At 43.7% G+C, this 119662-nt stretch overlaps 2 protein-coding genes, 1 non-coding gene and 1 pseudogene across 6 annotated transcripts; 3 read left to right on the top strand and 1 right to left on the bottom strand.

Annotated features, from left to right (window-relative positions):
* Positions 1-29546: 29546 nt before the first annotated feature.
* On the top strand, positions 29547-31645 carry Fzd9 (frizzled class receptor 9). Its single transcript, XM_027948692.3, has one exon. It carries the CDS (start codon positions 29547-29549, stop codon positions 31320-31322), a length of 1776 nt encoding a protein of 591 aa, XP_027804493.1. The 3' UTR covers positions 31323-31645.
* A 3569-nt stretch (positions 31646-35214) lies between these two features.
* On the bottom strand, positions 35215-117622 carry Baz1b (bromodomain adjacent to zinc finger domain 1B). 4 transcript variants are annotated; one of them, XM_027948452.2, is made up of 20 exons: positions 117082-117622; positions 106124-106240; positions 100454-100598; positions 92400-92595; positions 87721-87842; positions 83461-83658; positions 72180-73878; positions 67861-67999; positions 66997-67130; positions 61673-61778; positions 60765-60863; positions 56899-57076; positions 51757-51939; positions 44431-44578; positions 43154-43301; positions 41106-41215; positions 38987-39129; positions 37665-37768; positions 37002-37388; positions 35215-36525 (listed from the first exon to the last, which is right to left on the bottom strand). In XM_027948452.2, exons 1-19 carry the CDS (start codon positions 117186-117188, stop codon positions 37031-37033), a joined length of 4434 nt encoding a protein of 1477 aa, XP_027804253.1. In that variant the 5' UTR covers positions 117189-117622; the 3' UTR covers positions 35215-36525; positions 37002-37030. The 4 variants fall into 4 exon arrangements, with proteins under 4 accessions (XP_027804253.1, XP_027804251.1, XP_027804252.1 ...); XM_027948450.2 differs by having other exon boundaries at positions 37016-37388; XM_027948451.2 differs by having other exon boundaries at positions 37027-37388; positions 117082-117621.
* On the top strand, positions 46746-46852 carry LOC114103177 (U6 spliceosomal RNA). Its single transcript, XR_003584608.1, has one exon. It is a non-coding gene; the product is annotated as a U6 spliceosomal RNA (small nuclear RNA).
* LOC114103187 (small nucleolar RNA U13) lies at positions 55162-55248 on the top strand (annotated as a pseudogene).
* Positions 117623-119662: the final 2040 nt, after the last annotated feature.

Raw genomic sequence — 119662 nt, 5'->3', positions numbered from 1 at the left:
AGATCTGAGATGATTGCTTCCTGGGGAGTGTGGAGTTTAAACAAAACCCAAAACCCAGCAACCATGACAGGATGGGAGGTTGTAAAAAAACGGCCAAAATTATTCCACTCTGATCCCAAAGTTTATTCTCTAAACAACTATCATGAGTAGGCCACAAATACAGGGGTGTAATAAATATCACTTTCTTAATTTAATTAAATTTAATTTTCCTGCATGTGATTTTGGAGCTTCTGACATCACAAAGCACGGGGGTGGGGGCTCTCCTCCTTCTCCCTCCCTCCCTCTCTCTCTCTCTCTCTCTCTCTCTCTGAATTAAATCCCCAGTACCACCAAAAATGGGGGTAGGGACAGTCTATCAATCTATAAAGAAAATAAACAACATACAACTTTCAAAGCAATACATGGAGTGGGGCTAGGAAGAAACCCATCTAACGTGAAATGATAAGGGGGATAAATAAATAGCACAATCCCAAACATTTAATTAATCACAATAAATGTAAATGGACAAGATTCATAGATTAAGAGAAAGTGTCAGAGAAAGTAGTTAAACAAAAAGTCAGACACATAGATATTAGGATGTGGAAATATCGAAAGTAAAGGAAATGGGGAACCTCTGCTAGACCATGCCAAACTCAAAGAAAGTTGAATATTAATTAAAATGGACTTTAAGATACCGTTTCTAGATAAGGTGGAGGAACACACTCCACCCTCTCTCTCACAAAATACAACTGTAACACATAGACAGGTTGTGTTTCAAGCTACAACAGCTAAATCTTCTCACATTTGGCAAAAGATATACACCTAAGATTCAATGAGTTCAGGGAACCACACGGAGAATAAACCCAAAGAAATTCTAATTAAACCGTTGAAAACAAAAACAAAGAAAAAATCATGAGGAAGAACACAACATTACCATAGGGAACAACAGACAGTTCAAGTGACTGAATCTCTCATTAGAAGCCATCAGAACCAGAAGGAAATGGAACCACATTTTAAAGTGCAGAAAATCGTCAACCTAGAATTCTGTATGCAATGACAATGTCCTTCAGGAACTAAGATGAAGATATGCTCAGGTGAAGAAAAACTGAACCATTCTACTTCTAGCAGATCTACTCCAAAAGAATTTCTAAAGGAAATCACTCAGGCAGAAAGGAAATGATGTCCAAATCAAATTTGGAATATCGTGATTACTGATAAGTAACAGAAGTGGTAAACATCTGGGGGAAGGCAATGGTCTATTCTTCTGTTTTCATTTTTTCTTTTTTTGTGTTCATGATTGAACCCAGGACCTCCCACCTGCTCGATAAATGCTCTACCACTGAGCTACATCCCCAGCTCTTAATTTTCTATTTTGAGATAAGATCTCACTGATCACCCTGGTTAGATTGGAACTTGTCATCCTCCCGCCTCAGCCTTGAAGACCTGGGAATACAAGTATGTACCCTCACACCTGACTGCTCCTTAGTTTTTAAAATCATGTTTGGTGATTGGAAGTGAGACTTACAGCATTGTTTGATGAGCTCTTCAGTGTATGTTTGTTTGGAGTTTTTGGAACTGGGGGATGGAGCTCAGGGCCTTACCCAGCCTAAGCACTGGCTTTACCACTGAGCCACACGCCCAGCCTAGTAACAGCATTTTTATCCAGGCACGTGGATTGCCAGAATAAAACGGAATGTCCCAATGTTCCCTGCAGGTTGTGTATCTCTGTTGCAAGGGGTGGAAGGGCCACAAATACAGGGGTGTAACATGTGGTGCTTCCAGGAGTCTTCCTACAGAGGGTTAGTGAACATCCTTAGGCTTCTTCTCATCTCTTCCTTCACTGTTCTGTGTAGAACTCAGAGGTCGCCTCGGACTTTGAGGACGAGGGCCGCACAATGGGAGCAATCCATGGGAAGAAATTGAACCTCCAAGGACTTCATACAGAAGAAATGTTGTGTGAGGTCCTAGTTGTTTACCTCCAGCCCATTTTGCATAAAGAAATAATTGTTTATCTTGTGTAAGTTATTGTTATTGGCAGGTTTTCTGTGGCAGCTGAAGCTAATCCTAAATGGATACAATCTGATAAAAGGTGGATATCAAAGACTAAAACAATTTTTAGATTTTTTTTTAAAGAGAGAATGAGAGAGAGAGAATTTTTTAATATTTATTTTTTAGTTTTTGGTGGACACAACATCTTTGTATGTGGCGCTGAGGATCGAACCCGGGCCACACACATGCCAGGTGAGCGTGCTACCGCTTGAGCCACATCCCCAGCCCTACAATTTTTAGATTTGACAGTGAAACATCACCTTTAACCAAGAATTCCAGTCCAGTCTGGCCTATGGCCTCTGCTTAGGACAGCACTGACATTTCTGGCCAATGTAATAAGACAAGAAAAATCTAATACACCACCATAAATATATGATGAAGGTCATCATATATTTTCCTTATCTATGTTTAAAATTGTAATTGCACACAAAGATCCAAACTTGCTCATGTGCTTAAGGAAACCTGTACAAGAATATTCAGCACATCATTGTTTTTGGTGAATATGTGAACCAAACACCCATCCATATGCCAGTAGTTAAATAAATAAAAATATTTTCCCCATGTAATCAAATTTTACATAATAGTTAAAATGGTAGAACAGAACTGTACATACTAGTTTGGAGAGGTAAAAAATACAGTGTTGACTGTGGGTTTATGGGCTGGAGATTAAACCCGGGGCCTTACACATGCTAAGCGCAGGCTCTTCTGCTGAGCTACACTCTTAGCCCATAGTGTCTATATTTTTTTAAATATTTATTTTTTCATTTTAGGTGGACACAAATTCTTTATTTTGTTTTTATGTGGTGCTGAGAATTGAACCCAGTGTCTCACACATGCTAGGCGAGCGTGCTACCACTTGAGCCACATTTCCATCCCAGTGTCTATATTTTAAGAAGGGTCTTTATAGTCAAGAGACATTTACTTCAATTTTTGCAGAGGATTTTATATCTGTTTTGCTTTAAGATAATTCAAAGGAGTGAGGTTTTAATGAAGAATATGTAGCCATAACTCATCACTGTCAAAGCACAGAGGTTTGTTTTTATTCTCTCTCCTTTTTATAACTTTTTGGGGAAAAAAGACAGTGTGAAAAAAATAAAGTTGAAGAATGATATATTCAAAACTATACTATTATATATTTTAAAAGCATCCTAAGAGCTGGGGCTGGGGCTCAGTGGTAGAGTGCTCGCCTGGCATGTGTGAAGAACTGGGTTTGATTCTCAGCACCACATATAAATAAATAAAGTAAAGGTCTATTGACAACTAAAAAATATTTTTTAAAAATCCTAAGCCTTTTTTTATATAGACACACACACATATGCATGCAGTAAAAAAAATTATAAGAATGATAATAATAAATTTAGGGGGAAGGAAATGGAATGGGAGAGATATATGGGGGACTTGAACTGATTTTGTTATATTTTATTGCTTGAAATAAAAAATATGAAACAAATATTGCAAAATGTGCGGATTTGACAAAGCTGTATTTTACTAGCTAATTTTCATACTTTTCTGAGTGCTTGGCATATTTATTTAAAAAACATTTTTATCTTCAAAGCCAGCCTCAGCAATAGTGAAGTGCTAAGCAATTCAGTGAGACTAAATAAAATACAAAATAGGGCTGGGGATGTGGCTCAGTGGCTGAGTGCCCCTGAGTTCAATTTCTGGTATCAAAAAAAAAAAAAAATTCTGGGAGGCTGAGATGGGAGGATTGCAAATTTGAGGCCTGTCTGGGCAACTTAGCAAGACCTCATCAGAGTAAAAGCTTAGTAACAACAGTTACAATAAATATATAAAACTTTAAAAGAGATGTCTTTAAAAACATTTTTCGCTATTTACAGAAGGTCAACATGTATGCTCAAATGTATTTCACACTAGAGCTTTACTCATTTGTGATCATCAAAGCAAAACTTGAGTATGCATAAGGTTAATTCTATAAATGATTGCTATTCTTATAATTTTGACACTGTAAAAAAAGAATACTTGGAAAATACCATTTCCATCTGTTTTTTGTGTTGAGAATCCCATATGAAAAAATCACTTGAAAACCTTACCAGGAGTTACATCAGAAAGCAGTTTTTTTTTAAAATATTTTATTTTTTTTTAGTTATCGGCGGACACAACATCTTTGTTTTGTTTTGTTTGTATGTGGTGCTGAGGATCGAACCCGGGCCGCACGCATGCCATGCGAGCGCGCTACCACTTGAGCCACATCCCCAGCCCCAGAAAGCAGTTTTATAAAATTCACAGATGGTACAATCCAAAGTATTAGTTTTTAGTATGTTCACAGATATTCACAACACCACAGTCAACTTGAGACTATTTCATCACCTCGAAAAAACGAAACAAAACAATCTTGTAACCTTTAGCTATTGCCATCCCCCCGCCCAATTCTCCATCTCTCCTAGCCTTAAGCAAAAATGGTTTACTTTGTGTTTTCTATAGATGTATCAAAACCAGCCATTTCACAGAAATGGTGACATATAAAATACAGCCTTTGGGATTGGCTTATTCCATTTATTAATGTCTTCAGAGCTCATCAGTGCTGTGGTCTGGATCAGTGTTTCTTTCCTTTTCGTGGTTGAATAATATTCCATTGTTTGAATCTACCAGATTTTATCATTTCATCAAAGAGTTGATGGATGTTTGGTTTGTTTCCACTTTGGGGATATTGCAAATAATCCTGCTATGAACATGTGTGAGTGTTTTTGTGGGTATATGCTTACATGTCTCTTAGGTATATTCCTAGGAGTGGAATGCTAGGTTATATTCTATCTCAATGTTTAACATTTTACATTTAATGTTTTACATTCCCACCACCAGAGCATGAGGGTTCTGACTTCTCCCAACCTTGCCAACACGTGTTATTAGCTGACTTTTTATTTTAGCCATCCTAAGGATATGAAATGCTATTTCACTGTGGGTTTGATTTTCATTAATGACTAGTGGTGTTGATCACCTCTTCATGAGATTATTAACCATTTTCATATCTTTGTTGGAGAAAGTTCTATTTGAGGGGCTGGGGTTGTGTCTCAGTGGTAGAGCACTTGCCTAGCATGTGTGAGGCACTGGGTTAGATTGTCAGCACCACATATAAGTAAATGAATAAAATAAAGGTTCATCAATGTCTTAAGAAATATTTTTTAAAAGGGAGAGAGAGAGAGAGATAATTTTTTAATATTTATATATTTTTTCGTTTTTCAGCGGACACAACATCTTTGTTTGTATGTGTTGCTGAGGATCGAACCCGGGCCTCATGCATGCCAGGTGAGCGCGCTACCGCTTGAGCCACATCCCCAGCCCAAAGAAATATTTTTTTAAAAAGTTTTATTTGGATTTTACCTATTATATACATGTATGTAAGTATTTGCAGTTCTAGAGATTGAATCCAGAGGTGCTCTATCACTGAAATACATCCTCAGAACTTTTTTTTTAATATTTATTTTTTAGTTGTAGTTGGACACAATGCCTTTATTTTATTTATTTATTTTTATGTGGTACTGAGGATCGAACCCAGGGCCTCGCATGTGCGAGGTGAGCGCTCTACCGCTGAGTCACAACCCCAGCCCCCATCCTCAGAACTTTAATAAATATATATATTTTTTAATTTGTCAGAGTCTCTTTAAGTTTCTCAGGTTTTCAATCCTCGTGCCTCAGCCTCCCAGCTTGGGATTACAGGTGTGTGCCACGGCGCCCAGCTTTGCCCAATTTTAAATTAGGTTATGAACTGCCAAAGTCTTCTTCCTCCTCTGCTAGAGCTGGGACAGAACCCAGGACCTGCACATAAATTTTAATTTTCAGTCTATTTCTTTCTTTTTTTTTTTTAGAGGTACAGAGCAAAATTATGTTTATTGCCAAAATGTATTCATTTACTGGGACAGCATAATGCATACAGAAATGTAAAATGCATACACAAACAAACAAAAGGGTCTTCTTACTCATAGTGGCAAAGGCTATCAGGAATGATATTGTAGTAAGTGAGATCAAATTAAGTTAAAACACTTAACAAGTAATTAGTGAGCTAAAACCATGGGAAAGGAGAATTGACAAAAATATATTGTACAAAGACCAGTAGATAAGAGTTCAGTCATTATTTCTTTGAATATTTTTTCTGCTCCTTTGCCTCGTCTCTTGTTGATACTCCCATCAGATATATTCATTGCTTAACAAGGTCCTGTATTTCTCTGTGTGTCTGTTCATTTTTCTCCCCACTTTAAAAAAAAAAAAAAAGCTTGATTCTTTAGATTGAATTTTTTTTTTTTTTTTTGTACCAGGAATCGAATCACTGAGACATTTCCCCAGCCCCTTTTTTTATGTTTTATTCTGATACAGGATCTTGTCAAGTTGCTTAGCACCTCACTGAGTTGCTGAGGCTGGCTTTGAACTCATGATCCTCCTGCCTCAGGCTCCTGAGCTGCTGGGATTACAGGAGTGGCCACTGTGCCGGACTCAGATGGCATAATTTTGATCAGTCTGTCTCCAAGTTCATCAATTCCTTCTTCTGCCAGTTTAAATCTACTGTTAAGCCTCTAGTGAACATCTCATTTCAGTTTTTATACTTTTCAACTCTAGAATTTCCATTTAGTCATCTTTAATAATTTCTATTTCCTTATTGACAATCTGTATGTGATGCAGCCTTATCACCATACCAACCTTTCCTTTTTGTATCATGATTCCCTTTATGATTTCCTGGGTGTAGGTGTGTGTGTGTGTGTGTGTGTGTGTGTGTGTGTGTGTGTTGGGGTTGAACCCAGGGCCTTGCCCACACTAAGCAAGTAAGTGCTCTATCACTGAGCTATACCCCAGCCTCCTTTTACTTCTATATATATATATTAGCTACTTTGAAGTCTTTGCCTGTTCAATTCAGAATCTGCTGCTGGCTCTCCTCCTGGTGCACGGACCCTCCTGTTTCTTGGCAGATTTTTGGTTGGAAACTGGACGTTTGAGGTAACTGAGTGCCACCACCTCCTGGTCTGCCCTCCCAGAGGTCGTTCTTGTGACTTGACTGTCTTTAGTCTTCTGACTTCCACCCTCTCCTCCTCCACTTGCAGCCTCTGAGGTGCCTTCAGAGGGACAACCGTGGGAGCCCATGGTCACCCCGGGTAATGGCGGTTTGGGGAGGGCTGCAGCGACCATCTCTCGCCCTGACCACGTCCGTTAAGCCCTGTCCCTTGCTGGCTAATTGTTTTGAACATTGTCTTGGAGCAGATTTTGTCCCACAGACAAATCCAATCAACTCTGGGCTCACGTGAAGGGACTGGTCCCAGGGTCAGCATCCGAGGAGTCCGGCTCCCAGGAGGGCTGCATGCCCAGTGCATCTGCCATCTTCTAATGACCTTCCACCGTGACCCCCGCTGCTCCTGAGGCCCTCTTAGGCTCCAGCCTCGCCACGCTTCGTCGCACATGAAGTCAGTTCCTTTGGAAGAGGATCCAGAACTCTCTGTTCCCTGCCCTGTCCTGCTCTCTGGGCAGAATCTGTGTACCTCAGCTCCAGAGCTGGGGGATGGAACCATCTGTGCTTCTCTGAATAGCACCCCTGTTTTTGGAGCTGCATGCTCAGGGAGGGGACAGGCAGGAGCCTCAGGTGTCCGAGGCTTGCCTCTCCTGGTGAAGAACTCTCTTACAAGCCTGAGCAAGGAGACGAGGACCCTGAGGTTCTCAGTGGTGACCTGCCCGAAGGAGAGTGGGGTCAGGTGGAAGGAGGGACCCTCCCCCTCCTGGACTTTTCCAGAACAACGGACAAGTCTCCAGGAGCTGGGAGTAGGATGAGAAATTCTGATTTCCTGTCCCCCCCCCACCCCCGGAAGAAAGCCTTCCAGCCCAGAGCTGGGGGGGCGGGATCTCGGTGTTCTTGGCTATCCCAGTGTGGAGTGGAATTTCCATCTTGTTGAGCTCGGGGGGTGGGGAGTGGGTCTTAGTTCAAAAACCACAGACTCTCACTGTTCTTACCAAGTTTTAGTAGATTTTCTTGAATAAATGTTTATTCATCTTTTTATACGCCTTCAGGACCATTTCCAAAGGGTGCCTGAGCGCCATGGCCAAGTCCCCTTCCTCCACCCTCTGGACGCGTAATGAGAGCAAGAAATGCTCCCCGCGTTTCCAGCCACCGAGACGGGGAACCACAGCAAATTCAGCCCAGGGTGCCCGCACTTCGGCCACGGGAGAGGCACCAGAGGCCTGTTAAACACGGGCCTGGCCGCAGACCTGGGCTGTGGCCCGAGAAGGCACATTTCCAGCAAGTTCCCCATTGACAGCCACGGCTGCCGCCCATCCTCTGTGACACTGGAGACAAGAACAGCACAGTAGTTTCCCCTCGTAAGTCAGCTGTGATTTATTATCACAATGGCATTTAGAACAGTGTCCCCTGGGCAGGCTCAGGACGGTGTTTATTATTTTTGTGGCACTGGGGATCAAACCAGGGCCTTGCAAGTGCCACTGAGCTACACCCCAGCCCTCAGAAAGATCATTACTATATCCCAGGTTTTTCTTAATATAGTTTGTCAGGTTTTTAATTTTTAATGTTATTTTCAGTTTAACAGAAAGACTCTAGATGACTTGAGTTTCCAGCATTTTCTGCTGAGACTATTTTTTCTTTTTTATGCAGGGCTGGGCTGGAACCTGGAGCCTGCGGCTGTCAGGCGGCCACGCTCCTCCGCTGAGCTCCGACCCACGTGTCGCTCAGAGCACTTGCTGAGGACAGAGAGCGGTCCAGGCAGAATGGGCACCCGGACACCAGGTCCTGGCCTGCCTGAGTCAGCACGCCGGCCTCGGGGTGCTCAGGGGGGCAGAGGCTTTGGGACCTCAGTGTCCCCTGTCCCCCTTGGGGCTGGGTTCCGTGTCAGACCCTGGACAAGTCTCCTAAATGATGCAAATGAAAAGTCCGAGAAGGACGAGTGGCTGTCCACTGTCTTCCTTGGGGACAGAAGAACATGAAGGGCAGAGAGAAACCCCAAGGTAAGCCCGCGTGAGGGGAGGCCCGTGGGGCCTGCGCCCTCCTCCCTTTCCATAAGGAATCAGGGGCTGGTCAACTGGGGTCCAAGAGGAAGCAACCAGGAAGAGGCCGATGCCTTTGAACTCCTAAGGGAAGAAGGCCAGGCTGCCATGGGGCACATGGTGGTGCTTGGGGTGTCTTTGCCCTGATCCTCCCCAGGGTCCTTGAGCCAGGCTGTGACAGTCATGGTAGCCCATGCCATGTGGCACCGAGTCATCCAGTTCTTCCAACAGCAAAGTGCGTATCAGTAGGACCCTCACTTCACAGGTGGAGGAGTGAAGCACAGGGTGGTTAAGTATTCTGCCCAAGGTCACACAGCGAGTTGAGTCAGAGCTAGGGTTTGAACCCAGACAGCTCTGGAGTCCTCCTCTTTTCATCCCTTCTCTGTGGGGTCATGATGTCCCCTAGAATGCAAGGATCTGTCCTGTCCCCATCCTGGACAGAGAGCCTTCACAGGGCACTCCGTGGACTATTCCCAAGTTGCAACAGGGACAAGGGAGACTGCTGGACGGACGCTCATCAAGTCAGGGTGACACAGAGGAGGCTCAGAGAGGAGTGACTGCCCCAAGGTGCCCCAGGACACGGTGTGGCCAGAACCACCGCTGAAACCTAATTAGATGAATTAAGTGCCCACAGTTTGCGCCAGGGCTGCAGTGCTCCAGGCAGGAGGAGGCTGCCAGGCAGAGGCCACTGCCCAGGAAGGAGGGTGAGGCTCCTGGAGGGGGCACCCTGCCACCCCTGCCATTGGTGGACATCGCTGGGGAGAGAGACACCAAAGCAGCATGTGACAGTATGAGCTTGGTCGGGAGAAGGCCGGGTCACTGGGGAACAGCGTGGCTTGTGGGGTGTGACCGGCCAGATAGGCCACTTTTTCAACTGGTCACTCTTTCCCACAGTCGCTGACCCAGAGACAACTGGAAACCCAGCAGGCCTGAGGGGGAGGGACTCAGGAGGGGAGGGCGGGACCCTTGACCTGTCCCCCTCCCACCTCCCGCTCCAAGGGCTGGGGTCTTGAGGTGGGGGTGCATCCGAGTGGCCTTGGGAGGCCTGGGCTGGAGCCGAGGGGCCTGAACCTACAGTTCCCCCACCCCCACCGAGACAGGGGCACCTGGCAGGGCCTGGACTTGTCCCTGTGAATGCTCTCTAGATGACCCTGCTGCCTTTCCCATGGCCATCTGAGGGTGTCCTCCCAGCTGACCCTGGTTGGGGGCTGCCCTCGGGTCTCCTTGCCCTGCCTCACTTTCCCCAGCTGTGGGAGGACACAAGCCCCCACTCATCGCCTGGCTCTGACCCTTCCTCCACCTTGAACTTGTCCCAGGATTGGAGCTGTCCCCCGTCCGGTCTGGCCTGGCCCTTCTCAGCTGCCCCTGGGACCCAGCAGTCTGCTGGGGACACCCCCTCTTGGGCGGTGAAGGGCAGGCAGCTAGCCGGGTGCTCGGGAGGCGGAGGTGGAAACTCGGTGCTGATCGTCCAGCAGGGGAGAGCAGGGTGGGCGGGCAGCCCGGGAGCCACGGCTATTTTTACTCCTGCCCAGGAAATGGCTGATTTATATGAGGCCTGGTTGCTTCAGGGCTGGGCTATAAATACACCTGGCCCCACGCTCCAGTGACTGGGAGGGAAGCTCAGGCCGGTCCTGCGTGGCCTCCCGCTGCCTGGGCACATGTGGCCTTCCTGGGGAGTCCCCTGTGTGGAGCTCCCTGTCCCCGGACCTCACTGGGAGTGAGGTCATCAGATGCTTCCAGGAAGGACAGTTGCCCGGGGGCCGGCTCTGCGGAGGGGAAGGTGGGAGGGAGGCTTGGACTTGGGGTTCACGCACCTCCAAGGGACAGTTCTGGGTGATAGGGGACAAGGAGACAGGCAGCAGGAAGGGCAGGGACTGAGGAAAACTTTGCCTCTCTCCCAAGATGTCCCCTCTGACTGCAGCCCCTCCTGGGAATCTTGGGGCAAGGAGGAGGGGTGCCGGGTCTGCTGTGAGGGGTGTCTCGCCCCAGAGGGGCCCTCACCCCACCCTGCCCCTTCCTTGAGCTGCAGGAAGACAGGCGGGGCCATGCCATGGAGGCCCAGCCTCAGGAGCTGCCATCTTCCTCTCCCAGTTACCAGCTCCATGGTCTCTGGAAAGCTCCCTGACCTCTCTGAAAATTGACCTAAGGATGCATTCCTTGTGGGTTGACTGACAGGGAGGTTTTCAGGGCAGGCAGCCACTGTCTAACATCATCCTGTCCCTTTTGGGACCCTGGTCCCTCCATCGTGAAGTGGGGACAGGGTCACCCTAAAGCGGCTCTCCCCCACCAGCTCTGTGTCAAAGGAAAGCAGCCAGGGCAGGGACTCCAACCCCTTGTTCACTGAGCTCCAGCAACCCCAGAAACAACCCAGAGGAGCAGACACTTGAACCCCGCTGGTCTGTGGTGGGGCCTGGTCCTCAAGACACTTGGAGCTAACAGTGGCCTCACAATTCATCTGATTGTAGCGGTCAGCAGTGCTGCGTAACAAACCATTGGAGAACCCAGGAGCTTAAAAGAACAAGCACTTATTTCTTGCTCGTGGTTCTGCTGCACTTGGATCTGCTCTACTGGTGGGTCCAGGACTGAGACACTTCTCAGGCAGCCAGCAGGCTGAGGAGGGTGGGGTCAGGGGCTTCCCACAGCCAAAGGCCGGAGCACAGGAGGGTGGCCCCATGCACCAACACAGGCAAAGCTCTGCTAGCTGTGTCAGGTGCACCAGGCCACACACCTGGGCTGGGCTATGGACAGTTCTGGGCAGTGGGAGCCCCTGGCAGGAGCTTCCACTGCTGCCTGGGGACAGGAGGCCAAGGGCTAGGGCTGATGGGCCTGGACCTCAGGGTTGGGAGAAGAGGAACCCTGTCCCTGGGAATTGTGGATTTGGCTCCTCAGAACCTCTGCTGTCCACCCTGGGGCAGATACAATTGGAGTAAGACTGTCAGAGCCCAATGTGGAAAGGCCGTTGGGCGAGGCAGCCCCACTGACTGCCCTCCCGAGCTGGTCTCCTGCCCATGGGGGTCTCAGGCCTCCTGGATGCTCCCTGATTCTTGCCTCTTCCTTCCCTCTGGGCCCAGAGGGGAGGAGTCTCTGCCCCGAGGGAAGAGGCAGGGCCCAGTCCCCAATGGTGGCCACCTAATGCTGGGCTCAGGGACACGTTCAGACTGAGCCCTGATGTTCTGTGGCTGAGCTGAGGTTCTTAGGCCAGCAGCAAGGCCACCTGTCCCTCCTCTCTCTTCTTTCTTGCCTGGTTCTTGCAGGGTGACTAATTGGGCAAGTGACTGGCACCAGCAATTGGCTGAGATGAACAGAATGGACTTAGGGCACTCGCGGGTGGTGGAGCCCACAGGACAGGCGGGCGGGTAGGGTGTGGGGAGACCATGTTTCTGGTTCCCAGCCCAGAGCCACAAGACGGATGTGGGGTCATCCTGCAATGAGGACAGGCAACGGGGGCCGGTGGATGGGGACGGGGTGCAAGGGTTGTGTCCCAGCCACAGCAACATGTGAGACGGGACCCCGCCTGGGCAGGGACCTTGCCTCTTGGCTGCTTCAACGTGGTGTCACCCGGCACCCCCGCTGTGGGGCCCTCAGTATTTCCCAGAGATGGGTGAATCCCAGGGGAGGCTTGGGAGGATCGGGAGGGGAGGGGGTGTGCCCAGGGAGGTGCCCTCTGTGCAGGAGGACAGGCGCCTTCTGGAGTCCTGAAATATCTGTCCCCACATGAGGAGGGTGGGGACATGCCCAGGAGCCAAGGGGCTGAGAGGGGCCACAAGGTGACCCAGAGGCACAACATTGGTTGAAAAATATCGGAACAGCAGCAACATGTCACCCAGGCAGGGGTGGGGAGGGCCGGGATCCACGACCCTGAGCCTGCAGGCCTCACCCAGCAACCCAGAGACGATCCTCCCATCCTAAGGTGTTGGGAGGATCAGATGAGATGATAAATGGTGCCCAGGGCAGCGTCTGGCACACAGTAGGTGTTTAATAAAGGCCTTTTCTGCTTCTTCTCTAGGATAAAGTGCTGCTGGCTCCCACCTTCTCTGTGGGTCCTGATGAGACATCCCAGGCCCTGAGGCTTCAGGGTGCCTTGAGCTCCCCAGCTCCCTACAGGTGGAGCCCACAATGTGCTCCATTGTTATCAGACATGGCCCATAACATATGCTTCTTATAAAGAAAAAAGTGATCAGAACCATAAAAATATACATCCCCCAACTCCTCTGAGACCACAGTGTGGAAAACACCCACTTAGGAGGGAAGAGTCTTAATGTACAGGGATCCATCATAATTGCAAAGGACAACTGCAAAATTGATTTCTCGTTGCCACCAATAACATGACTCTTAAGTTACTACTGAGCTGGGTCTGGCGGCACCTGACTGTGACCCCAATCAAGAGGCTGAGGCAGTAGAATCTCAAGTTCAAGGCCAGTCTGGGCAGCACAGGCAACAGAGTGAGACCCAACACTCAAAACAACAACAAAAATATCATCCCCCGAACTGAAAATTAAACATTTAGATTCTCAGGGAAGTTCAAATACATTCTCATAGTCCCATTTGGCCACTCACATACAGCCGGACCCCAGGACAGGGACCACTTCTGTGTGCCCAGCCCAGGAAGGAGCAAGCATGTGGCGAATGTTGGTGAAGAAAGGAGAGATGTGGGATGGAGGGGGATGGAGGGGAATGAAGGAGGATGGAGGGGAATGGAGGAGGATGGAGGAGGATGGAGAATGGAGGAGGATGGAGGATGGAGGAGGATGGAGGAGGATGGAGAATGGAGGAGGATGGAGGATGGAGGAGGATGGAGGATGGAGGAGGATGGAGGAGGATGGAGGATGGAGGGGGATGGAGGAGGATGGAGGATGGAGGGGGATGAAGGAGGATGGAGGATGGAGGGGGATGAAAGAGGATGGAGGATGGAGGGGGATGGAGGATGGATGGAGGATGGAGGATGGAGGAGGATGGATGGAGGATGGAGGATGGAGGAGGATGGAGGATGGATGGAGGATGGAGGAGGATGGAGGATGGAGGATGGAGGGGGATGGAGGGGGATGGAGGAGGATGGAGGATGGAGGGGGATGAAGGAGGATGGAGGATGGAGGAGGATGGAGGATGGATGGAGGATGGAGGATGGAGGAGGATGGAGGATGGAGGGGGATGGAGGAGGATGGAGGATGGAGGAGGATGGAGGATGGAGGAGGATGGAGGACGGAGGCAGATGGAGGAGGATTGGTAGAGAATGAATGGGTGGATCTTCTATTTGAAAATGGGGTGAGGGTCTGGGAGCTGGGCAAAGGGAAGAGGGGGGGGGGAGTGACTGTCCCATGTCCTGCTCCATGGCCTTGTGACGCCCACAGCCCAGGGCAACCCTGAAGGGCTGGCAGAGGTGATGTGGAGGCTCCAGCTGAAATCTGACCCCACCCCGGAGGAAGAAGGAGCCGGGCTTGCTCCCTCCCCTCCTCAGAGAGGGGAACCAAGTCCCCAGCTGAGGTTCCCCCTGCTCCCTGGACCAGGAGGCTGTACAGGCTCCACTCCCAGATGCAGGGAATCCGATGGGCACCTGCCAGATCTCACCATCCTCGCTAAGGGGCGATGTCCCGGTGTCCCAGAGGGGCCAGCAGGAGGGCCAGGTCAGAGCTGGGGCAGGGACTGTGCAGCCCTCCTGTGTCAGCTGGGGACCGTTTCCATCCCGAAGTCCCAGCTCCCAAGGTGGCACGGCTGGGCCAGGAGCGGTGGACTGCCATCCGCCCAGAGCCCTTTCCGCCTGTCAGCTGCTGTCCCCTGCCCTGGAATTCCTGCCCCACGGTTGCGGCTGCTGGGCTTCCTCTTTGGGGGCAGCCCTGGGGCCGGTGGGGTGGACGCGGGCGGGGGTCCCCCCACAGCCTGAGAGGAGTGCCCACCCCTCCAGTGCCCACCCCTCCCGGGGGCGTTGTCCCCAGGGGCGTCCCCGCTGTGCCCGCGGGGCTGGGCGGGAGGGAAGCCCCACACCCTCTTCCCACCCGGGCCCCGACTTCTCCGTGTTTGTTTATTTACCTTGGAAAGCGCCCCGCGGCCCGGGCAGGAAATGGGCAGGTTCCAGGAGGCCGGCGGGGAACAAGGAGCCACATTGTGCTGCCGTCGCGCTCCGCCCCGGCCGCCGCAGGAGCCGGGACGGGGATCTGCGCGGGGCCGGCAGGAAGGAGGCGGCCGGGCTCCCGCCAGCCCCGTGAAGGGGCTTCTGTGCGGGGGCGCGGGCTGTGCGCCGGCACCACCTGGATGGCCAGGGGCCAGGCCAGGGGCCAGGCAGGGTGCCCGGATGGGGCTGGCCCCTGCGTGGCCTGAGACTACCTGGCACCGACCTGCAAACCCCGGGGTGGAGGGAAGAGCCCCCGGAGCCGGCTGGCCCTGGGCCCCGGCACCTCAAGGGCAGATCCCACCCCTCAGTGTGGGGACATGGGCTCTCAGCCTCCCTCCCAGGTCCCAACTCCTGCCAGGCAGCTTGGCCCACCTCAGGCCTCCTGTCTGCCCCTCCCAGAGGCTGAGCTGGACAGTGCTGGGGTCCCTCCCCACCAGGGTGCAGAGGCCAGGGATGTTCTTGGGACTTGATGTCCCTTTGGGGGCAGCTTGGGGAAGAGTCAGCCCCTGGACTCTTCTCTGCTTAGAGCTGAGTGTCCCTAGGAGCTGATCATTCACTCAGGCAACACAGGCCCCCTCCCTGTGGGACCCCCCTACCACTCTCAATCCCACCCTCTGCCCACGCAAGTCAGCAGCTTCTCCCAGCGTCTCCCCTCTGTGCTCCGGGCAGGGGTTAAAGGCAGGGTTCTTTGGGTTTTGGTACCAGGGATTAAACCAGGGACACTCTATCACTGAGCTGCATCCCCGACCCTTTTTATTTTTTTATTTTGAGGCAGGTCTCACTACGATGCTTCGGGCCTTGCTAAGTTGCTGAGGCTGGCTTTGAACTCATAGTGAGCCACTGTCCCCTGTCCCCAGCTAAATGCAGTTCTGATGGTGTCACCCTTTAAAGTCCCCAAAGACTTCCTGCAAATTTCTGGGCTAGCTGCCCCTCAAACCCCAACACCCTCCACTGCCTACGCGCCTCTTCAGGCCCCTCCAGGACCCTAAGCTGCTTTTGGTTCCCACCCTGGGATGTAAGAGTGGGGGGGCCAGAGACGAGGGGACTCCCACCCCTGTCCTGCTCCTGCCAAAGAGGCTCCTCCGTGGATTGTCCATCAGCTGGAAGACAGGTCTGGGGACCTCAGAAATGGGATGAAGACCAGGCACAGGACATGTGCACAGCTGTCCCCCATGATTGTCCCCTCCCCACTGAAAGACTGCTCCCCTCTGGGGGCTCCACTCTCTACTGAGGACTCTGCATCCAGCTTCCTCCAAGCCGAGGTCAGCCCTCATGGGTCTTCTCTGATGTTTGTCTCCCGACCACCAGCTCCCAGCAGGGACTCCTCAGTGTCCCCAGACGTGGGTGGCAGTAGGGGCTCAGTGAACGCACACTGGATGGAGGACTGAACACCAGCACCACCCAGAGCCCCGCGGTGGACTCCCCAGTCCATCTGCGACTTCAGTGAATCTATCTCTAACTCCAAGAGGGTTAGATTTGGAACTAACATTCATCTACAAGGGAAAAAATGATGAAGAAGAACCAAGGTCAAGGTCAAGGTCAAAGACAGGGCACCTGCCTTTCACATGAGCAGGCTGCTCTAGATGTCACCGTTAGGGTCCCTGGACACTCACGCGTGCCAGGCACCATCAGGGACAGTGCTTTTCCTTAACTGACCCTTTCCATCCTTACTTGACTCCAGCAGCAACCACGACATCCAGTGAAGGAAATGGCATGAAGGTCATGAGGGGTGGCCCCAGTGAGCCCCGGGCTAAGCATTTTGCATCACCAGCGCCTTCATCCCATCATTTGGTCCTGGCAGCCTCCATGTGGTGAGAGGACAGGAGGGAGCAAGGTCATTCACTTCACAGAAGGGGCCAGGGTCTCGTTGTCCCCTCCATGAGCCCAGTGCCCCCAGGACTTCCCAGTAGCCCCACCATTTGCCATTAGCATCACAGCTGGGGACAAAGCCTTGAACACATGGCCTTTGGGGGACCAGCCAAAGGTAACAATAAATAAATCAAAAAATAAACATAAAGCTGGAAGAAAAACATGGGGGTATTTCTCAAAAAGATAAAGAGAAAATTAGAGGTCCGTTTAGGGGGTCCAACATGCATCCAGCAGAAAGAGGAAGGCAGAGAGTACCGGGGAGGAAATCATCAGAGACACAACCTCAGGACGTTCCCTGGAACGGGGGCCACGGTGCCCGGGGTGAAGGCTCCATGGGCATCTGTCATCTTGGGGGTGAGAAACCATCCTGGGTAGAACAGGTGACGAGAACCTGACGGTCCCACAACCAGAGGAGAGAACTGGGAAGGAACCCTGTGCTCACCAGGCTCCTCCGAGAGGGCCATAGGTCCTTAGATGGACGCGTGCAGAGGACTCCTAAAGGGAATTGGCTCACGTGGTCATGGTGGCTATGATGTCCCATACAGGCCACATTTGGGCTGGAGACCCCGGGGTGTTGGGCGGTAGCATGGCTCAGATTAAGCGGGGGGACCTCAGAAGCAGGAAAGCTGAGGGTGGAACTTGTCTGAGGCTGAAGGTCTGAGAAGCCGGGGGGGGGGGGGGGGGGGGGGGTGGGGTGGGGTGGTGGGGGGGGGTGCCTCTAGTGAGAGTTCTGGAGTGCAACGGCCACACGGCCTGGACGCTGACTTGTGAGGACAGGAGTAGAGTGTCCCAGGTCCAGGAAAGAGAGAGAGTAAATGGCCGAGGCAGGAGGACCCCAAGTTCTAAGCCAGCCTCGGCAACTTAGCGAGACCCCATCTCCAAGTTCATGACCAAGTTAGGTATGCATGTCATCAATACCCCAAGGTGAATCCCACTTTTACAAGTCTGTGAAGCACCAATCAGGGAAACTAGAAGGAAGGCTGGTCGCCCTGAGGAAGGGGATGGGGCAGGGTGGGGAGGGAAAGAGGAAGCCCTGGGGTGGAAGGGATCGGGTCAAGAGGAGCCTCAGCAGCATGTGTGATTCTAATCACTAACGAAAACATTAAACAGCAAGCTCAGGGGAGCCTATTCTAGCTAGGGACAAGGCGTGCATCAGCAGGATGGACAGACGGACTGTCCCGTGTCCCTGTAGTAGAACGCTGACCAAAAGACCAGAGACACTGGCAGTGAAGCCAGGAGACCGACCCAGCAAATTCCTGGGATTCCATTTATATGGTGCTCAAGACAGCACAGCCCCACAGCCCACTGGGTGGTGGCAGTGGGAACAGTGGGGGAGTGTGGGGGGGTCACTGGAAAGGGATACAAAGAGCCTTCTGGGGTGGTGGGGCGCTCTGTCTTGGCTTGGGGGGAGGATGTCATTGCACAAGTGTGTTCACTGTTTTAATCATCAAGCTGAATCCTGAAACGTGCACATTTAGTGTGATACCTCAATAAAAAAAGAAAAGACTATGTGTTATGTTATTTCATTAAAATAGTTAATGATGAAAAAAAATAGTTAATGATAGCTGGGGACGGTGGCATACTCCTGGAATCTCAGTGACTCAGGAGGCTGAGGCAAGAGGATCCCAAATTGGAGGCCAGGCTTAGCAACTTAGTGAGGTCCTAAACCATTTATTGAGACCCTGTCTCAAAAAATAAAAAGGGCTGGGGATGTGGCTCAGTTGGTTAAGTGCCCCTGGGTTCCATCCCTGGTACCAAATATATCAATAAATAAAAATAAATATGCATACAGTTGTTTTCCATATTTGCAGGTCCTATATCTCTTGGATTCAACCAGTCTCAGATGGAAAATATTCAGAAAAAAAAATCTGCAAACACTGTGCCATTTTCATATAAGGGATTTGAGCATCCTTGATTTTTCCCCCCTTGAGAAGGTTCTGGAAACAATCCCTGCTGACCCCAGGGATCACATTTCTTTCTCTTTGAAAAGAGTAAGAAGGAGAGTCGTGAGTCAAAGTCCAGCTGCCAGAGCCAGTGTCCTGGGCAGAGGTGTCCACCAAGAACAGGCTGCTGGTGTATTTGGTAAAAGAAAAAAGGGCAGGGACCCTGGGCCCTGTGGGTTGGGGCAGAACAGCAGGTCCCTGAGGCCCAGCACGGGCTTGATGACCACCCAGAGACACTCAGGTGTGACCCTGCAGACGGTGGGAGCCAGGGGAGACTGAGGAGCAGGGTGTATGTGGTGGTCAGCAGGTCCAGCCTCTCCTGTCCTGGGCCACTAGGGCCAAGGGACAAGGCAGGGGCGGCAGCTAGAGGCACTGGAGAACCCCTTGTGGCTCAGCCCTTCTGGACAGGGATGGAGGCCCTGAGGGCAAAGTCACCGTGGTCACCTGCCAGGACGAGGGGGGGGCTGCAGGTCTCTCCGGGCCAAACCTCCTACTTGTGCAGGGGGGAAGTCTGTGGGAAGAACTCGGTGCCCAGGATCAGGGCAGGGCAGAGGGAGGGAATTCCCGAGAAGAAAGGAGAGTCAGGAGCACCTGGACGCCCCCTGCGGGGAGCGTGGCTGTCCACGGGAGGAGACCAAGCAGGGCCCCATGTCAGCAGGGCCACCCACCCTCAGGCACCCTGGGCACCACGCCCAGAGCCCACAGTACTTTGAGAGGCCCACCAAAATGCTTCCATTTCTTTTAAAAATAGAAGGGGGGAAATCACGTGGCTGACTTTTAAATCAAAATGTCTTAACATACGATAGTAATATATTCATCTTTTACCAATGCAATCAGAAAATGTAATTTTTAATGGTTTTTTGTTTGTTTGTTTGTTTGTTTAATGAAAGAAGGGGCCCAGAAAGCAAAAATACCTAAGGTCCATGAAAGTCAAATGCAGTTTCAAATAACAACTCTAGACATGACCTGAGAGTCATGGGCAGATCCTGAATGGAGATGTGGGTGTGTTTCAGAGAGAGAAAGAGACAGAGGGTCAGAGAGGTGAGGAAGAGTGATGAGAAGGTTGATGGGAAGGAGGAAGGGCTGTGTGAATGAACGGTCATCCTGCTGTCCCACTCCTGTGTTGAGTCCCCACCCCACCTGGCACCTGGATGTCACCAGATCCTTTCACACCCCCTGAGGTAGCTGAGACGCAAAAGCACAGGGAGGTTTGGTAAATTGTCCAAGATGACACAGTTGGTGGGGCACGATTTGAATGCAGGCTGCTGACCCCGGGAACTGCTCTTAACTTCTGGGACCTTGTGCCTCAGGGCCTGAGGCACAAGGTCCCAGAAAGGGGCCCTGGGGGACGATGTTAGAGCAACAAAACCCAGATGGGGTGTTGGGGAGTGCACTGTGGTCCTCCATGTGGGAAACTGCCCACCTCTCCTCACACCCGAAGTTGCGCCCCTGTAGCCCTTTGTGCCCGAGAGGCCTGCTGACCAGCCGTGGAAGGAGCAAGGCGAGTGGCCCTGTGGGCAGAGGAGCGAGGAGCAGCTGAGGTGGAGAAGCAGGCAGGGCCTGGCTCTCGGCCTGCCCAGGACTCAGTTTCCTCATCTGGGCAATGGGGGCCAATGGGCCAGGATGCAGCACTCACCCAGCAGGTGCATGGCCCTGGGTACCCTCCCCAGCACTGCAAAGAAAGGAATGGGGCAAACAGGGTGCTGGGTAGGAAAGGGCCTTGCAGAACACAGGGACCCTGACTCCAGGAAGGCCTTGCAGCTCCTGAGGGAGAAAGGTGAGAGTCTGGCTGACTTTCTAAAGAAAGTAGGTGTGATCCCAGGGACTCAGAAGGCTGAGGCAGGAGGACTGCAAGTTTGAGGCCAGCTAAGAAGGGCCAAGAGAGGAAGAAGAGGCTAAGTCACTTAAAAAAATCCAGTTCTGTTGGATGTCAAGGCCCCTTGCAAGGTCCTGGGACCAGGCTTGTCTTCCCTGGGCCTCGGCCCCCACCCCAGGCCTGCCGCTGCTCACCCTGGTTACAGCTCTGGCCCACAGCTCCCTGTTCAAAGGAACAGAGGATGAAGCAGCAGGAGGAGGGCAAAGAAGAGCAGGACAAGAGGGAGGTGGGGACCAGGAGCGTGGGGACCACGGGGGACCCCAGGACGCCCACCAGTCATGCATTAGCTGAAGACAGGGGGCACCCTCTCCTCCCCCGCCCCCGACTGAGCCAGGGCTGGGAAGACAAGCACAGTCAGAGCCAGTCCCTGGCCCGGGGGTGGGCTGGGATGTGGGGAGGGGACAACGTGGGAAGGGCCACAGCAGGGTGTGGGGGCGGGGCCTCCAAGCCAAGCAGAGCTGCTCCCTGGAGGAGGCGTTGGTGCCTGAAGTCTGGAGTCCAAGTTGGCCTGACTCCAGGAGGATCCCAGGGAAGCAGAGGCCTGGGCCTGCTCCCAGCTGCAGGTTCCTGGGCAAGAGGGCCGCAGTCTCGGGTCCTGGCCACTGTCCATGGGCCTGAAGGGCACTATGGGGCCGGGCAAGATGAGCCAGAGAGGTAGGCGGCAGGCTGGCGGGGTGAGACCCATGGGGAAGGCTGCAGGCCTCCCGCTGCCCCCCCCAGGCCGCTCCAGGGTGGTAGGGGGGTCCAGGTAGGGGTCTGTCCTCGGTTCCGCCCCCTGGCTGTGGCCAGCCGCAGGACTCCTCCAGGGTGGACTTGGCAGAGCCACACGGGGATGACCTAGAGACAAGCATGCGTCTGAGGCTCGTTTTGAGGCCACGTCATGGTTTTCTGTGGCTGTAACTGAGCGCCACATGCTGGGTAGTTTATAAAGAACAGCGGTTTATTTGGCTCTGGAGACTGGGCCGTCCGAGAGCCCAGAGCTGGCCTCCGGTCAGCCCCCGGTGACACGGAGCAAGCTGGCTCATCTCTCCTGCTATAAAACCACAAATGCCACCATAGGGGACCCACCCTTGGGACTTCATCAAATCCTAAGCGCCTCCAAAGGCCTTCAGCCTGTGAATGTGGCGAGTCCAAGTCCCAATCCCTGTGGCTGGGGTGGTGCTGGCTGCAGGGAGCCACCTGGAGGTGTCCTGCCCCCACGGGCCACCATCGGTGGGCAAAGCGAGGGCAGTGGAAGCAGGAGCCCCTCTGGGCCCGTGCAGCCCAGCCTGGGCCCCCAGGACCACCACTGGGGCCAGGGGAGGGCTGGGGAAGGGCTCTCTGCCACCAGCCGGAGGCCTGGATGGGGGAGGCTCTGCCTGTCCTGAGGGCACCAGGGAGGGTGCTGCCTGGCTAAAGGTCACCCTCCCACATCTGACAGGCCTCCTTGGGCTTCTGCCCTCACACCTTGGGCACATGGGGCAGAGAGCCAGGGTCCTGCCTTGGCTGAGATGACTGAGCAGGGAGCCAATGGCCCAGAGCCCCCTGGGGACCTTGGAGCCTCCAAAGACAAAGGCCAGGCAGAGGGGGAGGCCAGGAGGGGAGTGGCGTGTCCTGAAAGAAGCCCGAAGCCACCGTCAGGGTGCCTCCCACCAGAGAGGGTGGGGGTCCAGTGGGCCCTGTCTCTGGGGCAGCCTGAGCCCTTCCCGCGGGGCTGCGGGCTGGGCAGGGCTGCGGGGGGCAGCGGGGCCTCTTTCCTCCTGCTCAGCAGCTGAGGTTATTTTTTTCTCCTCCGCTGCTGCCGAATTTCCCTTCCCTTTGGATAAATAAGCAGCAGGTTCCAACGTCAACGAAACAGGAGCTCCTGGGCCTCACAAAGCCGCTTTCAGCTGCGGCCGGCGCCTCCCGCCTGCCTGTCCCCGGGGCGGCCAGGGCTCTCCGAGCGTCTGCCCTTGGCCTTCACTCTTGCCCAGGCCCCTTCCCAAGAGCACCGCCGGCCCCTTCCTGATCTGCCTTCTCCAGCACAGCTCCTGTTTGTCCTTGGCTCTCACAGCTCCATGCACGCTAGAAAGCGTTCCAGAATCTTCTCCCCTCCCCGTGGCCCCAGGGATAAACCCTGACAGCCGACCCTGGGCTGGTGCCTCCTCTAGAACCCCCTGCCCTCTCTCCCAACCCCTTCGCACTTGGCTTTGAGATTAGCTCAGGCATCACCTTCTCTGACTCTGGCCCCAGCAGAGGCCACAGTGGTCAGGTTCTGTCTGTGACTCCAGCTGACCAAGAGCAGCCAGAGCCCCAGTGCTGCGGGTTCACCTTGGGTCTGGACACCCAGCCTGGTGAGTGCTGAGAGGTGCCCAGAGTAAGAGCTCAGTTAAAACCTGCCATTAAAAATTCGCATGAAATCACATTAACATTCCATGTATCTAAAACCAGTGCAAACTCATGGATAGTGTTGGAGGAGTTCAGCGGTTGCCTGACTACAGGGTGAGGAGGGAAAGACATTTGGGGGGTGGGTGATGAACATATCATTACTTAAAAAAAGAATCCTGGATCATTAAGCACCCACCTGTAAATCCTTGCTACTCAGGAGTCAGAGGCAGGAGAATTGCAAGTTCAAGGCCAGCCTAGGAAACTCAGTGACACCTTGTGTCAAAATAAAAAATAAAAAAGGGGGGCTGGGGATGTGGCTCAAGCAGTAGCGCGCTCGCTCGGTATGTGCACAGTGCTGGGTTCAATCCTCAGCACCACATACAAACAAAGATGTTGTGTCTGCCGAAAACTAAAAAATAAAATATTAAAAAATTCTCTCTCTCTCTCTCTCTCTCTCTCTCTCTCTCTCAAAAAAAAAAAAAAAAAAAAAATTTTAAAAAAATTAAAAAGGGCTGGGAGGTGGCTCAGGGGTAGAGTGCTCACCTAGCATGTTCAAGGCCCTGGGTTCAGTCCCCAGTACTGCAAGAAAAAAAAATTAAACATAAATAAAGTTTTTAAATCCTGGGCTGGGCATGTAGCTCAGCAGTAGAGTGCTTACTTAGCATGCCCAAGGCCCTGGGCTCAATTCCCCAGAACCTCACACACTCGCCTTGGGACACTGTCACTTTCCCTTAAGCAAGATGCTTTTACTCTGTCTCAGCCTCAGTTTCCTCACTGAAAAATTAAATAATAAATCCTTATGAGGATTCAGTGAGATCCAAATTAGTACATAATGAATGTTGGTTATTTTTTCCTGTTTTTAAAAAACTGTAATTTAAACAGTATTTGATGTCAATAAGAAACATCTATCATTTAGAACCAGGAGGGGGGAAGCCTCCAAGAAATATCTATGACCTAGCCAGGTGGTGCACCCCGTAATCCCAGTGGCTCTGGAGGCTGAGGCAGGAGGATTGCAAATTCAAGGCCAGTCTCAGCAATTTAGCAAGGCTCCAAGCAATTTAGTGAGGTCCTAAACAACTCAGCGAGACCCTGTCTCTAAATAAAATATATTTTTAAAAAAAGGCTGGGGATGTGGCTCAGTGGTTCAGTGCCCCTGGGTTCAATCCCTGGTACCAAAATAAATAAAATAAAATAAAAAATCTCTGACCTGAAATAGTTGGAGCTACTCATCATTTGATGAGTAACATGTGTTAAAATTCTCAAGAGTCCAACCATAGAAATGGTCCATAATTTAAGCTAAACATAACAAGAGCCTGGCAGATTGTGAGCTTTCAATAATTAGTATTCATGTTCAACTCTTTCCCCACATAACACACCTGCTAAGGTAGCACAGAAGGAAATGGAATATTTGGCCACCGTGCCTTTCTTCCACAGACAGTTTGTCTCATTTGGTGAAGGACGGACCACGCTTCAGTGAACAGAGTGCAGATTTTGGAATCAGGTCAAACTAACTTTATATCTGACTATTTTTTTGTGTGTGTGTGTGCTGGGGACTGAACCCAGGGGTGCTTAACCACTGAGCCTCCTCCTCAGCCCTTTTTTATTTTAAATTTTGAGACAAGGTCTTGTTAAGTTGCTTAGAGTCTTGCCAAGTTGCTGAGGCTGGTTTTGAACTTGCAATCCTCCTGCCTCAGCCTCCTGAGTCGCTGGGACGTGTAACTGCTGTGCCCAGCTTTAAATCTGACTCGAAATGAGACACGTAATTTTGGCCTCGTCACCTGAACATCTTTTAGCTTCAGTTTTTCAAACACAAAATGAGAACAGTGCCACCTATTCCAGGGACTGAGGGTGAGGATGAAGGTGATGTGAGGTCCCATCTCTGACATGCCTACTAGGTTGAAACTTGTTTGTAGGTTGGTGGGTTGGAATTCAGAAGGTGTTTTCACGGAGGAATCCTCTTGCAACTGATGGTCATATCCCCATCCGGTGCAAACCCTAAAATCTCTGTTACTAAGCTCATTTCACCCTGAATTCTAGTATGCATTAGTCATTGACATCTTAATTAGTTATTGACAGTTTAATATGCAATAAGATATTTGCATTTTCACTGGAAGACATTATTCATTATTTGGGTCCATTGGGGTGGTTTCACAAGTCCTCTTCAGGTATGTGCGGTTTATCATGTAATACCAACCATGTCCTTCAATCGCGCTTTAGAAAAATTCACTTCCCCATCGACCCAGCAATCCAAGTTCTCAGACTCGATACTATAAAAATGAAAGCTCAAGGACATTCAGGGTTCAGCAAACTTCCGGTAAAGGGCACCAGGGATTACTCAGGGGCACTCAACCACTGAGCCATATCCCCAGCCCTATTTTGTATTTTATTTAGAGTCAAGGTCTCACTGAGTTGCTTAGCACCTCACCAGTGCTTGGAACTCATGATCCTCCTGCCTCAGCCTCCCGAGCTGCTGGGATTACAGGTGTGTGCTACTGCGCCCAGCTCCATTATTTGACTTCTTCAATCACCCCTAGTGTTGAGATGCTTGTGAAAATTTTAAAAGCCCTAATAAGAAATTTTAAAAATCTTTCTTTAGTGAATGGAATGAATGCTCTAGTCCAGTCCTTGACATCCCCATAAAGGGCAACTGAGTGAGAACTCAAAACTCAAGCTTCAGGAGGTGGGAACATTCCCTGAATCGTCCACACAGGGATCCCAGCTCTGTGCACCTGGGCACGTGGCACAGGAGTCACTAGGCACCTGCGTGTACCTTGTATGTGCACATGTGTGTGCCAGGGCCCCTCTACAGGGACACACTCATGTTCCCACCTGCCTCTGCCCCAGGTGTGCTGGGTACCTGCTGGGTCTTCCACAGCCTCTCCTGAGGGCCACTCAGGCACTGGAAGAGACACAGACAGTCCTCCTGGGTACTCGAATGGACCCCTCTGTCCCCTGGGTCCAACCAGAAAGCCTCCTCAACCTCTTACCCCCTGGTATTCAGCCTCCTCTAGAAGGATCCAGGGTCCCCTTGCCATTCCCACTTTATTCACCTGGTGGTGCTGGGATGGAACCCCGGGCCTTGGACATGCTAGGCCAGCGCTCTGCCATTGAGCTACGCCCCAGAGGACATTCTTCTCTCACAACAAACATTGATGGGTGCCTACCCCAGGCTGGGTGCCAGGACGAGAGGGCACAGCACCGTCCTCTACCTGCGGAAGCCCCTCCCCCCCCAGGCTCTTGGGGACAGGCACAGGTGTCACATGTTGGGTGAGGGCAGGGCTGGTCCTGGAGGAGGGGCTGCAGGGCTGAGTTGGGGGAAGAGGGAGAGGCTAACCCTGGAGGGAGTGGCGTGTGTCCAGTGGGCAGGGAGTGGTGGCCACCATCCGGGAGGATGTGGAAGAGGGTCTCTGGGGGCCAGGGCTGGGAACACAAGTCAGGAGGATGCCCCTTCCCCAGCCCTGGCCCCCAAGAAAAGCGGCCGTTCCCAGGGAGGAGGAGCTGGGCGGGACTCCATTCCACCTCGCCATCGCCATCGCAGGCCCCTTGCCCAGCGAGCAGGAGTGGGGATGGGTACTGACGCTGACCTCCCTCTCCCGTCCCCCCAGTCCTCCTCATAGTCTCCCTTTCAGTGAGAGCCTCGGGTATTGTTCCATTTTTGTAAAGACGGGGATCAAGTGACAAAGCCCGGTGGGTGGGCAGGCGGCCCAAGAGGCCTCTTCTCTCCCGGGCAGCATCTGCATGGGGGCGGGGCTGTTCCACCCCCCACCTCTGGCTTCCCAGGAGCTGGCTGTTGCCATGGTGACAGGCCTGGCATCCACAGCCCCTGGGGCGCCCTCCCCACCATGGCTGCCAGAGGAAGGGCCCCCAACTCCTCTTCACCCTGGAGGGGGCCGGGACACACAAAACATGGCTGATATAGGCCCCTGCGGCAGGTCCCCAGCAGCCCGAGCCTCCTAGTCCGGCTGCCAGCAGAGGGGCAGTTCCAGAACCCCCACAAAGACACCGTGAGAGTGGCCGGGTGGGGGCTCAAGGAGCAGAGCTGGACCTCCCTTCACTACCATCCAGGTCCTACGCCTCTCCGGGCCAGTTAGAGGGAAATGACAGGTTCCCAGGTCCCTGGCACAGCCCCTGGTTTCATGGCAGAGTGAGGGGTGGGTGGAGGGCTCACAGTGTTCTGGGACAAGGCGGGTGGCAAGGACCCTGGGGCCCAAGGCAAATCTGCAGCCCCATCCAGAAGAGATAGGGGTGCCCCAGGAGGTGGTGGTGTGCCAGACAGCAGGAGAGGGAGGGCCGAAGGGCTGGGAGGGAGCCTACGGAGGTCTGGAGCAGGCTTGGATGAAATGAAGGGGGACGGGGCTTCCTGGGAGAGCTTTTGTCGCCATCCTAGGAGTATGAAATCTCACCCTGCGCAACGGGAGCTGTGGCTGACATTTTGGGAACCTCTGTTGTCCTTGATCAGGTGGTCAAGGCTGGGCCCTTTTTTCCAAGGGGACCATGCTCCTGCCCTCCTATGTGGCAAGTTCAGGATCTTGCACCAGCACCTCTCTCCACTCGGGCATCCCCACGGGTGCTCCATCTCTCTTGTCCTCTCGCCAGGGGCTGGGTGAGCGCCAGTGACAGCATAAACCTTCGTCCGTCCTCGAAGAGAAGCTGAGCACTAATGACAGGCATGTGTGGGAATGCCAGCCCCATCTCCTCCATCATTGCCACCACTGTCCCGACCCCCGCCTGAGCCCCCACCCCATGCCACACTCTGCAGCAGGCAGGCTTTGGCTGAGTGGGGCTGGGAGGGCAGGTGCCCTCCTCTGGTGGTGGACACTGGCAGCCTCTGCAGAACAGCCCAATTGCCAACCCTAGCCTTAGGAGCTACATAATCCTGAATAAAAGCTTTGAGTTTTCTGAACTTCAGTGTCCTATCGGCAAAATGGGTACAGGGTTCTTTGTAAGACTGCCATGAGTATTAAAAAGGGAATTGTAATGTGCTTGGCTCTCAGTAGGTCCCTGGTCAGGTTCCTTAGCCTCCCTGCCTCCCGAGGACACAGCTATTCATTCTCTAAGCCTTCCTGAGCAGCTAGTAGGTGTCTGACCCTGGACTGAGACCTCATATAGAATCTTGGTTGTTGTTGTTGTTTATTGTTTGTCTTGGTACCAGGGGTTGACCCCAGGGGTGCTCTACCTCTGAGCTACATCCCCACCCCTTTTTAATTTTTTTTTAATTTTGAGACAGGGTTTCTCAGGCTGGCCTTGAACTTAAGATCTTCCTGCCTCAGCCTCCAGAGCCTACAGGGCCCAATTCTCATATGCAGTATTGACTCTGAATCCTCCAGGTATTTGTAGGCTGAGGGGGTGGAGAAGATGGACAATGGTGGGAACAGTCTAAGGGTTCCCAGAGCAGCGTCCCTTGAGGGGGTGTTTCTTGGATTTTTCCTGCCCAGCTATCTGGGATCCACAGCAGTTTCTAATCAGGTCCCAAAGATCAAGGGGGCATCTTAGAGAGAGGTGATAGGGTGCTAACACTCCTCCAGAAGGGAGAATGTTCTTGTGAGATAAGTAGTACAGCGCCCAGAGGAGAAGAGTTACACACGGAACTTGGTAACTCGATGCCCTTGCACATGTCACGCCTCTCAGCATCAGTCTCCCCACCTGAGAAATGCGGATAGTGCCTCATTCTTGGAAGGCTACGCAGATGGCACGAGGTCCAGCTTGCAGCAGGATTCCTCGGCAGAGGTGCACAGGAGCTGGATCATCTGTTCTCTTTACAGAAAAGGAAACTGAGACACATAAACCAGTAAAGAGGCAGAGGCTGCACTTGGACAGTCTGAGTAGGAACCGAGACTTTCCACAAGTGGAGGGAGGCCTCAGACAAGTTCTCTCCACGTGGGAAAATGCCCCCCATACTGGGGGTGTAGGCAAGGGACCGTCGCGGGGAGAGTTTGGGCCGCCAGGGAAGGGGAAGAGCCTGGTGGAAAAGGAAGAGTGAGCCGGTAGAAAACGTTGCCCACAGCTCCGGTCCCCCGCGGGCGCCCCAGCGCGTCTGAGAGACGCGGCGCCTTTAAAGCCTGGCGGGGGCGTGTCCGGCGCGCGGGCCCCGCCCCTGGGCGTGTCCACACAGAGCCCCGCCCCGGGCTTGTAGCCGCGGCCCGGGGGAGACCGCGCCGGCTGTGGCTCGGCGGCGGCTCCACTGGCAGCGGCGGTGGCGGCTCGGCGGGCTCGGCGGCTCCTGTCCTGCGGGCGGCTGCCCGAGCGCTGCCCGGCGGCGCCCGGATACACGTGGGCGGCTCGGCTATGGCCCGCGCCCCGCGACGTGGCGGGCAGGCACGGGGGCGCGGGACTGCACGGCCCGAGTGAGCCGGGGCCGCGCTCGCGCTCTTGGCCCGGGCCGCCCGGGATGGCCGTGCCGCCGCTCCGCCGGGCGCTGCTGCTGTGGCAGCTGCTGGCGGCGGGCGGCGCGGCGCTGGAGATCGGCCGCTTCGATCCGGAGCGCGGGCGCGGGCCGGCGCCGTGCCAGGTGGTGGAGATCCCCATGTGCCGCGGCATCGGCTACAACCTGACCCGCATGCCCAACATGCTGGGCCACACGTCGCAGGGCGAGGCGGCCGCCGAGCTGGCCGAGTTCGCGCCGCTAGTGCAGTACGGCTGCCACAGCCACCTGCGCTTCTTCCTGTGCTCGCTCTACGCGCCCATGTGCACCGACCAGGTCTCGACGCCCATCCCCGCCTGCCGGCCCATGTGCGAGCAGGCGCGCCTGCGCTGCGCGCCCATCATGGAGCAGTTTAACTTCGGCTGGCCGGACTCGCTCGACTGCGCCCGGTTGCCCACGCGCAACGACCCGCACGCGCTCTGCATGGAGGCGCCCGAGAACGCCACGGCTGGCCCCGCTGAGCCCCACAAGGGCCTGGGGATGCTGCCTGTGGCGCCGCGGCCCGCGCGGCCCCCTGGCGACGCAGCCCCGGGCCCGGGCGCAGGAGGCACCTGCGAGAACCCAGAGAAGTTCCAGTACGTGGAGAAGAGCCGCTCGTGTGCGCCGCGCTGCGGGCCGGGCGTCGAGGTGTTCTGGTCACGGCGCGACAAGGACTTCGCGCTGGTTTGGATGGCCGTGTGGTCGGCGCTGTGCTTCTTCTCCACGGCCTTCACCGTGCTCACCTTCCTGCTGGAACCTCACCGCTTCCAGTACCCGGAGCGCCCCATCATCTTCCTCTCCATGTGCTACAACGTCTACTCTCTCGCCTTCCTCATCCGCACAGTGGCGGGCGCCCAGAGCGTGTCCTGCGACCAGGAGGCCGGAGCGCTCTACGTGATTCAGGAAGGCTTGGAGAACACGGGCTGCACCCTGGTCTTCCTGCTGCTCTATTACTTTGGCATGGCCAGCTCGCTGTGGTGGGTGGTCCTGACGCTCACCTGGTTCCTGGCAGCTGGCAAGAAATGGGGCCATGAAGCCATTGAGGCCCATGGCAGCTACTTCCACATGGCTGCCTGGGGCCTGCCGGCCCTCAAGACCATCATTGTCCTCACGCTGCGCAAGGTGGCTGGGGATGAGCTGACAGGGCTCTGCTACGTCGCCAGCATGGATGCAGCAGCGCTCACGGGCTTCGTGCTGGTGCCCCTGTCCTGCTACCTGGTGCTAGGCACCAGCTTCCTCCTGACCGGCTTCGTGGCCCTCTTCCACATCCGCAAGATCATGAAGACCGGCGGCACCAACACGGAGAAGCTGGAGAAGCTCATGGTCAAGATCGGGGTCTTCTCCATCCTCTACACGGTGCCTGCCACCTGTGTCATCGTCTGCTATGTCTATGAACGCCTCAACCTGGACTTCTGGCGCCTCAGGGCCACAGAGCAGCCATGCTCGGCAGCTGCTGCCCCCGGAGGCCGGAGGGACTGCTCTCTGCCAGGGGGCTCAGTGCCTACCGTAGCTGTCTTTATGCTCAAAATCTTCATGTCACTGGTGGTAGGCATCACCAGCGGTGTGTGGGTATGGAGCTCTAAGACTTTCCAGACCTGGCAGAGCCTGTGCCACCGCAAGATGGCAGCAGGCCGGGCCCGAGCCAAGGCCTGTCGGGCCTCTGGGGGCTATGGCCGTGGCACCCACTGCCACTATAAGACCCCTACTGTGGTCTTGCACATGACTAAGACGGACCCCTCTCTGGAGAACCCCACACACCTCTAGTGACAGAGGCCTGGCTCTGGGTAGTGGCTGCCCCTTCTTTGCCCTCCCCTCCCCCCAAGAGACAGCTGACTAGCAGCTGCCCAGCTGTCAAGGTCAGGCAAGTGAATGCCAGGGGGCTGAGGACCAGGGTGGGGACCCAGAGAGACTCACATCCCTCTCCCCGGCTAGTGCATGGGGAGGGGGGATAGGCCTGTTTGAGTCCCGGAAGGTGTGAGGAGAGGAGGGGGCAGAAGAGAGCGTGGTTTAGCAGGCGCTTATTTAATGATGTAATTTATTGTTGAGTTCCTCTGGAAGCTGTGACTGGAATAAACCCCGGTGTGGCACTGCTGAGTCCTCTCTGGGCTGGGAAGGGGAAGGTAGGACGAGGGTCTGCAGGGCTCCCTGAGAGCAGAGCTGGAGGGGTGTCGCGCTCATTCTCTGGCTCCCCTCCAATCAAGAGTAAGTTCCCCCACGGCACAGCTGTTTTGCAGAAGTGTGTGTGTGTGCACGTGTGTGCGTGTGTGCGCGCGCACAAGCCTCTTTCTGAGGCCTGAGTGCCGTGCCTCCAAAGTGGGATTGGGATGCCTGCCAGGATGCTCAGAGAATCCCGGGGAGGACACGAGGCCCTCTGGCTCGGGGGTGTCCAGCCGCTCGGGGCTGTGGTTGTCTTCCCTTCCTCACCCTTTGTTTTCCTCATTAGTGGACAAGGTGGGGATTGAGCCTCCTCCACCTTGTCTCAACGGGTCCCCTTCCCAGGCCTGAGGCTGGAGGATGACCATCCTCATTGCCTCTGAGGGATACTGGCCTGTTCAACTCCTTCTTTGGGGCGCTGGTCAAGGCATCCCCATATCCGGCCCCCACTTGTCTCTGGGAGGGGCACGTGGGCCCAGCTTAGCAACGGCTTCTTGGTGGTGTGGATGTGGGCCCAGAGATGGAAACTCTTGAGCTTAGTAGCGATTGGCAGCAAGCTCCACACAGGTAGCTTGCACACTTGTGTTGGGAGGTAGGCAGAGGCACTGTGTGTGCTGGGGCAGCTCAGGGCCCTGGGACCTGCCTCCTCTGTCCCCTGTGATGTAGCTGTGTAGGCCACCTGAGACCTTTCAGCTTGTGGTCAAACACCATATTGACCTGGGACACTCACTCCAGCCAGGTAAAGGCACTGGTCACTGTCCCGGGGCCTGTACTACCTGTAGCCAGCATTCGGTATCAGTGCCAGGAGACCCTCAGGGCCCAGGCTGGGGCAGGTGCCCCCATTGCTTTCTACAGTAGGAGGGCAGAGCCCCCGAGGCAGGGCCTCTCAGGCTTGAGCTTTGCCCAGCACCAGCTACCAGTGCACAGGGACCAGAGAAGTCTAATGAGAATCACCCAGGTTGGGTCAAGGTCCCAAGCAGGTCCCTCATGGGTTGAGTTGGGGTCAGGCTCATCCTTCAGCACAAGGGTCCCCAGCGGCATGTACAGGAATGTCCTTGTCCTTCTCTTCCCACAGCACAAAGTAAGTCTGTGCCTTTGACCAACAATGCTAAGGGACCTTAATTCCTTCTAACTGGGTGAGAAACAGAATGAAGAGAGGTAATAAGGAGCCCATTATGGGAGTGATGGCAGTGACCGCACTGAGTGGGCTCCCGGGCAGTCTGCAGGGAGTGTGGGGTGCTGAGGGTGTGCCATTGGGCAGGGGCCTCTGGGAAAGGGGTGGATTTGCAGAAGCGGTGGGAGTTGAACATTGGAAGGGCACCAGAGGACCCTCTTCCTTGCTAGGCAGGGGACAGGGGAGGGGCTGAGGAACACCGGGGGCAGCGATGCGGTCAGGAGGGCAGGTTTGAGGCTACAATGGTCCATGTTGGCCAGGGCTTGAGAGGAAGGCACACCATGCCAGCAAAGGCCTCTCAGCCCTGGATGAGCCTGTGAAGACCCTGAGGGGAGAAGGAAGCAGTGATGCTCTAAGCCTTGGACAGAGCCTTCCTTCCCCTGGGCGTTCAGTGTTGGTGCTTCACTGGTTCAAAACCCCAGCCGCATGGCCTGAGGACGTGCTGGGAGTTAACCCAGTGGGCCTCCAGAGCTTCTGAGAGTCCTACACCAAGGATATGATTTGGTCCAGTGGGGGGAACTGCTTGTTCTCCCTCTTGTGTTCTCTGGTCCCTGTGCACTGGTGTATAACTTAGAGAGGTCCAGTCCACATAAACTGGGTAAAGCAGGTGAGGGAGAAAAACAACGCTTCTGCAACTGGATAGATCTCCCCAACCACCCAGAAAGAACATTTCAGAATTAGGCAGCAACACCCCAGAAACCAATACCTGTTGGCTCCTGTACCATGGGCCCTGGTCCCTTTCTTCCCCTTCATGGTCTCGATCTTTAGAATGTAGCCTTACACACCTCAAGCGGTACCTGGGGGTCGGAGCTTGTGCATAGTGAGGGCCTTGGTTAATCTCAGCCCCGAGTTCAGTCTCTGAGGGATCTTGGGGCCCAGGGCTGTGTTCACTCCCACAAGGCAGCTCCTGGATTGGGACAGTCCACAGTGTAAAGAGGCCTGAAGGTCCAGGGCAAGGTTAGGATACGGGTTCAGGGTTATTCTCTCCTCACTGGCTCACTCTACACTCTGCTAGACACCCTGGCCCCCACCAAGCTGGAGAAGGCCCATTGAGGAGCTGCTGTGGAACCCAGAGACTTCATCCCAGGACAGGGCTGTAAGACGAGGGTGATCTCGAGTACAGTCCTCTGGAACAAAGCTCTTCTTTGCACTAGTCATCGCAGGTGAAGTAGCTTCCCTCAACATCACTGGCCCGTGGAAGGGGCAGATAGGAAGGAGATGGGATGCTGAGCAGGGCCCTGTGCAGACCTGGAGGGAGGACAGCCCCACAGGTGCTGAACGGGTGGGCCTAGGAACCCACCACCCAGAACAGAACTTCACAGACTGGGCTGGGAGCCCTGAGTGCTGCCCATCATGTAGAGAAGAGTTTCTTCTCCAGAGCTGGAGGGGACAAGCGAGTGGAATCCAAACTGCTAGGGGGCCAAGCCCACCTTCCCCCAGAAGGGATGGGCACCCGAGTGCTTGGTGCAGGCCCTGAAAGCCCATGTCCACAAGGCTGTGAGGCCAGCAGCAGAACCTGCACCCAGGGCTGCGGCCTTCCCTCAAACCCTCTTCCAGGTTGACATCTGACCTTTTGCTCTGCCTGGTTCGGGTGGTCAAGAACTGGGAGTCCCACTGCTCAGCAGGCAGCAGTGGCTTAGCAAAAGCTCTCTTCCCCAGGAGAGGTGTCACCCCACAGCAGCCTGCTCAAACCAACTGCAGACTCAATCACACATGAGGGCGAAATCCAACAGGGCGGCCACGGGTGGAACCCCTGAAGCCGAGCACGTGGGAACTCATTATACTTTTCACCCATTCTGTGAATGTCTGAAATTATTTCCCTTGAAAAGAAAAATGTTTTGGGGCTGGGGATGTGGCTCAAGTGGTAGCGTGCTCGCCCGGCATGCATGCGGCCTGGGTTCGATCCTCAGCACCACATACAAAGATGTTGTTGTGTGTTATTTATAAATAAATAAATAAATAAAAAAGAAAAGAAAAATGTTTTAAAATATAGGAGTTTCTCCCCAAACTAAAGGAACAAAGACCCACAGTTAAGCCTTAAGAATACTTTGCCCCAATTCCAGATGAAATTCAGGGAGCTGGATGGAGACAAGGCCAGGTTCTGCCTGCCCAAGTACATCCTGCCTGTCTCCGGGAAGTGAAGCACTGTGGCGGACAGGGCCACTGGGACCAGCAAGGGGTGCTCTGGCCTGCCATGCCAAGCCTCACAGGGAGCCGGCCAGGCCAACCAGAAAGTAGCTCCCAGGACTGGACTCCCCACCACCTTGGCAAGAGCACAAAGAAAGAGCTGCAGAATTGTTTCTTCTTTATAAACACAAGTACATAATGTTTATTTGAAATTCCAATTTATTACAAGTTCACCCTTTAATGGGGCCCTTCCTCCTTAAAGACAATTAAAAAAACAACCAACAATTCAGGTGTCACTGCAGTGGGAACACGGATTCTCACTATAACAAGAACAGACTGGATCTAGGATAAGCAGCAGGGGCCGGGGTGGTGGCAGGGCTTGTCCTGGTGTCAAGTCAGTGCTTACCCCAAGCCTGGAGAAGGGTGGTAACCCTACCCACCAGCCACTTGAGACGAGTCCCAGAACCCCCGGGCAAGGAGGAGAAGGAGAGCTGGGACCACACCTGGGAGTGTCATGTCAGGAGGCTTACTCTCAGTCCTAGGAGTAGCAATCCCATTGGTGGGCTTCTTTTCCTTTAAATAGATACAGAAGAGCTGAGGTGCTCACGTGTTCCAAATTCAAAGTTGATAGAATAGAAAAATCAAACCCTGTCTTGTACTTTTATCAAAATCTGTCATAAAAGGGAAAGAAGACTACAAACTTTTGCCTAAATATAACGACTAGGCTAGACTGGCTGTGGAACTGCTCTCTGAGCTGCTCCCGCCCTCCACCCCCACTGACACTGACCACTGCCATATGCAGTTCGCAGGAGCTCTGAGTCTGAAGCCAGAATGGGCATGGGAAGAGGCAGATATGGAGGAGGAGGCAGAGAGCGCCGCCACAGTAGGCAGAAGGGTCCCTGGCCACCAAGATGCCACTGGACCAGTCTCCAACCCAGCTCCTCTGCAGAAGACCAGGTGGGTGAGGGCGATGGGGGCGTAAAGCAGACACATCATATAAACTGTACTGTACATGTGCCAAAGCGAGATGACAGATATTTTACAAGATGTTCTTTATACAATATCACTGCTGAAACAAGCAACTTTTAATAACTAGAAAAGTCAATTAAAAAAAAAAAAATCAAACATTTCAATTCTTCCTGCTCTTCTGCTCCCTAAGAGCTCGTCTGGTATGTGGGTGGGCTGGGCTCCAACACCCCTCTGGCCAGATCCATCAAATAAAGGTTATACGCATGATTATAAGCAGGACTCAGTCTCTAAGTGAAGTGCCTTCGTTTTTTGTTTTGTTTTGTTTTGCTTTGTTGAGGCGGTGGGGCAGGGAAGTGGGAGAAGGCTATCACAAAGAAGGGGCAGGGTGTTCAGGAATGGCTCCAGAAAATGTCCCTTTACTCTGCTAAGATCAACTCAAAAGACCACAACTGTCTCATGATGCTGGTGAAAACAGAATTCTGTATGGCACTCACTGACATACCGTCACCTGAGAGGGAGGAGGAGGAAGAGACAGAGTACGGGCTGAAAGAAACAAGACTGTGTATAAATATAGATTAAAAAAACAAAACAAAACAAAAACAACACAACCTCCCCAATTAGCCTGATTATTCTTGATCCTGCTAAGTAATGCCGTAACCCCTCACTGGAGACCAGAGGGGCTTGGCGTTGTTGCCAAGGTGGGAGGGACCTCAGAGGGAAGGGAGGGAGAAAAAGAACTGGGCTCACAGGAGACACAGTACCTGGGCCTCCTCCAGGAAACGCTTGGAAAGCAGGGCTAAGACCCTCTTCTGCACCCAGAACTTCTGGCAGAAATCACCTACCCGGTATTAGGCTCCCCGAAAGCTTTGATTGAATAGGCCCAAAGGGGAGTTTGAGAACAGCACAAGCTTGGGGTGACAGATATTTCTGGACTCCCATGATTTTTTCCTTCCAAGTTCTTCTCCATCTTCCTCTCCTGCCTCCCCAGTCCCCCCAGCTGTCCCCCACTATCCCCCTACCTCAGCTCCCTTACCAGGGGCCCACCTCTCTATTTCTTCTGCCTTCGTGCCCTGGACTGTCCAACAGGCTCTGGATCACTGTCCCCTTCATCATCAGCAAGCCGGTCGGGAAACTTCTTGCGTTTCCTGCGGACATACGGGTGTCCAGGGAGGTGTTTATGCAGCAGTGCCACCAGGCATTGCTCCGTCTTCACCATGCAGCTGAGCACGTGGCTGCCTCGGCAGTTGTAGAGCTCAGCGTTGGTGAACACCTGCTTCATGTCAGTAAGGAACTCCTGCACGGAGCGGTAGTTCCCACAGGAACACTTGTTCTGTATTGTCTGAAGGTCCATGGGGTGGGTGATCACTTCATAGTAGTCCTCAGCCTCATCCCTGGTCACAGGCTCCCTGTGGAGAAGAACCAATGGAACCCTGATTGCAACTGAGAGAAGCCTGAGAGCCAAATAAGGAGGCCCAGAATGCCCATGCCTGAAGGACACAGAAGAGATGTGGTCACCTTGTCAGAGCTGTCACTATCCACTTGGAAAAGCTAGTTCCCCTGCCACTAAGACGTCCTGAAAGGAAAGGGATGGGGCAGTCCCTGGGGGCTCAGCCAGCTGCTTTCTTCCCCTATTCCCAGTGCCTGCCCGACTGCGCGGCCAACCTCCCCGGAGTAGAGCTCACCTGAAGGGCCAGCTGAAGCGGTACTTCACAATCTTGTGGAGGATCTCCTCACACTTCTGCAGCTCCAGGCTTTGCCTCCTGGAGCTGCGCTTGGTCTGAAGTACCTAACACCAAAAGAAAGAAGAATGTCTATTAGAGGTCCAGAGTAGAATAGCAGGCAGGACAGACAATGTGTGCATCTGCTTAAAAAAAAAAAGAGAAAGAGAAGGAAAAGGAAAGAAAAGAAAAACAGAGCTCAACCATTTTCTTGATGTAGAGACATCAAAAACATTCGACATTCAAGTCGCGCCACACTCTGGGCCGGGAGGCAGGCATCTTCATCTATCCACTCGCCCGCTCCCTGGTGGACAGCGATCAAAGCAGCAGAGGGCAGGCAGCAGTTGCTGCATTAACAGCAGGACTGTTAGAGGTCGGCTGGAAAGGGCCACTGTCAACAGGACGCTAGCACTCTGACAGCAGATGGACCCGGGATTATGGTGAGACCAAGGATGGGTATAAACAAGCAACTGCAAAAAGCTGGCCGGGGGGGCACTGGACCTCCAGTAGCCAATTTTGTGGAGGTGGGGTGTCCGGGAAGGAAAATAAGACGTTCAATTCCCTCGCAGGGCCTTTCCACTGAGGGCACTGTGAGAAGAGGTGGCTGAGGACAGAAGGGGTGGAATCCGTCTTCCAGGTGGCTGTGTAACCACTGGGGACTCACAGCAGTAGGAGCCACTGCCCTGAAGGAGTTAGGGCTGGGCACACAGGGGGGGTCTTTAATGTCCTTTCATCTCCAGAATGGCTTGCTTTATGCCCCGACCCTGAGATGGGGGTCTGCCAAAACAAGCACATTTTCAAGAGCTTCTTTTTGTTCTTCAAAGCTCAAGTGAGAGCTAAAACAAAACTACTAAAATTACATTGGCTGAGGAGCAGAGGGGAGGGTAATGTCCCTCCCCCTAACAACTGTCGGCAAAAGACCCAGCAGTAAGTGAGGCTCCAACATTGCTGACATTCCCACAGGGAGATCCAGCCCCTCTGGGCCCACCAGAGACACATGGGTACTATTTTAAAATCCTTAACAAGTTGCAGGCTGCTTACTAACTAGAGGACGATGTTTGCAAGCTATGGCCGGGGAATGCCAGACAGAGCTGTTCCGTTCCCAGAGGGCTGGCTGCCCAGAGGCCCACCCATGGGCCCACCCACTTGCCTTCTCAGACCCCCAGGCTCAGGAGGAGGGAGGAGGGAGGAGAAGCAAGGCTCCACCTGCTGCCTGGTGAATTCCTAATTCTGGGGGAGGAAATAAGAATAGGAAAACTAGAGGGAGGACAATAAACAACTCTTACCAGCTCGTCAACCTCAGCATCATCCACAGGGGACGCCTTTGGCCGTGGCCTCCTGGTGGGATGTGGCTTCTTACTTGGTCGTCCTGGCCGTGCTGCCGGGGGGATGATGCCCTGCTTACCCCGGGTGGTCTTTCGAGGTCTCACTGTAATAAAAATAAAGAATTCAGAGCAACAGAGGAGAAGAGCCCATTGGGGGCAGGGCAGGGACGACAAAGCCACTCATACAGGCAAAGCAATGGCTTCCTTCTATTACGGGTGCTCTTGCTATTTTTCTCTTGCCCTTCCTAACAGGTTGCTAAGAAATAGCAGCAAGAGTAGATGAAAATGTATGTCCCTCTTCAATTCCCAAAGACCTTTTAGACGTCTCTGTCCCAACCCTGCTCAGTTGCTCCTGGGAATGAGGCCTTGAAGGATTCAACTGCAAACTGACTCAGGAGAAAAAATCCTGGTCTTCTAAGACCCGAGCTCAGCCGAAGTGTGTGTGTGCTTATATGCGAAACAGAGCCTCATCACGAAACTGCCCGTCTCATAATCCCCAGACTTATCCTACACCCACCATCCAACCTTCTCAGAGAAAGGCAGACACCAGTGAAGGGCCACAAGCCTTCCTCTCTGAATCCAGTTCAGGGCTTGCTCTAGTCCTGTCTTCTTGCATTTCTGACAACCAGACAGTGCACTGCAAGAGCCTGCCTAGCAGCTCCAAGAGAGGACAGGCAGGAAGGCAGCCAGGCTGCGAGCATCTCCAGTTCGCAGCAGGGGCTGGATGTCAGGCACACCGACACTCCTCAGCATGCCCTTGGGAGCACTGTTCCACGAGGATCAGCTCAGGGCTTCTCCATTAAACCCACTGTCTATGACTTTTCCTTGCTAATATTCTGGCGAGTGGGGAGATGACATTTGGGCAAAGACGGATTTAGAGAATCAGTGTTGAGAGAACCAATCACCAGCGCTTTCTTTTCTATTTCTGGACCATGGTAACTGCCCCCCTCCCATGGGCTATTTCACAGCCTCTAGCTTAAGATTGGGCTAATAAGAAAGGGAAAGAAGCTGAGGCTCAAATGCCAGGCCCTTGAGTCACACCAAGGAACCACAGCTTTGGTGGCCTGAAAGGTGAAACAGAAAAAGGCTCTGAAGTACCAAATGCTCCCTAGATTCCTTTGGCAGGTAGAGGCCCTAGAACCCCAGAAGGGGGACAATTCCTTTCCGAGCCACAATGTGGAAGTTGAAAGCTATTACCATTTTGAAAATAAACAGAACCAATACTCTGCTATATTCAGAATCTGTCCAGACAGATGTGCATCCAAGCCACGACTGGCGCCCTCACTGCAGAATCCTGGAATACCTGCTCACACACTTCAGGACACCTGAAAAGAACACCTCGTAACCAAAGCAAAGGAGTCCTATAAGACAGGGAGGTGAGACTTAGGACACCTCCCAAGTGTGGGGGAGGATGGTGGGAGGACTGGAGTGGAGGTGCCAGCTTAGAGCCCTCCTATCTTGGCAGCACCAGTGCAGGAAGCAAAGGTCAAACATGACCTCTCCTCACACCAAGCACAAGCACTCAGGGCTGCCATAAAGAGATGTGAGATGGGAACTGTACCATCTCCTCCATCTTGAGCTGTGGTCTCAGACGAGACTACTGGCCCCCATCTGCGAGGACAGATCTGAACCTTCCTAACATCCTTTTGTTTAAGCCATGAAAAAACAGTCTTCTCTTTGCAAATTAGCAAAACTATAGACCTGTCTGTTTTAGGGAAGAAATGATCACTGTTACCAGAGAAAAAAGTACACCTCTGGAAGTGGCGCTGCACCAGAGGCCTACTCATCCACTGTCCCTTATGTGGAGGGGTTCAGAGTCGGCAACCCTGTCATAAGCATGCCTGCGAACCTGAGCCGCCATAGGCTGGTGTTCTCACGACCAAGCCACCCACCTCCAACGAGGCAGGTGATTAGCAACAGCATCTTGAAAACTCATTTAAACATATGGCTGCTCAGTTATGCCACAGTCACAGGAGAAAGGGAAGACAGCAAGATGCTGGCATCGACAATTGACTACTGGCCTTTCCAGGTCAGCTGGGGAGACTGTGAGGTCAATGATGTGGACAAAGTGAACACTTACATCGCAAGCCAGCCACCTCATAATCTTCCTCTTCCTCCTCCTCCTCTTCTTCCTCCGAGTCACTCTCATCATCTTCGCTGTCCTCAGAGTCAGACTCCTCAGTGTAATTCCTGTGAGGAGGAAAAGACATAGAGAACAGTTCTAGCCCAAAGTGATCCTGAGAACAGCCGACGTCCCACAGGGATCGCAGCAACCTTTTTCTCTTCACAGAATAGATTAATCTGGTGAGAAGGGGACAGACCCTAAATCTAGATCAGGATAGTTTTTCACAAAATTTTTAAAAAAGGAGGCTTCAAAAGCATGCCTCCCTTTTCTCTGCCCCAAATGTTTTGGATAGGACACCAATGGCAACAGAAGTCAAGACCAAAATGCAACCCTACCCCTCCCCACACAAAACAATGCAAAACACTATTACTTTTGTCTCACAAAAAGAGCCAGATAAAGTAACATTTCAGGTCCTAAAAGCTGTCCCCACTCTGGGATGGACTAAAAAGACAAACAGTCCAGACAGGTGTTACTCCACCTTGATGGCCCCCTTCCAGGAGCTGAGACAGCTTGCAGATGACCATAACTTCAAAGCAATGATAATCCCAGCTCAGAGCAGCTGGTTCCAAGCCCCATGATTTCAGAGAAGCATGTCTCATCTCTCCAGCGTGGCTGGAATGGGGTGAGAAACAACTCAGGCATACTGTTAAGGTGGAGTCAGGGTCAGACTGCTCTACCCTTTGCAAAAGAGACCAAGCTACAGTGCCTATAAGCTACCTTTATACAATCTCAACTTTCAATGCAAAAAACAATGGTATTAATTTGGTAAATATTAGGTCTTTCTTCCTTACAAGGTCCTATGTTTTCTGTATTGACACTTGGGCAGAGAAAAAAAAAAAACAAAAAAACAGCACCTCAAATCGCAGGGCACTGATGATCTTGTGGGAGGGAACCCTATATATGATCAGATGCAGGCATCAAAGTACTGTTTTAGAGAGGGAAAGTTCAGCCAGCAAAGAGGAGCAATTAACTCTAAGGATGTACGAAGAACTTTTCAAAAATACAGTGCAAGGGGCTGGGGATGTGGCTTAAGTGGTAGCACGCTCGGCTAGCATGCATGAGGCACTGGGTTAGATTCTCAGCACCACATAAAAATAAAATAAAGATATTGTGTCCACCTAAAACTAAAAAATAAATACAGTGCAAATGTAGCTAGGCCAAAGGCAGCTTACTCAGTTGGGAGTGCTGAACAGAGGAAAGTCCAAGAGACAGCAATGAGCAGCCTATAACAGGCACACACAGGCACCAGGGCCCAAAACCTAAGCTGGGGTTGCTATAAGTCTTAGGCAAGGGAGTTTGGACTTTATTCTAGAGGCAATGAAAAGATTGGAAGTTTTAGAACACCTTACTGCCTTCTATTCTGGTATCACCATAATAGTTCGACAGGTAAGAAAGGGAAAGATACGAGCTAAGACAAAGGAGCTGCAAATCCACCAAAGGACTGCACGTGAGAGGTGTAGGAGAGACAAACAACCAAAGGGACCACAGAGAGTGGAGAGCAGGCAACTTTTTCATAAGAAACCTGGACATTTTTCATAAGACACCTGGACGCTGGACTACTAACATCTGGCAAATTAATAAATACACAGGATGGGAGGAGAAAGCTCCTGTCTAAGTCGACACCAAAGTTCTAATTGTGAGAGGAAAATGTGGGAAACAGGAGGTGCAGGCAGGGAAGGTCATGAGTTTGAAGATACTGAGCAGCAGCTGGTTGTAAAAGTAATCAGGAAGTGAGGTGTGCACAATGTGGGGGCAGCAAAGGAGATGCACTGTCACTTGAGAAGAAAGTAGGATCAAGGAGACAAGAGAATGTGGCTGGTAGAGAAAACTACAAACACCAACACTAAACCAGAATCAGATCAGAGCCCTTTGACTCCTATTGAAGCACCATGAGTGATCAGGCTCTGTACTAAAAGATGAACTTAAAGCTCTTTGGAATCACTCAATTTGAATAACTGAAATTTATTTCTCCATTCATTTATTTATAGAAGAAAAATTCTCACCTGCCACGGGAATTGCGCCTAGCAGTAGCAGGCTGGCAAGCTGGGCACTGCCACTCACCATCTGGTACTTCATAGAGGGCCGGCCTCAGACAAAACAGGTGGAAGGCTTTATTACACTCATCACACAAGATCAATTTGTCATCCTCACCTGCAAAGAGATAAACTTGTATAGCACTGTGGGCGGCACAGCAACAATCACTGAGCAGTAAGCCAAGGTGCTGACCCTCAGCTAACACCACAAAAGAACAAACATTCTAGTATAGTGCTACCGCCTTTTCAAAACACAGTCATTTTCTGGAAAGAAATGTAGCATAAAACAGACTATTGGTGATTTAGGGATAAGATCTCCTAACTTATAGCCAAAAATCTACTCACAGATAGGACAATTAGTATTTACTAAGAGGCAGCAAAAATCAAGTGATGGCTAGAAACTTTGCTACTCTTCTCTGACCCCAAATGCTTTCCAATGCATGTCTGGTAAGGTCCTCCAAGTCATTTAGTTTCCTGACGTCTGAAAATACAATGAATCAGCATGGTCAATTCCCCCTCTCTGACTTTCATTCTAAATCAGTTTTACAGCAATTGAATGACATTGTATAGAATTTTTCCTTCTTAGAAATTAAATAACTTTAGCCACTAAGAAGTCAATCACATGACTTTTAGGCATGAAGCTCCTTTTGTACACAGGTGACCTGAAAGATCTCAACAGTGAACATCCCTAAATGCTTTGCTCTGTAGGACACAGTGGTAAAAGGGCCAACTCTGGGCATTCACAGTGAATAAAGAGTGCCCTCTGCTGGAAGCACTCATCTTTTCTTCCAGACAATAAAGTGCCAAGACAAAAATTGGATTTCAAATTTTAGATGAACTGGGGCTGGGGTTGTGGTTCAGAGGTAGAGCACTCGCATAGCACATGTGAGGCCCTGGGTTCGATCCTCAGCACCACATAAAAATAAATAAAGATATTGTGTCCAATTAAAAAATAAATATTAAAAAAAAATTTTTAGATGAACTAATTTTGCTAGTTGTGGAAATCTGAAGATTGGAGATCAATTGTTCTTACAGCATACTCTAAACTGAGGAACAGAGGGCCTGCTCTGATCCAACATCATGTGATTTCAAAAAATAGCGTCTGATAGACCTTCAGGAGAAAGTAAATCTGCCCCACCATACTAAAAATCTTTGTATACAGAATTCTTTTGGGGAGAGAAGACATCTTGAGAATGGAGATCTTAGTACCTAGCACACCCACATTAGCAAATTTGATCTAAACGTACCTTTCTTTCGACAAACTTTGCACCTAGCATTTTCTGCTGACATATCCCACTTGATACAGGCGTCAAGCATCCCAAGTAGAACATGCATTCTGGAAAAAGTCTGAGCTTCACGGATTGCTGTCTTCCATTTTTCCAGAGCAGATGCCACCTAAACAAAAGAGCAAACCAGGCTGGAATTATTACTACAGTGACTTCAAACACACTGACAGGGGACCAGGAAAGAGTGAAGAAACAAGAGAATTCTCAGGACATTTGTCTCGCAGAGCTTCATCAATCTACCCATTTATCTTATAGAAAAGAAGCCTCTGAAGGGCGGGGGTGGGGGAAACTTGCCAAAGGTTGCACACAGATTAAAGGGAGGCAGGGGGAATGGCAGGGACACTCTCTTCCAGTGTTATCCCCTTAGACTTAGTAGCATTTAAAAGTAAGGAACAGGGGCTGGGGGTGTAGCTCTGAGGTTCAGTGCAGAAGGCCCTGATTTTTACTTCAAAAAAACAAAAAAGCTTCCAAGAGGACAGTGAAAGTTGAGCTAGCTTGACTGTGGTGAGAGGCTGGAGGAAGGAAACAAGAGCTGTCCTTTCTCTTTCCTACAGAAACACAAATACAGAATCACAGAAAGCCTTATGTGTAAAGACATACACAAACCAATCTATATTTAAACAGAGGCTACTAAAGTTCTAGTGGAGAGTGACTCATTCCTTCTACTCCAACTTCTGCAGATGTTTCAGCATTTGCTTTGAAAAAGAAGCACAATTTCCTCCCTCCCTCCCTCCCTCCCTCTTTCCTTCCTTCCTCAGAGCTCCTTGGTAAAATCTGAGTTCACCAATCAGAGCTGCCTTGCAGTCCCCCCTCTGCCCTACACACACACTCTCTCTAGAGTAGAGATCTGACACACAGTACTGCAGGTTCCTCATCAGAAGAACAGTCTCCTCCAAGCTGGTCTAGAATCCCCATGTCTCAGCTTCCCCAGGAGCTGGAACTACAGGCTCACTGTGCTGCCCAGCAGGTCAGTTCTCACACAGCACTACTGCCAGGCGGCAGGGACTCAACCACAGATGGGTGTGGCTGTCCTCTAGTGGGTAGTCACAGGCAGGGCACTGAGAATACAGTCCTGCTCTGCCCAGCACTGCTTTTCACTCCCCAGTTATTTCCATCAATTATAAAACCAGGCATCTACAGCTCATCTGGCCTCTTTACAATTATTTTAGAAATCCAAAGAGGTCTTGACAACAATAAACATATTTAACCTTTTTAAAAACAGACTTAAAATATATCATGTAATTAGGTGGCTTTTTGTAACTGTCGATTTTCACTATATTTCTGGGTTCATTAATGTTCCATTTAGTTGCTGAATAATACTCTGTTGTTCAGATAGGAGATATTTTATTTATTTATTTATCAGCTGATGAACATTTGGGTTGTTTCCAATGTTCTGGTTAATTCAGAATGCTTCTGCTACAAACAGTGGCATAACATTCACTTGTCACTAGTTACTTTACATGGGAAGAAAGCTTGCCCAAGGCTTCACAGAAATCTAGGGCCAGGTCTGCAGATTTCTGATCTAATGCTTAACACGTTAGGAGCATCTCCTGATGTCTCCAGAGTTACTCATTAAAGCAGAGACCAACCAGCTTCTATTTTTGAGGGGAAAAACATTAGATATTCAAGTTTCGAGGAAACATTCTAGTCTCTAATTACACACAATTCCAGCCTAGTGCATCAAAAGACAGAAGCAAAACAAAAAATCCATTACATTCGAAGTAATGCTTTTAAACAGATAAGCACTGGCCAGATGAAAACATTTCCATACTTAATACTGGTGGCATCCTATAAAACCCTCCACCTTAAAGTGCTGCAGGAGCCTGCACACATTCTTTTTCTTCTTCTTTTGGTACCAAGGAGATTGAGAACAGGGGCGCTTAACCACTGAGCAACATCTCCAGCCCCTTTTATTTTTCATGGTCTTGCTAAGATGCTTAGGGCCTTGCTAAGTTGCTGAGGCTGGCTTTAAACTTGCCATCCCCCCCTGCCTCAGCCTCCCAAGCTTCTGGGATTATAGGAGTACATCAACGGCACCAGGCCTAGACACATTATCCTAGTGGAAAGAAAAATCAAATTCTCTAGCATATAATGTTTAAATAAATTAAGTCCCTGGTCAGAAGTAGCTGCAACAGAATCAAGGAAAATGGAGTTTACATCTAAGTCACCATTAGTGCCTTTGTTTAACATTAAACAGGCAATTGTCCTATCTTGGCAAGGATATAACAAGACTTCACGTCAATCTTCCACAAAAGACCATTCAAAATAGAAAAACAGTGCTAGTTACAGTAGCACATACACCAAAAGTAGAACCATACAGAGAATACTCACAGGGCACCTACATAAGAATGATATGAACACTCATGAAATGTTCCACATTATTTGAAATATCACACAGTACCCCATAAATTTGTACAATTATCATGCTAATCAATAACTTTTTAGAAAAAAATTAAAGGAGACAGAAATGCTAACTACTCTGATTCAATCATTACATGCTGCACACACGTAATGAATTATCACTATACCCCACAAAGCTGCATAATTAAAATAATGAGCAAATGCAAATTTAAAAAATTAAAATAAAATGAAAAAACAATCAGGTTGTCAGGGCAATGCAACCAAAGTAAAAAGAGAACAACAACAACAACAAAAAAACAACCCCAGGATTTTGTCAAAATATACATTATCTTTCCCGTTTAATTAAGGGATTTGAGAGACAATCTACTTTCATAAATAAGGAAACTGGGGCCCAGATTAGAGACTGACATAAACTCATGCGACGGTCTAGTGCCAGCTGAAAAAACCCTGGCCTTAGCTAAGTGGAAACTTTTTTAAAGCAAAGGACAGTGGAAAAAGCTGACCTTGGTGGGAAACTGCAGGGCCTAAGGCCATGTTAATGCAGAAGGTCGCTGAGCCACTCCATGGATGTGACTGACTTTCCAAGAGGCCCTACCAACTTCCTATTCCTGCACTGGGTCTGGACCTGCAGAGGGCTCACTTTCTCCCTAAGCTAAGAACTAGTCTCACCTGACAAGCTAAGAAGGTTATTTCACCATGGGCTTTAGTACTCAAAAAGAGATTAATGGGAATTCTATATCTGTTAGTTAGTTCTCAAGGAGAAGAAAATGTTATAGGAAAAGAGATGGCAGGGGAAAATGGGACTTTTGGCATGGGAACATCCAGGGAGACTCCTGTGGTGTCAGAAGAAAAGCAGGGGGAACATGACTACTATGTACAAATAACTGAGGTGTTTTTGAAAGGAGAGTGGTGTCTGTGTAAACTGGAAGAACAAAACCAGAATTAGTTGTCAGTGACCAAGAGAGTCTGATTTGAGTTGAATCTGAAAAGGCCTCTGGCACCCCTGCCATGACGATTAATTCCTGCTCATTTTTTAACCCCCAGTTTCTGCGTGATCTCCTCTGGGAAGTCTTCTCTAACTGGCCCTGGGCATCCCTCAGAGGCCAAGCCAAGTACTACTCTCTCTCGTTGGTACAAACAGCCCTCGACTTATGATAGTATGACTTATAATGTTCAGACTATGAAGATGGAGTGAAAGCGACACTGATTTAGTAGAGACTGCACTTAAATTGTGGGTCTTTTCTGGGCTAGCAATAATACAGGATGATGTTCCCTTGTGATACTGGGTAGGAGGCAGTGGCTCAGCCAGCCACACGCTCACAATGGGAGCAGGCTGTGCTCTAGAGTGCTGCCACTACGTGCAGTGGGTCGGGGACATACAGTGTTTCCGATTCAACATTATTTCCACTTTACCATGGGTGTATCAACATGTGGTAAAACCCCAGTAAGTCAAGGAACATTAACTGCCTGCCTGCTCCGTCTCACACTCACACCGAGTACCTTGAAGACAAGGATTTATAGTTTTTAAAATCTCCATGACTTAGCACAGTTATGCCTTTATCAGATGTTTGTGAAAGAATAAAAGGGAACCAGGAAAATCTACAATTAGGGATCAGTATTCTGCACTGGATAAACTGGGACTTGTCTTTCAAATTCTTTCCTTCACAAGGTATTTTAAGCAGAAATCTAATGTACAAAACAGACAAAAATGGAACTGCTAGGTATCCTCATAAAGGGAAATGGGAGACTACTTCATACTCATTAGCAGAAACGAACAACATGGGGCTGGGATGTAGTTCAGTGGTAGAGTGCTTGCCTAGCATGTACAAGGCCCTGAATTTGATCCCCGGCACCGCAAAAAAACAGAAGAAAATAAAAAACCCACCAGGGAGATCACTACAGACCAACAGAGAAGGGACAAATAATTGCCCAGAATATGTTGATGAGTGCAAAGTACTGAATGTTTGGATAGAAGGATTCCATTCTGTGAAAATCTAATAAAAACTCTCTTTGTAACAGAGCACATCAAACTATTAGGGGTTATTAAACAGTGTGGTATCTTTGGGTAGTGAGGCTAGGATGGCAGTTATATATTTTTACTTAACCTCTTGTTTGATTTATTTACAATGAGCATGTTATGTTTAAAACTTTTAAAAAGCCAACAAATTGGATGGATATCTACATAACAACAACAACAAAAAAACCAAAAAACACCTGAAGTTGGATCCTTACTATATCCTTTACAAAACTTAATTCAAAATGAATCAAAGACCTAACTGTAAAATTAGAAGAAAACAGAGACGGGGCTGGGGATATAGCTCAGTTGGTAGAGTGCTTGCCTTATATGCATAAGGCCCTGGGTTCGATCCTCAGCACCACAAAAAAATAAATAAATAAAAAGAAAACAGAGGGAGGAAAGCTCTGTGACATTTAATTTGGCAATGATTTCTTGGATGTGATACCCAAAGTGGAGGCAACAAAAGAAAAAACACAGATGAGTTGCATTAAAATATGCATCAAAGAGCACTATCAACAGAATAAAAAGACAACCCTGGGAATGGAAAAATACATTTGCAAATCACATATCAGATAAAAGATTAATAGCAAGCACACGCAAAGAATTCCTACAACTCAACCAAACAACCCAATTTAAAAATGGGCAAAGGAGGGCTTGGGTTGTGGCTCAGTGGTAGATTGCTTGCCTAGCATGTGCGAGGCCCTGGGTTTGATCCTCCGCACCACATAAAAATAAACAAATAAAAGCTTAAAGATTTAAAAAAAGAAAAAAAAAAGGGCAAAGGACTTGAATACACATTTCTGCAAAGATAAAACAAATGGTGAATAAACACATGAAAAGATTGTCCTATCATTGATCATTAAGGAACTACAAACCAAAACCATAAGACAGCACCTTCTATCCCTTAGGATGGAAACCATCAAAGAAACAGGACATGAGTGCTGGCAAGGACATGCAGAAACCAGAACCCAGAGAACTGCTGACAGAATTTGTGGAAGCTGGTCCAGCCACTGTGGGAAGCACATGGCAGGCCTCCAACAAATTAGACTCCACTTCCATCCACAACTCCACTTCTTGGTGTATCTCAAGAATTAAAAACAGAGATATGAAGAGATACATGCAGGCCTTTGTTCACAGCAGCAGTATACTCAATAATTAAGACAGAGAGCAACCGGAGTACCAATCAACGGCTGAATTAGTAAATAAAATTGTGTGGGAGGTATTAAAAGAAATATTTGGGATTCATCTATGACCCTAAAACCCTTGAAATTTCTTGATTTTCTTTAGTTATAGAGGCCCCTAGACAGACTCAGGATGGGTCTGGCCACCAAAAGGACTCAAGTAATTAGAGGCGTGAAACTTTTAGCCCTACCTACAACTCCAGTAAGGGATGAGGAAGGAGCTTCTGGGTTAGTGAACACATGGGTGTGCTGAGAAACTGGGGTTGTTCAGAGAGGGTGTGAAAACTCCAGGCCCTTCCAACCCTATGCTTCTTCCATGCAGCTGTCCCTGAGGTGTAGCCTTTATAGTAACCTAGTTGTCCTAAGAAAAAAATGTTTCCCTGAGTCCTTGAGCCATTTTAGCAAACTACTGAACCTGAGGCAGGGGTCATGAAAACCCTCTTTCGGCTAGCACAGGGACTTGTGACAGGCATCGAAGAGAGCAGTTTTATGGGACTGAGTTCATTAACTTGTGGAACCTGATACAAACTCCCAAGTAGTGTCAGAAATGAACTTCAGCTGAACAACAACAAAAAATCGGAAAACTGCTTGCTGTGGAAGAAAACTCACACACATCAAGTCAGAAGTGTTGTTAGATAGAGAAGTGGTTTTCTATTAACATACATTGGTTAAAAACAAAGGAAATTCTTATCATGTTAAGTAAATGAAAGCCTATCCCCAAAAAACCAAAGACTGAATGTTTTCTCTGATCAGCAGATTCTGATCCATAGCAGGAGGGAGGGTAAGGAAGAATGAAGGAACTTTGGATTGTGCAGAGGGAAGTGAGGGGAGGGGTGGGGTTGTGGGGATGGGAGGGACTGTAGAATGAGAAGTAATAATACATATATTATTACTCTCTATATGTGTATGATTACACTACTGGTGTGACTCTGAATCACGTACAGCCAGAGAAATGAGAGTCGTGCTCCATTTGTGTACAATTTGTCAAAAATGCATTCTACTGTTGTGTATAACTAATTGAACAAATTAAAACAAACAACAACAACATCAAAAGAACCCAAAGGAAATTCTGGCATGTGCTATACAACATGAATGAACTTGAAGACATTATGCTGAGAAGTTCTAGGGATGGATGGTGGGTGATGTTTGCATAACAATAGGTATACACTTAACAACACAGCATAAAAAATGGGGAATTCCATATTGTATATATTTTTACATTTTTTGGGAGAAGATACACATACTCTGACCATTATTCACAGCTGTAGAAAGCTTTAAAAACCACAAATTTGGCAAAAGTGATTTTTAAAAAAGGAATACGGGATCAGGGGGTAATGTCACAAGTAGCTAAAAACTGTAAGGTAAGACTATTTCAAAACCAAATTACAGGGGCTGGGGTGCTGACTCAATGGTTGAGTGCTTGCCTAGCACATGTGAGGCACTGGGTTTGATTCTCAGCACCACATAAAAAATAAATGAATAAAATGAAGGGTATTGTATCCATTTACAACCAAAACAAAAAATTCACACTCACATAATCAAAAACTACATTTCTGGGCTGGGGTTGTGGCTCAGTGGTAGAGCACTTGCCTAGCATATGAGAGGCACTGGGTTCAATCCTCAGCACCACATAAAAATAAAGAACATAAAGGCATTGTGTCCATCTACAACTAAAAAATATTAACAACAACAACAAGAAAACCCCTATGTTGTTTAATAACTAAATACCTTTGCTTCCTCTGCCATTTTTTTCTCTTCATCCACTTCCTCAGTTTTTACTGAATCTTCACTTTGGAGTTTTCTTCTCCTTTGCTTGGGAGCCATGAAGCCTTGGAGAAATTTCTTTATGACACTGGCCTGAAGGGCAATGACACACTCACCAAAATCCTTTAGTTTTTCTAATGAAATGACCTACAAGAAATAATTTAAAAACTAGATTGAGAAAAGGCTGCAAGAAAAACAAACAAAGTCATCTTTAAATTCAAATCAACCTAGACTAAAATATCAAAAGGCCACATAACATAATTTACCACCTGTGTTTCTTAGTTCACTAGATGGAATATACATTTAAAAGTTGACTACTTCCATTCCCCCAGTGATAGGATACATAGAATGCTGAAATCTCACTCACTTCAAGAGTTACAGAACTCACTCATCTGATAATACTGAGCACCTACCAAGTGTAAACTATAGTCTTAATGCAAAGACAAACTGAGGAAAATCAAAATTTACTGTTTTTTTGGCTTAGTTACTTAATTGTCAAGTAATATGCTTGATGTTATTTAAGCTTCACAACTAATTTATGGATGAGAAAACAGGAGTTAAATCACATCATCAAAATCATGCTCTCAGATCCAGATTCCACTCTGGGGGAGGGGGCAACCCCACTAGGACTGCAGGGCCGGGCTCTGTTTCTTCAGGCAGCTCCTAGAACTCTGAGAACTTCTAACAGCACTTGGTGGAGTTGGGAGTCATCACTCAAGGTTGGCTTGGATTATTTTGAGTTGGGATTAAGTCAATGGCGCCAATCAAGAAGAAAGTTGAATTGATGTATATTAGTGTAGCCAGAAGTTTCTGCATATTCCAAGACAGAATGTTTTTTCCTACAAAAAAGACTGCAGCTGTCTGTCCAGTAACCAGCACAAGTTATCAAAGAGGACACCTCTGAACTAAGGAGTGAACTGCGGCGGTAATGAGCGCTGGTGCAGAAGCGCTTGACACAGCTGAGGCATTGATGGCTGGTGCTGGAGGACATTAGCCTGCAGCACAAAATGCCTGCCAAAGTCCCGCAGGGGTCCTTGGCCTGCCTGGAGCTGGCATTTGCCAGCATGCCTGAGCCTCTGAAGCTGACCTGAGAGGGGTCTGGCCTACAAGGTAGCGCCCTGCAGACAGTTTGGCCAAATGTTCCTATGTGGATGTGGCATTTTAGAAGAACTATTTACGGGAGAATGAGTCACTGTTTTGTTTCCACCCAAAAATTTCCTCCAATTTTTATAAACTGTTAATTAGTCGAGTACTTTATAAAATACCTATAGCTTTGTAAATGAAGTGGTTTTTAATTTTTTTTTTTTTTTTGAGGAGGGGAGGTTGTAACAAAGTTTAGACTATTAGTTTGATGACAGATTCTTTCTTGGTTTTTAATTTTTTAAATTTCTATATGACTTTATATGTATTTCCCCAGTTGTTAGTCTGTTAAGATCTGAGGGGGAAACTGCAACCTGAGGAGAAAACTTACAAAACTCTTGGGAAGAAAAAATTTGGTCAAAGGCCTTTTGTGATAATTACCCATCCATGGTAGTGTAAACAAATATGCAAATTTGCTGTTTCAAGACTTAACTTCTTCAAGAAAAGAAATCTAAAGCAACGTTTGTAATGTTTGCAGAGTATTACAGAGTTCACATATTTTGTAAATGGGCCAGAAAAGGGTTAAAATCTGCTAGGATTGTGTAGTAATATTACAGTAGATCCTTAAGCTGATGCTGCCTTTTATTTGGGTGCTTGTTTTGCATGGTATTTACTGTTTTGAGGGGGAGACATAATAGGAGCATGATTGCTAAATGCCTTGCAGCAAGTGAATCAGTGTAACAAAGCAAACCTTGTCTCACTAACATGACAGAAAGGACACAAGTGAAGTACCAGGGGTCAAAGTTCAGTCTGATTCTTATTCTTTTGAGTTTTGTTTTATGTGCTTGTGTTTGTTTTACTGTTTGAAGAAGAGATAGTTTACACAAAGGAAGATTCTTGCTCATAGATTTGATCCCAGGGAACTAGGGCCTTGGGATGGAGAGTGACCTGCAGACTGATCCTCAGCTACTTCACCTCCACAAACAGCACATGGGGCCTCCACTGGCCCTCTTGTTGAAGTCTTTCTCTGTTCTACGCAAAGCTTGTTCGAGTACATCCCTTCACCCAGTACAAACATTCCACTGTCGTCTGAATAGTCATTAGGTCGGTGATTTGGTGTCTTAATTTGTTTTTCCTCTCCAGCCCTGCAGATCCCTCCTCACAGACATCAAAATTCATTCATGTTCCTGGTCTGGCCTGGATACCACCTGGTCCATGAAGCCTGCATTTCATTCCAGGGTACAGGACTCTCTTTCTTTCGCTGTCCTTGTGGGTTAATGAACTCCTATCTGTTTCTGTGCCCCTTACTACATTGAATGCTCTTTGGGAATTAGACATTATTCCCCTTGAAAATACAAGCACATGCATTTTATAGGATACTTTGTACTCACTTTGGATATGCTTCTCATTACTCATTTTGTTTGTGTGCTCTGCTGATGGAGGCCAGCAGATTCCCTCGATTAGAATGTATAGGTCAAAACTTTTTTTTTAAATATTAAAAAAATTTTTAAAAATTAATTTTAGTTACAGATGGACATAATACCTTTATTTTTAATTTTTACGTGGTTCTGGGGATCGAACCCAGTGCCTCACGCATGCTAGGCAACCGCCATACAACTGAGCCACAATCCCAGCCCAGGTCAAAACTTAAAAGTTATTCTTTTTCATTTTTTAAAAAATATTTTATTTTTTAATTATAGCTGGACACAATACCTTTATTTTTTATTTATTTATTTTTATGTGGTGCTGAGGGTCAAACCCAGGGCCTTGCACGTGCTAGGCAAGTGCTCTACCACTGAGCCACAACCCCAGCCCCTTAAAGTTATTCTTATTATAAGGGTTTAACCTGATCACCTCATGCTAGCTAGAAGTTCTAATTGGAAGCTTTAGGTTTCTTGATTAAAAGCCTAAATAAACTAAGTTTTGGGCAGTCTTTCAACAATAAAGGTATTTTTGGTGAAAAGATTTTAAACTGTTCTACTTGATGCTTAGTGAAAATATTCTGAGTTAGTGTATATACAAGTTATTATCTTCTCTTTATAATAATTCAGAAATTATCTATCAAATGACAGTTTTTCACAAATAAATCATGCTCTTACAGTGTGCACACTATCTTGTCACAGAAGGCATACCAATTTAGAAATTCCATTTTACAGCTAAAAAGAGATATAACTCAATGTCACTAAGAAAGAGGTCTGCATTTAGCAGTGTAGGCAACTGATGAGCATTTGTTAAAATTTTTAAAAATTTTTTAAAAATTTGTTAAAATTTTAAAAAGTATGCGTACAGCTACTTTTCAGGTTATGATTGGATGGTCACACTGTTCTGAGATGTGCCTCTCTCTTGTTACAACCTCACCATATCACCCATCTGACATGAAATAAATATGTAGTACTGGAAAATAACAAAATCACTTAGGTTCAACAAGTCTTCAAGTATCATTCAGAACCACAAATATATTTAAATCTGCTTTTCTAGAAAATGTACCAAGGATTCATCACTAGACTAGTTAAAAGGAAAAACTTACATATGCAATACATTATATGTAATTTGTTAATTCTGATAACAAAGAAAAGAAATGCAGACCATGAAAAAAAAAAAAAAAAAAAGGATTGATATTTACAAATTAGGGAAAATGAAAAAGATGCACCAAACTATACAACTGTAAGAATACACAAGCCAAAAAGCCAGATGTGGTCATGTGTAGTGTTCTAATTTGTCATAAGGCTGAGGTAGGAGAATCACAAATTCAAGGCCAGCTTGGTCAACATGAGACCCCACCTCAAAAAAGGAAAAAGAAGGGGGGAAAAAAAATACACCACACTATCAGATGCACCTCCCAACACAAACACTCCTTAATACCCATGAAAGTGTAAGTCCCTTTTATAAAGGGGTACAGTATTTGCATATAGCCTGTACATCCTTCCATGTATTAAGCTCTAAATGACTTATGAAACCTATTACAATGTAAGTGCTACATAAATATCTCTTAGAATTTAAGACAAGGGGAAAAAAATCTCCACATGTTCAGTACAGTCACAAATTTTCCCAAACATTTTTTTAAAATATTTATTTTTAGTTGTAGTTGGACACAATACCTTTATTTTATTTATTTATTTATTTATTTGTATGTGATGCTGAGGATCGAACCCAGGGCCTCGCACGTGCTAGGCAAGTGCTCTACCGCTGAGCCTCAAACCCAGCCCCTTCCCAAACATTTTTGATCGGTGGTTGGTTGAATACACAGATGTGGAGCCCATGGTTAGAAGACTGACTATAATTTGAAAAGATCCACAAACATTAGTATCTAGAATTATGTGGACTTTATGATTTAAAATCGGAAAAACACATCTTACAATAACAGTTGATAGCATTTGCCAGTCTTCTCTTCAGCTTTGGTACATAGACCTATGTAACGTGGAACAAGGGGTCTCTTGAAACAGCTTTACTTATACTTCTTAAGGATCCTTTCACACATCAGGACTGTGAATGGGCCTTAAAATATACTTCACTTAATTAGCATAAGTGACACCCAACTAAACATAGCTTAACTCAGCAGATAGAGTATACAGAATGGATCCAAGTAGGATTCAGACACATTTCACAATTTGAAGCACAGGTATCATAATGGAAAGAAAAGTTAAATGATGGGCTGGTGATATAGCTCATTTGATAGAGTGCTTGCCAAGGCTCTGGATTCAATCCCCAGTACCACACACACAAAAAAAGAAATGTTATATGACCATGGCTTGACAGCCAGTTTTCATTCAGGTAAATTAGATAAGCTCTTTTCAAACAAAGGTTCTGAGGAGACTACTAGATTTTTTTCTGGAAATCAGCAAAAGATAACAAAGGGAAAAATAACGTACTTAAACAATTTTTGGTTGTATACATAACACTCAGGACAAACCCAAACATGATTTCTAGGGTTATCTTGGCAAGTCAATTACAGTATCAAGAAACAATTTCAAACTGTATTTCTCTAGGTAACAGCTTTCAAAGTGTTTTTTTTTTTATACTCTTTACCCGGGCTTCGAATTCTGATGTTTCCTCCACATATCCAAGTCCTCCCTTTTGTAACCTTGTTGCAACTTCAATGAGATCACTCCGGAGAAAGTTTAAAAGCTCCTGGTTGCCATCACAGGATTTTAGACCCAAATTTGGTTTACGAGCTAGATGAATAGAGTGAATGATGTCCTGGTACCTATAAGAATTGGGGCAAAGGAAAGGGGGAAATAAAAATATTTGGAAAAAAAAAGAAAAAGAAAAAGAAAAAAAGTATTTGAAGATATTCTTTAAATTTCAATTACTTGAATGACATGTTCTATTTCTACAAAACTTATTTTCTCCTTATTGTTTTTTAGTCAGTCTCATGTTTTAGGTACACAATTTTCAAATTTTTCTTATTTCTTGCTTCATTCTAAAAACAATTATTTTATTCTGTGTTGGCTAATTCTGGTGTCTGGTAAACAATGCCTTTCCTAGTTCTCACTCATGATACCTGATTTGTGCATTTTGTGACTTGTTTCCCAGGACTCTCCTGGAATGTCAGCTATGGGAACTGCTGGAGGCCTGGCTGGTGCTGTGCTCCTCTGGAGAACCTGCACTTGATTGTTTGTTCTAAGAAAATGCCACCAAACTGGGATGACTTTAAAGTGTCTGCTTAAAACTTATCACAACACAAAGAAATGTCAATGTACGACCAAAACTACACGGTAACTTCAGTAGAGTTTAGTCTCACACTGAAGATTAACCCTTTCAGGTCCCAGCAATAGATTCCTATCAGGCACTCTACCCCAGGGGCCACACGCTTTCCTGTAGGCTTCCTACAAAATAAACACTAAAGCTCATGTCATTCGAGCTGAACACAAAGTTCCTCTCTCTGTCTTAGTAATAAAGACTTTTATATTATTTTCCTTGGATGTACCTTCGCTATGTCACGCTGGTTTCTCCCTTCATGATTTCCAGATGCTACAGAACCTCCCTTTCATTTTCTCCTTTGATGCAAGTGTCATCTAGGAATATACTTAACTCAGTGGCAGTTAAGATCATTTTGGCCATTAATGAAGAATTCATTTTAACTTTACTGCAATCTGAGAAAATATCCTAAAGTCAATGTTTGTAAATTTGTTGAGCTTTTGTGGCTAAGTACATGGTTAATTTTTATAGTCAATGAATATAAAAATCTTATTTCTTATGCTTCTAGCTGCCCTCATATACTTTTGTTCACCCTTTTATTTACATTCCCATCCCTTTACATATTTTCTTGTAAATAGTATGTATGTTTTGGTTTTCAAATTAGAACCTCAAATGGCTCATGAAACATTATCCTATCCCCCGGTCTCCCTCAAGAGGAAACAACTCAAATAATCACCACCAAAAGAAGGGACAAACTAGGGTGAATTCACTAATATTATACAGATTTATGGAATATTATACAGAAATAAAAGTGCAATTCAATTATAAGAAACATGATGTCACTTAAATAGGAAACAAATGCCAAACTGCCTGGTATCCTTAAAAAAGTTTAAAAGAAGGGGCTGGGGTTGTGGCTCAGTGGTAGAGTGCTCATCTAGCACGTATGAGGCACTGGGTTTGATCCTCAGCACCACATAAAAATAAATAAAATAAAGGTATTGTGTCCATCTACAACTAAAGAAAAAAATTTTTTTTTTAGAGTTCAAAACAAGCCAGCACTCGACTATAATCCTAGTGACTCAGGAGGCTGGGGCATGAAGATTTCAAATTCAAGGGCAGCCTTAACAACCTAGTGAGGCCTTGTCTGAAAATAAAAAATAAAAAGGGCTGGGGATGCAGCTCAGTGATAAAGCACTCCTGGCTCGAATCTCCAGTACTATAAAGAAAAGAACAGAATTTCAAAACAAAGCAAACAAGTTTTTTTTAGTTTTGTTTTGTTTTTGGTACTGAAGATTAAACTCGGCACTTTACAGCTGGGATATATCCCCAGCCTTTTTTACTTCTTATTTTGAGGCAGGGTCTCTCTAAACTGCTGAGGCTGGCCTTGAACTTGCAATCCCCCTGCCTCAGCCTCCCAAGTTGCTGGGATTTTAAATGTGTGTCACTGGCCCTAGCTCCAAGGAATTCTAAAAATATTCAGTAAAAAAAAAGAAAAAAAGTTTTTACTTTGAGACATGGTCTCAGTATGTTGCCCAGGCTGGCACTGAACTCTAGATCCTCCTATCTAAGCCTCCTCAAGTGCTGGCTTTCACCACATCTAGCTTTCATCTTTAATCCTGATAGTCTCTAACCATGAACAAGAAGTTTTGATCTGTTTGCATTTAATGAATAGAACAGGTCCTCTCAATCTACTCATATGCCTATAAAAATACTTTGACCAAAGAGGAGGAACCTCATAGATCTGTATTTCTTTGTGGTTCTGGGTACTAACACTTTGTCTTTCTTAAATTGACAAGATACATTTGTATTAAGAAACATGATTTTGAGCATAATTTTAATTAATGAACATATTAAGCAATGGAATAAAATTAATACGATATACCTATCACCAGTCCAAAAAGTTTGGCAATACCATAGAGTATGTACTAAAAGGTATTTTTATCTGTTGAACGAACTCTGGATTCAGCCATGAAAATAAATATGTGGTCAGAAATTAGAAGTAGCCTTAAGCCAAAAACCCTTATCCTGCCTTTGATATAAAGAGTGGATACAACAGAAATAGCATCAAAAAAACTCTAAATGAAATGGATGCTATTTTGAAAACAAGACTGGTTTTGTGGATTTTAATTTTGTTTTGTTTCTCATATCGGGTATGAAATCCAGGGCCTCCCTCATGCATACTAGGCAACAACTCTACCACTGAACTATATCCCCAGTCCTTTTTATTGTGAGATAGGTATCACTAGCATGCCCAGGCTGGCCTTAAACCTGTAATCCTCCTGCCTCAGCCTCCCAAATACCTAGGATTACAGGTATATTCAATGAGGCCCAGCTTTTTTAAAAAAGATATAATTTATATAAAATAAAATTCACCATTTAAAAAAGGTATTGTTTTATGGGATTTATCACAACTACCAAGCTCTAAAGCATTTCCAAAACCCTAAATAGAGACTCATGCATGTTAACAGTCCTAATATTCCCTCCCCTATTCTCTGGCAATGAGGAATTTGCTTTCTGTTTCTAAGTAGTTGCCCCTTCTAGATGTTTCATATAAAAGAAACCATAAAATACCTAGTATTTTATATTTGGCTTCTTTCATTCAAACCTTACATTTTGTAGGTTCACCCATGTTGTAACAACACTTCATTCCATTCTTGTGGCTAAATAATATCCCATCATTCAGAAATACCATATTTTGTTTATCCACATGATGGGTATTTACATTCCACTTTAGGGCTATGGTGAATCTTGACAAAACACTTTTTTTTTGGTACTGGGGATTGAACTTGGGGTGCTGTGCCACAGAGCTACAACCTTACCCCTTTTTATTTTGGGACAGGGTTTTGTTAAACTGCTAAGAGCCTTGCTAAATTGCTGAGGCTGGCCTCAAAAATGCAATCCTCAGCATTCAGAGTTGCTGGGATTAGAGGGGTGTGCCAATGCACCAGCTTAATGAACGGAATACTTTAAAAAACCAACCCATCTGGTACTACGTTTGCAAGAGTGCCTAATTACAATGAGGCTAACAGCTTTATACAGGGCAAGCATTATTCAATAAGAAATCCTGCTAGCCTGTATTATATATGATTTAAAGGTATATTTTTCCAGATAAGCATGATGCACCAAAAATATGAACATCCAAGGGTTACAGAAATTTTTAAATTTTTACTTTATAAGCAAAACCTAAAATATTCCTCAGATATTTATATCTACTATTGAAGAGAAGATGTGAGAAGCAAGAGAAAAATCCTTACCTCTTTTCTAGTCTCTCTTTAAGTTGACTTTCTCTTATTCCCTGAGGATGAAGGCAGTTTAGCAACTCATCCAATTCCTTCTGACTATCACATAAAAACCTGTAGAGGCAAAAGATCTTACAACTCTGAAAAGCCATCAAACAATAATGGATCAAGTGTTGGTGGTGGAAATTGTAAAAGCAAAATCCTAAACCTGTTTACAGTCTAATATCTACAATTAGAATAAATAATTCACTCTTTCCACGATGCCAATTGTCAGCTTTATCATAACACTGGAGCCAGTGTTTCTTTAGTACTATGGAAAATTTTATAAAGTTAATAGAAATATATGTCCACATAACTTCAAAAAGAAAACCTATACCTGAAAGACGAAAAGTCAGTTGATCACAGCTAATGCAGTTAAAGGAATTAGAAGGGCCCTCTCAAAACCTAGTTTCTTGCTAAAAAAGCACAACTATGCAAAAAGGAAGGCTACTGGATGTACAATTTCTATTATTTAATAAGTTTTAATTAATAAATTTGTTATATAGTTTATAAAAAGTATAATTATCAAATTAATAAACTTGAATGAATTAATAAAACCTAATTCAGGAATATCCTAAATCCTCTGTTCCCAGATTCAAGAGCTTCTCTACTGCCATATAAGATCTTATATAATATTATAAGATATTATATAATATACAAAGATATTACAAAGGGAAAAATCAAATTCCAAATGTGGAGAAATACAAATATATGCTTATCAGAAAATCAAATCTGCTTTTAAAACAGTTTTAATATTCAAAAATTCAAAGTAACATGAAATGTTCTTATTAGATGTCATTATACTAAATATTTTCTTCCTTAACACTTCAGAAAAAAAAAAAAAAAGAAAAAAGAAAGAGCAACCAGATGAATGCTCACATTACCATAGGTTCTGTCCTTGCTTGGGAATGGTAGTCTCCACAGCCATTTCTACTGCTGATCCATGCTGTGTGTTAACAGTTGTGTTTTTGCCTAAGTTTGTTTTCTTACCTAAGAAGAATGTAACCATTAAGTTGATCATAGTAAATACTAAATCCTCGTTTCAAAACTAAGTACCCTATGCCAGGCCCAACAACTAACAACATAGATGCTGTCTATCAAATATGTGACATGTACAGTAGACACAAATTTCTCTTAAATATCATGCACAGTACATTATTTGAGTCAAATGGTCTCCAAATTATGATAATACAATTTACAACTTTTACATTTTATGATGATAGGAAAGTGATACACATCATCATATCATTAGAAACTGTACTTCAAACTTTTATTAACTTTCCCTGGGTCTGCAATATGCAATACAGCACTCTACTGCAATGCTGGGTAGTGTCAGCAAGCCACATATTCCCAAGGGTAAGCAATGATGGTTTACAGTGTGCTACGATGCTCCTAAGCCATGCTGTTTAGTAGGATATATGTACTAAATGCATTTTATTTTTTTAATTTTTTTTAGTTGTAGATGGACAATACCTTTATTTAACTTATTTATTTTTATGTGGTACTGAGAATTGAACCCAGGGCCTCCAAGTGCTAGGCAAGCGCTCTTCTACTGAGCTACAACTCTAGCCCTTAACTGTGTCTTCAACATATAATATTTTCAATCTCCAGTGGGTTTATGGGAACATAACTCCACAGGAAGTTAAGAAGTACCTGTATTTACTCTCTACAGTTGAACAGCTGTATAGTTAAAATTTTAAGAGTATAGTAACTTAGAACAGAGTAGAGGGATGACTAAATAACTTTACATCAAAGCAAATAAAGAATCCTTGGAATGGGACATAGCTCAGTGATAATGGCGCTTGCCTCAAATGACTGAGGCACTGGATTTGATTCCCAGTACTGCAAAAAAAAAAAAAAAAGAAAGAAAGAAAGAAAAGAAAAACAAAAAGAAAAAATGAATGTTCCTTTTAAATGATGTTAACAGCAAAGACACCTGAGAAGAAATGAAGATAACCAGAATATAGAAAATACTACATACTTAACCTTGGAGACTTCAAATGTCAAATAACAACCACTAACTTTTTAATAAATCAGTTCACATATACACATGTTTATGACCTTAATATAGATATATCTTAAGCCAATTTATCAAAGCCCAATTTAGAATACAATATTTTCATTCTGACTTAATACTATAATTTGTTCTCTCCCTGCCCCCATTCTCTTCCCCTTAACCTGAAGCAATTTCCATGAAATTCTACCATGTAATCCCGTGTAGTCTTTATAATTGGGTAATTTTGAAGAGACAGTATCATCCTGGAACTAGAAAACACTAAACAAGAACATCCACAACACCAAGCACAGCATTACACACTCATAAATCCCAACTATTCAGGAGGCTGAGGTAAGAAGGACTGCCCATTTAAGGCCAACCTGGGCAATTTAGTGTGACCCTATCTTAAAAGGAAGGGTTGAGGGATGGGGAAGCAGGGGTGTGGGGATTTCTCAGTACAGTGTTCCTGGGATCAATCCTAAGGAACAAAAGAAAACTTGCTGTACAAATAAAGGGATTTGGATGCCCAGTTCTCTCTTGGGGATCTCTTTAACTATGTAACCCTGATCTCTTTAACTATGTAACTGACATAAGGTTTTGTTGTTGTTCTGGCAGTACTGGATATGGAGCCCAGGGCCTTGAACGTACTAGGAAAGTGCTCTATCACTGTGATACCCCAAGCTGTCCGCCTAATCACTACCTGTTTTGGAATGGAAACTAGGTCCTTGCACGTCAGCCAAGTACTCTACCAACAAACTAAACATCCAGCCTTTTAAAAATTTTATTTTAGACAGGGTCTCACTATTGCTCAAGCTGATCTCTAATCTGCTGTCCTCCTCAAGAAGCTGGAATTACAGGTATGACAGACATGACCATGCCATGCTGCCACCTGGCTTTTGAAACACATTATAAAACAGACCTCTTTCAGTAATGTCTCCCGGTTCTGATGATCCTGACTCCACAGTTAACAGTGACCTCAGCTGGGTATTTATAAAGTCTATAAAAACTACAGTTTTTGACAAGGCGACATAATCTACACTTAATATAATTCAACATGAAAACACCTTACATTTGAAGTTTGGGAATATATAATAATATTAGTAGTTTTCTTATTAACAATTCTTTGAGTATGGGCTGTGGATGTGGCTTAGTGGTAGAGCATTTGCCTAGCATGTACAGGAACCTGGGTTCAATTCCTGGTACTATCAAAAACAAACAAACAAACAAAAAACCCAATTCTGTGAGTTTAAGTTTGGGTTAAGAGTTTCTCTAAAATGAAGCACTACTTAAAACATGAATATTTCTTAAAGAAATGTAATAATCTAATATGTGAGAAGCAATTTTCATTGGGTTCTACTAACCCAATGGTTCTCAACAGGGAGCAGTGCTTGGTTTTCACTACTGACATCCAGAGGCTATGGGAACTGCTAAACATCACATAAACATGGAACAGTTTCCACTACAAAGAATTCTCTGACTCAAAGTGTTAGTAACATGGAGGTTGAGAAGACCTAATCTGACCCACACATCCCATTTTTAATAATTAATTTTAGTTGTTGTTGGACCTTTATTTTATTTATTTGTATGGGGTGCTGAGAATCGAACCCAGTGCCTCACGGATGCTAGGCAAGTGCACTAACACTGAGCCACAACCCCAGCCCCCAAGCATCTCATTTTTAAAACTTAAAAAAAAAAAAAAAGAGAAATTTCATTTCTTAAAATATATTCAACAGGTATACTTCGAGAAAGAATGAAAATACATATTCAGAAAAGTAATTTGCGTTTATTTTACAAACCCAACATGCTATATAAATGTGCCAAGATGAAGAAGACTGTCCAGGCTCCCTCATGACTCCCTCCCCACACACACCAAATTTTGTATTCTAAAGAGACAGGGTCTTGTAGTGTTACCCAGGCTGGACCTGAACAACATGGTTCAAATGACCCTCCCATCTTAGCCCCAAAGTAACTGGGACTACAGGTGCATGCCACTTTTGCCAATATTTAGTTATGTATTTGTTAGGTTTCTCTTTACCAGAATTTTTTTTTTAAAACATTTTTGGGGGGCTGGGGTTGTGGCTCAGAAGTAGACCACCTGTCTAGCACGTGCAAGGCCCTGGGTTTGATCCTCAGCATCATATAAAAATAAATAAATAAAAGTATTGTGTCTAACTACAAATAAAAAATATTTTAAAAATCCATTTTTTGTAGTTGTAGATGGATACCTTTATTTATTATCTTTCACACGTGCTAGGCAAGCACTCTGCCACTGAGCTACAACCCTAGCCCTTTACCAGAATTTTAAATAACATTCCAGACCTTATCTGTCTTGTTTGGGGCTACATCCTCAGCACAGTAAAAATTGCTTTAAAGGGGAGGGAAGGGAGGGAGTTGAGGAAGTGTGCATGGGGGCAGGAAAGATAGTGGAATGAGATGGACATCAGTACCCTAGGTACATGTATGACCGCACATATGGTGTGATGCTACATCATGTACAACCTTAGAAATGTAAAGCTGAGCTGCAATTGTGTACAATGAATCAAAATGTATTCTGCTGTCATATATACCTAATTAAAATAAACCAATTAAAAAAAAGAAAACCATTTCTTAGAAAGCTTTCTGAATACAACTCAGCAAAGAATAAATAAGAAAAAGCAGAAATAGTAAAATGTAAAAAATATTAAAAATGCTAATTATAGAATATTCTGCTTTATGAAACAAATATGGAGAAAGAAATCCCAAAAGGGAATCTTCTGTTGTAATTGCTGAAAGTACTAAAATTTTTCAGTCATATTTAAAAATGAAAATCTTTCGTAAATCCTAAATAAAAATTTAAAATGTAAGTAATATGTTGACTTAACATTTGCACTTAAGAGGACAAAACTGCTTTACATGCATTAGTGAATTCCTAGATTTCTCTAAATGACATGTACCAAGTATTATTATTATGAGTCCTCTGTTTTTTAAAAAATATTTTTAGTTGTAGTTGGATGCAATATCTTTATTTTATTTATTCATTCGTTTATTTATATGTGGTGCTGAGGATTGAACCCAGTGCCTTGCACACGCTAGGCGAGCTAAGCCACAACCTCAGCCCCTAAACATTTTTTTTTAAAGTTAGCTACAGTTTTGAGATTTATTAGAGTGACTGTGAATGTACTATAGTATTGAGACATAATTAACATGCTTTTAAATGTTATTTACATATGGAAATGTTTCCTATGCTTGATCTTATTCCTAAATTACACTGTTTCCTATTTTTAAAAAATTTCTTTGTAGACAAGAGACGCTCCAAAATTCTTTTTTTTTTTTTTCAAAATTCTTGAATAAATACTTTTAAAAGCAAAGAACGCGGAAACATATTTATTTATTTATTTATATTCTTTGGTACCAGAAATTGAACTTAGAAGCACTTAACCACTGAGCCACATCCCTAGCTCATTTTATTTTTTATTTTGAGAAAGGGTCTTGCTAAATTGCTTAGGCCCTCTCTAAATTGTTGTGGTTGACCTTAAACTCGAAATTCTCTTGCCTCTGCCTCCCAAGCTGCTGGGATAGAAGATATAACTCTGCTTTCTTAGTTCTTAACCTCAATTCTAAGCCCTGAAGCACCTATAAAGAAGTTTACAAGGTACAAAGTTTGAAAACTATGCCTATAAATATTTACTGCCCAAATATCCTAATATTCAAGCTATTTATCCTCTCAACAATAGTGAGAACAAAACTGGTAATAAAATGTGAATTTCTTTCCTTCTCTCTATGCATTCACAACCACTCACCTCACTAAATACTTCTAGCTTTTTTTAAGGAAATGGAAAGGTAGTACTCCTTAATGTGGTGCCTACATGAGTTGGGTAAAACAAATATTGAGAGTCCCCACTTTAAATGGTTTGACTTAAAAATTTTAACTTTACAATGGTGTAAAGCAATACAAATGCAGTAGAAACGGTACTTTGAATTCTGAATTATGATCTTTTCCCAGGCCAGCAACAGGCAGTACTTATTCTCATGCAATGCAGAGCAGCAGCAGGCAGTCGCACAATCACAGGGGAAACACTGAGGCATCGCAGTGTGCTGTGCTGCCAAGTGGGATGCCTGGAAGTTTAGATGCGTTCAATGCATTTTCAACATGCAATCCTTTCAGCCTGTGATGAGTTTATTAGGACATGACCCTACCACAATTTGAGGGGTATCTAGAGTAGACAGGCTTACTTCGGGGATAGTAATCCTCATCAGGAGAGTCTGCACGGTCTTTGCGGCGATGGTTGAATCGGTAGTCAATACTGTCATGTACCCAGCCTTTCTCAATGAACAAACCCGGAACTTCATCTGAGAAGAGCCAGTATCTACAAATCACAATCAGTGTTAATCAGATAATGAATACATCAGGATGGGATGATTTTAATATTAGAAAAGCTGACTAGAGTATGACAAGCATTTGAAACTGCAGCTGATAGGACCTTTGTTCAAAATTGCAAACAGATAAAACTGATAAGGTAAAGCAGAGGACACCAAAATTTACTTAATGTCTATAATCTTCATAATTGCTAATTGCTATCTTTGGATTCCACACAATGCATGTATTTAAAATATATTACCAGGTTGGAAACTGTAGCTCAGTGATAGACTGCTTGCCTAGCATTTGCAAGGCCCTGGGTCCAACCCCCAGTACTGCTAAAAAAAAAATATGTCTGAGAGTGTATGTTGTGTATAAGAAACTATAAGAAACTCTATTTGGAATACACTTCATCTTATTTTTAGTGACTTCAAGAGCCAGAAAACGCTTTTTTTTTTCTTAGTGGCAATGCTGGGAACAAACCCAGGGCCTCCTGAATATTGGGTAAACACTCTACCACTAAGCTACATCCCCAGCTGAGGGACACGTCTTATTTAACTTTATAACCCTGCATTTGGCATAGATAATAATGTTCAGTAAATGTATGATAAGCAATTATGTTTTCAATCAAAACTGGAAAATTGAATAGAAACGGTTATCTATTTTTAATGCTTTAGATAGCTTCATTAATTAATAACAAAAGAATCTCCCCATAAGATAATAAGAATCAAACTTCTTACCTATTATGGTTTCGATCTGTACCAATAGGAGTCCTCCGCATAACTAGCTTTGCCTTGGCAATCCCTTCCTGGAAAGCCTTCTCAGCCGCTGCCTTGTGCTTCCGGATTCGTTCTTCTTCAGCTTCACGTTCTAGTTTCACTGGTAAAGATAAAAAAGTGTCCATCAGTAGATGCTCAAGCCAGGTGTGGTGGTGCTCACCTGTAATCCCAGCAGCTTGGAAGGCTGAGGAAGGAGGATCACAAGTTCAAAGCCAGCCTCAGCAAAACCGAGGTGCTAAGAAACTCAGCGGGACTCTGTCTCTAAATAAAATACAAAATAGGGCTGGGTATGTGGCTCAGTGACAGAGTGCCCCTGAGTTCATTCCTCAGTACCAAAAAAAAAAAAAAAAAAAAAAAAAGATGCTCAGTCCGGTAAGGCACACACCTGTAATCCAAGCTGAGTCAGGATGGCCAGTTCAAAGCCAGTCTTAGCAGTTTAGCAAGGCCCTAAGCAACTCAGCAAGACCCTGTCTCTAAATGTATGTATGTATGTTTGGGGACGCAGCTCAGCATTCGTGGGTTCAATCCCCAGTACAAACAAATAACAACAACAAAAAAAAGGTAGATGCTCAGAGAACCTCAGTTTCTCTCTCCAAATTCTCATCTATGAAATGACATGTAAGGCAACAATTTCTTTTTGATCCTCCTATATTCCTCAAATTTTCATGAAGTCCTACTTACCAGTCACAGGATCCTCAAAAAAATCAGGATAAAAATAACTAATTAAATAACCACTTCAAAATAAAACATATTTCAGTCCTGAGGATTTAGACAGTAATTCAGCTTAATATCCTTGACAAGAAAAAAGAAGAGAAAGCTAGGACACAGAAACCCAGGTAGACAATTATAATCAGTGTCAGGGTGCTTGCTTAGCACACATAAGGCCTTGGTTCAATCCTCAACACTGCGTGTACACACACACACACACACACACACACACACACGGGGGGGGGGGGGAGAGGAACTTTGTACACTGAATAACAGTTTTCTAATTATCTGGCAAGTCACTACTGTAAATGATGGAAACATTTTTAATCAGTTCACTTCTGTTTATTAATTACATGGGCTTATTCTATTCTGTTAGAAATTTCTTTCACCAGCATCAACCAAAAAAACTCCACTCACCTTGTCTTTTAAGTTCTTCCCTGTCACAAATTGCTACTGAACAGTATAGAACACTGCTATTTACAATGTCGAATTTTTAAACTCTGATCCTCTACTGATAACATCTACAATATGGTGAGAATATGAAAAATCCATCTGTCAACAGAAGTTACTTTTAAAAATTAAGACAAATTCTATTTATGTAAATTACACGGAAGAGCTTGAGGGTGTGACTTAGTGGTACAGTGCCTGCACAGCATGCTTCAGGCCCTGGATTCGATCCCAGGCACTGAAAAACCAAAGCGAAAGAATGAAACATGGAATTTGTTACCTTTAAAAAATTAATCTTGACCTATGGACTGGTATTAGCCATAAATATGAGAGGTACGATAAAAAGAGACCATGTGGGCTGACTGTGTGGCTCAGCAGTAGAGTTAGAGCATTTGCAGTTAGTGTGTTAGAGACCCTGGGTTTGATCCCCAGCACACTAAAAGAAGATTCTTTGAAGAAAACACAGGGGTAAATCTTTACAATCTTGGATTAGGAATTGGATTCTCAAGGTATAACATCAAATCCATGAGCAACCAAAGAAAAAACATTTCAAAACAACCGGATCTCACCAAAATTAAAAGTACTTATGCCTGAAAGGGCACTATCAAGAAAGTGAAGACAACTCACAAAGTGGGCAAAAACATTTTACAACATGTGTTTAATAAGGGAGTTGTATCTAGAATATCTTTTAAAAAGTCTTGCAACTTAGTAAGTAAAAGACAACTTTGTTTTTGTTTTTGCAGGAAGCAGTACTAGGGATTGCACCAGGAATACTTTACCACTAAGTTATACCCCACGCCCTTTCGATTTATTTTTAGACAGGGTCTTGCTAAGTTGCTAGGCTGCCCTTTAATTTGTGATCCTCCTGCCACTGCCTCCTGAGTAGCTGGGATGATAGGCATGTGCCACCATGCCCACAAAGTTAATTCAGATCTTTTGCCCAATTTAATCATGGGAAAAGATCTGAAATTAACATTTCTCCAAAGATACACAAATAGCCAATAGGAACATCCCTAGTCATGTAGGAAATGCAAATCAAAATAATGAGATACCAATTCACTCCCACCAGGATGGCTATAACCATGAAGACAAAAACAAGTATTAGTGAGGAAGTGGAGAAATCAGAATCTTCAGACACTGCTGGTAGGAATAAAGTTATGCAGTCACTTTATTAAAACAGCCTGGCAGTTCCACAGCAATACCATTCCTAAAGATGTACCCCCCAAAAAAGAAAATATATGTTTACAGAAAAACTTTTGTCCTAATATTTACAATAGCATTATTCATAATACCCCAAGGGTTGAAACAACCTAAAATGTCCACTGACGTTCTGGAGGAGAAACAGAAGATCTTATGAATGGCTTCCTTAATGAGGCATGTTTTTCTGTTTGTTTACAGAACTGAGAATTAAACCCAGAAGTGCTCTACTACTGAACTATGTCTACAGTCATTTTTATTTTTTATTTTGAGACAAGGTCTTACTAAGTTGCCCAGGCTATCCTTAAGCTTGAAATCCTCCTGTCTCAGCCTCCCAAGTAGTTGAGAGTACAGACATGCACAAATGCACCTGGCAGGCATAAGCTGTACATGCGACAGCATGGTGAACTTCTGAGACATCAAGCTAGGTGGGGAGCAAAAGTCACAAAAGTACTTATTATTTGACTACTGTTACGGTTTAAATATGAGGTGGCCCTCAAAATCTCACGTGTGAGACAATCTAAGAAGGTTCAGAGATAAAATGATTAGGTAACGAGAGTTATAACCTAATCAGTGGATTAATCCATGACATGAGTCAGTTGGGTGGTTAACTGCAGGCAGGTAGGGTGTGGGCTGGAGGAAGCAGGTCACCAAGGGGTGACACTGTGCCCCTAGTGAACAGAGAGCTCTCTCTGCTTCCTGGTTGCCATGCCCTGAGCTGCCTTCAATTGCCAGACCCTTCCACCATGATGTTGTTTCATCTTGGGCTCACAGCTATGCAGCTGGCCAACCAGGGACAGAATGTCTGAAACTGTGGGCCATAATAAACTTTCCCTTCTAAGTTGTTCTTGTCAAGTCTTTTGGTCACAGCAACACAAAGCTGACTAAAACAATTCCACTTATAGGAAACGTCTAGAATAGGCTACTTATGGCTCCAGAAGACGGGTAAATGGGGTGACAATAAGCTAAGGAGAGTGGGGTTTCTTTTACAGGTAATGAAAATATTATATAATTGTAGCAATGGTTATACATATCTGTGAGTGCATTTTAAAACACTAAATTGTATATGATAAATGGGTGAATTGTGTGTTGTGAGAATTATTTGATAAGATTTTTTTCTTAAAAGTTCAGATCTGGGGGCTAGGGTTGTGCAAAAGAGTGCTCACCTAGCACGTGTGAGACCCTGGGTTCGATCCTCAGCACCACAAAATAAATAAATAAATAAAAATAAAGGAATGTGGGGCTGGGGTTGTGGGTCAGTGGTAAAGTGTTCACCTAACACGCATGAGGCCCTGGGTTCGATCCTCAGCAACATATAAAAATTAAATAAATAAAATAAATAGTTCAGATCTGATGGTGCCATCAAAGCCCAAGATTTTTTTAGTTCTTAAATAATAATAAAGGAAAATCATTATCTCAGTTGGCAACTGTGCTAAGGGCTTCAAATACCTTGTCATTCAATCTTACCAAACATGAGAAAAGTATGGCATGGATAAATAACTTGCCAAAGAAATACAGCAAAAAGGATTCAAACCCAAGTCAGCAATTCCAAAGAGCAATCTGCTGTTTTCAATATGTCTATATGTGGGTTTGGGCATTTATCAAAACCAGAAAAGATGCCACCATGGCATTAACTTATCATCAACTGCAGAATTCTAGGCCAAACAGTCTAAAATATTACAAGCCTAGATCTAGGACTACAGCTCTGGGCGAGAGTGCTTGCCTGGTGTGTGCAAGACTCTGGGTTCAATCCCCAGCAACATCCACACACATAATATGATTATATAATATATGTTACATACCTAGCTCGTTCTGGGTTGTTACAGAAATAAGCAAATAATTGACAGAGACATCCCATTTCTCTACGAACTTCCCATCTTTTACCATCTTCTAAAGGCCTTCCCTTTTCTCTGGGTGTAAAATCTTACCTTTCATTTCCCTTTCCTGGATCTCCCGTTCCCTCTTGGCCTGCATGGCAAGCAGCCTTCTGCTCTTCACAGCACTAATCATGTCTTCAGCTTCCATATCTACCTGGGGCTCAAACTTTACAATTTCTTTTTTCCTATCAGTTTTCCCTAACCCATTTTCCTCTTTGCCATTTTCTTTATTTCTGGCTTCCATTTCTTTCCGCTTCTGTTTCTCTGCTCTCTTCTTGTCGTTCTCCTCCTTCAACACAGCAAGCCGCTCCTTCCACAGCTCTGCAGACATCTGCTGTCTGGTCTCCATGTGGTCTTGTACTGAGTACGTCATGAGGATCCGGTGGCACAGTGCTGTCAAGATCTGCAGCTTCTCCTCTGATGTTAGCTCAAAAAACTCAGAGGTTTCCAGCTTCTCTAAGAACTCATCTTGTACCTCGTTGTCCTCAAATGGTGCCGAGTCTTTATTGTCGTCTGTGTCTGAGCCCTCACTTTCCTCCTGGGCATCTGACCTGCGCAAGCAGAGCCGAACCAGCTCTGAAACAGAGTGCAGAGTGAGCGGGATTTCTGACAGCTTCATTCCCAATTCACCATAGTCTTCCGCTATTTCGTCTTGTAGTAAGGTCTGCAGCAGGATGACCAAAACTCTATTCAGGTATAAAAAGCCACCCTTATCTGCACTCAAGGCTTCCATTAGGGACACAGCAGTAATAGGATACTGAGCATCTGGTAAGAGTAGCCCAGAATAACAGCTCAAGAACTCTACCACCAGGGCCACATCCCCAAAGAGGGTGTTGGGCAGCCCTTCAGGGGTATCCACCAATCTAAATGTTGGAAGACTTTTGCCATTTAACTCTTGGTCCTCATACCGCTTCTGCTTTTCTAATTTCTCAAGCATTTCCTTCTCTCTTCTTTCTTTGGCTTTTTCCTTCAACTTTTCTTTTAGTTCCTGTCGTTTCTTCTTCAAATATTCTTTTCGCTGCTCTTCAGACATAGAGGCCCACCTCTTCCTATGCTCTAGAAGCTCATAGCGCTTTTGTACAATAGTTCTCAATTCTTCCGGGAGGCGAGCCCTATCTTCACTGGAAAGAAGACGAGCTGTTTTGGAGATAACACAGGACAGGGCACTCTTCTTGTCCTCACGGTCTTTGTTTTCTTTGTAATAGGCAATCAGATGCAGAGCAGCAGGAGGCAAGTGTTTATGAGGTTTACTGGAGGACCTCGGTGTGGCCCCAGAATTCCGGGGGGCTCGTGTCATCTTCTGAGTGCCTTTGGCCATATCCAACAAAGTCATCTGCTTCATTTTGGTTTTAGGAGTCTTTAAACCCTTTTTGGGAGATTTGGCATTCCCTGTGGATTTCTGTCCATTCAGGATGCCTTTGCTCCTGCCCTTCGCCTTCAAAGGTTTATCACTGTGCTTCCCTGGTTTCTTAGTTGGTGGGCCTTTTTTAGGAATGTGAAAGTTGGCATGTAACTTGTTGGGTGACATCATCTTCATCATTTCTTCCAGATGTTCTTCTGGAGATCTGGAATTCTTTGAGTTCTTCACTTTGAGTGGTGAGCCATTCAATGATTTTTTCAAATGTACATGACACCATAATTTAGGATTTAATGGTGAACTCAAAGAACTGTCTGCCTTGGATTTCTTTGAGGGCTTCCTATCTGGGGATCCAGTATTCTTCCTCTTAGTAGAAGGGTTGAGAGTCATATACTAGAAATTAAGAATAGGGAAAAAATTAATTTTAAATATTAAAAAAATCAAGGTCATAAAGGCCCTCATCCTCAGGTATTCAAGTAAAACTATATATTCACTTCTCTTCATAGACACTGTCCCTGAAAAAGCAAAGACATTATTGTTAGCTAATGTTTTTGCCACATCAATACAAACATCTCTGAATAACAAGATTTACAAATCTATACTGTGGGACTGAAAGTGCAGCTCAATGATAGAGTACTTACCCAGCATACATGAGGCCCAGGGTTCGAGCCACAGCATCAGGGGAAAAAGTCTACACTCTGAGATTAAACCATTTGTTTATTTGCTTACTTTGTGCCAAGGATTGACCACAGGGCCTCACACATACCAGGCAAGTACTATATCACTGATCTACATCACCAGTCCCTGATATTAGACGTTTTTGCTACATAAGTAGCTCTATGTATTCTTAAATATTTCAATGAAATCTGAACCTTATCCCTGGAAACAACACATAAAAACTATGCATATAATTTCGGAGACCATCACCCACAGGCACCAGATAAGGAATAACTAAAAAACAGTAATACTTGAGTAATTTTAAAAGCACTGCCCTTGGGCAGGGGGGAGTGTAGTGGTAAAGTACTGACCAAGCATGGTCCAGGGTTTGAGGCCCAGCACTTCCAGAAGAAGAGAACTGCTATGAAGTAGGACTGGATTTTAATGCTTTAAACTTTTATTCTGGATCACAGCATGCTATGATCTTAAGTATAAAGTGTAATATTCAAAATTTTTGTCTAAATTCAGGCATCTTTTATTAATAAAAGTATCCATAAGTATAATAAAAATATAAAAACTGCTCACAGATAAGGAAACCTCCTGACCTTGGTTTCTCAAACTCCTCTCTGTCCTTTCCCTGTAACTGAGTAACTCATTTCCATGAATACATTTAACTATGAGCTGTCTAAATTCTCATTAATTTCATACCATTTTCTCTTTGAACAGCCTATATTTCTCAAATTCTCTCCCACTAGTACTCCAACCACACAATCCTCCAATCTCCCAAGACTTTAAATCCATTTATTTTATTACATTTTCACCACCCTCAACCTCTTGTCCTTAAAGAGAGGGGTCCTGATATGCTGCCCAGGTCCCTGCCTCAGTTCCTGAGTAGCTGGCACTACGGATGCACCACCTGGCTCTGCTCATCCTTCTTTATCCAGTTTAAATTCCAGTCATTTAATCAATCTTAATTTAAATATACAATTCCCTTGTCTCTCTTCTTCTATTATATTTACCTGGAAAAACCATAATCCTGACTGGTTCACATTTAGCTCTAACATGGCTAGGATAAAATACACAAGTAGCCTCTCTCCAATTCTACCACCAGGCAACTGAAATGGGGACCCCCGACAGGCCCCTGTTCATGGTGTATTCCCTTAGCCTACTCCTCTTCCCTGTCTCCTAGAAATGTAGCTTCTCCTACCTACTCTCACCCCTCCATCTCCATCACACATAATTAGTTAATAGGTTAGAACCCCTTCCATTTGTCACAATACCACTCTTTCTCTATTTAAATGTGTTCTTCACCCAGGCACATACCCCTATAATCCCAGTGACTTGGAGGCCGAGGCAGGATAATCACAAGGTCCAGGCCAGTGCCAGCAACTTTATTGAGGCCCTAAGACAACTTAACAACACCATTTCAAAATAAAAAATAAGAAAGATTGGGGCAACTCAGTGGTAAAGCAACCCAGTAGCAAAACTAAATAACTAAATCTGTACTTTAAAAATAAAACCATCTGATTTTAATGATTTAAAGATTGTAATTACAAATAAAAAAGAAAAGACTTATAACTAAAACATAAACTGAATGAAATACCAAGCAGTGCAAAAACTATAGCCTATTTCAGAAAAAGTTTTAAGAGGATCGAAAGACTACATAACCTACAGAATACCTGACTTCTGCTGCCAAAAGGAGTTTTACAAACACACAAAATTCCGAAACTTCAAGTTTTTTAATAGGTCTAACTTGAGAAAAGCAACATGTAAAGAAGCAGCCTGGAGACAGTAGGTATGACAAGCTAGTATAAAACAAGATTGCAGGCAAACCAATCCCCCAGCCAGAGACTACGGAATATGAAATCAGAAGCCACTAAAAAAGGCTACAGGGAAATAGCTAAGGTAAAATAAAGAGAGAACACTGAAGAATCCCTATGCTCTTAGAAGTAAAGCAAAAGATGTAGTAAAATTTAATAAGCTGTGACCAATGAAAACTCAAAACACTAGGGCTGGGAATGTATGTAGCTCAATAGTACAGCACTTGCCTAGCATGGGTTCAGGCCCTAACGATACACAACAACAAAACAAAAAAACAGAATGAAAAAATTTAAACATTAAAGGCAGAATCATCAGAGAAACAGAAACAGCAATACAAGACTTCTATAGAAGTAGGGTCTGCTCTGCATGAATAAGCTACGCTTAACAAATTTCTCTTCTGGCTAAATTTTCTTTCTTTTTTCTTCTGGCTAAATTTTCTAACTTTAAAAGCCAATCTGCCTTCTAAGAATTATACTGACTGCCTTTTTGTTTTCTGTTTAAAACTGGATGTTTTGTTTCCCAGTGATCCTCAGGACAGGCTGACGAAGAGGTATAGTGCTTAAAAGAACACATTTCCCCAGTACAGAATTTCCCTGTCCTAGCTCCCCAGGACAAATTTGAAAATGTTAAAAATAAATAAGTAAGTAAAGAAAAGTAAGTTATTTCACAAATTCCATTCTCCTGCTGGACACTAATTATAAGTACTTTAAAAAGAATACTATATCAGAAAATACCCTCTAAATCACAGAGAAAGATCCAACACTACCTGGTCAGGAACTAAAAACAAACATGTTGTCTCCCAAAGTGAACCATCTTATTCAGGCAACCTTGGAAAATATCCATAGCACAGCCATAAAAAGTGATAATGTTTCTAATGCTTAGAACAAGCTATTGCTTAAAAATTATCCTAAAATAAATTTAGTATTGAAAAAGAGAATAATGAGACTGTTTTGTTTTTAGCATTTAAATAGGTATCTTTTAGTAGGATCTATTTTAACTGGATCTCTTCTTAATTTACTGATTGTATTTCTCCTACTTAAAAACATTCAAATTTAGAATAAGTTTCTTTAACTTGACTCAGAAGCATACTATTATAAAGCAGTAATACAAGGTGAAGGTTTGTTATGAGAGGGTACAGCCACCCATTTTTATTTGTAAGGTGTGGGCTTTTTTTGTGTTTGTGTGTGTATGGACAAACCACACCATAAATTTGTATTTCTTTTTCTTTTTTTTTTTTTTTGAGAGAGAGAATTTTAATTTTTTTTTTTTTAGTTTTCAGCAGACACAACATCTTTGGTTGCATGTGGTGCTGAGGATCGAACCCGGGCCGCATGCATGCCAGGCGAGCGCGCTACCGCTTGAGCCACATCCCCAGCCCCATAAATTCGTATTTCTGAAAAATGAAAAAAATTAACTCACCCAACCCCCTCCCAATAGGCCGGCTCCCGCGTGAGCAGTCCTTCAGTAACTGGGTCATCTCAGCATGGGTATGCTGGGGAGTCACAGCCCAAGGGAGCCGGCACGGCTGGACTCAGGGGGATCTGAAAAAGCATAAAACCACTTATGTGCTAAGGGTCTCCCCTCTGCCCCACTCTGCGCAATTCGCCTTCTAGACTAGTATAACGGCAGGGAGAAGAGAAGAATGAATACCCAGATTGGCAGGGTCAAGGCCCTTCCTAATTGCCAAACAGGTAATCATACTTATGAGTGTTCTCAGCAATGGGGGAGGCAGAAAAAACAAGGGTATAAACAATCCTACATCTGTCCTGTTGCGTAGAATATGCCACCATCATAAACATCATGTTTGTTGGTAAAAAGTAAAATAAAAAGTGAAGAAACCATTTATAACATCTAAAATGCTGAATTTAATAATAAGCAGTATTATCTAATATACAAAATCTTAGATTAGAAAACTCTGGCAATCAATACCAGACTCTTACTTCATTCTTCTCATGTTTGGGATCTGAGGGCAATCTCAATCTCTATATGCATTTGTCAGCCAATTTTCTAAATGTGTTACTCTGAAGTATTTTTAAAGAATTTTGAAAATAATATTCTTTCTCTTTATTTATTTTATTTTCTATGGTGCTGGGGTTTGAACCCAGGGTTTGGAGCACGCTAGGAAAGCACTCTGCCACTGAATTATATCCCAAGCCCCTGTTTGTTTGTTTAAGTACTTCTGCTTTTGTCTCTAACTCAAGAGGGAACCTTAAAGGCAAAATTTTAATTAAGAAAACTCTTAGCCAGGTACAATGACCCACATCTATAATCCTAGCTATCTGGGAGGTTGAGGCAGAAAGGTTGCAAGTTTGAGGCCAGCTTCAGCAAGGAAGGGAGGGAGGGAGGGAGGGAGGGAGGGAGAAAAAAAACAGAAGAAATCTTAGAGCTAGGAACCTACTTAAAAAGCTTGTTATTAGGACAAGTGAGAATTATATTTTAAAATGCATTTCAACCATTAGTAATGGGACAAATTAAAATTATATTAGGTGCCTTCTGATTTGATCTTCTGAGAAAAATATATCCATTCTGTGGTATTCCTAATCTGAACCTAATAAGAAAACAAACCCAAATCAAAGGGCATCCTACAAAATAACTAGTTCATGTTATTCAAAAATGCCAAGGTTGGGGCTGGGGTCTTGGCTCAGTGTCAGAGCGCTTGCCACGCACATGTGAGGTACTGGGTTTGATCCTCAACACCACATAAAAATAAATAAACAAAATAAAGATATTGTGGGGCTGGGGTTATGGCTCAGCGGTAGAGTGCCCGCCTCGCATGTGCAAGGCCCTGGGTTCGATCCTGAGCACCACATAAAAATAATAAATAAACAAAGAGTTTAAAAAAAAAAAAATAAAGATATTGTGTCCATGTATAACTAAAAAAATATTAAAAAGGGGCTGGGGTAGCGGCTCAGCTGTAGAGCGTTTGCCTAGCACATAAGACGCCCTAGGTTTAATCCCTAACACCACATAAATGAATAAAATAAAGAGTTAATATATTAATATAAACATATATATATTTTTAACACCAAGGTTAGCTGAATAGGGTGGTATACACCTGTGATCCCAGCTACTCAAAAGGCTGAAGCAGGAGGATCTCAAGTTTAAGGCCAGCCCATACAGCTTAGTGAGACTCTGTCTCAAAACAAAATAAAAAGGGCTCAGGATGTAGTTCAGTGAGTAAGGTCCTGGGTTAAATTTCCAATACTAGCCAGGTGTGATGAGGCACACCTGTAATCCCAGTGGCTCAGGAAGCTGAAGCAGGAGGACTGTGAGTTCAAAACTAGCATTAGCAATTTAGCAACATCCTAAGCAACTTGCAAAATCCTGTCACAAAATAAAATATTAAAAAGGGCTGGTGATGTGTGTGGCTCAGTGGTTAAGTACCCCTGGGTTCAATGCTCAGTGCAAAACAAAACAAAACAAAAGGAAGGGATGACAGAGGCTTTTATTAGGCAAAATTTGAGTTATAACTGCAGATTATTGTATTGTTTCAATGTTAATTTCCTGATTTTGATAACTATACTACAGTTACATTAGAAAATATCCTTATTTTCAAAAAGCACATATTCAGGCTGGGTGTGGTGGTGTGTACCTACAATCTCAGTGACTCAGGAGGCTGAGGCAGGAAGATCACAAGTTCAAAGCCAGTCTTAGCAACTGAGTCAGACCCTAAGTAACTTAGTAGGACCCTATCTCAAAATAACAAAGTAAAAAGGGTGAGGATGTGGCTCAGTGGTAAATTGCCCCTGGGTTACATTCCCAGTAAACTTACACACACAAAAAAAGAAACACATACTCAGGTATGTTTTAAGAGGACATCTAGATTTATACTTAACTGGGTTATATTAAGTTATGATAAAGGTTATAATATTCAAGAAATGTTATTGAATACATGGAAATTCTTTAGTATTCCAATTTCTTATGAAATTACTTCAAAATAAAAAGCTTTTAAAATGTAGTAAGAAAAATGCTAAAAAAAGGTCCAAATTATTTCAGGATTCCAAATGTCCTTTTTTCCCCCTAATATTTACTTTTTAGTTTTAGGTGGATACAATATCTTTATTTTATTTTTATGTAGTGCTGAGGATCGAACCCAGTGCCTCACATGTGCTAGGCGAGCGCTCTACTACTGAGCCACAACCTGAGCCCTCCAAATGTCTTTTTTTACAAATGTCTTTTGATCTAGAATTTATATGACCAACAGTCATCAAAAAAATTTTTCCGGATGTTTTTAGAAGTATCATTTTCTTCTTATTTCTTTACTCAAAGGTTTCCCTATTAGCACCCATCATTACAAAGATAGAGTTCAAACATTATAGAGAAACTAAGAAAAAAATAGGGCTGTTGCATAGGTAGAGGGAAATGAGCAGCTAAGATGGCAGAAGAGAAATCATTTTAGCATCTAGTTGCTTTGTAAATCATTCTTCCAAGTCATTAGGCCTATAAAAACTTAGCTAGCCCCAAAACCCAAATGTCAGTGGCATTTTTCTCAAAAAATGACTTCTTCAAGAAATGAATTAAACAGCCATATGCCCATTATATGCAATGTGCCATGCCAAACTTACAGGATACAAATTGAGTAAGTCAGGTAGAACTTATATTCTAGAAAGGGTTTACAAGACCACAAAACACAGCCTCATCATCATCATCACACTAGGCCCCACTCAACGCTCCTGTTTGTCTAGGTAATTCTGCACTCTCCAACTTGAGCACTCTCCCACTGATCCTTTCCTAAAGCTGATGCTCAGAACTTGATTCCTCTTCCCAGGACACACCTTGCTCTCTAGCAGCTGTATTCAGTAGCCTGGTAGGAAATTATATTTTACAAAAATCAAAGAGGAGACAGAGAAAATTTTGCATGCCTTTGGGAAGGGTGGATAACACTCATTATATTATTTTAAACTTCCTTTAAATGAAGAAAGAATCCAAAGCACTGTTTCATGGTCTACTTATCTGGGTTCACTATTCTGTTCTACCCTGATAAGATATCAGAGGCCCTTTAAGAAAACTAATTTAAGAAAGGAAAACACATAGCTTATATGCAAAACACAGAAGACAATCAGTGAAATGTCAAACAATGAGTATCACAGAGTAAGAAATTACTGCTTTCAGGTATAGAAAAAGAAAATAAAGATGTGTACATGCTCCTGATTTTATAGACCAGTATTTTATATGAGTCTCAATTTCTAAGTAAAATCACTCACTGCCTTTATACAGTAGCTTAATATAAGCAAGCATGCACATCCTAATTGCAATCTGAATTATAGCTAAATTTAATAACTAGTGATTTATGCCCTCATTAAAAATTTTTGAGAATAGCAGTTATCTTCAGAGATTTCCTTGGGATGTAAGTAAACAGAATTCTAATCTCTGGCTCCTACATAATGTTGAGCTCAGCTTTTTTCTCTTAATAAGCCAGAAGACCTCTTACTCATAAATAGTAATCTCGTCATGTTATTTATATACTTGAATCACTAAACATAAACAATTTTAAAAATACATAAAAATATAGCTGTAAGATTTTAAAAAACTAAGATTTTAAGGGCTCAAGTTATCCAAAGTCTAAATCCCACTCAGAGGTGAACTTATATAAGGATTTTCATATAGTTAATTCTGTGTGATAACCACAGAAAGCTGTATCATCTGTGGCAATAAAATGACACTGAGCTCCAATCTTCTTAATACAAATATTTTTTTAAAATTTCAGACTAACTATCATTCATGGAAATTTTCATTCTGATCTAGAATAAGCTAATTCATAAATGAGTCTTTATTAGAAAATAATAAAAAGGTAAGACATGATAGATGATAATGTTCAACGATGCTCGTCTAGAACAACACTTGCTAAATGCTGAAATATGGGAGGAAGTCTGTGTGTGTGTGTGTGTGTGTGTGTGTGTGTGTGTGTGAGAGAGACTGTCTTGCTGGGAACTGAACTCGTGTCTTATGCTCTACCACTGAGGTACAGTCCCAGCTTGGGAAGAAATCTTTACCAATGTTCTACAGAAATAAAATTAGTTTTCAATATATTTATGTCAACATAATTAATGTAAGATAATTAAGGTTGTTTAGTTATTAATTATGACTTGAAGGGTTCTTAATTTTTAATAATTAAAAGAGGGAGGGGGTTGGAGTTGTAGCTCAGTGGCAGAGCACTTGCCTAGCACATGTGAAGCACTGGGTTCAATCTTCAGCACCACAAAAAATAAATAGGTAGGTAGGTAGATAGACAGATAGATAGATAGATAAATAGATGTGATTTGAAAAAAAAGAAGGGGAGATAGTTTAGGGGCAGAGTACTTGTCTACCATGTACAAGTCCCTGGGTTCAATCTTCAGTACTGCCAGAAAAAAAAGCAGAAAAGGGAAGAAATCCAAAAGTCTGACATTGTTTTAATGTTTTGTCTCTGGTGCTGAACCCAAGGCCTCAAGAATACACACACTCTCCCAGTGGGATAGACTCTGAACATGTCCTAATCCTATTCTGATCTAAAGACCAAAATGAAAATATCAGCCAGTATACTGATAAGTTAAATTTACCAACAAAAGAAACATGAGAAATCTAAAAAATCTACATTAAAAAAAAAGAATTTGGGCTGGGGATGCAGCTTAGTGATGGAGCACTTGCCTAGCATTTGAGAGGCTCTATGTTTGATGCCCAGCACAGCCCCACCCCCTAAATCTTATTGGAGGAACTCTGAGACAGAAAAGACAATCATCCTAGGCCAAAGTCTGGGATCTTGTTATCCACTTCTAATTAGAATGGATCTCAGATTCCCCATCTGTAAAATAATACATACACTATACAATTCCATAAAAATGTTCTGAAGATAAAATGAGATGATTCAAGGGAGAAAATATCATTCTGAAGAGAAAGATGCTAGATTTATTTACTACTAACATATCACTCAAAGTAATATAGTTTCCAGGTTTTTTCCCACAGCTGCCAGTAATAATTGATCATCTTGCCTGATATACAATACAAAGTTTTCATTTTAAGAATCCGTTCACAAAACATTTTTGTTTCCAAAAAGAATATAAGAGGGAAAAAAAATGTTGTATAGTTTTACTTTTTCAATTATTCATACATAGCAAAAAATAAATCAAATTAAGAGAAGCTATTCAATGTGCCCCCCCTTACAGCCCCCATTATCACAGCCTAATGAAACACATATCTAGAAATTTTCAAAATCATTATATGATGTTAGATTTTAAAATCTGGCCAGGCACAATGGTGCACATCTGTAACGCCAGCTGAGGCAGGGGGAGGACTTTAAGTTTGAGACTACTCTCAGTAACTTAGTGAAACCTTTTCTCAAAATAAGGAATAAAGGGCTAGTGATGTGGCTCAGTGATGTAGCACCACTGGATTCAATCCCCAGTACCAAAAGAAAAGAAAATTCAAAATCTGCTATAATCTAATCTTATTGGAGTCAGAGAGAATAAACTCATCTACTTGTGCTTTATTCTGCTATCCCAAAATTAATAGTGACCTTACCTTATATGGATCAAGTAAAAAGTCACTGAACTTGCTAGGCAAGGAATATTTCTTCACCAATTCATCTTCTACCACCCAAGGTGCATTTTCACCAGTACCAGCACGTAGGGCATTATGCCGTATAAAGTATCGAAGTATCTCCTTATTTGGTGGGCGCTCTGTGCGAATCAAGCTATCTGCTGGCACATTGCTGATGATCTAGGTGAAAAATAATAAATAACTCACCACTAGGATACCATGGCAATTAACCAATAAGAACAAAAATTTACATCTTTTCCAGAAAACACAATTCCATCTATGAAATAAGGTTATAAATTAGAAGAAAGAGCAGAATAACATTTAGAGATAAAATGTCTAACTTTAAAGATATCCCAAGGCAATTTGTTGATATTACCTAAAAATGTGAACACCCTTCAAACCCATAATTCCTCAGTTAAGAATTTACCCTGGGGGGTTGGAGATGTGGCTCAAGAGGTGGCTCGCTCGCCTAGCATGCGTGAGGCACTGGGTTCGATTCTCAGCACCACATAAAAATGAAATAAAGATATTGTGTCCACCTAAAACTAAAAAATAGTAGAGAGCTTACCTAGCACGTGTGAGGCACTGGAATTGATTCTCAGCACAGCATATAAATAAATAAATGAATAAATAAAGGCCCATCAACAATATATTTAAAAACAACAATAAAAACAAAACAGAATTTACCTAAGCATGTAAATACAGAAATTTTCAACTACTTTTAACATCAAAAAGTGGTGCTGGGCTGTGGATATAGCTCAGTAGTAGAGCACTTGTCCAGTATGTACAAGGCCCTGGGTCTGATTCCCAGCACAAAAAAAAAAAAAAAAAAACGGAGGAAGGAGAGTAATTATTACACAAAAGTTCATCAATATGGGACTCTTTCTCTCCTTCTTTCTTTCAGTACTGAGAATTGAACCCAGGGGCACTTAACTACTGAGCCACATCCCTAAACCCTGTTTTGTATTTTATTTATAGACAGGGTCTCACTGAGTTGCTTAGGGCCTCACTAAGTTGCTGAAGCTGGCTTTAAATTCTTGACTCTCCTGCCCCAGTCTCCAGAGCCAAGCTGCTGGGATTATAGGCATGCGCCACCACGTCTGGTTAAAACGCATTTTTAAAAATTAAAATACATATACATAATGGAAATCTTGTAGCCTTGAAAAAAACAAAAAGTTTCTTAATCAGGACAAATTCACCCAAATCACCTAGGGTAAAAGGAACTGTTTGGGCCTCCCCACAAACTTAATGAGCCAGAAGGAGCTCTGGAGGTAAAGTCAGGAACGTACATATTTAATAAGCATGCCCTACTGACCACCCCACACACTACAATCTAAGAGCAATGTTCTGAAAGAAAAATTAATGACACAACAGATGCTGACCAAATAGTAAATTTTTAAAAGTAAATTACAAAATAATATAGAATATTCCTACTTTCAAGTCACTTAAGAATTGACCACCATTAATCAGATCAATAGTCACCAATTATCTGAGTTTGAGATTAAAGATCATTTTTTTCTTATTTGCATTTTCTATCTTCTAATTAACCAATATTTACTACCTTTGAGCAAATCAACTTACACTCACCAATCAAAACCTGAATGAGAGAAGTGGTTGAGATTTTAGAATGTTTTAACTAGGTGCTTGCTGAATAAGAGGCAAGAAACTTAATGAAAAATTGTATTTAACCTTCAAATATAGAAATCCTAATAATCTAGTCATTTCTGCAGATCACTAATTATACCACAAATGAGTCACAATGGTGTGAGATTTGTCAATATTTTGAGATGGGAAAAAAACATTATAAACAAAGAGGCAAAAGAACTGCAATATAGCCCAGGAAGTTGGCCCACGCCTGTACCAGAGACTTGGGAGGCTGAGGTAGAAGGATCACAAGTTCCAGTCCAGCCCTGGAATGAGACCCTGTCTCAAAATAAAAAATAAAAAGGGCTGGGGTTCTAAGGTTATTGAGTTGGGAGAGTCCCAGGCCAGACATTATCAGTTATTTTGTTACTATTTGATTGGCAAATCAGGTGACTTATAAATAAAAGCTAATAATGTTATGTAACTCTGTGTATCATACAAAATTGCTTCTACTACTCTTATACTAAGTAATAAAGTAATAAAGATTTTGTTCTAGTGAAAAAAAGTGGGTGGGGCTAGGGTTGGGGCTGCAGTTGTATCACAGCAGCAGAGCACTTGCCTAGCACATTGAGGCACTGGGTTTGATATTCAGCACCACATATAAATAAGTAAATAAAATAAAGATCTACAAAAACTAAAAAATATTAAAAAAAAAAAAAAAAAAAAACGGCTGAGGGACCAGGAGTTTGGGAAGCTGAGATAGGAGAATCACGAGTTCAAAGCCAGCCTCAGCAACTAGAAGGCACTAAGCAACTCAGTGAGATTCTCTCTCTAAATAAAATACAAAATAGGGCTGGGGCTATGGCTCAGGTGACTTATAAATAAAAGGTTGAATGCCCCTGAGTTCAATCCCCAGTACCCAAAATAGAGGGAGTGCTAGGGATCTGAGATGTAGTTCTGTGGTAAAGTGCTTGCCTTGCAGGTGTGAAACCCTGGGTTTGACCTACAGTTCAAAAAGAAAGAAAGAAACACAAACACACACACACACACCCTTTTAGCTGGATGTGGTGGTCCATGCCAGTAATCCCAGTGGCCTGGGATGCTGAAGCAGGAGGATATCACACTCAAAGCTAGCCTCAGCAACTGAGTGAAGCCCTGCCTCAAAATAAAACAAAAAAAAAGGCTAGGGATGTTAGCCAAGTATGGCTGCACATATCTGTAATCCCAGTGGCTTGGGAGGCTGAGGCAGGAGAATCATGAGTTCAAAGACAGCCTCAGCAATTTGGAGAGGCCCTAAGCAACTCATGAGACCCTATCTATAAATAAAATTCAGAAAGGGCTGGGGATGCAGAACAGTGGTTAAGCATCCCTGGGTTCAATCGCTAATACCCTCCCTCCCCCCAAAAAGCTAGGGATGTGGTTAAGAACCGCAGGGTTCAATACCTGGTACTAAAAAAGAAATGAAAAAGGCATGGGGGCTAGGGATACAGTTCGGTGGTAGAGCACCCGTGGATTCAATCTCCAACTCCACAAATAAAAAAGTCCCAATTCTAGACACAATAAAATCATAAAAACTAAGGCTGGGGCAGGTGTAGTTCAGAGGTAGAACACTTGGCTAGCATGTATGAAGCCCTGGGTCCAACCATCACACAACTCCCCACCCCAACAAAATTTATATATAGGGGCTGAGAAAATACAAAATCCAGAGCATCACAGAATTAATAAAAGGTAATACTATTTTCAGAATATTTACTGTTGTGGGTTATTACCTTACAGTTTTACAAGATTCCTTATATGAGCACTAATTAGAGTTGACTCAACTTCTGAGTTTAAGTATATTACAAAGAGCTGTACTTTTTTAAAAATATTCTTTTAACTCAGAGGCAGAGCGCTTGCCTAGAATGCGTGAGGCACTGGGTTTGATTGGAGGAGCCCATTTACCACATAAAAATAAACAAATAAAATTAAGGCATTCTGTCCATCTAAAACTACAAAATTTTTTTAAAAACCGTTTTTTTAGTTGTAGATGGACACAATCTTTTATTTATTTATTTATTTATTTGTGTGTGTATGTATTTACTTATTTTAATTTTTTAGTTGTAGTTGGACATGATACCTTTATTTTATTTATTCATTTACTTTTTATGTGGTACTGAGGATCGAACCCACCCAAGGCCTCTCACGTGATAGGCAAGCGCTCTACCGCTGAGCCATAACCCCAGCCCCTATTTATTTATTTTTATGTGGGGCTAAGGATGGAACCCAGTACCTCACACGTGCAAGGCAAACACTCAACCACTGAGCTACAACCCCCACCCACAAATAGCTAGTTCTATTTTTAATAGGAAAAAGCTATCTCCTTGGGAAGTCTATAACCACTGGGAATAGAGTCTTAATTTTCAAATCGAGAAGCTCAAATGTTCTCTTATACTCTTATAATTCCTTTAAATAAAGAAAATGCCTGGTATCTCCTACAGATAAAAATACAACAACTTAAAGTCATAATTACTAATAGTACACACCACTTAGAATGCGTTATACAAAGACACCCATTAACATGTTTCTTCAGCACATTTTCTCCAAGAAAACCAACCCTGTAACAGTTTCTTAAACAGCATCTATCACATATAAGAGATTTAACATAAAGTGCCAACTAACCTTATCTTCATTTTGTAGTTTCACATCATATTTGTGAGGCAGAAATTTTGGAGGAGCCCATTTCCTTTCTCCCTTTTTTAATGAAGTAGGAAGTTTGCGTGGAGATCTACGTGCTCTGTCATCTAGTCAAATAAACAAAAATTCATGAAAAAGCTTGTTGTTTTAATTCTATTCATCCATTCATTAACAATAATCTTACACCTATTCTGCACCAACACTGGGTGATGTGGCCCAAAGATGAATCATTATCTCCTTACCTCAAGGAGTTAAAGTCTATAAGAGGATAAATAATTACAATACTAATTAAATACTATAATAGAGGTTGGTTTTCACACAGGTGATTTTTTAAAAACGCACATCTAGTTCAAACAAAATTTCTTCTTTGAGCTGGGCATAGTGGTTAATATATATATATAATAGAGAATAGAGAAAACTTGAGTCTGAAAGGCAGGCATGAAAAACCCAAAATATGTCTTGTTCAGAGATACAGACTTACAGTACAGTAAAAATCGGACTAGTGGTAAACTGAGGCTAGATTTTAAAAAGATTCATACACCATTAAAGAGACTATAATTTGTCTTGTGAGCACTAGGAAATCAAAGTTTTAGGTTTTTTATTTTTGTTTTGAAAGTTTTGGGGATTGAACCTAGGAGCACTCTACCACAGAGCTACATTCCCAGCCCTTTTTATTTTGAGACAGGTTTTGCCAACTTGACAATTTGCTTAAACTTGCAATCCTTCTGCCTTGGCCTCCCAAGTAGCTGGGATTTCAGAGATGAGCCATTACCCAGCTCAGAGAAGAAATTTTGTTTTAACTAAATGTGCATTTTTAAAAATCACCAGTGTGAAAAAACTTAAGAAAACAATTTCAGCAATTACAAGATGAATAAAATGAGAAGGTAAGGCTGAAAATAAGGAAATCAGAAGACACAATGCCAAATATCTGAATTAATATAAATGAAATGGAGAATGAAAGAGTCAAGAGGCATTTAGGAGTCGGACTTGGTGTTAATTACAGGTAGGAATGTTAAAGGTTTCCAAATTTTCTGCCTTTCAGACCAAGTACATGGTGGTGTCATTAACTTAAAGGAAGAGAGAAGAGCAACAAAAGGAAGAGAGAAGAGCAGGATTCTTGTTAAATTGCCTTGAGGAGACAAAAATGAGATGGTCAATTTAGCTTTATATGTGCTGCATTTGAGCTGCCTGTGGGACCATACAAGTTGAAGATCAGGCCTGAAGTTACTATACAAGTCTGACCTAGGGAATCATCAGCCTACCTACAGATCAGAGTTTAAATTGGGCATCACTGATAGAGAACAGTATGTAAAATAAAAAATGAAAAGACAAAGATAGAACCCTCTGGGAAAAAATCCAAGGAATGGCAGGGGCAAAAAAAAAAAAAAAAACGAAAAGGTAAAGAAACAGAGTAGTTGAGGAACTAGGAGACAGTGTATAAAATAATATAAAAGATGTGAGAGCAACCATCAGTGTCAAATATAACAGAAATGTAAACCAGACCAAGAAGCAATCTCCAGATTAAACAATCAAGAAGCAGCTGGGCATGGTGGCACACACCTAGAATCATTGCAACTCAGGAAGCTGAGGCAGGAAGATTGCAATTATAAGGCCAATCTCAGCAATTTAGCAAAGCTCTTAGCGATATAGAGAGACCCTGTCTCAAAATTATAAATAAAAAAGGCTGGGAATGTAGCTCATTGGTAAAATGCCTGGGTTCAATACCCAATAACAATACCACCACCAACAACAAAAGAGATTACTTGTAACCTTATTTTAGCCATAAAATGACACAATTTAGACCACAACAGCATAAGGAATAAACTGATGGTCAATAAGTAGCGATAACATTCTCAGATTTGATGGATACTACAGTTTTGTAATAAACCATCCCTTTAAAAAAAATCCCCAAACTGTAGATTTGTGAGCATTAATAACACTGAATAAATATACAGGTTTGTTTGTTTTAAAAAAGAACATTGACTTGAATGGAAAGAAAACAAGATGATCAAGAGAGACATGTTATTCTTTTTAGAAAATGAGACTTTATTAATAATAAGTTGAGAATAAGAATAAAAGTTAACCCAACTCCTTGAGAAAGAACAAATACATTTCAAAGGACAAGTGTTTTGGCCAAGAGAAGAAAAGAGAGTCCCTCTTACTATGATAAGAAAGAATACAAAAATTCATGATGACATTAAGAACACAAAGCTAGAGCTGAGGATATAGCTGAGTGGTAGAGGGCACCTACCCAGCATGCACAAGGCCCTTCTCCCAACAGGAAGGAAGGAGAGGAAGAAGGACACAAAGTTGAGACATTTCTGGCCAATACATTATTGTTTTCCCCATAAGTAGAAGCCAGTGTCATCTGATGAGAAAATACTATTGGTATTAGAATTTGTCTTTCATTCCTGTGGAAATTCGAATAATTTTTTCCAGAATATGTCATAACATTAATTCCTTAGCTGAATAATAGCAAATGACATTAGATCTCAATAATTAAACCACAAAAAAAACAATAAAAAATTCAACGGGTGGAGATGTGGCTTAGTGGTAGAACACCTGACTACCATGCATGAGGCCCCGGGTTCAATCTCCAATACTGCCAAAAAAAGAAAAGTCAAAGCCTAAAACTTGGGGCTCCTAGTACACAATACTTCAGGCATAAAATGAGTGTAATATATTATTGGTATGCTAATGATCTGATTCTAGAAATGTCAATTCCTTACCAAAACAACCTCAGGGGATTGTAACTAATGCTCATGTTATAAAACTTCAGTATCAAAAAGAGAAAAACCAGGGCTGGGGCTGTAGATCAGTGGCAGAGCACTTGCCTTGCACATGTGAGGCACTGGGTTCAATCCTCAGCACCACATAAAAATAAACAAAGATATGCTGTCCATCTACAACTACAAAAAAGTATTTTTTTTTTAAAGAGAAAAACTAGAAAACATAAACATAAGCATTTATAAAACAGACCAGAAAACAAAATTGAAATATCAACAAGTAGGGAAGGCCAGCTACAACTACAACTAGTTATACTTCCTTTAGACTATAGGGAAGTACGTATATAAAACCATCTGCATATATCTAAAACATCTGGAACCAAAACACAGAATTAATGACACAATATGACACTCCAAAGTAACAACATTCTAATCCAATATCTGTAAGAATTGAATAATATGGCAAAATTATTTAATACTGACAGTCATGGATTAACACACACTACATTGTGCACATGCTTTTGGAAACAAAAGGAACATAATTCAGCTAAATTCCTTATTTATATAATTTTTTTAAATGAAGATCTGAGACTGAATAATTTTCTCAGTGGGCAGTGTTCCTGTTCTTCAACTTTCAAAAAATTATTGTTAGAGCCTCCAGATACCTAAACTTATTTTTAGACATTGTTGTATTTCAGAATTATAGCAGCTCCCATGAGAGGAACTTAGATCACAGAAAACAAAAGGAAGGCCCTTAAATCACCACACTGGTTTGCACTGTGAGAAGCAGTAAGGTTTAGAATAAAATTTGCCCCTCCTACTTTGATCACCCCAATTACACATAAGCACATATTTTCAACTTTAAGAGTAAAGGATATCATGCTAAGTGAAATAAGCCAATCCCCAAAAAACAAAGGCCAAATGTTCTCCCTGATATGTGGATGCTAACACAATAAGGGTGCAAGGAGGAAAGAATAGAAATTCACCAGATTAGACAAAGGGAATGAAGGGAAGGGAGAAGGATGGTAATAGGAAAGACAGTAGAATTAATCGGACATAACTTTCCTATGTTCACATGTGAACACAGGACCAGTGAAACTCCACATCATGTACAACCACAAGAATGGGATCCTAATTAGAATAAGTTATACTCCATGGATATATAAAATGTCAAAATACACTCTACTGTCATGTATATCTAAACAAATCAAAACGAGACTCTGAAACAGATTAAATTTTCTAATATTTATCAGCTCCTTCAGCATCCCTAAATATTGGGCAATATTTGTGCAAGTTTTTATTGAAGTAAAATGTATGTAACACTATATTTTCATATTTTACCATTTTTAAATGTACAACTCACTGCCATTAGTTATATTCACAATGTTTTATATATATATATATATATATATATATATATATATATATATATATATATATATATATATAAAAAGGAGGAAAAAAAAGAATACTTTGCCATTTTGAGTAGTTAGGGATTAGTACTTAGCAACTATAGGAAATTGACTTCCCAATGGTATTAATTATTTAGGGAGATGTAAATCTTCATTCATTTTGTGATTATTTTGGTTATATTCTGAATGATAAATGAACAAGATCATGTCTATATAAAAAAAAGACTTTTTTTTTTTTTTTGGTACTGGAGATTGAACTCAGGGACATTCAACCACTGAGACACACCCCCAGCCCTATTTTGTATTTTATTTAGAGACAGGGTCTCACTGAGTTGCTTAGCGCCTCACCATTGCTGAGGCTGGCTTTGAGCTTGCGATCCTCCTGCCTCAGTCTCCAGAGCCACTAGGATTACAGGCATGCACAACCTCGCCTGGCTACAATTACATCTTTGTTTTTGGAGAACTCTAAAAGATGTATGTATAATAAAATGACAGGGTCCCATAACAAAGCTGGCATCATACATACTATCCCTCCGTCCTTCATCCTCTTTTACTACTGCCTCCTTCTTCTGATGGTCCTGAGCAATTTGACTGGAATTCTCTTTGTCACTTGATGGAGAATCACAGGCACCATCAGATTTCTTCTCAGTGGCCTCTTCGTCTACTTTCTCTAAAGGATGAATCTTCACAATCTTCACTTTGAGCATTTTCTCCTTCCCAACCTATAAAGAAGAGAAAAATCAGATATCTAATAAATAAGAACTAGAAACCTAAAGAGTTGGACTATCAGAAAAGAAGAGTTGAACAATATGATCCAATATAGATTCTTCCCAACAAAAATTCACTAAAATTCTGAAGCATCAAAGCACTATGAACTTTTAGTTCTCAAACTTCTAAGCTGAAAAGTAAAATGATCATGACCTAGTTCATAATTCATGTACAAATGTGCGGTCAAAGGGCTATCACTGTGACAGCTGAAAATATGCATAAATATAGTTCAAGAACTTCCTTTGTACATCAGCGTTGGGGTAGTGGGAACTGAACTCAAGGATCTATGCATGCTAGGCAAGCACTACCAGAGCTGCAACCTCCACTCTGTATTTTTTACTTATTTATTTTGGTACCAGTGAGTGAACCCAGCAGCGTTTAACCACTAAACCATGTCCCCAGCCCTTCTGCACTTTTTATTTAGAGACAGGGTCTCAATGAGTTGCTCAGGGGCTAAGTTGCTGAGGCTGGCTTTGAACTTGTGTTCCTCCTGCCTCAGTCTCCCAAACCACTGGGATTATAAGCATGTGCCACTGTGGCCAGGTCACTCTTTATTTTTGAGACAGGGTCTCACCAAGTTTTGGAGGCTAGTATACAAAAAGGCAAATTATAATTTTATATATTGATCTTATATCCTTTTTTTGTGGCTCTGGGGGTGAACCCAGAAAGCATTCTGCCTATGAGTTACTTCTCTAACCCTTCTTTTAACTGTATTTTGAGACAGGATTCCACTAAATCAGACTGATCTCAAAATTGCCATCAGGAGCTCGGATTATAGGTGTGTCCCACCAGACCTGACTTAAGACAGGTAGTTAATGCTATGTTTCCTTTATGTACCACTTTAGCAACTGCTTACAAATTTTAATATATTGTTTTCATATTCGGTTCAGAATATTTTATTCTTTAAATTATAAATTAAAAGTACATAGTTTCCAGTTATTTAAAGATTTCCAGACAATTGGTATTAATTTATAATTAATTAAATACTTTTTCTTTCTTTTTTTGGGGGGGGGGATTAACAGGGTGCTTAGCGACATCCTCCAGCCCTATTTATTTATCATTTCGAGACAGGGTCTTACCAAGTTGCTTAGGGCCTCACTAAATTGCCTGAAGCTGACTTTGAACTTGAAATCCTCCTGCCTCAGCCTCTTGAGCCGCTGGGATTATAGGCTTTCACCACTACACCCAGAATGACTTGAATCCTTTCAAACTTGAGACTTCATTATGGCCTAAAATATGGTCTGTTTTGGTAAATTATTCACTTAAAGGAATGTGTACTCTGATGTTTTTAAGGTTTTTGTTTTTGTGTGTGTGTGTGTGCAGTGCAGTGCTAGGGATGAAATCCAGGGCCTCACCTATGCTAGGAAAGCCCTCTGCGGCTAAGCTACATCCCCAGACAGGTAAAATATTTCATATTGCTAATTTATAATGGCTTATAGTGGTATTCCAAGATTTTCTATCGTCGTTGCTCTTTAGTTTATTTTAAGATACAGGAACTTGAACCCAGGGCCTTCATGGACCTGGCGCTCACTCTATTGCTGGGCTATGTCCCCAGGCCTGTTTTTATTTCTTGAGACAGGTTTTTGCTGAGTTGCCCATGCTGGTCTCAAATTCCAGCCTCCCAAACTGCTAGGACTACAAAGTATTACTACTTTGCAACACCTTTTCCATCAATTTTTAGGAAGGGGAAGTGCTGAATCTCTTAACTATAGATGTGATTTCTCTTTTTTTCCTTATACTTCTGTCCAATTTTGTTTCATGAATTTTGAAATTCTATTATGAGGCATAAAGAGTAAGGACTACAAGCCAAGCATGGTAGAGAATGCCTATAGTCCCAGTGACTTGGGAGGTTAGGGCTGGAGAATCACAAGTAAGAGGCCAGTGGGGCAACAAAGCCAGACTGTCTCAAAATAAAAAAACAAAGGTGCACTGTAATCCCACCTTTGGAATTAATCCTGTAATCCCAGTTACTTGGGAGGCTGAGGCAATAGGATCTTGGGTTCAAAGCCTGCCTCAGAAACTTAGTGAACTCTAAGCAACTCAGTGAGACCCTGTCTCTGAATAAAATATAAAAAAGTGCTGAGGATATGGCTCAGTGGTTAAGCACCTCTGGGTTCAATCCCCAGTACCCCCCCCCAAAAAAGAATAAAAGATGATAGTGTTGTTTAATTACAATGTTTTAAACACTACACCCAGAATATATAAAGAACATTAAAAAATAAGAGAACAATACATTTCTTTAAAGGGACAAAAAAAAATTTTTTTTAATTTTTTATTTTATTTATTTATTTTTTTTTTAGTTCTCGGTGGACACAACATCTTTGTTGGTATGTGGTGCTGAGGATCAAACCCGGGCCGCACGCATGCCAGGCGAGCGCGCTACTGCTTGAGCCACATCCCCAGCCCCAAGGGACAAAAATTTAAACCAACATTTTACCAAAGAAAATGTGAATAAATGGATGGCAAGCACAGAAGATACTCAGTATTATCAGCTGTTACAGGCAATGCAAATTGAAACCACAAGTCAAACCATCTATTAAAAATGCTAAATTTTTTTTTTACATTTAAAAAACTGGCTGGGCATGGTCACACACACCTGTTATCCCAGCCACTTGAGAGGCTGAGACAGAAAGATCACAAATTCAAGATCAGCCTCAGCAACAAAGAGAGGCCCTAAGCAACTATCTCAAAAGCTCCTATCTCAAAAGATAAAAAGGGTTGGGGATGTTACTCAGTGGTACAGTGCTCTTGGGTTAAATCCCCAGTACCCAAAATATAAATAAAAATAAAACTGATTATACCAAGTGTAGACACCAATGTGATGAAATGGAACTTTCACAAACTGATGGTAGAAATTTAACAGTTTTAACCATCTCCGTAAACAGTCTGGCAATTTCTTTACAGTTAAACCTATGGGGTGCTGGAGTTGTGGCTTAATGGTAGAGCACTTGCCTAGCATGTGAGGCACTGGGTTTGATTCTCAGCACTGCATATAAACAAATGAATAAAATAAAGATTCATCGACATCTTAAAAAAAAACACAAAAACCTATGAGTACTATTGTGACCTAGTCATTCCACACCTAGGTATGTATCCAAGAGTTAAAGTAATCTAGATTCATACAAAGACTTGTACACATATCTTCATAGCAGCTTTGTTAGCCCAAACAACCAAAGTATCTATCAATGGGTGATGGATAAACAAACTGTAGTCTACACATAGAATGGAATACTAAGCAATAAAAAGCACAACCTTTGATACCACAGTAATAAGGATGCACATTAAAATAATTTTGCTGAATGTAAAAAAGCCAGACCAAAAGGAAAAAAAAGGATACAAAATGATCCATTTATATAAAACTCTAGAAAATGGTCTGACAGAAAACAGAACAGTGATGGGGACCAGGAAGGAAAAGGAAGAGATTACAAAAGAGCATAAGTACAGTTTTAGGTATGAGGAGTATATTCCCTATAGTGATTACAGCAAGTTTCACAGGTGTAAAATGTAAAAAATGTCTCCAAATCTGTCAAACTGTACATTTTATTTATTTGACATGGGATTTCACTATGGTATCCAGTGTAGTCTCAAAACTCCTGGGCTCAAGCAATCCTCCTGCCTTAGATTCTCAGTAGCTAGAACTAAAGCACATACCACTACATCCAGCTTATAAGTTTTTAAATATGCGCAGTTTATAACATGTCAATTGTAATGCAATAAGGATTTTGCATGTGTGTATTTTACTGGGAATTAAACCCTGGGCCTCATGCATGCTAGGCAACTGCTCTACCCTCATGAGCTATATCCCCAGCTCCCTTATCTTTCTTTCTTTCTTTTTTTTTCTGAAACAGTATGCCACTAAGTTACCTAGGCTGGCCTCCAACTTGGGGTCCTCCGGCCTCAGCCTCTTCAGTCACTGGGATTACAGGCAGTCACCACCATGCCTAGCTTCAATAAAGCTATATTTTAAATCAACTATAATCGTGTATTCAAACCTAGAAAAAAAAACTAACATTCAGAATACAGTGCCTTGCCAAACGTGTCACAGATAAAAAGTAATCAAAAGCCAGGTGCAGTAACACATGCCTGAAATCTCAATGGCAGGGAGGCTGAGGTAAGAGCATCATAAGTTCTTGTTATTACTTTATTCATCTTATGTTTACAATATTATCCCACTATAGTTTCCATTTGATTTCCTTTATTACAAATGAGCTTAAACATTTTTTCATGTTTATAAGCAAATATCCCCCTAATTATTTCCTCTCTTGCCTCAAACATTTCTTCTTCCATCTTGCATATATATGTGCAGAATATTTTCCTTCTGCCACTTCAAGTCCATCACCATTCTTCTCCACACTGTTCTATGCCTACATGGGCTGACCTTACTGGTTCATACCAAAAGGCTCCCTCCCTTGCTCTCCAGATTTGGTTGAGTTCAGTCCCTGGTAAGTATTAGGAGAAAGTCAGACAGTAGAAGAAAAGTGAGGTTAGGGTATTATTTACTCCCTTAATGCCTCCCTAGCAGGTTGGTTAAATCTCATTACAAAGTACTCTTTGACAACTAAGCTACTCTTCAAATTCCTGTCATTTTCTCCCTCTCCTTGCTTCCTTGGGGTTTAGAAATGGAGTCTGCCCACTGGCTGATAGTTTCCTTGTCCCTGATTGGACTGTTGTATGTTGTCAACAGCCCTTTATTAAACTCAATTCAATTATATCATTTAAGTATGATATCTGTTTCTTGCCAGGACACTAATAAAAAATATGTGATTAAAACCCTCCTTCGAGGGCTGGGGTTGTGGCTCAGTGGTAGAGTGCTCGCCTAGCATGCACGAGGCACTAGGTTCGATCCTCAGCATCACATAAATGTAAAATAAAGATATTGTATCCACCTAAAACTTAAGAATAAATATTAAAAAAATTTTCTTTAAAAATCCTCCTGCAGGGACTGAGGATATAGCTCAATTGGTAGAGTGCTTCCCTCACATGCACAAGGCCCTGGGTTCAATCCCAAGCATCAAAAAACAAACAAAAACTCACCTGCAATCCCAAACATTACAAATGAAAAAGAAGCAGCTACAAAATACAGGAAATCAGAGTCAATAAGTGAAACAAGAAAGGAGGAAGACTTTGGAACCATAAACACGAGTTTGAATCTTGACCTCATACTTACTGGCTGTTTTGTAGCACATATAATTGCTGAACTGGCTATTTAAGCTATTCCCCCCCACTCTCTCCTCTGTCCGGCCAGCCTGACTTTTCAAGAAAAAAGGCAAATACTCATTTTCTCAGCTTGCAGATAAAGATGGATACATAAGGCAAGACCTAGCCAATGACATGTAAAGATAAAGGGGACACTTTATCTTTTATTCTTCTGGAAAATCTTCTTATCCTACTTAGACAGGCATTACTTTGAGGACTGTGGATGTAGCTCAGTGATAGAGTACTTCCCTAGCAAGTTCAAGGCCCTGGGTTCAATCTTCAGCAATGTCAAAAGAAAAAAAGAAAGAAAAGCATTTCCTCACTCTGAATACAGTCACAATTTCACACCAAGAGGCAATAAAGTTAAAAGCAAGAGAGCTTGACATTATCATCCAGCCTCTACACCAACCTTGGAACTGTCTACTTCTAAGACTTTTTAATCTAACATAATCAAATGCCTTTATTGTTTAAGCCACTACTACTCAATGTGTGGTGCCCAATGTAACGGCATCATTACCATCCTACAGCTTGTTAGAATAGCTACTTTAGGACCTGTTCTAAACCTCCTGAAGTCTCAAGCATGGACCTAAGAATATATTTTCAGAACCTCTCTAAAGCTATTTTATTTAGGCTATTTGAGAAGTAATAACCACTATTAGGTATATGGCTAACAGTTCTCTTATCTGATACATATCAACCTAAATAAGCTATTTGAAATTTTAAAACTTTAAAATTTTTTTTTAAATTTAAATTCTTAGCCAGGTGTGATAGCATATGCCTTTAATCCCAATGGTTCAGGAGGCTGAGGCAGGAAGATTGCAAGTTCAAAGCCAGCCTCAGCAAGTTAGTGAGACCCTAAGCAATTCTGTGAGACCCTGCCTCTAAATAAAATATAAAAACAGGCTGGCGGGGGTGCTGTAGTTGTAATATAAATGAAATTAACAGGCAGTGGTAGCGTGCTTGCCTAGCATGTGTGTGGCACCAGGTTCGATCCTCAGCACCACATAAATATAAATAAATAAGTAAAATAAAAATATTGTGTCCATCTGCAACTAAAAAAAAAATTTTTTTTTAAATGGGCTGGGGATGTGGCTCAGTGGTTAAGTGCCCCTGGGTTCAATCCCCAGTACCAAAAAAAATTTCAATTGTTTAAAAAAATTTTTTTAAATGGCTGGGGATGTAGCTCAGTGGGAGAATGCTTACCTAGCATGTATGAGGTTCTGTGTTCAATCCATAGTAGCAAGGTGAAGAAAAGAATTATATAAGGATTGCTTTAATGTTAGGTATTGCTTCTTTTTTTTTTTTACTTGCAAAAAATAATTTATTGTATTTATGTCTATCATGTCACTTATTCTTTCTTCTAACAATATTTTTTTATTTATTTATTTATTTAATTTTTAATTTTTTTATTGTTGGTTGTTCAAAACATTACATAGTTCTTGACATATCATATTTCACACTTTGATTCAAGTGGGTTATGAACTCCCATTTTTACCCCGTATACAGATTGCAGAATCACATCAGTTAAACATCCATTGATTTACATATTGCCATACTAGTGTCTGTTGTGTTCTGCTGCCTTTCCTATCCTCTACTATCCCCCCTCCCCTCCCCTCCCCTCCCCTCTTCTCTCTCTACCCCCTCTACTGTCATTCATTTCTCCCCCTTGTATTATTTTTCCCTTTCCCCTCACTACCTCTTGTATGTACTTTTGTATAACCCTGAGGGTCTCCTTCCATTTCCATGCAATTTCCCTTCTCTCTCCCTTTCCCTCCCACCTCTCATCCCTGTTTAATGTTAATCTTCTTCTCATGCTCTTCGACCCTACTCTGTTCTTAGTTACTCTCCTTATATCAAAGAAGACATTTGGCATTTGTTTTTTAGGGATTGGCTAGCTTCACTTAGCATAATCTGCTCTAATGCCATCCATTTCCCTGCAAATTCTATGATTTTGTCATTTTTTAATGCAGAGTAATACTCCATTGTGTATAAATGCCACATTTTTTTTATCCATTCGTCTATTAGGTATTGTTTCTATAATAGTTTTCTTGTAGTTATTTGGGCTGTAAAATTAAAAAACAAGTTTAAGTAGAAAAGTCTATTCTCATCATGGTTATAGTAACAACTTGAACTCAAGGGTGCTCTACTAGTGAGCTACACTCCAGCTTTTTTGTTTTTTATTTCGACACAGGGTCTCACTTACTTGCTGAGGCTGGCGTACCAACTTGTCATGTTCCTACCTTAGCCTTCTGAGTCACTGGGATGACAGGTGTGTGCCACCATAACCAGCTATTGAAGTTTTTGAAAGTCTTTTAAAGTATGAAAAAATTACCAAAAAAAAAAAAAACCCAAGATAATAGAATTACCAAAAAGAAAGAAAAAACAAAGAGAAAGCAAAGATAGATATAGTGGTACCCAGGTAGCAATAATCACAGAATTAAATATTCCCACATATTCAGTGTGATTCTAAAATTGGTTCTCAGAATACCTGATATCATATGAACCAGACATCAAACATAATACAATTTTAGACATGTACAAATAGGCTCTGTAGTCTATGACAGAAGTTTCAATTCTGAATTAGTGGATGAAATCATAGGAGAGACAGACACTTACCTCAAAGTCACACTCTTCACCCACAGCGTATTTGGTCATGATTTCCAGCCATGCAGTGTCTACTAACTTCTCCAGGGAGGCGGTGTTGTGGTGAACCATTTCCAGAACAAGTTTCTCGTACCAGGTTGGAAATTCCTCCTTCAAACTAAGTAAATATGCTGTTAGCTACTAAAAACTGAAGAAAACCTATCCACATATTTAATTTAATTCAGGTCAATTCAAACTTTAAGACTCAGCTTTTGAGAGCAGTATTAGAAGCACAGCAAAGCAAATATTTCTTGAGCAAATACATGTACAGCACAGGAGAATACAAAGATTAAAAAACATACAGTTTACAGGGGAAAAACTGAAAAACTTTTTACAGTAGTTCTGTCAATTGATCTATATAGATTAACTTTCTTATCTATAAATGAAAATAACAGGCACATTATAGGTAAGTTTAAATATTTTCCCATTAATTGGTTTTTGGAGAGTGAATTTCTTTTCAGCTATGAATTTATTCTTACCCTTTATCCAGTTTTTAGTTAGGAAGACATAACTGGATTATATTTGTGATATTTCTCAGTTGCATCCATTCATTCCCCACCCCCTACCCCCAGGACTGGGGATTAAACCTATAAGATTTCTAGAACCAAGCCACACCCGAAGTTCATTTTATTTTCAGACAGGGTCTATGTTGCTAAAGCTGGCCTCAAATTTGCAATCTTTCTGCCTCAGCCTCCCACATCACAGGGATTATAGGCATGCACCACCACGCCTGGTTCACTCATTTACTTCTCACAATACCTTTTGAGGTATCTAGAATTTTCATTTTATGGATAATGAAATTATATCAGGAATAGTTAATACGTTGAAACCATGACTTAAATCCCAAAGCCTTTACAAGTAAAACAATGAGGTACCACTGTTCAGTTATAAATTAGCAAAAAATACTTAACTATCATACCCGATATGGCAACTAAACACTGCTGATGGCCTAATTTTTCAACCCTTTTAGAAAGCAACTGGATAATACTCATCAAAACTAACATATACTTTAAGATACTCACTGTTGGATTCTTTTTTTTTTTTTAATTTTTAGTTGTTGTTGTCAATACCTTTATTTATTTATTTTATGTGGTGCTGAGGATCGAACCCAGGACCTCACATGCACAAGACGAGTGCTCTACCACTGAGCCACAACCCCAGCCCCCACTGCTGGATTCTTTTAGCAGAAAATGGGAAGCAACCTTAATGGACAGTTATTAGATATGCAATTTTGACCAGATAATTTAATATTTATTCCAAGGTTTGTAGTTTTGGGGGGATTAGGAGTGGGGGATGAGAACATTAGTGCAAATGCCAGTATTAGGTTTGTTTTGTTCTGCTTTTTTTTGGTAGTAGTGCTGGGATGGAACCCAATGCATGCTAGGCAAGTGATTTGCCACAAAACTACAACTGCAGACCAGTATTAGGTTTTGTGTTACCATGATACAATGTGATATATAAGAAATATTCTGCCAGCAGCTCAAGAGGCTGAGACAGGAGGATTGCAAGTTCAAAGCCAGCCTCTGCAACAGCGTGTGCTAAGCAACTCTGACCCTGTCTCTAAATAAAATACAAAATAGGGCTAGAGATGTGGCTCAGTGGTTCAGTGCTCCTAAATTCAATTCCCGGCACCAAAATAAATAAATAAAATAAGAAGTATTCTGCATCATTCTATGCAATTCATAACTACTGACTACTATACTGTATCTATTACCATACTCTTACAATGAATTAATCCACCAAGGTATCTACTATACTACAATCACGATCAATATGTTCCAGTTTCCCCGACTTTGTTAAGGTGGTTGGCTACCTCTGTCCTCTTCCCAGCTTAATCAACCTTCCAAGATGTTTTCAGATTTCCTTAATTCCAAGAGGCTTTTCCTGGCCCCTGTAAATTCACTCTCTTTCCATTAAACTCAGGTTTCAAGCTCCATGGTCTATGGCTAGTTATTTCTGGAGAGTGAGGCTGGACAATAATGTTCAGATTCCTTTACTCCATGTCATACACATTTTTTAAAAATATTTATTTTTTAGTTATAGGTGGACACAATATCTTTATTTTATTTTTATGTGGTGCTGAGGATTGAACCCAGTGCCTAATGCACTCGAGGCAAGCGCTCTCGCTCTGAGCCACAATCCCAGCCCTCATACACATTTTTATAACAAGTGTGTGTTACTTCCTTTTTTCTTCTTGTTTTTCTTTTTTTTTGGGGGGGGGGGGGGGGCAGTGACAGAACTTGAACCTGGGGTCTTGCACATGCTAGAGGTAAGCACTGTACCACTAAGCTACACTCCCAGCCCACGCATTACTTTTGTAATTAGAAAGAATTTTTACTTTGAATAAAATTTCATAACCTCCTAATCTTTTTCAATAATTTCTCCATCCACCTCCTATATTTTAAAAGCAATCAAATCAAGTAAAACATTTCCAAAGTACATTCTATAGAACTTCCCTCAGATGTAACAGGTTCCAAGGTCAAATAAGTTTGAAACCCATTATATAAAACCTAGTGAAAAGTATCTCTACTGCAGGTCTTCTAAATATCTTTAATATGCTAATGTGTATGCCTTTCTGAGAAAGTCTGTAGTGGCTTTTTAAACTCTTTTTAGGAAGAAGCAGAGAGTTAATCTCGTCCTTTTTATTCCTGCCATGCATTCCTGCGCCAAGCATCCCTGCATGACTACTATTCCAGTTACAAAGATTCCCCTCCTTCTCTAACTCTTTCTACATGCTGCTTCTAGACAATCTTTTCAAGCCTAACTACTATCATAGGCCTCCCCTATTCAAATACTGGTATCCTCCACTGTTTGCTGAATTAAATACAAATAAACATTTTCTATCTTAAACATTTTGGTACAAAGTATCCAACCTTTCACCAGTGCAGGGACCCAGCAACTCAGGAGGTTGAGGCAACAGGATCACAAGTTCAAGGCTAGCATTGGCAACTTAATGATAACAAGCTCAAAAAAAAAAAAAAAAGATGGGATATGCCTCAGTCGGAGAATGCCCCGTGGGTTCAATCCCCAGTACCTCAAAAGTAAGTAAATAAATACAAGTGTCAAATGCTATCTTCATAGGGCTGGGGAATGAGGCTTAGTAGCAGAGAACTTACCTACTATGTGCAAAGCCCTGGGTTCAATTTCCAGTACCACCAAAAAAGAAAAAAAAAAACCCAAGTTACCTTCTTCATGAAGTCTTGTGAAGTTTTCCTAATATCTCCAGGTTAGTATCTTTAGTCTAAATTCTATCTGACCTTTACTTCTTTGTATGTAGGGAAACAATTTATTTTTCATTTTGAAACTGAATCTTCATATTTGTTCCTAACAGCTTTTTTTTTTTTTTTTTGTACCAGGGATTGAACTTGGGGGCACTTGACTACTGAGCCCCAGCCCCAGCCCTATTTTGTATTTTATTTAGAAACAGAGTCTCACTGAGTTGCTTAGTACCTTGCTTTTGCTGAGGCTGGCTTTGAACTCCAATCCTCCTGTCCCAGCCTTCCGAGCCAATGGGATTACAAGTGTGCACCACCGTTCTGGCTCAGAACAGCTTTTTACTAAACAGATTCACTGGGTTTTTCAGGTACATAATCACATTTCCTACAACCATAACATCCTCCTTTATTACTCTTTTTGTAGGCTAATGGTGGTATCTTTTATTTACAAAGAATATTTACACACAATTTTCCCAAAAAGTCATCTGGAGAAGGTAGTGTTGTATTTGCAAAAAAAAAAGTGAGTAATATCTGCTTATTTAATGCAGAGGATTGTGCTATGCACTGTAACCAATTCAAGAATAAGTCAAATATGAGTTCTATCCTTAAGAAGTTCACAGGCTAGCTGGGCACAGTGGCACACACATATAAACCTAATGACCCACAATGCTGAGGCAGGAGGATCACAAGTTCCGAAGCCAGCCTCTGCAATTTAGCAGGACCCTGTTTCAAAATTTTAAAACAAGGGCTGGGGTTGTGGCTCAGTGATAGAGTGCTTGCCTAGCATAAGGGAGACACTGGGTTCAATCCACAGCACCACATAAAAACAAATAAATAAAATAAAGGTATTGCATCCATCTATAACCAAAAAAATTAAAATAAATAAGGGATAGGGCTGTAGCTCAATCTCCAGTTTCAAAAAAAAGGAGAAAAAAAAAAAAAAACAGTTTGGGCTGGAGTTGTGGCTCAGAGGTAGCACGCTCGCCTAGCATGTGTGAGACACTTGGTTCAATCCTCAGCACCACATAAAAACAAAATAAAGATATTGTATCTACCTATAACTAAAACATAAATATTAAAAAAAAAAAACATGTTTACAGGCTAAGGCTGACACTGCAGATCAATAGCAGAGTACTTGCCTAGCATGCCCTGGTTCAATCACCAGCACCAGGGGGAAAAAATTACAGTCTTTTATAGAGGTCAGTGGGCCAAATCCAGCATCCTGCTAGTTTTTTTGGTTTGTTTGTTTGTTTGAGTACCAAGGATTGAATCCCAGGGGTGCTTAACCACAGAACCACATTCCCATTCCTTTTTATATTTTGAGACAGGGTCTCAATGAGTTGCTCAGGGCCTTGCTAAATTGGTGAGGCTGGCCAATCCTCCTGCCTCAGCTGCCCTAGGCACTGAGTGAGCCACCGGGCCCTGGCAGAGCTAGTTTTTGTAAGTAATTTTATTATAACACAGCTACTCATTTCTTTATATAATATCTACAGCTGTTTAACAATGTCAGAGTTTAGTTGAGACAAGAGACCATATGGTCCACAAAGCTTAAAATATTTACAAACTGGCCCTTTATAAGATGTTGGCCAACCCCTGGTCTAGCACATTAAATAAGGTGTGTGTCACACACACATACACACACACACACAATACAAATAACACTAATCCCAGAGAGAATGTGCCAATAAGCAAAGAAGAGGCACCAGGTTAGACGTCTTGACCAATGAGTCAGTGATAGAGCCACTCATCACCAGGCCCATCACAAAGAGCCCACTAGTATTCAATTACTAAATCCTATGCTCTCCTGCTTGTCTGCTACAAGTCAAGGAGAAATCCAGAAAAAGCACCTATTCCCAATTCCCAAAAGGACTATTTTATCATCCCTAGTTTCTACTTATCTCTTTGTATAACCTATAGCCCAAATTCTGCATATTTTCTTTGAGAGATCATTCAAACAACTAGGCATTTTGAACAGATGAATTTTTTAAGACACCTAATTCACCCTTTCTACTTAAACTGTCCTCAAACTGTTATCTGTTTTTGATATCTGCTGTAAATATCATCTGAAATTTCAAATGACCACAAAACAAAGAAAACTTTATGCCTTTTTGCTGTTTCCATTTACACTTTTAGGTCACATGAGTGCCCCCTGCTTAAAGCCATATTTCCAGAGTATTTACATGGTAAAAGTATAGAGCAAAAACACTCAAAGGCCTGGTAAAACCTAAATAAATATGTATTGTCCCCACTTTGCTACTAGCAAAATACCACGAAGATAAAGGCCCCTGACACTAATACAGTACACTATCATATATATTCCAATTAATGCCTCATATATTTGAAAACAAATACTGCATTAAGAGTTACTATTCCATCCTTTCCTAACAAGGTGAAGATGGGGCCAGAAGGCAGGGCTTCTATTACTTACAGTTCAGCAACTTCCTGTTCTTCTTCCCAGGCCTCCTTGTGTGTTAGCTGACTGCTTCCGGTGCTCTTACACGTCCAAATGCGTTCACTGTACCTTTCCAAGCGGGCTTCATACTCTCTGTTGGCAGCAGCTCAGGAAAACAATATTCAAGTAACAGAGACATCCAATCCATACTCATAAAATAATTATTTATAGAAAAAAAATCTACAATACTATTTCTATAATTTATAGCAGGAAAAAAGACAGAAATGAAACCAGGGTTTTCAAGTGGCAAGTCCAAAGCAAGATCAGAACTAAAGTACAATTAGAATGATTTATCACATTTTACAAATAAAATATTAGTATTTTAGTATAAATGTCATTTCCTCAATTCAACAAAATTTCATTTCACTTTACAAGGCTCACACAGTACTAAAAATTCCCAAGAAAAAATAGCATATGAAAAAGGAATAGCTGGGAGTGGTGACACACACCTATAATCCCAGCAATTCAGGAGGTTGACAAGAGGTTGAGGCAGGAAGATAGCCAAATTCAAGGCCACTCTCAGCAAGTTAGTGAGGCTCTGTCTCAAAATAAAAATGACCTAATCAGTTTTTACACACTTAACCCGACCCTTCCCAATGTGTGTACGTGTAAGTTATACCCTTGAATTTTGAAAATGTTTTGCTCTGCCAGGCACAGTGGCACACGCCTATAATCCCGGAGGCTCTGGAGGCTGAAGGAGGAGGATCTCAAGTTCAAAGCCAAATTATTTAGGTTTTACCAAGCCTTTGAGTGTTTTGCTCTATACTTTTACCTTGTAAGTACTCTGAAAATATGGCTTTAAGCAGGGGGCACTGATGGGACCTAAAAGTGTTAATGGAGGATCTCGAGTTCAAAGCTAAGCAATTCAGTGAGACCCGGTCTGTAAATAAAATACAAAATATGGCTGGGTGTGTGGCTCAATGGTCAAGTGTCCCTGAGTCCAATCCTTGCTAACCCCCAAAATAATTAATTAAAACATAAAAAGGACTGGGGATGTGACTCAGTGGTAAAAATGCCCCAGGGTTTTCAAACCCCAATTCAAAAGGGGGGATAAAAAGGAAAACCAAAATAAAACAAGGCATAGGGATTAAGAGTTTAAGAGGTCAGTGCCAGGGTACAGTGAAAAACACCTGTTCCAGCAACTCAAAAGGTTAAGGCAGGAGGCAGAAGGATCATAAGCTCAAGGCCAGCCTAGAAGATTTAGAAGATTCTCTCAAAATAAAAAATTGATTAAAAGGAGTAGGGATGCTCAGTGGCAAAGGGCCCCAGCCCTCAATCCCAGTTTAAAGAAAGAAAAAAGAATAAGAGCTCAGATGAGTAGCAAGTTTAAGAATCAGTCCACAGGAGGGCATGCCTGTAATCCCAGCAACTCAGGAGGCTAAGGCAGGAGGATCACAAGTTTGAGTCCAGCCTGGGCAACTTAGCAAGACCCTGTCTCGAAAAAACAAAAATAAATAAAAAGGTCTGGGGATATAGCACAGTGGTAAAGTGCCCCTAGGTTCAATTCCCAGTATCAAAAAATAAAATAAATAAAAAATAATTAGTCTACAGTAAAACAAGATGACCACATTCTCACAGGCAGTTTATAACACTCTTATGCATATACTAATGCATATTAACATAGCATTCCAGGGCTAGGGCTGTGGTTCAGTGGTAAGGCACTTGCCTAGCACGTGTGAGGCACTAGGTTCAAACCTCAGCACCACATAAATAAATAAAATAAAGGTATTGTGTCTACCTACAAATAAAACAATATATTAAAAAAAAAAAAAAACTGCATTCCAGCCTACCTTGGGAACACTTGCTGCTTCCTAGGATTAAAAAATAAATTCCGGGGCTTGGGATATAGCTCATTGGTACAGCACTTGCCTCACATGCATGAGGCCTTGTGTTCAATTACCAGCACTATGAAAATTAAAATCCTAAAAATAACTTTTGACATAATATCCATTTTCATGTTGTCTCCAATAATAGTACATTTACCAGATTAGTTAGTAATTGTCAGTCTCTTCATGAGAGAGACAGGGGGAGATATTGGCATAAGTGCCAAATATACTGTAACTTTCCATACCATCCTGACAGAATTCACCATCACTCAGCCACATTCAAATTCAAATGGCAAGTAATGAATTTACTTTATGCACAGCAACAGATGCCATACAAGAAATCAACTAACACTACAACTAGAGAGTTAGCTGCTGAGTCAGCTGCCAATCCCTGTACTTTCCAAATGACACATTTTTATGGTGGCTGAAATAAAAGTACTTGAACAGCTCCTTCTATTAATATCAATATTGTCTTCCAACTTACAAGTATTCATTTTTAACGTATAAAGACTTTTTTAGTTTTCCAAGGTTGTGATCAGTAAAAAAGGCAAATGATAGGGACAAACTCACAGGTAATCTGAACTAGCAACCACTTCACTTACTAAAGATCTTTCTCTGAATCTGCCAAAATCTAAGTAATAAATCCAATTTCCTCACCAAGGATGGTGCTAATATGGGAGTGATTAAACATATTACAGTACCAGTAAAAAACAAGAGTTCAACTTTTATAAAATGCTATGGAAACCCAATCACTGAGAATTCATAAAACTAGGATGGGCATGGTGACACATCCCTAAAAATCCCAGTTACATGGGAGGCCAAGGCAGGAAAATCCTAAATCAAGGTCAGCCTGAACAACTTAGGGAGACCCTGCCTCAAAAAAGGGGGCAGGGCCTGGGGAGTAGCTCAGTGATAGAGTGTCCCTGAATTAAACATCCAGTACCACAAAAATAATAGTAACAAAAATAGAGTAACAAGCTGGGCACGGTGGTGCAAGCCTGTAACCCCAGCAGCCTAGGAGGTTGAGCCAGAAGGATGGCAAGTTCAAAGCCAGTCTCAGGAACTTAACAAGATTGCCTCAAAGTTTAAAAAAATAAAAAGCACTGGGGCGGGTAAGCAAGCCTCAGGAATGGCAAGGTGCTAAGCAACTCAGTGAGACTCTGTGGTCTAAATGAAGTACAATATAGGGCTGGGACACAGAACCACCTAATGGGGAAGCAGTGTCAGCATCCCAGCTCAGATGCAGGCGAGGGGTTAACAAGATAATTCAGTTCTGTTCAGGAGATAAAGGCCATCTGAATTAAACAACAGAGAGAAGTCTGCGAAGCTTGTGCCTTCTATGAACCCCCAAAGCCAGTGCCCCCCAGACTGAGTCAAGCCTGTGGCACTAGTGACCACTGGTGGAAGGCTTAGGACATTGGGCCAAGTAGACACAAGTGAGGTCACATGGGGTGTGCCTTAAAGGGGAAATTGGAACCCCTGCCCCTTCCTCTCCCTCTCTGTCCTTCCTGACTAGCACGACTCTGCCACCACATGTTCCTCACCAGGATGTTTTTTCTTGCCACAGGCCCCAAAGCAGTGGAGCCAGTCGATCACGGACTGAAACCTCTGAGCCAAGTTAGCCTTTCCTCCTTTTATGTCCCACCTCTCAATGTTCTGACACAGAATCAGAAAACTAACATCAAGAGGCATAGATAGACACTGGAAGAAAAGAAGAAAGGACAACATCATCACTTGTACATGAGAGTGTTATCTAATTAGAAAATTTGTTAAAACTTAAAAAAAAAAAAAAAGCCTCTTAAAATCAATATAATAAATGTCATCTAGGCGGTTAGTTACAAAATTAATGTTTAAACTTTTCTGATAATGAAAAGTCTTTCCAAGCAATAAACAATGTTAGAAAACAGTGAGCATTTCATTTGAAATATGTATATAAAACTACAAATATTGGTGTTTTTTCTAAGTTTACAAAGATTTATACCCTGGCCATGTAAAAGAAAATGTAGTAGAAGATAGGTAAATGTGGGCTGGGCTGTAGCTCATTGGTAGAGTGCCCCCCTCAAATGTGTGAGGCACTGGGTTCAATATTCAGCACCACACAAAAATAAAGACATTGTGTCCAACTACAACTAAAAAAAAAGGTAGGTAAATGTGACACACACTTAACAGAAAGAAACACAAATGGCCCAAAAAGGAAAAGGTATTTACTTTCTTCTATAATTAAATAAAGGCCAACAAAAGCAAGAAAAATAAAAGAGGGGTGGGGGCTGGGGATGTAACTCCATGGTCAAGTGCCCCAGTTCAATACCCAGTATCCAAAAAAAGGGGACTGGGAGTATTGCTCAGCGGTTAGTTTTTATTACTATATTTTCTACTGGGTTCAATGCCCAGTAGAAAATATAGTAATAAAAAATAAAATTAAATAAAAAATTAAAGGGGGCTGGGGTTGTAGATCAGCTGTAGAGCTCTTGCCTTACACGTGTGAGGCCCTGGGTTCAATCCTCAGCACCATGTTAAAAAATACTATAGAGCTGGGATTATGGCTCAGCGGTAGAGCACGCGCCTCACACGGGTGGGACCCGGGTTAGATCCTCAGCACATAAAAATAAAGGCATTGTGTTGTGTCCATCTACACCTAAAAAACAAATAAATATTTTAAAATAATAATAATGTATATAGTTTTTTAAAATTTTTTTTAAAAATAAAGGACTGGGGGTGTAGTTTAGTGGTGAAATGCCCAATACTAAATAAATAGATAAAATTAATTTCTTATTATTAGTTATTTTAAAAAGCAGGAATAACATGCCCAGTTCATTCTCCTTAAAAGTAGACTCACGTAAACACAGTATACAAGACTGGTATCACTAAGAAGCCTCAGTGATTTCTCCAGTCCAACATTTTCTAAACTAGACTCATTGTTACTACTTTTCCTTCTTCCCAAACTGGCTCCTTAACAGACAGTCCCAATCTCACAGATGCTAGTGTCCAACTCAGGCATCAGGAAATCATCCTCATCTCTTCAGTCCCTAACTTCAACCACTAACAGATTTCTCAAGTCAGTCCTTTCGCTCCAATAACCAAACCATTATCTAATCCACCCTGCTTTCTCACCTAGTCATAACATTTTCAAACATTTTAAGTAGCCTCTTTTGTAGTAATCTTCTCTGGTCCTTTGTACTTCTCACCCTAAACCCTTATCTTACTCAATCTTTTTTATTTATTTTTTATTGTTTTAGAGAAAGAGAATTTTTTTGATATTTATTTATTTATTAGTTTTCAGGGGACACAACATCTTTATATGTATGTGATGCTGAGGATCGAACCCAGGTCGCACACTGGCCAGGCAAGTGCACTACCACTTGAGCCACATCCCCAGCCCCAATCTTTGTTTTTTAAACTCATGTCTCCTGTTTACTTAAAGGTATTTGGTCCGGCTGGGATTGTGGCACTGGGTTCAATCCTTAGCACCACATAAAGATAAATAAACAAAATTGAAATATTGCATCCATCTATAACTAAAAAATATTAAAAAAAAAAAAAAGGTGTTTGTCCTCAGGCCCCCTGAGATGCAAATATGTTCCTTCCCTGAGGGAGGCAATTCTCTGGCTTCCAATTTATTAAAAATCATGATAAGATTTTGTTAAGATTTATTTTCTGTAATTTATAAAATAATTTTAAAAGAAAACTAGTGAATACTTTACAGATATGTTTAAATACTAAATATTTATTGATTATGGTTTTTTTCCAACAATGAAAGTACCATCTATCCTCATATACACCTTTCCAACAGCCCCTTCCATAAAAAAACTATGCTATCTATATAGCATTCTCCTGCTGGGTCACTTCATCCATTCCTGTAACTTCAATTATTATCTATATGCTAATAACTTCTCATACTAACTCAGTCACCTCCCTCTAAATTCTAGACCCATATAGCCAATAGCAATGTGGCTACTTCCTTGGATATGCGTAAGTGACTCAATAAGACATCCAAACTGAATATTCCACTATCTCATTCCACTCACAAACAAAATAAAATTAAAAACTTGTTCTTGGGCTGGGGATGTGGCTCAAGCGGTAATGAGCTTGCCTGGCATGCGTGGGGCGCTGGGTTCGATCCTCAGCACCACATAAAAAGTAAAATAAAGATGTTGTGTTAAAAAAAAAACTTGTTCTTCTAGAATTCTTTATTTTGGGGAATGGCACTAAAATCCAAATGAAAACACCGTCCTTGACTAATCCCCAATCAATCGCAATTCTGCCAAATCTGGTTCATTTATCTCAAATCCATCTCTTGAACTTCACCTCAAGGGCTGGTAACTTTTCTCAGACCACCATCATCTATTGCCCAGATTATTTCACTAGTCTAGTCATTTGCAGCTAGTCTCCAAGCTGAAGATCCCTTCTTGACACTGCAGCCACAGTGATCTCCCTACTTCTTTTTTATTCAAAATTTTCACTAAAATGAAGGCCAAGTTCAAATTCCTTACCCCATCTCAGAAAAGCCTACAAGACACAGCCCTATTCACATGACTCACTACTAAGTAACTTCTTCACTCTAGGTATATGAAAGTTCTTTCAAATTCTTAAAATCAAGAACCTTTAGGGGCTGGGGATGTGGCTCAGCAATCAGCACTTAGGGTGAGACCCTGAGTTCAACACCCAGTATCATCAAACAAAACAAGGCAAAAACAATTTAAACTTGAAAAGCTGAGGCAGGGAGATCATTTGGGTTCAAAAGTTTGAGGCCAGCCTGGGCAATACAGTGAGACCCCATCTCAAAAAAAGTGAAGATAATCCCAGTGGCTAGGGAGGCTGAAGCAGGTGGACTGAAAGTTCAAAGCAAACCTCAGCAACTTAGTAATACCCTAAGCAACTCAGTGAGACCCTGTCTCTAAATTAAAAAAAAAAAAAAAAAATAGAGCTAGGGATGTGCTTCAGTGGTTAAGTGCCCCTGGGTTTGATCCCTGGTACCAAAAAAAAAAAAAAGCCAAGAACCCTCAAATTCATACTACACATTCATAAACTCATCATACCTTCTCTGCCACAAATATATAATTCTCTATTCTTCAACCAACCAAATTCTAATTGTCTTTTAGATTTCAAAAAAACTTTCTACAGGAAACATCACCTGAACCTTCAAATATAATACATTATATTACTGATTCCAACTACTCACCCCCTTCCTATACAAGATTTTACATCTCCAACCACTGCCTGTGGCTTGCAATGCCTCTTGAAGAGGAATGTACATCCCCACCCACTTGGGACTTGCTTTGACCAATAGATGTGAACAGATGTGAGATATGCCACCTACAGGAAGAGGCTTAAAAAGCCATTATGTTTTCCTCCAGATCTTTCTCTTTACTACTAGAAAGGCATATCACACACAGGGACTGCTTCAATCTAGGTCTTAGAACACAAAAAAGGTGTTTTGCCAGTGACCAATACCTATAATCCCAGCTACTCAGGAGACTAGGGCAGGAGGATGTAAAATGAAGGCCAGCCGGGCAACTCAGCAAGACCTTATCTCAAAATAAAAACAAAAGAGGTAGGAATATAGCTCAGTGGTAGCACATCCCTGGGTTCAATCCCCAGTAGAGCCAAAAAAAAAAAGACAAGAGAAAAAGCCCATTAGAAAGATACTGAGTCAGCTGCCTCTAAATCCTATTTCAGATTTTAGGTTACCAAAATAAGTCACTCATTCTCAAATAACCACTCAGAGCAAATGCCAATTGAGGTTTTTATGTTCCAGCAACTCCTGCACATATAATTGCAGACAAAATGTCAAAGCAATTCTCCAAAGGTTGTGTAAGCTATAAATGATAAGATATTTTCAAATCATAGATCATCTCATTATGCATCTACTTTTTTATGACTTCAAGAGCCAGCTACCTCCTCACCACAATATACAGCTGCTTTGTTCTCTTTAGCCTGGTAAAAATTGTTTCTTTCAATAAAGTACTTGAAGCCATGGTGCTTGCCTGTAATCCCTGCAACTCAGAGACTGAGGAGGGAGCACTACAAGTTCCAGGCCGGCCTCAACAATTTAGCAAGACACTAAGCAACTTAGCCCTGTCTCAAAAAAACAGAAAGGGTTGGGGCTTGTAGTTCAGTGGTAAAGCTTCTTTGGTAAATAAATAAATAAATAAAATGCTCTAGTCATTCTTGTCTTGAGGCAAATTAACTGTATGAATAATGCCACAAAGGTCAAAAATTAATTTTCTAAACTTTAGTAATCATGATAGTTGAATCAACAGAACAAAAATACTAATTTAGAGCAAGCTGTTTGTAGCTTCAGTTCCTGCTTAAAATCTAGCTTCATTACAGTCAATGTATCATCAGCCTACTGTCAAATAATCACATCAAGAACTGCTCCGAAAAATTTCACATTCTTCAACTAAGATGTAGTGTCTTGCCTGTGGTACTACCCTGGGAAGTAAAACCATAAATTCAAATCCATAATATAATCAACATAATCAATATAACACCCAGTCATTACATATATAAATTATTTACAACTTTTTTTAGTGAAGATGTACACTGTACCTTCAAGAACATACTAACTCACAGCTTTAAGTCAGTAAAATACCATATAAATTTTCTGGAGTACATATGCAATTAAAAGGTGAGTATTAAAGGTTGAGCACAGTGGTGCATGCCTATAATCCCAGCAGCTCAGGAGGGGGAGGCAAGAGGATCCAGAGTTCAAAGCCAGCCTCAGCAATTTAGCGGGGCGCTAAGCAACTCAGTGAGACCCGGTCTCTAATAAAATACAAAAATAGGGCTAGGGGATGTGGCTCAGTGGTTGAGTGCCCCTGAGTTGAATCCCTGATGCCCCCACCCCCGGCAAAAAGTGAGTATTAAGAGAAAATTAAAATATTGAATACTATTAAAAATATAACCATAAATATAAATTAAGAATAACAACAGTTCAAATGCAGTTGTTACTCAACCATGTATTTGTTCTCCTCTATGAAACCACTAATAGCCTAATAAAGAAATATGCCAACCTGCCAACCATACAGTACAATTGTTCAAAACCCATCCTCAAAGTGTTTCCACTTGTAGACATTCCCAAGAGAGCAATTTATCCCCTAAATCTAATGCTCTTAAAGAACTCCTTTGTTAAAAGAGTTCTAAATGCTTGTATGGGAAATAAAAAATGAAGAATGCTTACAAAATACATAATATTTCACATTACAGTTTCTAATTATCATCAAAAAGTCTTTTTTCATTTACATATACACATACTCACAGATATATACATGTATATATTTCAATGATTTCATTGAGTGACATGAAAAGCCTTTGTTGCCAGTCCTAATTTAGCTATCCATGGCCCTTTTCACCTAACTCACTACCTCTTCGACTTGGAATTTAACTCCTCCCTAAGCATGTCTCTCTGTCTCTCTCTCCCTCTTCTCTCTTTTTTTCTGATGGCACTGGGGATTGAAAAAAGGACTAGGGATGTAGCTCAATGGTAGGGAAAACAGCTGAGGCTGTGAGTTCAATTCCCAGCACCGAAAGAGGAAAAAAATAAAAAGGAGTGGCATTTCTCCTTCTCTCAAAATACTTAGAAGAGACTAGGCAGGAAGAACACTGGATTATAATCCTGACATCATTTACAGAGCGTGTGACCTTTAACAAGTCATCCTCAACTCTTTGGGCCCACTTGGCAAACCAGGCAAGGCTCCACCATCTCCAAAATTAATTTCTGCTCCATAATATTATACGTATATTTCATCAAAAGAATTCTTATTGCCCAGACTCACTTTCCAAGTCTCTTTGTGTGTAAACACCCAACATTCACAAACTGCACTCACAAACAAGAATGAGATTATCCTACCAAGTACATTAACGCAAAGATCAAGGAGAAATTAAAGGGGGGGCTCACCTGGACACTTGCTCCAATGCTGCCACACACAAAATAAGAAATCTAGTCTTTCCAAAGAGTAGGCCTGGTGGCGCAGGTCTGTAACCCCAAAGGATCAAGAGGCTGAGACAGAAGGATTGCAAATTCAAAGCCACTCTCAGCAATTTAACAAGGCCCTAATCCATGTAGCAAGACCCTGTCTCAAAATTAAAAATATAAAAGGGCTGGAGAGTTGGCTTAGTGGTTAAACACATCTGTGGGTTCAATCTCTGGTACCAAAAAAAAAAAAAAAAAAAAAGACGAGGGCTGATAAAACTAGGGATACGTGAAAGCTTGATTCAGAAATCTTCTTTTAAGATGTAAACTTTAAAATGATAGATCTAGCATCCATATTAAGAAAAAAAAAAAAGTAAAATAAAAGCCATCCACCAGGGCTGGGGATGCTGGCTCAGTGGTGTGGCGCTCGGCAGCGCGCGAGGCCCTGGGTTCCATCCCCAGCATCGCACAGCCTTTAAAGTAAAATGAAAAGTCTGAAAGCCCAGGCTCGCGGCAGAGCTCTCCGAACAAACGAGCAGAGAGCCTCGGCTTCCCATCTACAACAGCAGCCTCGTGTTCCCAACACAACGCAAACCCTTTCAGTACGTCTCCACATTTTTATCTTATTAAAAAAGCAAACACCAATTTCAAATCTTGAGAATTCCCAACCTCAGTCTTCCGAGGGAAGGGGAGGGCCGGGGCTGCGGGAACGGCTTTCCTCCCGCCTCCCCGGCAGGTCTGGAAATGCACCCGGGTCCTGCGCCCGTGGTGCTGTCAGCTCAGCCCGGCCCGGCCCCAGGTCCGCTCGAGCCCCGGCGCCCCCGCAGGGCTGGGGACTCGGCCGGCGCCAGCCGGATCACGAGGCTGCGCGGGTGCACGATTCCTAAAACTTGAGCTGACGACTTCATTTAAATTAAAAAAAAAAAAAGCGCCAAGCCAGTCCCGCTTTCCGGCGCTCCGGGCCTACGGCCAGGCGGAGCGGACAGGAGGTGCGCTCGCCGTCGCCGGGCCCGGGGACAAAGTGAGCGGCCCCGCCGCGGCAGCCAGCGGCCCGCTCGCGGGCCCCGGAGCGGCGGGCCGAGCCGAAGCGCGGGCCCGCGGCTGCCGGGCGCGCTGACAGCTGCCCCCCGCGCGGCGCCGAGCCCCCCGACCGCCCCGCGCCCGCCCGGTCCGCGGCGCCGGCTGGAAAAGGATACTCCCGGGTGCGGAAGGCCTCCTGCGTGTGCGCGATGGTGAAGAGCGGCTCCTCCCCGGGAAGCGGCTTCGCCAGCGGGAAGGGCTTGCGGCCCAGCAGCGGCGCCATCGCGGCGGCGGCGGTCCTCCCGGCCCGCGGCGCAGCACTAGGCCCCGCGGCCCCGCGCGAGCGCTGGCTCCCGGCGGTGGGGGAGGGGAGGGGTGAGAGGGCGGCGCGAACTCCCGCTCCCTCACTGCCGGCGCGGCCGCGCGAGCGCCATGGGGCGCCACGCAAGGGCGCAGAGCTCCTACGCGAAGCGCTGCGCGTATCGGCAGCCCACCCCGGCCAACCTTCGCCACGGATCCCCACTGCCGGCAGTCACGACTCCTTCTCAGTAGCACCGGAGGAAATTATTGAAAAATGGCGGGAGATTCCCCTCCTCCCCCCGCCCGGCTAGCGCACACACTAACTTGCTCCCCTGTGGCGCCGATAGCGAATGCTCCAATAGGCGGACAGCTGGTCAGCGCTCACTGCCTATTGGCTCGGAGCAGCTGCCGCTCTGCGTCTGGGTCCCGCCCCGCTGCCCCTGCTGCGTAGTTGGGTTGCAGCGCACTAGAGGGCAGTCTGAAGAGGTGAAAGGTCACGTTATGTAAGCGCTGGCGACAGGCTCACTGGCCACCAGCGGAGGAGTTAAATGTGGGGGACTGCGGGAACCGAAAGGCTGCGAATTAAAGGAGGTCAGGCCAGTGAAGCTCCTACACACATACAGACATTGCGCCATCTGTCACCGACGGCGACATCGACATCCGGGCACCACTGTCCGTGTGGTGCGCCGGAGGGGGGAGGGGGGAGCTCGCGGCCAGGGGCTTTGTCTTTCCACTTGTGCTCCGCCCCCTTCTTAAAGGCGCCGCTCTGGGCCACGCCCGGGAATGCTTGGGTGGGGTTGGGCTTCGAGGAGGTGTTGGCGGGAATCGCTCCTGAGACCTTCCCCAAGTAGAGGTGCTGCCCAAGCACGGCTTGAGCCCCAGCCTTGCTCACCCCAAAGTTAACTTGTGGACGAGAGTGTGGTTGAGATAGTATTCCGTTTGTTCCTAGGCGAGGCTTGTTGGAAAGGGTAACATAGGAGGGTCTTCGGAATGAGAAGTTAAAGGACATCTCAGAATACGTGCATTCATCCATCAGATGTGTTCACCATCACCCAACGATGTTCCTGGCGCCGTGCTGTATGCTCTCGGGGGAAAATAAAAACAAGGGAAGAGACTGCCCTAAAAATATAACAGACGCAAAAAAATCAAGAGTTCTGTGATAAGTGCGCAGCGAGAAAGCGGCCGACTGCTGGAGGGCGCGGAGCCTGAGCGGCTGCAGCCGGCACCCACAGAGTCCAGAATCTGGACAGAACAACCAGAAACGCGCTGATTAAATCCTCTCCTTATTAAATGGCCTTTCTTAGTTCAAAGATTTTTCAGTGGCCCCAGGGTACACTTCTCAGCCTGTTGTTCAACAGGGCTACGTTGCTAGGTCCCTGAATGTGGCCTGCCATTGCCAGACCCTTGTCTCCTTTTCTTCTCATTTCAAGAGAATCTGGGGGCTGGGGATGTGGCTCAGTACTAGAGCCCTGGCCTAGCATGTGTGAGGCACTGGGTTCCATTCTCAGCACCGTATATAAGTAAATTTAATTAAAGGACAGTAACAGCGAAAACCTGGGGGCGGGGGTAGGCGGTAGCTCAGTTGGTAGAGCACTTGCCTGATATGCTTGAAGCCCTCGATTTGATCCCCAGAATTGCAAGAAAGAAAAGTAAAATTTTCCCACCAAATTCTTGGTCAGAGGCCACCTGATCACTAATGAAGACTCCTCTGATCACCTAGGGAGAAGGGAGCCCATTTTCCTTCAGGAGCCATGTCTTTTTTCTTTTTTCAGTGGTCAATGGACTTTTATTTATATGTGGTGCTGAGAATCAAACCCAGGTGATCCTACACTGAGTTATAACCCCAGCCGCGTAGTCATTTCTTTGAAGATGAGTGGGAGAAGTCTTCTCAGAGGATATGGCATGGAATTGCGAAAAGAGAAAAAAATTCTCGAGACAGAGAAATGAGGGCCAAACATTCTAGGCCAAGAGAACAGCAGGCTGAAGACCATGAAAACTTCTGTACATCAGACTGGGTCAGGTGGTCGAGGCATGGGGGTGCAGGCCTGTAATCCCCACAACTGGGAAAGTTGAGGCAGGAGGATCACAAGTTCAACATCAGCCTCAGTAACTTGAAGCCTTAAGAGACCCTGTCTTAAAAAGGGCTGGGGATGTGGTTCAGTGGTTAAGCACCCCTAGGTTCAATCCTGTTAGAAATACTGCAGGCAACCAAACATGCTCAGAAGTGGATGGGTAAGGTGTTTGCTCCTGCTAGAAGGGTGTCTGCAGAAACCTGGCTAGCGAGCCGGCAGGGGTAGGCAGGCCAACCACTTTTATTACTGCCCTTTGCCCTGTTTGGAGGAGCTTGGGTACAATAAACCTGATTAGCTAATTTTAAAATTGGGGGGATCAAAGTGAAGGGCTATAATCAAAATGGCTACAATTGGGTCCAATTACGGCTGTGTTCTGAAAATGGAG

This window comes from Marmota flaviventris, chromosome 19 (genome assembly GCF_047511675.1).
Source record: "Marmota flaviventris isolate mMarFla1 chromosome 19, mMarFla1.hap1, whole genome shotgun sequence".
Classification (NCBI taxonomy): Eukaryota; Metazoa; Chordata; class Mammalia; order Rodentia; family Sciuridae; genus Marmota; species Marmota flaviventris.
The sequence above is the reverse complement of the archived record's forward strand: the minus strand, read 5'-3'. Positions and strand labels throughout refer to the sequence as shown.

Coding starts and splice junctions, on each gene's coding strand:
- Baz1b (XM_027948452.2), bottom strand. CDS start 117,188: ATGGCGCCGCTGCTGGGCCGCAAGCCCTTCCCGCTGGCGAAGCCGCTT. Junction 83,659..87,720: donor AACTACAAAATGAAGATAAG/GTTAGTTGGCAC, acceptor TTTTTCACCTAG/ATCATCAGCAATGTGCCAGC. Junction 39,130..41,105: donor TGAGGTGGCTGGCTTGCGAT/GTAAGTGTTCAC, acceptor TTTTTATTACAG/TGAGACCTCGAAAGACCACC.
- Fzd9 (XM_027948692.3), top strand. CDS start 29,547: ATGGCCGTGCCGCCGCTCCGCCGGGCGCTGCTGCTGTGGCAGCTGCTG.